Consider the following 141,558-nt stretch of genomic DNA (forward strand, 5'->3'; position numbering starts at 1 on the left):
GGCTAACGGCGTGGTCCAAATTCAGAAGGAACAGGACAAACCCCCTCTGTAGCTGTTGGGTCATTTCATGACACAACCTGCAATTTGAGGAGATCACTTTGCACTTTCAGAAGCAACCACGGAATACACCAGCAGCATTCACTTCCTTAACTGTGTGGAGCCTTTGCACGTGTCACTTTTCATGTCAAGATTTCGGATCCCTGAATAAAGCTCACTTGTCTTTCCACTACAATATTCCCAATCTTTTCCTTTTCTTTTGATTGTGCCCTTGCAGACTCCAAAGAGGAGAAACGCATAACCAGTTTGCTTCTTGCAAATTACCCAAGAAAACAAATGGAAGTATCTTGTAAATCCCAAACCAAGTCAGCATAAGCTAGTGAGCGCAAAGGGAGGAAAAAAAGCTGTAATATTCTGGAGATAAAATGCAAAGGTAAGAAAGGATCCAGTGCGTGTTCTCACCTTCTTACGCACGTAAGAGATTCATTGCAGCCTTTAATTGCTGGTGAGGGTGGAGAAAATAGAAAGGTTGAAGAGGCGTGCCAGGGAGAAAAATAATGGAAACCTGACCAGTGACAGGAGCTGATTACTGTTGGCAGACGGTATAGGCTTCAAATTCATGCTGTGACTTAGGAAATAAGTCCTGGCTGGGAAGCATTTTTCTGGAATATCCCTAAGGAATATCTACCAGTGATTCATCTAAGCAGCCACTGGATATCATTACCATTCTACCAAAAATGAAGATAAAATAACAATCTGGAAGAAATAAAAGAAACAAGTGCCCCAGATTTTCTCTCAAACTACAGCAAAGAGATCACAAGGTTGGGTAAGGAAAGGAGGGGGGAAGGAGGAGAGGGCTGAACTTTTCATCTGCATGTCCTCAGTTTGCCTTTAAGCTGTGCACATCTAGTTTACTCTTGTCAGAAGCTACCACCACTGTACTTTGTAGCTCTTAAAGAAAGAGATAATTGCCTTTTTTTTTTCCAGTCACATGCTTACTAACACAGAATTTTATTTTTTTTCCCCCAGTCCTACACAGTAGGACCTCCATCACTCAAAATAGCATAAGCTTTGCTAGAGATGTTAATGCACTATCCAAAGCAAATACAATGCACAAGCTCTGACAGGTTCACATTTTGAAGTCCCTTTTGAACTCAGAATTTCTCTCTTTTTTGTCAGATGAACAGTGGCCAATTATAAATTATGGCTCTTTCTTAAGGCCCCACCCCAGGAGCTCCTATGAGTTATGTTCCTATCGGATGTGTTACATTAGGCTGGTTTTATAACTCCAAATAGTTGTCGGGTATTTTCCCTACTGTAGTGTTTAGCTAATACATAACAAATCATATGGGAGGAAAAAAAAAGGGGAATTAATTCTAGCAAGAAAGAACCTTATAAAGTTTTCTTTTTTTTTTTTTTTTTCTTTTTTTTTTTGAGTCAAAGACATGCCAAGAAACCTATTTTTATCCATAGCATCAGATACTCAGCTGGACCTCTAACAACAGTTCACTAATTTACATCAGATGCCCCATAGGGTCTATTTGATTTGCAAGTTTAAGTAGAAAATTGTTATTGAAATCACTGCTCTTATATATAAATATATAGCTGATCCAAAGAGAATGTAAATATCTAACACAAAGCAAATCCAGCCTAGATTCTCTGAACCTTGTAGGAATTAATTGCAAGAATTACACTTTGGAGCTTTTAAAGTAAGAGATAATTGCCTCTTTTTCTGTCATGGGCTTACTAATACAGAACTTTAGTTTTTCCCAGTCCTCCTCAGTGGGACCTCCATAAGTCAAAGTAATGTAAACTGTGTAAGAGATGCTAATGTTAAGCACTACAGAAATATTCAAATGGGCTATACAGTATTTCAAGTGTGAAACAAAGCCTGTGGGTTCAGGAAATATTTCTTCACGCGATTCAAGGAGAACATGTAAACAGGATTTTTTAACTCTTCGTAGTCCGCAGGGGGCTTACTGTAGTGCTAACCCCCATAGCACATCAAGCCCTGGTTCAACAAGGATGTAAGACAGTCATTCCAGCTTTGGGGGGACTATTCAGGTGCTCAAAGTTCAGTTTCTTTCGTTTCTTAATTAACTTGGAGAGCTACAACCTAGGTCAATAAACTAATATTTCCAAGAGAAATCCCAGGCAGCTACTGTCTTCCCCTTTTTTATCACGGGTGCTTGCTAGTCTATTTATTTTCATTCAACTAGAAGATGGTCTTCTCTTACAAACGCCCACTTACATTGCTCTAATTCCTGCTAAAATGTTTCCCACTTTGCTAGAAGGCCCACTGAATAAGAGATTAGAAAGAGGATCAAGTAGAGGATGTTTAGCTCTCTTCTTTTCAGTACAGTACCTATTAACAGGAACTAGGTATATCCCACAGCGTTGCAGTTCCTAAAATAGCTACAGGAAGAGGAGACAGTGAAATGCAGAAGCCAGTGGGTTAATTCCCTTGTGAATTACTATCACAGTTTGCTACTAATTGAGAAAATAAATAAAAAAGGTCCTGACAATATGCTCTTTTCTAAAGGGGGCTATTCTCATTAAATGCAAAATAAAAGGTTGCTGCTTCTCCTTTTGACTGGAAACCCTTTATAGCAGAGAGAATGTTTCTCTTCATTTAAGGAAGAACACACAAAATTATATTAATACTAGGCTGAGTAGCCAGCTGCATTATGCAGTTTCAGTATTCTCTTTGCACCTCATTGCAACCTGCAGCAAGCTACCACATCATTAGGGACTGTACTACTGTCACCCTTAGGTGTAGCTGTGCAAGTCCATTTGAAGGGAGTCATAAAAAATTCTGCCAAGAGTTTGGCTCCTGGTTTCTACAAGTTCCCTGAAAGGGCCAGAGCTTGAGGTATAGAGGATGCAGGATGACACAGTGCTTAGAGATATGGTTTAGTGATGGTTTTTGTCAGAGTTAGGTTGATGGTTGGACTAGATGATCTGAAAGGTCCCTTCCAACCTAGGCGATTCTATGATTCTATGATTGGGCAACTACACAGGTTACCCTGAAGAATTAGGATGTGGAGTTACAAGCAACCAGCATGGAAGCAGATGAGCTGGAGATTTTAAAAATGCTGTAGCCTCCTAGGAAAAGTGTATGTGTTTACAAACACAGCACAGGCATTCCTACCCTTTCAGCTGCAATCACACCTTCATTTGAAATTTAGACATCCACGTAAATTCAAAATACCCTTGCCTTCTTAAGATGCAGTCACTCTCCTGCAGTTACACGACTTTTACATCCACAAGAGGTAGGGACAAGAAAGGTATCAAAATGTTCTGGTCACCAGACTCCAAAAACTGGGATCACAAAGAGGTCTCTAATGACAGTCCACCTGACAGCTTTAAAGCCTGGCACAAGAAGCTGCAATTTCCATTCTTCAGATGAAGGCTTTTATGAGGAAGCAGATAAGAGTAATTCCAAAAAGAAGAAGGAAGGAAAAAAATAAGACATACTGCAGGGAAGAATAAAATAGCCCATGTGAAATTTCCTCAAGAATTTTGCTAGCACCTTGTCTTCAGCCAAACATCAGGAACACCAAGATATATTGCTTAGATAAAAGCAAGTGGCATGCAGAGAACCCACAAAGTTGTGGCGTAAAGGGTGTTTGTTTTCTCTGGGATGACAGTATCAGCTGGCAGGTAGAAAGGCAGACCAGATTTGCCGATTAGCTCAAGTAAATGCTAATACGAAACTCTAGCTCACTTTGCAAATTCTGTATGTAGCTGGAGAAGTATCTTTCACAAATGTCCTGGGGGTTTTTCATCATTTTTATTACTACACTACTATGTAATTTCTCCTGAAAAGGGAATGCATCTTTTAATGCGTCATGTGACACTGCATTTTTTCCAATGCATAGTCATTCAAGAAGTTTCCCCCAACCACTGCTCTCCCGCACATACACAGAGATGCAGTGGTTCACCATTCCCTCAGATTTACCACTACAACAGGTGACTCAAATGATCTAAGTTGCAAAACTTTGGCAGCAGTCATTTTTAACCACATCCATTTCTGTGACCAGGTTACAGCACATCCCGTAGATGGTTTTGATGACAAAATTCTAGAGACAGGTGTGCTGGGGCAGAGGCAGGAGTGACTAGTCCACAGGTAGAGGAGGGAAAAGGACTTAAAACTGTTTTGTTAAGAAAAACACAATGTGGGTTTGCAACCTTAGTGTAAGGTGTGTGTTGCAGAATTAAACCCTGCTGTAACCCCATAGATCATTGCAACCATGCAAGGAATGTACTTGGGACTACATGAATCAAAAAGTGGAGGGGATGGGGGAAATAAGAGCACCACTTTTGAGAAAACTACTCAAAAATGATCTGCTATTCCTTGTGTACATGACCCAACCTTACACACAGACAGGTAAATGCGTCAATAGTGTTATCAGGAAAGACGAACACTCGGACTAAATCGTAATTCTGAGAAGGAGGAACTGATCAGCTAGGGGGAAGGAGTGACCTGTGGTTCTCAGCAGTACTTATCTGAGAAATGAGAAAGATATGCCTGGATTGAAACCTTTGGTAGGAACCAGATGTGGCAGGCACTGTGAATAAGAGGATAAGACACTGGTGTGAGGTAGAGTGGTATAGGAATCAGGTCTGGATTTTATCCCCAGATCTAAACTGACCTGCTGCGTGAAGCTTAGCTCACTTCATCTCTTCATTTTCTTTTTCAGCATTTGCCTTTCAGCTCTATTTAGGTGACAAACCCTCTGGGCCAGGAAGTCTGTGAGTCAATGTGTGCATGTGCGTACTACTGAAAAATACACAGTGATTTTGATGTATTAATTATTTGCATGACTTTTTTAGTGCTTTTTCTCCCATTGTGCTAGGTGCTGTGCAAGCAGAGGCAGAAAAGACAGTCAATTCTCCAGAGGTTATTAAAATATAAAGTATGTTCATGTCAGATTCACAAGCAAGTTATTACTGCACAGCAAGTAGCCTACATCAGCTGAAGCATAGTAACTGTTCATATAGGCACTCTTAGCCAGGAACAAATGGAAGATAATTCTTTTTAACCCAGTCCACAGTGAAAAGGGATTGACAAAGTCAAATTACATGGTGTTCTCTACCATCTGAGAGTACACACAGACAGCTACTGTGACTCAGGCAGTGAGGAGGCACTGGTTGAACCGTGGTAACTTACACAGAAAGTTTGAGCCGCAAGAGCAGAGAGAACTGACGGATACGAATAGGCAAGGGGCTGGTAAGAATGTTAGCTTCACACAAATAAACAATAGGTCTCATGGCCAAAATGGGGCATTTTGATAACACATGCAACCCTGCAGAAGAGTTCCGCAAAAAATTAAAGGGAGTTTTTTCAGCAAATAAAGTATTTCTCGAAAAATACTTAGGTGCATTTTGTAAAATATTCCCAAAGCGCCCAAAACCTTGACAGAGCTGGAAAAATGGCATTGCTTTCCAATTCTACTGCAATAACATCACACATGGAAAGGAGTAACATCCAGAAATTCTGACTAGTGCCCGTGACTAACAACTCCTACAACACCAGCATCAGAGGATCACTGATAACATTTCTTATCAGTTACAGGGAAGCTATCAAGATTCTGATTGTAGCCAAATGACTTGCAGTGAAATTTGGTCATGAACTGATTTTATTGTATAATGATTATTCAGCTAGAGGGATAGAATCTGATTTTCCATTTGCTGCTATCCCATGCATGCAGATGTGTGTTGGCTCCTCACTTATCCTAATGATGCAAGCTTTTGATTTTAAAGACCCTACTGGTTGTGATGCATTTGATCTCTATGGTATTTTGAACAGGAAGATGCTTCTGTCCTTTCAGGCCTCTTCTGTGGCAAGTAGAAGTCTTAACTGCTCGTGGGAGTGCTGATTAGAGCAATTATAACTTCATGTACCTGTTGAGGCAATGAAACTCCCGAGGCATTAGCTGCTATTTACATGTCTTATTTGTTATGCTCACATTTTTATGCTTCTGTCAGGAATGATCAATCAGACATATTTGTAATGCAGAGGTGAAGGACTCCCTTACTGTCATTCTTAACAGCAGAGTTTCCTTGGAGGCTGCGCTGAGTGAGGGGTGAACCCTGCAGTGCAAAGGTTCCGTTCGGCTCAACGTACCTAAACTAGATGTACGTGCCACCCTTTAGCTTGTTATTTTCGCAACACAATTCTGTAATTACTGACTCCAGAAGCACCATAACAACAGCTGTTCTTGTGATATTTCAATACCACTGGAATTTGGAGAGGTAAGAAATTCAGAGGTGTATGACAGCTTTGAAAATATCTGTTTCAGTACGAGTTTAACTCAAAATGAGATTGTTTTTGCCATCCCTAGGCAAAAAAGATATGGATTAGACACCAGAGGAAAAACTGGGGGAGGGCCATGATGCTCAGGATTATTCAATTCAGAAGTAATAGCTATTTCTAAAATAAAAAATGGTGCTGTTTGGAACAGTTCAGATGGACACAGAGCAGCAGAGGAATAGCTAGCATGTTAGTTGACTGGAAAACTGAACTTCCACAACACTTTTTAAAATAAATTCTCATCTTCAACTAGGGCAAGAAGACAGACGTTCCAGGTTGTTAAGAGGAGCTACACTATTAATGAATAAATACAACTATTTCAAGGATAAACCAAAAATGTTATTACTATTTTCTAATTACTTTCATTTCCTGATTTTCACCACTGGAATTGGGAAAGAAAGACATTAAAGAAGCCATGAAATGGCAAGAATTCGCAGTTCCAGGTTCCCTACTTGGGAGGCAGCCGAGAGGTTCAGGCAGCTGAGAAGAGAAACCAGGCAGGTTTCATAATGCTTCCACGAAATCAGCAAGCTCTGATCCAAATTTTGCTTCTTTGTTCTTTTGTACCTCACAGTGAGAATCTCTTTCACCTTAAAATATCTATGAAATAGGCACAAATGGGGTAGTTCCTCATGTGGCTTATGAAGCAACCAATCAAGCCACCACCTACTTTCCTTCTTCACTTCTAGAAGGGGCCAAAACACCTAACAAATTCATGAGGCATTCACATTTGCTGGAATAACCTCTTTCTCCAATTTCGGGTGCCTCGTTGGAAGAAGGACATCAACAAAGGGCAAAACTGTTCAGAGAATGGGAAAAAATACGCATGTAGGGTTGCGTGCAGTCACTAGGATCCATCTGGCACACCATCACTCTTCCATTGGTCCTGCAGACCAGGGGTATGAACAGGAGAAGATGGGAAAGTGTTTGGACCTAAACTGTTTCTTTTGTATTTGCAACAGATGAGGACTAGGAAACAAGGGTTCAGTTTCAGTGCTACGAGAAGCATGTCTCCCTTGAGGAACGGTAAATTGGGACTTCTTATCTCAGCCCCTTACAATTGCCTGGCTAAGCCTTGATCACTGCACGTAGATCTACATGACTGGGTTTCGAGCTTTAGAAGACACGGCACTCAAGTTTGGGAAAACAAAAATTAATTCTATTGGTGAGAATAAATGAAAAATAGGGTTAAAACTACCCAGGAGCTCGTCATTTTTTTTATACTTGATACAAAACTGACAGTGAAATTAAAAGGCTATGAATATAAAGCAAACAAAGAAACAAAGGCACATTTATGCTGTATGCGGTTCACCTGTGGAATTCATTATCACTGAAGGTCAGAAGTGTTAAACTGTGGATTTTTAAAGATCTGGATAGTGACCATGCATAGCATCCATAATGATGTGACACCAAGTTAATAATTTATTCTACCTCAAAAATTTTGGCATCGTCTGATTGCCTGACAGGTTCAATGTAATTTTTTTCCTTTCTGCCACAGTGATGCGAAACTGTAGTCATGCTCTTTTTTGCCCCCGTGCCCCCCATCTCCGCCTCTCCATCCCCCGCCAAAAAAGCAGAAAAAAGTGAAGAGAAGTTCTCGTAGACTGAGGTTTCCCCTTTATAAATTCAGAATAAGGTCCCTTAACATTTTTGGAAAATATGCATGGCGGGGAAACTCTGAAGTGTCTGATTCATGCGAGGAGTTACAAAGTGAGACCTTCACATTGTTTCATAGATACTGCAGCTTCTAGTGAACCGTAGGTGGCTTTTCACCGGCTTCAGGACTTTTCTTGTTAGTCCTTAAATCCCACATAGACACCTTCCATTGTTTGGATTCTCCTGAATAGCTTAGAGAAAACCATCACATATTCCTAGCTCATGCTGTATTTTGCTTTTGTGCTGGTGGCTGAGGTTCATGGACATTTTGGTCACAGCCTGCAGGGTTTGGGCATGCCACAGAGACTGCAGAGGCAGAAGTTGCCGCTTTGGATCTTCATTCTGGCTAATTCAGTGCTGTGTCTGTCCACAAGCAGGAATCCTTGCTTCAGAGAAGAGCCGCAGACAAGATAGGCGTGAGACAGTATGTTTTACATGAAGAACTCATCCTGATTTCCAAATATTAGGTTGGTTCTAGAGCTGAAAAAAAACCCCTAGTTTTATTTCCTTTCCAGTCTTAGGTAGATTCATAAACATTCAGTCCTTCTTTGAATCTTCTTAAATTCTCTACCTCATGACAGGGAAGTTGATTTCAACCAAAACTGATATTGATTAATTTTCACAATCCTAGCTGAGCCTTTCATTCAGCTAATGTGTCAGGTACAGGACACTTCATGGGCTAATGACTTGTTCTAGTCTGGGAATTCTAATACAATTATAGCTGTCAACAGAAGAGGGCTGAGGAAGAAGAGCATCATTTTGACAATGCCCCTCAAAAATAAAAAAAAAAAATTTTTCTTCACACAGATACGGACTTAAAGTTGTCAACCACAAATTCATATAATTAATGAGAAAATAAAAATCTCATGCACATGCTCTGGAGAACACAATAGTTCCTGTACTAACTCTTCCTTTTTGATAAAAATACAGAAGTCCGTCTTGGAGGTAAATAACCCTATCCTGTCTGAGGAAATAATACACACACACACACCAAAAAAAAAAAAAAAAAGGCAGCCTTATTAAAGCTAACCAGAATGAGACACATCCAGGAATGAATAATGCCCAAGGAGACCTCAGGGTCAGAGTGGGCAGTGAATCAGACATTGACAATGCAATATGGCAGGGCAAAAGAAAGCCTGTAAATGTGGTTTGTCATAAGGAGAGATAGACTGTGTCCAGAAGGCTCTCATGGGAATACTCTGCAAATACTCACTGAGCTCCTGACCTGTCATTGCCCAAAAAAACCCATAATAATGAGGGAGCTAGAGGAAGTTCAAAGAAGAGCAATCAGAATGATCTGCAGGCTGGAAAAACTCCGCTGTGTGGAAAGACTAAAATGGCTAGATAACGGCAGTGGTACCTAAGCGGCTTTTCGGGGTGATTTGCTTAAGCAGAGTTCACAAACATATGGAAAGCAGAATCCAGCCTCTTTACACTTCTTTGGCTTTTGTAGGTACCATACGGAGTCCTTAAAAGCCCAATTTTGCACTCAAGGATTCTGCCAGCACCGGGACTGTAGGTAATAGCCTGAAGCATTCCTTAAGGAGCCCAGTACCAGTTTCAGGGATGAGCTGTGCTGAGGACCAGTTTCAGGGATCACAGCTATACTGTGGAGATGGTGCTGCAGCACTGTAGAAATTACAGCACAAGCAGCAAGTTCGTTACCTGAACTTCTGGTGCTCAGAGTATTTAAATTATACTAAAAGCCTTGAAATGGTCCAGAAACGGGAGGACACAAAGGTGGCTTAGAGCCAGCATAGACTCATCCTTAAGACATACAGCAAGCAGAAATTGTGAGAGGTGGGTAAGATGGGAAGAAAAGGGAAAAAAAAAATAAAAAAATGACAGCTTAAGACTGACTAGCAGGGAAAAAAAAAATACATCATAAAGGTCAAATCTAAGACTGTGGAGAGGCAAATGGCAGAAAGCTTCACTTCTTGCAACATTTGCCATGAATCTTAAGGGGACACCATGCAGCTGAACTGGAGTGGACTCTAGTCAGGTAAATAATAAACTGGCAGGCAATTTCCATCTTGTCATTTAATATTTAGATTAAAACACCTAAAGCCTGATTTAAGGTTAGACTTGGGGGGGGGGGGGTGGGGAGAGGCAGGGGAAGCTGTACAACATGCCTGTGTACAGAGGGGCTTCACGAGTCCCATGGCAAAAGCTGAGATTTCAGTTCTTTCTGCATCAAGATTAGTCATAACCTCGTGAGTGGGGAGCACTCTGGGAAGAGGGGGCCCGAGCACAGGCAGCCACCTGGAAAATCCTCCTCCCCTGCTTCCCATTCACATAGAAACCGCCACATGTGATCACCCCCACAAAGTATCATCTCCATTAATAATTCACCGAAATCCTTGATTCATCAAGTCCAGGAAGTTCCCGGGAAGTGTGGGAAAAGACCAGTCGGGCATCTCTGGTGTCAAGAGAAGGACTTAACAAACGGCTCCCAGGATGAGAAACCGCGCGGCGCAAACACACAGTTCACAAACAGAGGACCATGCCTCTCCGTTCTCCATCCTCTTTAACCACCCCCCCACCACCCCCCCACCACCCCCCGCCCCGTTTTATTCTGCTTTTACTATCACTACCAAACGATTAGGAAGAAGCTGGCCGCTCTCCACCTCAAGCACGGAGCGGCTCTCGGGGGGAAGGGGGGCTCGGTAGCACGGCCCTCCCTTCCTCCTTCTTTCCCCCTCCGCCCTCCCACCGCATCCACTCGCAAATCCCAGCGCCCGCCCGCAGGAGCCCGTTCCGCTCCGCGCCCGCGCCCGCTCCGCGCCTCCCCGGCCCCAGTGCGGCAGCTCCGGCGGCTCCGGCAGCCGCAGCGCTCGGCGCCAGAGGTGCCGGTGCGTGCGTGTGTGTGTGTGTGTGTGTTTGTGCGTGTGTGCGAGCCTGCCAGGGAGGCAGGCAGCGAGGGAGGAGTTTGACTTCCCCCCCCCCTTCTCCCTTTCCCTCCCTCCCCCCCCCCCTTTTTTTTTTTCTTTTTTTTTTTTTTTTTTTTTTTTTATTAATCAGGAGCAGTGAATGGAAACCAATCAGATAGAGAGCCCCCTCGGCTTGGGCTGCCTGCATGCTGGAGTTAAAAAGTGCTGCTGGCCGAGCGGGAGCCCCAGTGAGAGGCGGGGAGGCTGAGCGCTGAGCGGCGGCGGAGGGGCAGAAGGGGCCGGGGAGCCGCGCTGCTGCCGCCGACCCTCCCCGGGCGAGGCTCGGCCCCGTCGACCCTGCTTTGCCGGTAAGGAGATGCGGCTTTGCACTTCTTTAGGAGCAAGTTCCAACTGCCACCAGGCAGCTTGCTTCCTTTTTTTGGCTTTTTTCTGTTTTTTTTGTTTTTTTTTTTTTCATTCTTTCTTTTTGCCGTGCTTATTGGGAATGCTAATTAAGCGGGGGGGTGACGCGGGGGGGGTGGGAGGCGGGGGAGAAGCACTTATTTTGCAAAGTTGGCAGGTGTCTTGCGAAGGGCTCTGCACCCCACCGCCGCTACGGAGTGTCCCCCCTTGTCCGCGTCCGTCCCCCCTTCCCCACCCCCACCCCCCCGGGGGCTCCGCGCTGTGCCCGGCTCAGGGACCACGTTTGCTGGCGTTTTAAGTCAGGCGAAGGGATGCAGCGTTTTCCTGGGAATTGTTAGCGCCGGCAAGACACTTCGGTGGAGGGGAGGTGGTGAGAGCGGGAGGTGGGTCGTGTGTGTTCGGAAGGGAGTAATAACAAGAATAAGAATTTAACAGAGGAGAAGCGTGATGAATAACTAGAAAATAATAATAAAAAAAATCTGTCTCGGTTTCTTGACACTGCCTAGTTGCTGTGAAACGGATACAGGGCAAAACCCCTCGGATCATGAGCAGAATCCGAGGCAAAGTGCAGAGCTGAATGTAGAGCGCAGTTAAAATGAAGCGCTCCCTCAGCGAAAAGAAGGGGGCAGAGGGGGCAGATCTGGGGACGCTACAGGAATTGACAAATGTGGAATCTTTTATTTGATGAAAGAACGGGTTGGGGAGTGATGGAGGTGGTGGAAGAATGGGGGTAGGCGTACTGGCATTTTACAGGAGAGAAGTTGGATAATTGCAGAAAGAAAGCGCTGAATTTGGTTATGTTGTAAATGTTTCTAAGGAGCTGGTAACGTACTTTGTATGTCAGATAGATTGAACTATTTATATATTAATATGTATATAACACCTACATGCACACACAGGGAAACCAATACACAGTATGTATACTATATATATGTATTTTTATGCAAAATGTTGAGTCAAGAGATAAGCAATAGCAATAGAGGTCAGTGGCTGTGGAAAGAAGTCTTGTCACTGCTGCAATAAAATCCATATTTTATGGAGAGTTAAATGCAGTACTTTGTAAGTGCAAGTGGATGGTCACCTAAGTAACTCCTGATGACATTCAAGGATCAAGAAGTTTAATGACCAAAATTACTGCCAGCACGATGGCACAGCTGCTACTTTCATACAAATCGAGGAGATGGGGCACCTTTTTCCTTGTACTTGTGTATGGTGTGGGATTTTAAAGTTCTGTTAGCACTGTATGGGAGATTGTGTAGCAAAAATTACTTACAGAGTGTAAGGGCAAACCTTTCTCCAAATTTACTGTTCTTCTAGCACAGCTGGAATAGAGAGTACAGTTGTTCCTGTCTACTCAGAAATCTGTGAGGACGGTACATACATCCTACATGTGTACTTCATGAGCTATGTGCATGAACATATGCGCAAGGAGAACACTACAATCAAGAGCAAGGTTATTTCCATTCCTTTTTGTCATGGGACCATATGTAATAGCACCCTGGAAATAACATAATTCCAAGGGAATAAAATTGCTTGAATGTGCAGACCTCTTTGGTTTTAATCAAAATAGACATAAGTCTCCCAGTCAAGATAAAGGCTTATCTCATGTATTCACTGGGCTGAAATCTCTATTATGCAGCCAGTTGTGTGCAAAAGTGTTTGCATATTACTTAAAGCATTCCATAAAATTGATTAACATCTGTTCCTGAGCAATATAATGCTATGGGTAATGGTGCATCCCTATTCATTTCTTTTTTTCTAATTCTTGTTTAAAGGCAATAAGTTTGCATGTCACAGGAGAGTCAGTAAGGCTTGGAGGCTCGTGATCAAGATCAAGTAGATTCCTTTATCATGGATATATAGAGTTTTAAAGGCCTGGCAGCAATGACACAATTGTATAGCTCCTTTAAACAGCCCAAACATGCTAATAAAGACTGCAGGGCTGAATCCATTTTTCCTTTCCTCTCAGATGTTATCTGACACAGCACCGGTAAATATATAATCTCATATGCTTCTGGCTTTCAGCTGCACCATAATCTTTCTGGACATATTTCTAGTGGCGTACAGTTGACTTTTGAGCTGGGGGAGGGAGGGGGGGAGGCAGCCAGTCTTTTCAGAATAACGTAATCAGAGGCAGCAATACTTTTTTTTTTTTTTTCCCCCAGCAAAAATGGCATTGATTCAGTCCTGTTGTAGTTCTCTGCAATTATCCTTTGCAGCCATTTAAGGAACTGGGTTCCCCGTAGGGACTTATTAGTCCCTCCAGGTATTTTAGTTTTCACACCAGTTCACCGCACTTGCGTATCTCCATGCCAGCACTCCAAAGATTACATTTATAGACATGGTCATCATTTTCTAACCAAGCTGTTCAGCTAGAAATATGCTTCCTAACTTCTGGCTCTTCCCTCCCTGCCTCCTCCCTTGCACAGCTCTCCCATGCAAAGGGTAACCTGCCGCTGAAGGCAGCCTTCCCTTTCATAAAGTTTGCATTTTGCCATCTGCTGTTTCAATAATATTTAGTTGAGAGACTTCCTTGAAAGCAAAACACACACGTTAAAAAAATGCTGGGTTTTTTTGTTTTTTTTTTTTATCCCTCCTTTCTGCTGAAGGTCTCGAAACTAAGGCAAACTTGATAGAAGTTATGAACTTGCCTGCGCTCTCACCAGCTGGGATCCTGCCAGGGCACCTTCTCTCCGCGAGCAGCCCTCAACTCAAGGGCACACTGGGTTCCTCGGGGCAGGACCCTCCCTCCAATCCACTGTTTCCTCAGCTCCGCTACGTCATTTTTGCTTTGACTGAAGATTTCAGCACACCGATCTGCTGCTTGTTAACAGACTCCTGCAGTATTTTGGGGATTGGAAGGAATCGCTGCTAGGTTTTCCAGTGGATGCTCGTGTGCTATGTAGTAGTCAAGCAGATCTAGAGGGCATCGACATTTATCTGTTTTTAAATGAAATGGTGGTCTCCATCTCTTGCTTAACTGAACTTTTTAGTGTGCCCTAATCTGCCCTTTGTTGACAACTTTTAAACTATGTTCCCCTTCTAGTGCAATCTTGTAGCATTATGGCTCAAGATGGGCAGGAAATTGCTTATGGATCTCCTTGGAAATGGCGGCTAATTACTAAAATGAAAGGTAGCTGAAATCTATAAAAATGAGTGGGTAGAATCTGTTGGAAACAGCGGGCCCCACTGTGATGGTGCCTCATCTTGCATAATGGTTGCAATTCCTCTAGTGGCTCTGCTGCAATTATAACAGAATAAAGTAGAATTGGTTTTCAGTATCTTTTGATTATCATAAGCGTGTGGGAAATGCCATGGAGGGGCTCTGCCTTGGAGGCTGGGTGTTAGGGAGACTTCTTCATTAACCCCTTAAAGACCTGGCTACCTGCAGTAACTGTTCCGATTTCTTCAAAGGCTTTGTGTCTTTTGGGGTATGCTTCTTTTTTGCTTTTCTTTCTTTCGAAATAATTACTTGGGTTCACAAGTCTGGGAAACAGCGCTGATAAACTTGGTTGTGATTATCTTGACTGCCATGTGGGGCCAAATTCACGACCTTTTCAACATAAACCTTTAAAACGAGTCCCCCATCCTGCACATGAAGTGAATGGCTCTGTGTGCCACCGAACCCAATCTCTTCTGCTGACTCTGTGCAGGATTCAGCTTGCAGTATAAACACAATTCTCAAGTTTAAATGTGTTGTGGATGAGATAAAAATCCAATAGCAGCTGGTTGGCTCATGCTGCTTGCTTAGTCATGGCAGCCCTTTCCGAGGGGTCTGGAGAAACTGGGCTCTGTGAGGACAGAGGTGTTATGACATCTCACCTTGTTTCATTTGGGATGGGGAGGCATGAGATGTAGAGGGAATGTTCGGTGCGATTAAACCCAGCTGTTATCTGTCTTTATTGCTTAGCAAAAGGTACAGGGCAGATTATTAGTCCCTGTCTGAGTTTTAAAAACACCCTTGAAGAATGCATAATTAATGCAAAACATCAGCAGTAAAAGTCATCCTCTCTGGGTTGTGTTGTGAGTTATGCTGCAGTGGAACTAGGTGGAGAAAGTGCTGGATAAAAGCATTTTTAAAATTTGAGTTTGAGTACTTCTCTTCACATCCATTTGGGTTTTTCTTGCAGTAAATCTCAGCCTAAGAGCTTCTCTCTCATCCTGCCTCAATGACTGGCTGATATCTGTTGGGAGTCCATCCAGCCTCAGGCTGCTAAGCTTCTCCAGGGCACTGCTGTGTTTCCTAATCCTGATCACCCATCAGCAGCTTCCCCTCCCTATTTTGGGCAGCGTTATCCCTCCTTGCACCCGTGACCATCTCCTGTACTTCCTACAGGTGTGGCTGGCTGCCAACATTGTCTTCCACTTTATTTATTTTCCCGGTTGTGCACTTGGCACTGAAAGGCCCGAGCAAATTCTGTGAATATTTGTATTTATGCTTTTGTTTGTTTGTTTGTTAACAGAAGCATTCCCAGAAGAAACTAAGATAACTAGTTCAGGACTGTTTAGAGTGGTGTGAATTAATATTACTGGTTGGTATGTCCAATGTCGTGGAGCTACCCACTCCTCGAGTATTTTCCTCTTTCAAAGCAAACCAGAAAAGACGTCTTTTCCTGCAGCTGCAACCCCCTTAGCAGCGGCAAGGAGCAATGCTGATGGGGAAGGGAAAGTGTCTTTCTGGTGAGGGGAGCCTGCGAGCCCTGCCAGAATGGAAAAGGCACGTCTGGCATGGTGTCCTTCATGAGTTACGGTGTTGGACCTCCAAAAAGAAGCTTTAAGTGAAGAAGTGATTGCTTAACTGTGGCGGTGCCAGAGCACTTGATAGCACTGGGCTGAAACATCCAAGATTACACTGATACTGCATTATCCTTCTTCACGCCCAGCCACGAGACACCCTCTCCATGCTCTCCTCTTCGCCAAGCACAGACAAAAGAGCATATATATTTCCATGTGGTCGCATTCAGGAGTAGTGCCAACCTTGCTATCTTTTAAGTAACCTGTTCAATAATGGCTCTATTCTGGCATTGTGGGCAAATATTTTATGGATTAATTAGCCTGCCTTGTCAGGATGTACATATGTATTTATATATAGTCAGAAAGTGCTCAGTTCTAGCCAGGATGTGACTGTTAGATTTGATTTGCAACAGAAATACCCATCGTAACCCCTCAGCTCTTCCCTAGTGACACACTGCAACGCACAGAAGAGAGCACTTTATGAATGAGATTGGTCCTGTACTATCTGGGTACCTTAATTCCTCTCAGCTAAACTAATTCCATTATCTTGCTGTAATGTTTACAGCTGCCTGCGAGATAATAGGCAGTGTATCTTTCCAGCATTCCCACTTCTGCATCTAATCGCAGAGCCAGAGCAGGAGGACCTAGGAGAAGGGTCAGCAGGAATTGAAAATTAGCACAGAAATTAAACGCTAGTTGAGTTTCCCCAGGTACTGCAGGTGCGTGCTTCTCTGGGTGTAAGGCAGAGCCACCTACTCCCTAACTGCTGCATTTCAGTTGTCAGTTAATAGCTTCTATAAGCACAAAGGCTGCTTAATCAACACGATCATTAGCATGTAGCTCTGCTTCGGTGTGAAGGGGTAAGACCAAACTCAAAGAAAATACTCGCCTCTGATGGCAGCTCCCCTTTGCATTCTCAAACGTCTTGGGGATCCAGACCTGTCCTGCCTGTGAGGCTGTGGGGTGGTGGGAGAACCACGTGTGCCTGTGGGTCCCAACCGGGGTGCTGACCCCCCCATGCAGCGTGGGGGCCAACCTCTGTACTGACACTTCCACCTGAGGGAAAGCTCTCTCGCTTAGAAAGATGTCCACGTGTCCTCCTCCCTCATCCACCCCAGTTCCAATACATTAACAAAAATAATGAAAAGCATGGTTGCTTTTAGTTTTGCCCTAAGCATTCAGGTGAAATCTGTTTCCTTGCTGAATTGATTCTTTGAGTGCCTGGTGGTTTGTAACTTTAGGGTGTCATTAGTCTGGCAATCATTATTTGACAAAAGCATCTTTGTGGACAAAAGGAAAATGAAATCCCTTATAGTATCCTGCCAAAAAAAAAAATAATAACACTATCATTGTGAGATGTTCTGTGGACATTTGGGAGCCTTGCTTCAAGTAAGGGACAAGGCACAGTTGATCGACATGGGGCCTTCACTCAAAAGCAGTTCAAGTAATTCACAGTGTCTCAAAAATACGTCTTCATCACACAGCCCCCCTGCGAGACTGGCCTGTATAATTGGCCTTGTTTTACAGCAGGGGGAAGCGAATCCCAACGGAGGTGAGTGACTTGCCCAAGGTCACGCGAGGAGGCCATAGCACAGCGGGGATGCTGAACCAGGATCTTGCAGCAAGTAAAGCTTGCAGTCAACCCTCCTGCCTCTCTGCTGCTCACTCGAGTTGTTGGAGCTGATCAAAGAAGGGATGGGGAAAAAAATCACAGATTTGGGTCTCTTTTTTCATCCAAAAGAAAGCCAATTATTTTTCTCAAGGACTCCTTGCAGCCGCTTTGACACTCTCTCCCCAAAGGATTTTCTGGATGTTTTTTGCTTGTTTGTTCAGCCGTGTTCTGCGTGGAGGGGAAGGGGGAGGCTGGGTAGCTCTAGAGCTGTCTGTAGGACAAGACTGAATATCCTATTCCCGGGAGAAAGTAATCTGAGCTATCCCCAAGCAAGGTGGCGATGACCTTCCTCTCTGCATTGGCCCAGTTGGACTGGACACAGAGTTTCTTTACCATTCCCTGCCTTGTCCATTCCCACCTACTTATGCCTGTGGGAGAGAAGGGAATAAAAAAGTCTGATAAAAGGCTGCCTTTTCTGCATGCTGCTGCCCGTGGTTTGGGGCAGCCAGAGGTCACACCACACTCTCTCTTGTTCACGTCCATGCCCGTATGAATTCATTTCAAAGCACCCCTGCTTTGTAAACATCTAAGGAGTAGTATCCCTAGTGCATAGATATGAAGGGAAGTTACTTGAATAAGGACATGGCATACACCAATACTCCTGGCATGGGTATTCATCCTAGTATGAATAAATAGAGAGACAAGTAGAAAAAGACACATAAAAAAGACACACTAAATTTACAAGTTATATGGCAGGGTTGGATCCAGATAGCACCAGGTTCTGAGCTGCGTGCCACCTACTATGCCCTAATGCTTTTGGAGCTGGCCTCACAAACCGATCAAGCCCTAGAAGAATTCAAGAGAACCTATTTCCTCATTTTCACTGTGCGAAGAGTGGTCGGGCAGATCACAGAGCAGAAATATATAGAGTTAGAATCCCTTTCAGGGAGCAAATTCCTTTTGTGAAATTGGTGCTCAATTTAGCTGTCACCGCTGAAAGGGAAAAAGATGCAGAAGCAACTTTTAAGTCCACCAGCCACATCCCTTTAAGCAATTCATGCTGTGCCAACCGGTTCTATAAAACTCTGTATTTCATCTAAACTCTATTTAAGTCTAAATAATATGAATGCCCTGCTATGGTATTTCCCTTCTCACTGCAGATAATTATCAAGTTATTTCTGCTGTAAACATAGCCGTGTTCTTCTCTCTCTCTGCCTTAGCATACCTGGTCCCAGAGCAGTTTACTTTTAAACATACCAATAAACTGCACTGAAGTCCACTAGACTGTTTGAATACTTAAGTGCCTTCCCGGATCAAGATGTCGGGATCTTGTAATGAAGCGTTTACAACCTTGCAGTTATTTCCACGGTAACCAAACCCTGACCTCCAAAAATCTGTATACTTGGGTCTCCCTAAATAGTCGACAAGGAAAAGTGGGGCTGGAAGAAAAAGCTGCGCAAGGAATGGTCATCATTTCCCACTGAAGCCCCTTCAGCAATATAGCCCTGGCTCATTTGTACGGCATGGAGAGGGATTCTCTGCTGTCCTTCTGCTCCCATCGGCAGCTGGGGGCAGTTGCAGCGGGGATGCAGAGGACTGGACTGAGATTGTCACTTACTGGCTGGGTCTGCTGGAACATAGCAGGAGCGTCTTTCATTTGTGCAAGTGTCGCTGTGAGTTACATCTCTAAAGCCAGATCTTAGCTTGGATTCTTCCTTCTGGTGCCTGTGTCTTCAGGTCATCTGCACTGAAGAGGAAGCAGTGCACAAGCATCCGAGGAAAAAAGCTGGCCCAGTGTGTCTTATTTATTAATATTTACAGCCATCAGCACAATTCTGCAGACAATCTGATCTCAAGCAGCTTTGAAATTCAGTGCTTTTCAGAGCAACATTTCCTATCAGAAACAGAAGTGTGCACTATGATTTGTAGAAAGGATTTCTCTTCCTCTTGGGGAAAAAAAAAAGGCAAAAAAAAAAAAACAACACGAAAACAGGCTCCCACTTTTCTCAGCACAGGATTTATGTTGTTACTAAATGAAATGTATTATCATATTGTAACATATTAGGGTGTCTTTTGCAGGATTTCTGAAGTGGCTCCTCATTAATCTACCGTAATTCATTTGTCAGATATCTCAAAGCTACTTGATATCACAGTTACTTTAAGGTATGACAGTTTTCCTTAGCAACAGGTTGTAATTTCAACCAGGCTGGTAAATGTGAGGTCAGAAGCTGGTAGCTGCAAATCTAGGAGGTTAAAATACACCGCACATCCTTATTTCATGTTGCAATACCATCCTGAATCCTGGATGAGCGGAAGTAACTATTGGGGTTACTCAGGAACAGGTTTTCTTCTCTTGGAATGGCTCATTTAATGTTAAGAGTATTTTGTGTTTATGACAGAGGTATTTATGTTTCCTCAACCAGCCTTCATGTGATGCAGGCACCTCAGGTGCAGATTTAGTTTCGAGCCCCGACCTAAGCAAGTATCTGTTACATCTCGGAGGCCGCAGGTCACTGCGGGACGGAGCTGCTGGAGCAGTGGTGCCTTGGCGGGGGGTGTGGGGGGGTTAGCAACAGGCATCCTGACATGGGCAGGCATCCCAGCCCCAGGAGGCAGCTGGGAAACTTACTTCTGGAGGCTGAATTTAGCAACAGCGAGCACAGAGACTAGATGGCTACCAGCGACCGCAGCTTCAGTAAGTGTTTGACCAGGGCCAGGTTGGTGCAATCCAAAACATCAGAGGGCTTTTGTTAAGTCCCAAACTTAGTGCGCTTGGCTACCCCAGTGATAGAAAGTACCAGATTATGGCAGCGGCAGCAGTTTCCAGCTCTAGGAATAGTGGGGTGAGCACAAGGAGATACTCAGACAGCTGCTGCTTAAAAGTCCCATTCTTCACTTCCTTCGAAAGTGGCATGGCAGAAAGTTGGATATTTTTTATATACACTACTGATGGTAGTGCAGGGCTCATGGTTTTCGGGATGTTCTGTATAATGAGGAGATGTTTCCAGGCACCATGCAACTTTCTATGTTCTCCTTCCCGTACGTAGTTCTCTTCTTCCAATGGACTGTTTCATGCTCATCTGTTGTTTTATAAGGTAACGATCCTTTGCCCAGCTCTGTGCATGTTTCCTCTGGGAAGCCAAGAAACGCCAGGAAGCCAAAAGTTCAGTAGACATCACGGTGTTGGAAGTAGGTCTTTGGCTTCACACGGTGCATCGCGGGGCTGGATGAACTCGCTCAGCACTTGCTGTTTTACCATTGACTCCCACTGTCCTGACAGAGCAGTGAGACCAAGCAGGATTCAGCCGCAAGCTGGGATAGGGTGAATTATTGTAAATAACTGAGCTGAGCCATTATAAATAAGTTGCTAATGTAAGCAAGATTAACTTGATGTGCTGCCTGAAATGAGATATTAGAGATGATAGGAGAGAGAGAGAAAACTTTTCATTTAGATGGAAACAGGACTGATTAATTAAGCAGTAACGAACAAGGAACCTTGCCTTGAATTGATATGAGGCTTGCAGTGCTAATTTAACACAAAGTACAGCTCCCAATTTGTTATTAAATTAAAATGGCTTTTAAAATTGTTTACAATTTTTTTTTCCTTATCTGCCTCTGTGTGGCAAAATGATTATTCTGGCTAGTTAGAGAAACCAATCAGAGCAACAGAAAGTGTAGGTTGAAGGGGGGAAAGATTGTCCTGTTGTGTAATTAAGAAATATACACTAATATGCATGACATCATGAATAAGCACTTCAAAGTAGTAAGTGTGCTCTGTATTGCATATTAAACTAAACAATTAGCATGCTAACAAGCTGCTCTGGACATACAGTGAAACGGCATTGCACTTACGGAAATGACTGCAGCTTATTTTTTAGTCTAAAGATCTGCTCACCTGACTGACAAGTACTAAGGAATAATAAGGGCGAAACATTTCTCCTTTTTCTTCCTTTCCCCTTTTCTCACAATTTTCAAAGCAGTTTAAATTTGGCAGACTTAGGGGTTACCCCGTACAAGGGAACTTTTGCTACCCCCATCAAAGTATATGATGGAAATGTGAGACATTGTGCGTGATAGACAAATCCTACGGAACAACAGGGAAAATAACCTTGAAGCGACATTGTTTTTGTAGTCTCAAACAAGTTTTGCTCTTGACAGGAATGATTCTATGTAATTTATTGTAAGATAGCTCAACAGTAGCAATTTGTCATGCATTGTGATGTAATTTGATGGGTTCATTTCTTAAATGAATTATGGATTATGGATTACCTCTGTATATCAACAACAGAGCTGTATCTTTTATGTAAATATTCCCTCAACTTTTCCTTCCTCTTCCAATCCATTTTCCGTCATACAGAGATGACTTTTCTTCCATCTAATCTTTCTACTAATAAGGTGTTCAATAATTTAGCAGCCTAAAAAATGAGTGTATTTCAAAGGAGTTGGTACCAATGGTAGTGTAAGAGCCTCAGGCTACAAAAATGTGGATGAGGTTACCAAAGTTTTAGAGTCAGGATCCCAACTGTCTTTCTGCTTCAGGCAGCTATTTTATTAAAGTTGGTATTAAACAACACCGCCTAAGGTCTGATTAACAATTTATGACTTCCTAAAAAGGATTAGCAGAAGCCTATCATTTTTATATTTAAATCTTAATTTGCATCTAAGAGAAACCGTACCCAGGTTTTATATTTTCATTATTTATTATCTTTGTTATTACTATTGCTGCCTCCGAAACATTGCTTACGTGAACATTGCAGGCACTGGTTTGCTGTACTGATCTTTTAATACCTCATCCCCTCACACGTGTCAGAAGGAAAACTGGCCTCTTGCGTCATATAATGGGCTTGATCCTGCAGAAGGACGGCTTTTGCCTCTTGCTGGGCTCGGTTGCTTCTCACTGTCCCTGAAGTCCGTTGGGATGGAGCGGGATCGGCACTTGGCAAAGCCCAGCCCAGATCCGCCAGCCCAGGAGCTGAACGTTGTCCAGCTAACATTGCTTTTTAGAGAATGAAATCCAGATGTACACGACCACGGCTTGCCTGACATGCCTTCCCAGAGAGGAATTTTCCTTTTTGACATTTACTTTGTGCAACTAGTCGCGTCTCTGTCTCAGGGATGTTTTTCTATGAGCCTCCCAACCCTGCTTGTTAGGTTACTGCTGGGCAGCCTCTGCAAGGAGAGGAGGCAGGGGGTGATCCTGCTGCCATATTCGGGGATGTAACAGAGCAGGAGCTGTCGCTTTTTGCTATTACGGAGGCAGCCCAGGAAGACGCATGCTACCAGGTGGAAGGGGGTGGGGGAGTAAGGTACCAGTAAATCTGCTGGCCAAACTTTGCTCACTCTCCCGAGTATAAAATCAGGCCAAAGACGTGCAGCTTAGTAGAACAGAGTGGAATTTATTACACTTCTGGCAAGGCTATTTTTCATTATTTTTTTTTTTATGTTCAAATAGAAAATAATAACAATGGTACGTTCTGTTATCTATTTTCAAGTCGACCTAATGCCCCCCCTTGACTTTGTCTTCTCCGAGTTCAGCTGCTTCAGAAAGTTGTATGGCACATTTTCTTTTTTTCCCCTGTGTGTTTCCATTTCTGATACTCTTCAGTGGATTTAACACTCATTTCACCAAGGGTTGGATGTGGTGGTTGTAGCCTGTAGAGCTAAGGGAGAAGATTGTCAGCTACGGGCTATGAGCTCTGTTGGCTCACAGCAAGGAAGACGTTATTTTTGTCCTCCTCAGCTTCCATAGTCAGTAAGACACTGAAAGGCTCAAAAGAAATGCTGATATTTAAGCATCTTCATTGCTTTATTTGAACTCTCAACATCTCCATGGCTTTTCTTTTAATCAATATCTTAGTTTTTGTCTTGGACTCGAGGGCTTTAAGTTTTAAAATACTAGAGCCATAATCTGAAAACTGCTGGTTCTTCAAAGCAAAAACAAGCATTAACACATTCAGAAGAAGTTTTCTCATTTCCCTGGCTTTTCAGGATGTGATAAACTGAATTTTAGTTTTAGGGTTGCATTCACATTTCAAGGATCTGCTGTTAGAAGGGCTCTGAGAACCGCAATCAGAATATTTTCTTGTGACGCTTGCGTTCAGCATGTGCTTGTGGGCCATTACCGTCAGTGGGATTTAAGTAAATGCTCAAAAGGTTGTGCTGAATCAGGGACTGAGCTGTACCTGCGTGGAATAAGGCCCTTAGATTCAGGATTAGCAACACTCAGGGTATCTATCTTATTCTTAGTTCTGACTAAAATTTTATCTTGTCACGTTTTCAGTCAAAAGAGGACAAATGAATGCTATTCCGTTGACTTCCAGGGAGCTGTAATGATAAACACGAGCTGGAAAACTGTACCAAGCAAGCAGAAGAAAATGCATGAATAAATTATCAACAGTGGACAGGCCCAGGAACTGAGAGCAGTCAGCTCCCCCCACTCGCTCCTCACCCTCCTGTTAAAAAATCCTCAGACATGGAGCCAGAGAGCAGGAGCGATTTCATGGGACTTCTGTGGCCAGTAACACAGCAAACAAACAATGGCGTGAGCAAATAGTTCATACTTAATCTGCGTGATGAATTATTTATCCAAACTATTCTACAGCAACATATTATTATTTATTTGTATTACATTAGTGCCCACAGGTCCTAATTGCGTGAAGCGATGCTCTAACCTAATAGAGTCCCAGCTGGCAAATACGTTCAGAGAAATCAGTCTTGGTTGCAGGATTATTGGACCAAAATGTGCCTAACTTCGCAGCAAATCCTATTAGAGCAGAGTACTTAAGTGAGTTCTACCCTGTAATAGATGTGTAAGTTAAACATCAGCTATGTTTTTGTCCAATTAAAGCACACTTATTAAAAAAGAAAACTAGCTAAATGCCTACTATATCATGATTCATTCTGTAACCACTGGAATGATTTCAGTCTTCTGTGCACGGAATTTTCAGGTGAGGTCAGTGTGATTTTTCACTCACACTGATGGCTTCTTGGTTCTCTTAAATGATTAAATCAGAAATGGGGAAAAAAAAAAAGTAGGTCTGACCATAACGCACAAGAATATCTATCTTATGTGGAGGAACAACACAGTATCAGGCCTAACATAAGGATATTACAATTCTTTGATGAAAGGAAGACAAAGAAGTAGGAAATAAAAAGTGAGGTACAAAACATTCGCTGGGAGCTCCTGGAGGTCAGTGGAGACCGTAATACGTGCCTTCAGTGGTCTTCAGGATAAATCCTGCCCTCAGTGTCACGCATCTTTCCATTGTATTTGTGGATAGGACTGTTGCCAGGAAAATAGCCTCGTCTTTGCTTTCTTTTTCATTTTATTCCTATTCTGTGACTGCACAGTCTGAACTAGGCACTAACTAGTGCCTAGTTATATATAGGCTGTTCAGCCTCGGTCAGTAGGTGTTTTATGGTTATCCTGGGTTGCTTTCTGCAGCAAGGATAACAGAGTTTTGTGGGAAATGTTGCCTTTGTTCCACATGAATCTGCAACAGCAGGTCACAGTTCGCAGACACGGACACGGTGTATGCGTCAAAAGAACTGCTACATGAAAAAAAATCTGTCAACACCTGGTTTGTACACATCTCTCATCCTCTACTTTTGGATGCTTATTACCAATCGAGTTCCACCACATATCAACGCACTAAAATTTTCTCATGTGGCCATCATTTTCAGGAGAACGTGTGGATATCAGCTTGCAGTGGAGCGTCAGCTGGCCTGAATCCAAACCATAAAGCCAAATGCTTTCACACGGTGAACGTGTTTGGAGACTGAACTGAGGTCCGCGTTGTGCAAATGGCCTTATCTTGACATGACTGAATGAGGGAAATGCGTGAAGTTGTGATCTCTGAAAATCTTCTCCTGCCTTGTTTTCTGAACCTCTTCAGAAGGAGCAGACACCCACTCCTGCATCCACACAGACCAGCTTTAAATGGGTTTTTGGTACCCAGCTCTGCAGTTTGTGGCTTGAGTCTTTCTGCTGCTTCAAGCCAGCTCTGGAATGCGTCCCTCCAGGTTAGCTTGCATAAACATAAACCCCCAAATTAGCATTGCAAGCAGCCATTGCCCTCAAAAACCAGTAGTTTATCTGTGCTCAGTGCATATTTGCCATCTGCTAACGCATTAAAAAAAAAAAAAAAGAAGAAAAAAAAAACCAGAATCTGGGCCAAGTCCTTAACTGGAGTAAATCCATGTGTAACTCTAGAAACTTAAAGGAACTGTCAGCGCCTCTACCAGCTGATGAACGGGCCTCTGTGACTGCAAAGCAGAGGATGCTTTGGAGCCTTTGGGCAATGCATTGTGTCTGCCTGACTGAAGGGATGCCAAAGGGAGGGTGTACATTTTCATGGAGGCAGCCTTCTGGTTGTTGTCTGCTGTGCAGAACGGGGTGTATACCTACACACTGCAGGCCTTCTGCACTTCTGGCAGCCTGGCTCTCAGCACAACTCGCATACCTTGTAATATAAATACTCAGCTTTGCTTTCTTAGCCCTTCCCATGCAAAGTCAGAAGCGTGGACACGGTGCCAAAAATAGGAAGCTGAACCCTAGCTCCTGCAGAAATGGTCCCTTTAAAAGCCATAAGCAAAGAGGGAAAAAGATGTGGGACCGTCTTGCACCAGAAGGGACATTTTTGGTTGTGTTTGAGATTTTTCCTCTATGAGAAAAAAAAAAACAAAACACAAAACCAAACAAACCCTTAAAAGATTAAAATAACAACCCAATTTCTTTTGGACACAAGAGTGAGCATTTTGACCTGACTCCTGCTCAGGACGAGTAGCGTGTGACAGCCAGGCTCATGCTACACCATTACTATTCAGGCCACTGGCAGTGGTAAAAAAATACAGGACTATCAGGGAAAAAATGTAGAATGGTGAGAATTTATAGAGAATATGATTGTTTTACTTCTGAAAATCTCTCTATTTTCCAAAAGAAGGAGATACTTTTAACATTTATCTTTTCCCCGCAGTACGATGGATTGGCAAATGCCTCTAGGGGCGGGACATGTGGGAACAGAACAGAACACTCTCCAAAAGCTTTTAACTAACGCTACTCGGACAGGGTAATTCAGTAAGAGTGTTTAAAAGGTCTCACAAGAGAAATCTTGCATCTCTACTTCACGGCTCACCCTCACATGCCTGTCTCTTTCATTAAACGATTACTCTGCCATTGAGAGCACCTGGCTTGCTGGCTGGTATCACACGTCTTTCAGTATGTTGATACCAACATAGCCAGTAATTCCTCAGGGGACTGGCAAGCAAACGGGTTTTGAAAGCCCTCCACCTTCAAGGCCCCTACTGAAACCCCAGGTAGAACAGATGCCAGCAGTCGAAAGCACCATTAGTACCACCTAATGGCTCTTCAGAGGTCTGTGTAAGCAACACAACTATTTCCATTCCCTTTCATACAGAAAAAAGATGAATAGTGGGGGTTGTGCTAATAGTGTCATCTGTTGAGAACTTCGGTGGCACTGGCCCACGAGCCAGTAGCAGAAGTGGCGTGGAGAACGTCGCTGCAAAACGAGCGCTAGGCTCCTTGGCGGGGTGGGCTGGTGAAACTCTCATTGATGCTGTTTATCCTTTATCTGTTCTGTGGACAAATGAAAGTCTTCAGCCTCTGCAGCTGCCAACGTCTAAACTGCAGAAGCATTGCACCACTAGAGAGATTTAAAAGAGAGGGGGTGGAAAAAAAAGAAGAAAAAAAGCTCATTCCAGGGTAACTGATTTGCAGTGGAGGCAGGCACGGGAAGGGTTCCTGAACTTTTGGACCCCTGTGCTATTCAAAGAGCCCACAGCCTGTGTTTTCTCATATCTGCAGAGAGCCACAGACAGGGGAATCTCTTATCTCTGGGTGGAATTCACTTTTCTCACACTCTAGTCATGCAGTGAAAGACCTGCAGTGAATATACCTGATGAGTTTAGGCCACATCTTTAAATCTTAAAACTTTGACTTGCAATAACTCCTGTGATGGAGGGGGGAAGAGGAAAGGGGGAACAAAAGACACTCAGAGTTTTGCGAGCACCCATTAAAGACAAGTTTTTAAGAAGGAATTGGATAACTCAAGATTAAGTGTCAGTGCCCTTCCTTTAATAAGGAACCCTTAGTCATGCCAAGTTCAATTTTTTTTATAAAGTGTGTTTTATCAGTACCTTTTAAGGTCTTTATAGCCCCGAGCAGATCACTTGCAAATTTACAATGGAGAAATTATTTCATGAAGCTGGTGGTGACTCACTTGAATAGGAGTTTGCAGACCTGGACACTGGGGTTTGAAGATTCCCTGGGTATTCAGGCTTTGTAGACGTGCACCTCACCAAAAGCACAGGCATGCAAAGAGAGACCATATGGCGTGCGTTCATAAATAGGACAGATCTTGCCCTCGCACAACGAGATGTATGTGCATCTAAAATGCATATAGCTGTTCGTCCCATGCGGACACTTTTTTTATTCCACTTAGATTTAAGTCAGACCTAAAGCTCAGCGTAAAGTTTCAGTTCATCAGGCAGGCAAATCAGTATTCTTCCAAGGGAAAAGCAAAGCAAAAACATGTGAAATTTGCAACAGCTGAGGACATGATCCTGTTTCCTGTCATTTAGACTGTCTGGTCAAATGACAGGACCTACATTCACTCTTCTTTACACTGGATTATTGGTCTTCCCTCTCCACTGGAGATCCTGGCAACATTTTCAATGGAAATCTATGAGTTTGGGAGGTTGAGATTTTACCCGTAGATTTTAGTGAAATTATTCTTAGCTTGTGGGGCTAGTAGCAGTGAATCAGGCCCTTATATTTTAGGTTTTTGGTGGTTATTTCATCTTGATGTCCACTGTGATTGTTATTCCTTGTTGTCCACTCTTAGCATTCATTTTCCTTAAAGCTCTGACCTATTAAGGTAAAGATGTTATTATCTTTAGGGAATTTTATTATCTATCAGGGAATTAATTTTCAGTAAAAAAGTAAATTCCTAGCTCTTGCATATAAAGAAAGCCTTGAAAACATGAAGTCTACCAAGCAGAAAAAAGATAAAAGAACAATCTAAGTTACTTTTAAATCAGTCTAACTTGTGATTTATTTGGAGACTTGAGCTTGCAATATAGTTAATTTAATTGCCATAATTTATTAGTTCCTTACTAACTAGTAGCTTATTACATTACCAGCAAACTTATCTCTCAGCTTTCTGGAGCAAGGCAGAGGTGGAGAGGACGCCACCTCTCTGTTCCTGTGGTCTCATCCTTGTACAGTCTGGCCAAAGACACGCAGATGCCTTGGTCACAAGCGGCTAAATACATTGGAAATGTATCAAGTAAAGGTGAACGATAATGACTGTAGCACTTAGCACTTACATGTTCCTCCGTGTCCACCCCGAGACAAGCAGGAACTAATTACGATACGTTCAGTAATAATGGTATGTTCAGAGAGATGCTGTATTGTGTCCTTGCTGTAATAAACTGCTGTGCTGGGATAGGAAATCACTAGATTACAAGATAGAAGGAGGCAGCTTTAGGATAATCCCTCTGTAACCTCGTGCACCCAGGTCCCTCACTGGAGATGGCACACATCTCGACTTCTGCGCCAACACCTACTCTTTTTTTGGGGAGAGGTTTATACTTTGCCTGCGTTGCCTTTGTTTCAGCTGTATCTGTGCAAAGGGGCTGCAGGGCAACAGGAACTTCTGCCTTTGTCTATTCATGGTAGGACACGAAGGGTTGGGGAAAACACTTTTTAACTGCCACGGGTTTAAAGAAAGCTGACTAACCCCCAAAGCATTTTCAGTTCCATACTGCAGAGCAAGAGAGAAAAAAAAAAATCCCCTCTTTGCCGCTCTGCTCATACCGCTGTAGCAGAGTCATCTTGTGTTTTCTCCTTGAAGTATGTGTTGTCACAAAAAAATTAATTACTTTAGCAAAAAGAAATAGGATTGCAGGGAAAAAACAGATTTGTAATATTAACCTGATTATAGCTGTAGGTAATAGATAATCTCCTGCTTTCTCTTGTGGGAGAAAAGATAGCTTATTTTAAAAACTTACTAAAAAAAACTTCCCATTTTTTACAAGGAGTCTAGCAATAAAGAAAAGGAAAAAGAAAAGCATCATCCATGGATTTTTGTATTTACTTATTTGTAGAAAAACTTTCACAGGTTAATTCACATTTCGATGTTTTGGTTTTTAACTTCAGCTGATAACCCTTTTCAGGAATTAAGTCCACTGCATGGAAGAGGTGGTGGCAGATGCTCTCTAAAGGGCGACTAAATAGTGTGGGTCGTGCTTTTGCTCAGCTGAACTGACCTCTCCCCAGGCTCCGTGGGGCTGCCCCGGAGCTGCTCTTCAGGCATGCCAGGACGCGATGATTCCATTGCCGTTGCCCACCAGGGAACGACGAGGTCATTCTGGATGAGAGCAAGCTATTAACTAACAAAATTTTAGGCATTAAACCAACTTTGGAAACGAGCAGGACGTTCTGTTGTCTTGGCCAAGCTCCCAAACAACTGAAGTTTATGGCATTTCTGAGCTCGCCCAGTGCACATCATTGAAGGCAATTTTGCTTTTCCTTGTAAGCGATGGTGTATAGGTGAGCTTCCCTCTCCATGAGTGCTCCGGACATAGAAGTTCTTAAAAAAATATACAGCCACTAAATGACAGTGGTGGATATCCTAGTTACTGGCAATGTTCAGGGTTATGGAAGAACACCTCCCCCCCGCCCCCAACTTTAGTTTCTTGACATTAAAAATTTATATTGAAGTACCAGCCCTGTAAAGTCCATTGATTACTTGTTCTAATGCAAGAGAGAAGGCATTTCTGAACTTCTTAGGTGTTTATAGTATAGATTTAACGAAGGTGGACGTTGCCAGTTTCATGGATGGTAACAGCTCAGGTTGTATTCTTTCTGCTGGTCGTTGCTTAAGTGGCATTCGGTGGCAGTTTCCCTATGCTAAACTGATGAACGTCATTTTCTCCTCTCAGCTTTCTAAAAATTAAGTGTAATTTAACTCCTGTGTACATTAGCGTGCAGATTACAAGAGAGCCAAAATTACAATCGGTGCTCATTTAAAGAGGTCATTATTCTTTTTAACTAAATAAAAAAGTTGGTCCTTTCTTATTGTCAAGAAATATGATTACTTTTCTCCTCCATCTTCTCTGTGTTCAGGAAATCCTATAACTTAGGCGAATTCTAAAAGCAATTTTCAAAGGTATTGCAGCACAATTTTACAACAGATAACAGACATGCTGAAAACTTATCTTTTTTTTTTTTTAAACCTTCCTAAACCAGTATGTCTTTGACCTAAGCTTTCATTGTTAGCGAAGGACTGAAAACATGGAAGATATTAGATTATTTGCATAGTTAGCATAGCCCGTGATTTATTTAACTAGAAGAAATAGTTAATTTTCTAAAATGCTGTTTTAAGGAAACAACAGCAAACAGAAGGTGTTTACACTCAGAAGACTAGGGTAATGCATTTAACAGAAAAAAAACAACCAAACCCAAACCAACAAGACAGGGTCGAAAACAAACAAGCAAACAAAAAATCCGCAGCTACCTAAATAGACTATGGAAAATGGGAATGATTAAAAAAATATCTCTGATCAAAAAAACATCTGCATGCTAATCCTGGTGTTTTCAAGTAGAACAACAGAGTAAGAGGAAAAAACCCACATATTTAAGAAGAAAAGTGAGAAGCAAACAAAAATATAATGATGAATGCAAAAATATGACCAAGTCAGAAAAATTCAGAGAAAGAAACAGATTGAATCTGTGCGTTCTTTCACAATGGAGCTTCTGCTGGTGTGACTGCATATTCAGCAGTGTGAATATTATAATTAAAGAATGTCAGCTCAAGCAAAAATGTTTTAAAACCTTCCTATTAAGCAGATAAACTGCTTAAAAATACTGATTATATGAGGAAAAAGGGACGTGTTTGTTTTTCGTGTTTCAATTTCTTTCATCCGCTATAACACGTTTAAATAGCAGATGTCTCTCCCAGGCAGCGTTTGATAGCGATACTGTTGATTTCGATACCGAGGTGATAAGAACATCTTTATGGAGAGCTTCGGCGCTGCACTGCAGGTTCCAGAGCTCGCCGGTACCCGCCCCAGGGTCGAATCCAGCACCAGGCAGGGAGCCCACAGCAGCAGCCGAGCTGTCCCAGCTCCGTGCCGCGTCCGGGGCTGGTTATCTCTCCTGTCAGCAGGATGGATGAGGCAAGATGCAGTGCCGTGCTGGTCCGGCCGGGCTGCCGGCAGCGCCTGGGAGGGCTGAGGGTTCTCCCCATGGCATTTGGCTGCACAAGGCTGTGGGCATGCCCTTACGAGTGCTGCGGGTAAAGAGCATGGCTCCCTACTGCTGCTGGCAGCCAGTGCCATGCGGTGCTTTATCCCAGCTTGGGACCGGAACGGGAGCGCCTGAGAGAGAGCTCCCCAGCGAGCGCTGTGAGACGTGGATGCCAGGTCGATGCAAACCTCTTTCGTCTCTGGAGCCTGGAAAAAATTCCACACCCAATTGCAATTAAAGTCGCCACTTCTTTTTGCAATAGCAAGACAAAGCTGTCAGGGTACTGGACAAAGGACAGTTACAGGCGCAAAAAAAATCTAATTTAAGCTAAAATGAAAATTATCTCTGGTTGTCGCAGGTTAGACCAGATGAGCCTGCTCTTGCAAATACTTATGCACAGATATATTTTTAGAGTCACAAGTAGTCTGAAACACTTACATGTGTAGCCACTCGCCTAGTTTTTCTTATCATCCAGAAAGTTTTAAGCGAGATCTAATCATTGATCATGCAATGATCTTGAGGAAGATCATCTTACAATGTAGCTTAAACCCACACCTTTTCAGGTCTCTTTAAGATACTGCTCCAATGCAAATAACTCAAAGTTGGCTGAACTGTGAAAAATGGCAGTTGAAAAATAACCGCTGATGTATATATTCATCCTGGGCTCCCAGGAAAACATTTGTCATTTGGAAAGCCACTCTGAGCTTGCTTTTTTAGCACCCGAAAGTATCAGAACATCTTAAGATTTTTGTCAGGCTCTACCGGCGAGGCTGCAGGACACTTTTTCTCCCCATCGAGGCCAAGCTCTGTGTTGTGAGCAAGGCAGTTTACCTGAGGTGTCATTACAAAGTGTGAGAAAATTGTCGTCATAAATCGTAAAGGTGAAAATAAATGCAACCTCTGGGATTGCAGGATTTCTTCCAAAATTTTCACCTTGCTACGAAGTATCCTGTAATCTACCACTAGGTTTCTGTCTTTTTCTATTGTTAAAGTGCTGTTCTGCATTTCTAGGTTTCCAGGGAGTCACCATGGCAGTTAGACTGTTAACCCAACCTTGAAGAGCAAACAACAGCAGAAGCAACCGCCTGGTTATGAATCTGTAAACATTACCTCATCCATTTCGGAGGAATTTTAACTCTTCCCCATTCCTACAATGAGATACAAACTGCCAACTCCAATGTCAACTGTTCAGATGCCAAAAACATTAAACATGATAAAAAATAATTTTAAAAAATCTGGAGTAATAAAACACACATAACTGCAGCCTGGTGACATGCTGATTAGATAATTTTCGAGTCACGCAAAGACAAAACTAAATGCATTTCTCTCGCTGTATATGTTTAACTTTGTTCTATGTAGAAATCTCGCAAAAAATTACCAAACTTTGGAATTTGCCAGCTATCTAGAGAGGAATGCACTCCATTACACATTTGCGTAGCAGGCTTATGCGATGTAATATGATGTACGTCTAGGCAAACAAAAGGCTTCTGATTTAATGGACAGGATTTGAAGAAATAATGCCAATGCTGAATGTGATTTTCCCTTCTCGTTCTTTCATTCAATTGTTGCCTTTTCGTGCTGTAGTAGTTTTATGTTTTGGTATAAGAAAATTATTTACTTTGCATTCAGGGTCAATCTCTCTTCATTCCACAGTCCGATCATAACTACTTGGCCGCTGTTTCTTGCTCTGTTTTGTTTTAGACTACTTAGTTGGAAAAAGTTAATTGGCCCTGGTGTCTTGTGGCAGAGAAAATAACGATCTTAAACTGTATAAAGCTCCCATAAATATTTCACTTCGTGCTAATTTCTGTGCTTCCAGCTGAGCTGTTTAAAGTGGTCAAAAAAAACCAAACAACAAAACAACCCTTTTTTGTCACAGTTAAATACTTCACTAGGAAACAGTGACAGGATTAGCCGTTTGTGTTTTAAAATGTGCATCAGTGAAGGAGGTACTTTTTGTTTGTTTGTTTCTTTAAAGACTGGCAGTCCTTTCCCTTCTACCCTTAAATTATTTGCCGAGCTACATATCCCATCAAAGCACCGATTTATTTCTTTATTTAATGTTTTTTTTTAAAGCATCAGCGGACCGAGTGTGAGGACAAGTTTAGTCCCGGGGCGGCGGCCGTCAGCAAAGCCTGGAGCTCCCCCGCGTGGCCACCGGCGCCGGGAGCGGCCCCGGCAGCCTGGAGCGGGGCCGGGAGCGGGAGCGGGAGCGGGGGCTGCTCCCGCCGCCGGGGCAGGCTTTTCGGCACCTCTCTGAATATTGCAGAAGAATTCCGCCCTGCCGTCAGATACAAACACGCGTCATTGAAATTGACACTGCAGCTCCACTTTTCATGGAATCACAGAACGGGAGGGGCTGTAAGGGACCTCTGGAGATCATCTAGTCCAACCCCCCTGCCAGAGCAGGGTCACCCAGAGCAGGTTGCCCAGGAACGCCTCCAGGCGGGTTTTGAATGTCTCCGGAGATGGAGACTCCACCACCTCTCTGGGCAGCCTGTTCCAGTGCTCTGCCACCCTCGAAGGAAAGAAGTTCCTCCTCATGTTTAGGTGGAACTTCCTATGTTCAAGTTTGTGCCCGTTACCTCTTGTCCTGTCCCCGGGCACCACTGAAAAGAGCCTGGCCCCATCCTCCTGACACCCACCCTTTAAGTATTTATAAGTGTTGAAAAGATCCCCCCTCAGCCGTCTTTTTTCCAGACTGAAAAGACCCAAGTCCCTCAGCCTTTCTTCATAAGAGAGGTGTTCCAGTCCCCTAATCATCTTGGCAGCTCTCTGCTGTACCCTCTCCAGCAGTTCCCTGTCCTTCTTGAACCGGGGAGCCCAGAACTGGGCTTAAAAAAAAAAAAAGCTCTCCCTTTTTTTCACTGTTTTTACCAAGTCTAGTTTTGGAAGGTTCTCTCCCAGGGCAATGAAGAAGGGGGAACAAATTCTCCAGAGTAGCATAGTCAGACTTTGGTGGCCTGAATCATCCCCTTCTGAGTCTTCCCCTTGCGTTGTGGCTCATTTCCAGCCCAGAGTCACCCCGGGAGCCACAGACCTTTGGTGTGACCCATGGGGGCCATGGATGCTGTGGCAATTGTAAGGCCAGGTCATGACCCTTGACAGAAGAAGAGGAGCTCCATGAAGGAGGGCTGTGTTGTCCTGACAGACAGCTGGGGTAAACGCAGCAAAGGCTGTAAGCGCAGACAGGCGGGCTAAAAATATCGTATTTTTCCACTGAGCATGTAAAGTGGAGGCATATGGCCTCAGGACAGAACGTCGCTGTGGAAATGGTTTAAAAGGTTTTTGCCACTGGCCGTATGTTGCCGTGCCACTACCGGCAGTTAGTATTGATAGAGTGCAATATTAAGTTCAGTGCAAAATTTCCTGGACGTACTCAAACCAGGTTCCACTGCTGTATAAATTGCCTGCAGACTTTGTACCAGAGTGACCGAGGACTGCACCCATGTCGGCCTCTCTTTGTTTAGGTGTGGAGGCAAGGACTTCCAACTGAGTTGCTGTGACCGACTTCTTGGTCTGAGCCCTGCAAAGATACATGCACCATCTGACTACAGCCCTTGCCCCGGTGAGCTCCAGAGCATCTGTATTCGGTCAGCCTGCACCTTCCACGAAGAGTAAGAGGGTGTCTTTGGCCCCTTTCCACCACTTATAGTAGCAACATGCAGGCCATGGAGCATGAGTATTTTTGTCTGGCAAGCAAAAATATTCACCGAGACTGCAAGTGCCAGAAGTCACAATGGCTGATAGCATCAATAGTTTCCCCAAGTTTTTCAGCATCCTTCTTTTGATACATATAACAAGGCGGCACATTTTTATCTGGACACACTGGCTGCTTCTTGCAGCTTCAATTTCTACTCGCCTGGTGTCATTTCAAAATCCCAGCTTTTGAATCACATGTGAAAGCGCAGAGCTTAGAGACTTTCTCTTGAACATCCTATCCTTTCGTTACTTTTTACTAGCCCCAGTGAGAGTACTGAAGGAGCACTACATCATGCTCAGTACATTATGCCTGTGATCAGAGTCACAGTGCAGTAATATGGACACAATTTTGCCCATCTATTTCTATAAGGTGGTTCTTTTAATGGCTTGGTAAAGCACTCATGCAATTGAGTTGCATTAACGGGAACTGAAAATGGGTTAAGTTATCGGTTTAATGAATGAAAAATCAAATACCAAAAAGCCCAGCCTCCAGCCAGCTAGGTCTCAAATATCAATCTTTGGCCTTAAATAATTCTGCTATTGTTATTCCCTTTCCACAGTCAGACTCTGTTTGCATTAGTGCAGATTGGCACCATTCCTCCAGAATAAATCTGCCCTCACTCAGCCCTGGACTGCTTATCCCAAAATAGGTGAATTCTCAGACCGAGCAGAGCTTTCCTAGCAGTTTTTGTATTACACTCCCTGCAGAGAGTATAAGTCAGGACTTGGTCTAAAATGTCCTTTATCACCCTGTTGAATCCCTGCTGTGTTTAGCAGCTGGCACAACTTAAAATAGCCTGCAGGCTACTCTAAATATTGCTGGACTTCCTGGGAACACAGCACTAGAAGGAATCATTTGGGACACCGGGTCCAGCTCTCCCATAATCACAAGACTCCACATAATAGACATCTAGTTTGCAGAAGTGCACAGCACACTTCACCCTTCACTACATCCTGTAACCCACCTGAGACCTGAAGTACAAGATGCAGAAGCAGCTTAAAAGTGGTAAAACATTGCAATAAAGGACAAGAAGAGATCAAGGGTATGATCTGGCAGAAACTGACAGAGGACTAGTAGTATCTAAGGATGGCTTAAAGCCACCTTTCACCTTACCTGTGCTCCCCACGCTGCTCTTAAGCCACAGCTTGGAACGAGTCAGGCTCCCCCTGTGCTGCTTTTGTGCAACGCTAACTTTGTAATCCTTTCTGGAAGTACAGACCATTGGCAAAAATGTTTGTGGCACTCATTTGAAAGCCCGAGTGCTTTGCAACTGTGTAGGAGTTTGTACCATATGGTTTCTGCTGGATCGTGTAACGTCATACTGATGAGCTGAAAAATACACGATAAAATAGTTTTGTTTGATACTGGCCAAAAGCAAGATCTTGCTCACTGTGGTAATATACTTCCCCAAGTCTTATGTCCCTGTCAGTATATCCCCATATGAAATACAGGCTCACATGACAAGCGAACACTGTTCTGCTCTCTTTGTGATACATGACAATAACGACTATGGAATGCATGGCCTCAAATTGTACCTATGCTTTCCCTACTTTCTTGCTACATTCCCACTAAAAAGGCCACCACTGGCGGAGTTAGTATCTTGATTACTTTTTAGGGCCCACTGAAAAGGATTGTGATCCTGTCAGTCATTCTGGTTTCTTTCAATGAATAATTAAAATTATGAATATGAAATATATTCCAAAATTATGTTCAGGAGTCTGAATTTTCCTTGCCAGCTTTTCAACTGCTTATTAGTTAGATTGACAATGACACGTTATTGCTCACCCAATAAACTTCTGTGCAATACCGGTCACAGTGGCAGGGCTTCACGTTTCCCAAGAAAGGAGTAGTTCAAAAGCAATAATAATTCCTCTTCTTCAGAAGTCTAGCTGTTTGCAAAAGTCTGGAAAAGTTTATGTCCTTATTTTCCAGCATGTCTACAGTTTTGTGCTGCGGTTGAGCCAAAAGAGGCATTTCAAAATGCATGTTTAAGAGCACTAATAAGAATATGCCCAAGAACATAGTCTCATCAGGGCACACATAGCTGTTAGAATAAGTGATAACGAGGGAAGGATCTTGAAATTTTCTCATATATGAAATACAGCAACCAGAAGGTCTCAGGGAAAGACTTAAAAAAAAGCTGTTAGCAGTATCTGTAACATGCAGGAATCCTGCCTCCGCTCCCATTTCCTCCTCTCCCTCACGCGCTTGCAATATGTTGTAAGGGTGCAAGTGTGAAAAAGTAGACATTCGGAGTTACTCGTAGGCAGCACAGAGACATTTGGCATTTTTCTTGGTGTGCGTATTTATTTTTGATGGCCAAACATCATAATTTGGCCATTATCATGGAATGAATTGGGCAGTAGGTTGTGCACCTGACATGTTATTGTTTGCCCTGAAATCTTGCAAAGGTGTTAGAAGTTAGGGTAACATTTCAGGTGGATCATGGGGATTTAATTTTCGCTGTAGTCTGAATTTAGCTTACGCCCTTGATACTACATTGCACTGGAAGCTCTCCTTAAACACATCCTAATATAGCCGTATACTGACAGTCACCACTCATTGAAACAAAATCTTGTAAAAATCTATTTTATATAAGAACATGAATTATTTCCGACTTGTTGACTTCTATAATAAAGCAAAAGGTCTTATACTGCATTGTTTGTTGGGAGGGGACGGAGTAGGCTGGTAGGTTTTTGTTTGGAGTATTCTGACAAGTATATAATGTTTCACATGTTGTATGGGCTTGACTTGTCTTGCGTATTTGGGCAACACTGTGGGGTCAGCAGAGACAAAGATCATTTGTCAGGTATCTGTGTTTAATCGGTTCTCATTCACGTCACTGTTGTAATTCCTGCTGCCTTCCACTGTTACGGCTGCTTTGCAGCACACCCCACAACTTTTTTTTGTCGTGGCCCCATGCCTAAATGTATAAATAGAGGATAGGAAATGATGTTTGGGTTTGTTTGTTTTTTTCATGGAACTGGAATATGTATTGCAGGAACCACTGCAACACATAATCCTGCTAAATCCAACTTCACTAATGTCCAAAAGGGAAAGGGACACATGCGTGGACACAAACAGCAGACTGTGAATGAGAATGCCCCAGGGTGCCCCCATCTGCTTTTGGGAAGTCCATAATATCTCAGATTTTCAGAGTTCAAAGCAGTCTACTCTAACTCTACCAGATCAGGATCCCCACATGGAAAGCAGGTTAACCCCGTATCAGTTTATTGCTGGGATCTTTGACCATTCCTCCTCAGATGCTCGCCACCTTCAGAGAAGAGATACCAGACTAGATCTGCCATCCATTTGTTCTCACATAACACAATGGCTCTAGTCCTATGTTCCATATCTTTTTTTCAGTGCTTCAGGAGTTCAAATTCTGACTCAGGTTGAACTCTGCTGTAATAAAATAGCTGTGGCCTGGAAGTGTTATGATGCCCAATCTTTTAATGCACCAGCTAGAAGAGGCAGAAGAGCACAGATGTAGCAAATGCCACTGCACAGAATGCTCTCCAGTTACCTGGAGGCGTTATGCTGTACAAAAGCATAATGTCATCGAGCACTCGGGCGACTCAGCTCCTCCCCATCCTCAGTACTACCTTCTAAGAGGTATAATTGAGCTCTTTTTTCTGCTCTTTTCAGATTTTTTTTCTATGTGTTTTTGTAAAGTCAAACAAATAGGAAAATTAATGACAGCACATGAGTGCACCACAGAATAACGCTACTTAAGGACTGCTGTGCCCTTGGCTCCAATTAACCTCAGTGTTCGTTATAGGTTGCAGCCAGCTGCATCAATCACTGTTACTTTGGTTGGGGAAAAAAGTCCATCATTATTGCAGCCACACACAGATATATACATTATTTTCCTAAAGTATCATAATCCTCCACTTACCAAAGAGGGCCTGCGATAGCTGGGAGGAGATGAAACTCAATTTTCCTTCACATCTGCTTGATCCTTTGGTATAATCAGCACCGCATGCACCAGGCAAGGTCACAAACTATGGCAATGTTCATCACAACATGCAGTCTCCCCATTCTAGTGCCATTAACTGCTCAGCAACCTCTCCTCCTCCATCCCACTGTTTTTAATCTGCTAGAGCACTTCAGAGCAGGAACGGGGGAGCTCGCCTCGCAGACCCCTTTCCAAGATTGCTGTCACCGACCACACTTTGAGAAGGAGTCAGCAGTGAACCACTACCCTATTTGTTTCAGTGGAATAGGAAAAAGAATATCACAGTGGGATTTAATTTCAAGTGTGCTGGCCAGCACCTCCATCTAGGAAGAGATTCTGACAGCACCGGCATTACAGGCATTGCAGTATCGCCTCTGAATAACTTCCTGATAGTTTGTAGAGACCTGGAGCTGATCTAGAGACAACGGGACCAAAATCATAGTTTATTCTCTTCCTTTCATTTTTTAAAAGGGTAGAGAGTCGGTGGTGCCGCTACCCGCTGTTACAGAGGTGGTTATTTGCAGAATAATATGGTCAATCATATCATGATTTTCTGAAAGCCTGTTTGTTTAACCTGCATTGTTTTGGCTGAATTTTTGTTCAAAGCCTGTAGTTTGCTTGAAACAGACATTCAAGCAGAGCATACATCACCTGAGACAAAGGTGGGAGGTTCTGGTGAGTCTCAGCCGATAGGATTTCATACGGCTCTTGTTGCGCTGCAGTTGCTGCCTTCATAAAAGCAGACCTTTCCTGAGCTACCTCCCTGCAGATGTGATGGGTCAGGTGCAATCCCCTTGGCTTTGCTAACTGCGTCTCTCCCTGACACCCACCGCGCTCTCCTTCCACACAGGGCTCTCCTTCCATTTAGTGCCCAGCTCACAGGACAGATGGCACCTTGGCGCCGCGCTGCCTCGCTGCCCCGGGGCAGAAGTTTGCCAGATGCAAGGGTTAGAGCACCCCAATGTAAGCCCCTTACTTTGAAGTTGCCTTTAGCTCTAACAATGTGAGGTAAAAGCAAGTAGGTGCACTACGAGATGAGCAAGATAGGCCACAGGTGCACAGAAGTGAAAAGATAACCAAGCCCCTGTCTTCTGAGTAGCAACATCAGCTCTAAATAGCTCGCTCTGTGTGTATCCAGCTGACGAGCTGACAGATACTTCACAGCCCTCTGGCTGAGGATTTGGTTCTTATGCAAACCTATGACTTCAGATTGCATTCACGCAAGAGGATCTGGGATTTTTATAGAACCAGATGCATCTTTTGGCAGGAGGTATATATGCGCGCACGCGCGTGTGTGCGTGTGTGGAGGGGGACACATTCAAATTTAAATTCTCCTCTGCCTCTCTTTCCCTGCAAGGGAAATTGTTAACTCAGAGAAGACATTTATGCTACCAGACCATTGTTTGCTTTTCCCAGTTTCAGAAACGCTATTGTACTTTGGGAATGGCAAGGTGCAGCGGTCTCCAGCATAAGTAATAAACAGAGACACCTCACTCCTGGTCTGCCAGCCCGTTGTAAGACAAAATGTTCTTGGCTGTTTGGAAAAGGGAAAGTCTCAGTACAAAGCTTCTTCCCACGTGGAGCCTTCCAACACGCTTACAGTTGTGTCACTGGAGAAAAACTAAGGCTGCCCCGAACTTGCAAAACAATCAGAAGAGTTCATTCACCTTCTTCCCTACCCGGCTCAAACACAAAATGCCTGTTTGGAAGGAGTAAGTTAAATAAACTTGCTGGAAACATAAAACCATTTATTTCAATGAGTGAGAGATAAGATGCAAAAATCCATTCCTCACCTGTAATCCCTACTGTTTTTATGTGCACTGAAAAAGTACTTCTATCAGCATGATGCCAGCCCATCATTTCTTAGATAATGATCAACATTTTCTCTGTTATGCTCTTCTTCTTAGGCCTCGATTCAGCAAAGCGTTCGGGTACATCTCTATCTTTAGGTCTGCTAGCAGCCTTCAGTAAAAGCATACAGTTTGAAAGTAAAGTGCTCTGCTAAATTGAGTTCTTCACAGGACTAAAGAGAAAGCTCGCACAGGAGCAAAGCAGCATTGCTTTCCTTCCAGTCACACTTGTTTTATTCACTTGCTCTTGCTGTGTACAGCTGTGGATTGCTGGCAGTGTGCTTGGATGGAATTTGAGGGATTCACAGCTTCAAAGATGAGATGTGCCAGGCTTTAAAACAAGCTTGTATAAACACAGGAAACAAAAGCATCCATGTAAACAAAGGGAGGCAATATATGTGTTCACACCTGAGCAGACACGCGCACACTTTTCCATGCAGCCCTGTATCAGCAATGCTCCAGCAGGTTATATAGTAGCCACCGTATCAGCAGACGTAGCTCTCATTTCTGCGGTTGCTTTTCTCTTTGCTTCGTGATCAGAGAAGCACTGGGGCCAAGCCTGCTAGTTTTGCAGCACACTGTAAAATGTATGAAGAGGTTTCAAAAGCTCTGACAATGTCTCATCTATACTGAACTAGCATTAGAGTTGTGCTCAGAGAGTGCAGTATGCTACGTATCATTGAATTCCTACCTTATTTTATGTTGTCTGTGTATTTTTTGAGTTTCTGCACTTTCTGCTGTAAGTGTGGATTTGCCAGTTGTCTTGCTGAGATTTCGGGGGGAGGGAGATGTTCTTTGGTTTTTGAAAAGACAATGAGATTTTAAAACATATGCTCTAATTCAAAAGGCTTGAGGAGGCTGTGTGTAATCATAGAGGTCAGAGGATCAGAAGTAGAAAAAACCTTAACATTGCAAATATTGAGCATTTCTGAACTCTCTGCCACCAAAAGCCACCAGATATCTCAGTACTTCAGGGGGAGCAGGTTGCTTCCTTGTAGTCTTTACTGCCTCAGCTCCCTCCCTACCCTGCTACTAACTACACCAAGAAGCAGCACGATCTCCATGGCTGGCGTAAGGTGAGCTAGATTTTATCTCCGCCACAGAGTGGCATGTGGAAGTCACCACGGAGGCGTTAGCCTTTTGGGGACTACCCAGGGCCACTCTCAGTACCAGGTAAACACCGATCCTGGATGCACAGCCAGAGCACGTGGAGCCTCTCATGTCCAAGCACGCTTGGCCAACTAGTGCACTAGTTTGGCGGGCTCCTGGATTATTCAGGCTCACTGTCATCCCCTTAGAGTTGCATAGGCTGACCTCTTGTATAGCCCCAAGTCCCATTTACTTCAATGAGAGGTAGAAACGTTCAGCCCTAATCATAGTTGGCTCAGGCTTGACATACTCTTCTGTATGAGATTTACAAAGATTTAATGTTACTTCCAGAGACTTGCAAAAGTCCCTGAGGGAGTTCATCCACGGGAGTTAGATGCCTTCATGGGATGCACAGAAGTCAGCCGGGTGCCTAATTCCCATTAAGTTAACTCGTACAAGTATTTTTGTAAGTCCCTCTTGGCACTAATCCCCTTTGGCTTTCCTTCCCTCTTCTCATTCCCCCTTCAATCTTTTAAATAAAGATAGCACTTAGCATAAAGATGTGTTGCAAGTCTCCACTCAGCGCCTATAAAGTGTTTTTCAATGCTGGCAGAAGTGCCTAACTGTACGGTATTCAGTGAAACTGGAAACAGTGGGGATTTTTTATGAATATGATGTGCAAGCTCTGTTCTATCAGACACATTCATCTCAAATTTCCCTGGTGTCAACATCATACAGCTAAAAGAGGGTGCAGAATCCCCAGGGCTCTCTATGCCTTTTGGCACTGCAATTAAATCCCTCAAGTCCGATTCCCATTTCATCCGTTTCTGCATGACTGAAGCAAGAGATGTGGTTTGTGGGATAAAAGAACAGGAGATATTTTAGCTAAAGCAACGTAGCTAAGTCTTAGTTATACTTTGTTATCTTCAAAGAGAAGACAGATAATATATAAAGCAACTGCATTACAAACAAAAAACACATGGAAAAGAGAGTAGGGAAGGGTGGAAGCATACAGCTGACAAACCAGTAATTTAGTAACAGGGAGATGAAATACAACAACTGATTTGTTTATCAGACCATTCTATTAACCTCTAATGCAACATTTCATCTTTTATAATTGAGCTTTCCATTTTGTTATTAGACCTTAATAGCTAAATTGGCATCTTGCAGACCAGGCCGGGAAATACAAGCAAGCACAGGGGCTCAGACACAATTCACTCCCTTCATCTATTCTGCACAGAAGCTGCATCAGCCCCCATTTTATGGTGTGGCTGAAGTCTTGTTCCTACATCCTTTCCTGGCTGCGCTGGTGAAGGAGACGCTGCTCCTCCACCTGCAGGCCACCTTCCCAAAGCTGTTCATGTAGACCCGCTCCTGGGAGCCCTCCCCACCTCCTTTGCATCCACACTGTATAAGTTCGCTAGAGATCTGCAAGCTCCAATGAGCTTATTTTGACTGAAATGGGTTAAGGTGTAGTGCAGCTGACAACCTCCTCTCCTGGCAGGGTGTACGGATGAGTGCCTCGTGACAAAAAGGCTCTTAAGCCAACACAGCTGCAGCTGAGAGAGAACATGTGGACAAGACCTTGGTCCCCCATCTGAGCCCATTTGGTTGGGCAAGGTAGAGCTGCAGTGCAGTTTATGCTCTACCCTCTTAGGCCAGAAGCAGGGAAAAGGAAAACAATCAGACCAGGAGAAAGAACTTGAGCCAAAACTTTCCCTTTGCTTCTGGGCCAAAGAAAGGCTGGAGAGGAATCTTAGATGCAGTGGTTAGGGCAGTCAGATGGACAGCCTGGGTGCTATGAATATTAGAGTGTGTTACAGGGCCTTAGCACAACAAATTGAGAAGGATCCAGCTCAGAGAGCCCCACCAGAGCACAGTGGCTGGAGGTGGGAAATGGGCCTGAATGCTGTTCCAATTTGGTGGACACATTTTGATGTCCCAGCTGAGGCTCCTGAGGGGAAATAAGGAAAGGAGGGTCTAGCTTGTGAATCATGCCAAATGTTAGCTGCCACATTGACTGCCTGCATCAGATTTGCATAATTTTGCCCTTTCTCAATAGCAGAAGTGCACGCACCTGGAGGGCTTTGATGGCAGAAGCACAAGTGCCTGGGGAATTCTGGCACTGCCAGGGTCAGCTGCCAGCTGAAAAAAGGTTCAAAGGCTCTAAATATTGAGCTTCAGGGCCCAAGTTCTCTGACTAGGAGACAGGACAGGAGAATTGATCCTATTGACTATTTTATTTCAATGGTTGGACAAATATCACTTCCATAATTTGAAGGTTGCTTTCGGAGTTCTCAACCCACTTTCTCCCTCAGATGTCACTAATCCATTAAAAATCCCACATAATAACCACTCTTACTCCATTCCTTTCTCCTGTAGTTTTTGCTGTTTGTTTGGTTGTTTTTTTTTTTCCGTTCCTGATGTACTCATCCTTTTAAAAGTGGACAAATTAATAAAGAATTTTGTTCCCAAAACTCTGCCAATTATGTAGGTGTAGACTGTTATCAGGCACATTTGGGAGAAAAAAGGCATCAAATTACCTACACTGTCAGCTAATGCCAGAGAAGATTATATGTAAAACTGGTTATATTCACACCAATGATTTGGTGCAACAAACTAGGTCACTCCATGGCCATCCTTGTACGTGTAACTTGTCACGTTTCATGACATAGGTAATGAAGAAGAATGTACCATTTGCTAATTGGAAATGGATTCCACTCTGCTTTTCTCAAATTCCATGCAAGAAATCCTCTGAATTTACATAGATATATGAAAAAGGCAAAACCCAATAAAGTATTATTTTCTGGCCCGTAAGAGGCTTTTACTAAAATATTATTGAGTAGTAACAAACAAACATGAAAGCTACAGAACTGCACTTGACATGAATGGTTTTTTTAAAATAAACAGACATGTTTGATTATTTGTAATCCAGTATAATCCACTGTGTAATGTTAAATATTTTAAGAGAATTTTTCTTCTATTTGTTCTCAGCATGGTTGGCCTGAAGCCAAAATGTTGTTATTTTTAAAGGCAACACTCCACTAAGGGTTTCAAATTTCTTTCATGTTGGGTCTTTTTATAGCATTTTGAAATTGATTGTGCATAGCAAATTCACAAACGGCAAAAAAAAACTATGGCTGCATATATCTCTCATGTAGGTAAACTCCTGGTCTCATTTCCCAGGGCTCTGCAGCAGGAGGGACTCTACGAAGTAGTTGCTAGGAGAAATAAAACAGACTTATACGTATGGAAGAACAGTTAAAATCCTGCTTTTACACCTACAAAGCCAAAATACCACCAGTTCCTCTCTGCGCCTCTGCCAGAGAAGCAGCAGCGTGTGGATTTCTTAAAACACTACAAAGCTGAGGGTGCCACTGGAGAAAGAACTAGGCTGAGCCTTAGCCAGGTATAGAGGTCTGGAGAGAGTCTGGGTTATCCATGGACTGAAACCAGGGCTCAGGTTTTGTCATACAGTTTTGAACACATGGTTTAATGGCATTTTGGAGCCAAAAGATGAAGTAAATCAATCTCTGTAAGAAACTGTTTTCCTCAGTAGAAGGTAACACAGCAATTTTTCTCTGTTAGCTGTTCATTCCCTGGCAGACAGCACGCTTTTGCTCCTCCTGGGGATGCAGCTAGCAGAGAGAGTTTGCTAAGAATATTCTGTTCCTCCTGGTCCCAACAGGTATTTCACAGCCCCTTCCACTCTCCTCCCCACGACAGGCTGCTGCAGCCCCTTCCATCTGCTGTTCTCAGTCTTGGCACATTTCAGATCTTGAATTTAAATGTCCAGAATTAACCATGCCACATTTGAAAGTCTGGGGACCAGCCCCAATGTGTACGAGTTTGGCTTTCCACTCAGGAGGTGTTTTGTCTCAAACAATGAAAACGCGTAGTAAGTACAGATTGGCTTTCATTGCATTCCAGCTCTAGGATAGCTAGGACACAAGTTATATTTCCAAATATACATTTTGCAAACATCAGACTAGAAACATACTTTCCTAAATGAAAATGGACATTCTCTGACAATCACCCGTCTCCAGGAGCTGGGGCTTTAATTAAAATATCCGTTATTGCAAGACTTGTAATGAGATTGCCAGTCAGCTGTGCTGAACGTCTCACGTTGCTGCCCTACTCGTGCAGGCTTCTAAAGAAGTAGCATCCCTTTCTTCCTAAAACTTTCAGCAATGTGAAAAAAAAGCTGCATGAGCAGCCCAATTCTCTTGTAAGATATTTGTACAGGCCTATAACCTCTTCCAGGGATTTCTTCTTAATTTCTATTCATTCACAACCAGCAGAGAGAATGAAAAGTGTGGCAGGGAGAAACTCATTCCAGGAGTTCTGCAGCACCCTGCAGTTTAGCAAAGGTAATTTGTGTAGTTACAGCTCTTACTTTATTGAACACATCTGCAGCAGTCATTGGATTGGGATGTTTCCTTTATGCCTCCTTGAGAGCTAGTACATGTCCTGGGTGGAAGGTTGAGTTTGTAAAATGTTCATATAGCCGGTGACCAGCTATGGGAATACAAAAGCCAGACTACTTTGATCCTATCAAACCACAGAAATACTACAACACACACAAAAAAAGAGAAACAACTGAAAGGACTCATGGGTAAGCAGCTACTTATTTGTTATGATCTCACCCTAAAGATTTTCTTGTTAAGACTTAATGTGGTTTGGTACAGAGGTGAGCTGGGGCACGGGGTTGGAGATCAAGCCTATAAATAACAGCAAGTAAGAAAAACAGCTTAAAAAATTGTTCAGAGCTTTTTTACTTGTCTAAAATAGAATTTATAGATTTGGCCCTTCTGCTATAAGGACGAAAATAAAGTAGGATACAACAGCCTTAAAGTGCAATTAGAAGCAATTCAGGGAAAAAACCAACCTAATCATGACTAAAACAAGTGCAGCTGCAGGCAAAAGGCAGAAGAGGACCCACAGTCACAAGGTTGATTCTACCCAGTCAAAAGTACAAGGAATAGGGTTAGATGCTGAGAGTGCTCATGGGCTACTAGCCCTCACAGTGGCTGAAAGAGAAGCGATGGCAGCACGCACTCCCTTTTAAACCCAAGGGGAAATTCTGTTTGACCAAGCCAAAGCTGTCTGCTGCTCCTTTCCCATCCCTCTCAGGCTCTGAAATATTCAGAAGTAAAATGGTGACCCATTCTACTTCTGATTTTCTTCCTAGAGTTTTGCATTTTAACATCCTTCCTCCACACCTAGAACTACGAGTATTACATTCACATCCATCCATGGAAAGAAAAAGACAGACATTAAAAGAGTGTAGATTCCACACAGTAGAAGTTTGTCAAAGTTTTGCACAATAGACCAACTGACAATTAATCTTTCTTTCTCCCCCAGCCACAAGCTGTGCTTACATCCCCCTATGTCAGAAAAAGCACATTCATCAATTATCTGTCTCTTTCCCATCCCACTCGCCAAACAGCTGTAATAAAAAAAGTCACCCTTATAAATTACTTTGGGACACAAAGAGAAATCTCTCCATTTTGTAACAACCTTGCTAATTTTAAATGGAATGGGGATTCTTTTTCCCTCATGTTTCATGCTAGCATATACTTTCTAGGACATCATATTTTGTTATCAATTTACAGCAAGTATTCATCCAGATTACTACAGGGTCCTGCAACAAATGCAGAAACAAATTGACATTAAGAAGCCACGTATTTTCTGTAGGGAGTCACCTTCTGCAAACCTTGCCTGCCCATAAGTATGCATAAAAATGCAGCTCCTGGGAAAAAAGATTGAATTCTTATCCTGGGGGAATGGAGGAGGGAAGTTGTACTATTAATAAATCTAAATGTTAGGCTTAACTCAATATGCAGAGTTTAGGCAGGGATGATATATTATACTCCCCCTATTTGAGAAGGAATGGCAAGGCAGGCCAGACATTGCCATTTTTCCTTGAAGACAACTCATTTTCCTTCGTATGCCTATTCAGGACGCATGGCTCAGGTGCATTTTAACTGGGAGCCCCCCCAGGAACCACGTCCCGTCCCTTTCCCCACCACGTCAGTTCAGTGGGTATGCAACTCCACTGAAGTGAAATGCTCCCTTTCCCTCTTTAGCGTTCAAGAGCAGTGAGGCATGTTGTTTTTCTCTTTTTGTATGATTGAGAAAACCAACTCGTGTGTCACATCATACGTTGCAATTGGGCACAAATAGGGAGCCATCCATCACTCTCCCAGATTCCTTGGATTTACTAAAGGGTCTGTTTAAGGAGCCATTAAAGGAGCCTTAAAAGCCCCAGATGCCACAAAGACTTCATCATTTGCACAGGAACTGAACTCCAGTGACTCTGCTGTCGAGTATATCAGCACAGGGAGCGTGTCCAGGATGGACTTGGACTGCAGTTCCTAGATGCAGAGGTTTGGGAGTTAGAGACTAAGCAGCAAAACACAGGCTGCTGTAGTGACTACAGAGCTCCCCAGGACTGCCTAGGCATTGTCAGGGGCCACGTCTTGCCCCCCAAGCATACCAGAAAGCAAGGCTGCTTAAAGTCACCCTCATGCACGTTTCCCTCAGGCCTTCAAATTACAGGCTGCACCCTCTGAGATGCGGCTCTGAATTTCAGTCAGCCTTGACTAAGGAACTGATGCTGTCTGTTTTGGCAGGGAGCTCGTCCCTGCAGTGCGAAACTGCTGAGAATAGGGGGCTGCTTCAAGAGCAAAATTGATGCTGTGACCAAGAGGGCGATGGCAGCCCTTGGTTCTGCATGTAGTCCCTTCCCTTTGATGCTGCTCCCTGTGGACAGCACAGGGGAGGGACACCCACTCAAATTCCTTGCTGGGCTGGAGCCTGAGAAAATACCTGCAATGCCGGTCAATATGTCAGAGGGCCACTGGCACGAGCTTAATATAAATGTGGTGAAAAGGTACATCTGGGGGGTGTACCCTGAGCCTTCCTTGTCTGGCTGCATCCCAGGCTCACAGCTGGATAACCAGCTGCATCCCAGCGCTGAAGCGCTGCCAAACTAGGAGCCTCTCTGCTGCCACTCCTTCTCTTTCTCCTTGCTGCTACTTCTCGTTATTTTCCCTTTTTCCACACTTCTGCTGCATAGAAATTGCCCATCTGACAAAGAGCGTTACAGTCAAAATCTCATTATGGGCACAGGGGAACGCACCCTATATGCAGAGACAACAATTAGAGTTTATTGTTAGTCTAATTAATGTTTCAACAGTAAAATCAAAATGAATTGAAGAGTTATTCTAAGTCCAGTTACGACAATGCTAACATTTATAGTCTATATTATCTAATTATTCCTAATTCCCATTAATAGTGCAATCCAATTTGTCAGTCACCAACTTCCTGGTACCTGCGTCTTTTGGTCATGTTATCCTCACCTTTCTTAGGAGTAGCAACAGTGAGTAATTAGCGTCCCAGGTTCCTCAGTGGGAGGAGTATGCTGTGGATGGTCAGAGTTTCTTCCTCCTCGGTCCTGGGTCTGCTTGGGCTTTTTCCCACAGTCTACTGCTTATTGCTTTTTTTAATTGGTGCCCAACATTAGTTACACAATATTCACTTCAGAATTGTTGGAACAATACATGGAATAATTTCTTTAGGGTAAAACCATGCAATTTCACAGAGTTCAGCTAACACAAAAAAATAATTTGGACATTAATTGCCTGTCGGGCAATTGCTGGTTCAGCTAAAACAAGCTAACACAAGCTCGGGACCAGACAAAGCCTGAAGCGATGTATTTTAAGGTAAAACAAAATCTGCAATCTGTTGGTACCAATGGCAACATCTTATTTCCTAAGGTGCAGGGCTACAAAAGCCGTGTTCACACTGGTACTGCTGATGCATACGTGCTCTCCTCCAAACAAGCATACGCACCAATTACGTCAACGCTTTTGTCAGTAAAACTGACCTTTTTCCAGCTACAGTCAAATGGACTGCAGTCAAAGTGTTAGATGTTATTGCCTCAAACATCTGAGGTTTTCTTTCAAGCTGAAGTCACTGGGGTCTATTCACATCTGATAGAGTCACACTTTCATTTCAAGGAACAGCAGCTTGTGGTTTTAAGCCTCCACTCTATTCTGGATGCTAACGTCAAGGAAATGCTTTAGCCCTTCAGCACTGAAAAATCAAAGTTCAATTTCTACTGGCAATAGTAGCATTACTAGAGCCATTACTAGCATAGGTAGTTGTGTGTAGCACACAGACGTGGGCATAAATATATATTTTCTTAAATATATATTTATATATATATATGTAAACTTAACACTTGGAATATGGTACTAAGTGACAATATATCACACTTTCGACAGATTTCAGGCATTTATAAACAGAAAGGAATGAAAGCCTAAAATCATAAATCTTAGATTGCCTATTTAATGAAATACCATATTTTTTCATAGACAGCCTGAATCTTGGATAATCCCTACTGCTTTGTAAGTGCCTGTACTTGAAAATAAGTCCCCTTACAACTTGCAGTGTAAAAGAACCTGCAGTAAATCAGGAGAAAGGGGTATCGGTTAGATATTACGAGGAGGGAGCAGAGGCAGATAACTCCAGGGCAGACTTCCCCTCATATTACCTGCATGTACCTAACACCTGCATTGTTGCTAGGTTGCAAGGGCTTTAAATAGGAGAGGAGAATCTAGTTTCTGGTTTAAAACAGAGAAATTACGGGTTGGTTATGCAACTGAAAGAAAAAACATTTCATTGCAAGACAAATGATTCGACAGATAATGTGTAGATGGAGCTAATAAACAGCTGGTGTAATGTTGAGTTTGTTTTGAAACTGTCTTCATCCAGCAGGTGAGAAATATAAAACTGTGAACGTCTTACAGCTTATTTAAGAAAAGATTGTTAAAAACAAAGTTGTTGAGACTTGAGTAGAAATACATGAAATGTTACAGAGTAATGAGAGGAATATATGCCTATGTATTTATGAGTTTATCCATGTTCATTTTTTAATGATTCCTTAGATTTTTCAGTGTCCATATTGTCTTCTGGTTTTGAATTAGTGCTAAAACATCACGGGATAAGAGGCTTAAATGCCATTGACCTGATTGCAGTAAGAGTTAGCTTTCTAAGTGCCTTTGAAGGTCCGGTCTTTACATTCTCTCTGTTTCCATGTTCAGGAATGGTAGCTTTGCACTTCTCACAAAATGACTCTGAGGATAAATACAATAAAGATTATTAAGTGATCGAACTCCTTGGTAATTGAGACTATGCGGGTACCTTAGACAGGTGAATAAGCACTCATGTTTGCCTTCAGGGCAATTTGTCAATTTTCAGCTTACATCAGTTTGCCCATAATTAGAGGTGAGAAGGAAACAGGAAAGCAGAAAGTGGGAGGACTTTAGGATCAAAGCTAAGTGACCTTGACAGGAAGGAGGCTTTTATTTCTCCAGAAGGAAGCAGCCTCAGCTGACGACAGTCACAATGCAGTATTTAAGATACCAGGGTGGAACATATTATGAGTGCAAATAAATGCAATTTTTCAGAATGTTTGAAATTTAATTAAATGCATCCTTTGTTGCAAAAGCATGGATTTCTCTAGGTGCAGTCAGTAAATATTTGGTCGCTTCATGTGGTATTTAAGCTCCAGTTCTTCAGCTGTGGTCATTAAAGTCAGACTAACAGAAACTTTGCCAATAAAAGTAATAGCAACAACTGAAAGAAATAATAGTAGAACTAAAAAACATTAAAAAAATAGGACTGACGTGCTGTCTCTTAATGACATGAAATTCTCATAAGTTTCAACAAAAACAAGACTGGTTGTTTCTGTTTACTGCTTTCTATAAGAGCACCAGAGAAGTTTAGGTTTGATTTAAGAAAATACTTAAGACATACAGAGTAGTCTTTCCAGTAGTAGAAGAACAGCAGATTTACCCTTCTCTGATGTAAAGAGCAATGTCAGAAATTGTACTAACACCTCAGCTGGTCAAGTTTCATTTCTTACTGGAAATATTTTTTCCTGAGCATTAACTGCTCAGGGGAATACCTTTTAGATGAAACGGATTTTCTGCAATAAGAAGGAAGTCTCTCTTGTCCAGATTAGTATCTCTTTGTTTTTTTAAACAGAGACATCTGTTTACAGGCATGAAAGCACAAATTATGCAGAAATAGTTCCTTTTAATTCTGCTCCTCCCAAACCACTTATTCAGTGTTTTTGATCTTGGCTATCAATCCTGGCAACTCCATGGAATTAATTTAGAATCAAAACCAAAACTCCACTGAGCAAAGAAGGCCAATTTTGCAGTCTTCAGTGGTTTGCACAGAGTAACGTTCTGCTGAATCCTGGACCGAGAACAACCACTTGCATCACATGCTTTGCATTTTTAGGATTAGCTCTTTCAGTTGTCTAAAACATAAGAGCAGAGCCATCCTAGAAGCTTCTAATCCCCAATTTGCTGCATATGATGATCACATAGTTATTTAGCATTAACAATATAGTTAAGAGCTGCAGCATGATTCTTGCTCCCTTCCATGGAAAGCAATAGCAAAGAGTCCATCTGGAACAGATTTTAAAAATAAAGCACCATATTCAAGTCTCCATTACACAAGGAGAAGATTTCCGTAATTCCATTAGAGACCCCACTTCCAAAAAATATAAAATGTATTCATATCCCAAAGAGATTCCACATATAATCGCAAAGAATTTAACAATACTTTTAATACCAATTGTTTTAAGTCAGGCTGGGGTTTTTCCCAGATTTATTTTTACTCCTAAGAAGCAAAAGGTTTGCAGGGAACTGATCACATACCACTGAAAGGAACTTTCTTACCAGTTTCAATGTCCAGAGGAACATTGTTTAATAATACAAGGAAAGGGGTTAGTCACCTGTATGGTATTTGATGTTCACAATGTATGTATGCAGAGCTGCGTGAAGCAAGAGAGCAAAAAAAAAAAAAAAAAAAAAATCGTGTGATACAAATTTCCTCAATATTCCTAATTAAACAACTCATTAAGTTTTTTCAAAGAACTAGTGACATAAGTGGCATTATTAAATACTTCAGAAGCTATTCAGTCACAAGTAACATTATTCTTTTATACATTTTCATATTCTGAGAAACATAAAATTACTAGCAAAAACATATTAAAAGGCCCTTTTCAAAGAAGAAAGCCACCTCTCAGATTAGCAATTTGAAAAGCAAGTATGCATGTTTCCTATTCAAGAAACTTCGAGAGTTTCAGAAACATCGTTCACTGTTCACAAAACCTCAGTTAAGTAATGAGTCATTATGGCTGGAAATACACGCTGAAGTGGTAAAGTTTATTGCCTCACCTGAAGTTACAGGCAGAGTATAGATGTTTCTGGTGTGCAGTTTGTACAATGAATAAATATCATCCTGCCTGGACAAGAATGTCCTAGTGGTCAGCCTGCTAGAACACCCCTGCCATCATGGTGTGGTATTTATTCACCCTGGATGAACCCCAAGCATGCCTTTTCCCATTTTAGTAGTCATTATCCAGTCCTAGTAACTCTGAAGTCACTCAGAAATGCCCCAGTCCCTCTCACTGCCGCAGCTTTTTTTAATGCTAACCACGAGGATAGCCTAGGAGGGCTTGCCACCGTTATTTCCACTCTCCGCCATCCAGTCCGCCTCTCCAGTTTCGGGGATCTGAACCCGACTGCCTTTTGATCAGCTGAGGGCAATGGAGGCCGCTGCAGTCTAGCCCTGCTTGAGAAGATCTCCTAGATCCTTAATGGGATCACAAGTAGGATCAAGAGATCTGAGAAGGGAGGCAGCAGATCTGCATTAGCTCTCCTGCCTTTTGCTACAGCTTCTTAAGCTGTGCAGTTAATAGGGGTAACATTAAGAGGCTTTTAAAGAAGCTATAGCGTTTTAGTATAGCCAGTTACTATCACGATCAAAGAAATAATAGACTCTTTCATCAAAAGACAGACATGACCTACTAATCTGCAGTTCTTTTAATAGCACATTCGTAATGAAATGGGTCTTAATGGGCATCTCTCTATTTTCCAGGTGATTGCTCCTGTTGGAGTGTATTTGCACAAATGGAGTTCACTTGCCCACAATAAGCCAAGCATTGCAGTCATTTCTGATTTGGTAGCACTCTGCATCCATTTCACAGTGGTAAATGGCCATGAAAGCCTATGAGAAATAAGCAAGCCCTTGACAATCAAATACGAAGACAAAGTTTAGCTATTTCTCTCTTCCCCAGGTCCAGTACCTTATGTCCCACCTAGTGATTGTTTTTGCCTAACTTCAGAGTGGGAAATCAGCCTATGTTTTGTCAAGAAGGAAAGAAAAATATAGTGATCACTGAGCCTCTAGCAGAGAGACAGGAGCAAACAGCAGCTGGTGAACGGAAAACTGCTTTGCTCTACTATGGATGAAATGGGGCACGCTGGCAATGGGGGTGGCAAGGAGAGTGCCTGTACAGGGGAACTGCAAAAGGCAGGCAGAAGAGATTAGGGTCACTAAGACAAACAAACGAAAACAGTAGCAATCACATGTAGGATTGTGGCTATCCTAAAAATGTGAAGTTCCAGACAGTTGTAAATAAAAAAAAACCCAGAAAACAATCTCATTTGTACATAAGAAAAGTGCATAAGCTCTAATATGCCTAAATTAGAATCATCTGAACTCTGCTTACCTGTTTGCCCTCAGTTGTACCACTTGCTATAGCAATTCTGTTATCTCAGTCTGTGGGTTTCTTCTGTAGGAAATAAATCAGGATTTTAGCAATTAATATTGTGCTTGACAACAATATACACTGCCCAAAGCACAATCAAAACATTCCTGTCAAGAGAATTTTCTTTTACTTGTGTCCGTTATTGAGCTGCCTAATTACTACTGTCAAAAATAATCAGTCTTTCATAGGAAGATATGCTGGTGCCTGTTGAAAAAGAAACCTTACCTCCTCCTTTCTTTTATTCCTGGCTACGCATGTGGCAGTATAGCCTCTGCCTTCATTGTCGCACTGCAATACTTGAGGGAGAATTGCAATGCTACTAAAGCAGCTGCAAGCCCAGGTTTTTCTCTTGTGTTTGTAGAGTATCGCTGACACCTTGGCTTTGACTAATTGCTGATCAGCACAGAAAGGATTTGTTGTCTATGGTTCTGTCTCATTTATGGGAGCTTGTGGATAATTGTCCTCCAATGGCACGGAGGTAGGTGCCTGGTAAACGGTAGACTGAGTGTGCATGGAAAAAGCAGAACAGGATAACTCACCTACATTAAGAAAAACAGTTTTCAGGGAGAAGCTGACCATGTTGTTTTGGTTTTTTTTAACGTGTCTAAATAGTTTCCTTACTAGAGATTTTTCGGTGGTGGCATCTCATACCTTTCTCAGAATGGAGTCATGTTTAAAATAGATCTATTTTTGCTTTACAATGAAAAGCCTAAAATGTCAATGATCACTTCTAAGAGCCTGTCTAGGAGACTTTCAAATACTAAAGTCTAAGAAGAAACAGAAGAAGAGGTATTCAAACCATGTAGCTTTTTCAATGGAGAGACAAAACGCTTTAACTTAGGCACTTCAAGTCACCCAAGAGCCTTTCACTTTCTATTAACTAGGTAGGGAGGGTAGACTCCTTTTCAGGCATCAGATTTCAATGTGTGAGGTAGACTGAATTTCTTTTTGATGACACTCCTGCTTTGAAGAACCTGCTAGTTCCCTATTCTAAAATAAATAAGATTAAGGAAAAGCCCAGCTTTATTAAAGCAACTGCAAGTTCGACAGTAGCTTATTGCATGTCTGAAAAGAACAGTAAGTTTCACAACAAGATGACAACACTGCAGACTTCCATCAAGTACTGCAACGAGGAATAAGGTTTTCCTGCAGCATTTTCATGGCTTCAAGGATGCTTTTTGTACTGCTTTGCTTATGATTCCATGCACATCTGCTACTCTCTGCCATTAAAGTATTGATCAGGAATAAAAGACCCATGTACCGGAAACGCACAGCATTAGGAGGGCTACAGATTTGTTCTCCTACTAAACGCAGTTGATTGCTTAACTGCTTTAGTCTTCTGTCCATGAAGGAACAGACTAATACTGTAAATTACATTAAGTTACTAGTCACATACCTGTCCCCCGTTTTACATTATAACGCAGCATTAGGAGAATGCTTCCTGCTGCAGGGGGACAATGAAACATTGTGGAGGGCTGTCCCCACATCACCTTTTGCAAAAGGCAGCAGCAGCTAGAAGCCTTTTGCAAGACCAGCTCCTGCTTCCTGTTAATGCCATGCAGAGGTAGCTCACAGAGAGGACAGAATCAGCTAGACCTGAGTCCGTCTCCTCCATATAGCGGCTTGCAGAGGTGACACCTACATAAGGTTGCTGCTTTTATAGCACTTACTGCTCCTGCCCACACACCCAGGGAACATCAGATCCTTTTCCAGGTGCTCCAGCTACAGGCTCCACACACCTTCCAGTGTATGCCAACATCCAGCCAGTATGTGCAGCAAAGGCATACGTGGTGGTTAGAGCATAGATATTATGCCTTGGACTGGCACACCATCAGAAAGGATGAAGAATAACCTTGTGATTAAAATGTTGCTGTATGGCTCAGGAAATCTGAGTCCAGGCACCAGCCCCGCCACAAATACTCCTGAAAGACCACAGAAAAGCCACTTAATGCAACCATACAATGGAAACAAGATTTCCTTTTCTGTGCCGTTCCTCTATCTTGTGTGTATAGACTGTTTATGCACAGTGGATAAAAGGCACGCTCCCAGTGTGGCTAAATACAGAGACTTAGACTGGGCACGTCTGAAACAAGATGACACTAAGGCTCTTTTCAAATGCCAGGTGAAGAAAAATAAAAATATCTGCGAGCAGACAAACATCATCATCAATTCACTCACCAGCTCCTGAATAAAGTCATACAGTCATCTTTTGCCACCGCCATTCATGAACTAAAGAAGGAGATATACGTCTCACTTTCCCTCTCTTGTCAGTGTGTGCTTTTGTGAAGGCTGGTGTTCGTGTGCGTTCAGGTCCACTAAGGTTAAAGCAGTTGCGTTGTTCAAAAGGGCTATGTTAATAGATCCCAGTGCAGGGTGGAGGTAGTAGTTATCTTAACATTTCTGCTGCATTTAGTTATTTTTATAGTTCTGGGCCTTTTTTCCTGCTGAGAGCACGGAATAATAAAATGACTTTGAAAGACACTATAATCAACCACTACTGGCTGCAATTGCATTGTGTACTTGATGTCTTCAGAAAGTACCTCTAGTTTAAAACCACAAATCTTTTGGTTCGAATTCTCTCTTGGCTCAGTTCTTTTTTGTTATTTCAGAGGTGTATTTACAGGAATGATCTCTAGAGCATATGGGCTTATATAACAAAGAGATCAAAAAAGTGAACAGCAGATTAAAATTTCGTCAGCTATCTTTACACTGAAAATTTGACTCTTTCTGTTTATGATTGATATTTACAAATGAATGCCTCATGGACAATGAAGGAAGAAGGGCATTTGTATTTCAGAGCTGTAAAAGCTAATTCACACTTGAGAAAATTATTAGATGGAGAGAGAAAATTATTAGATGGAGACTTTCAGATCTAACTGGTCATAAGGGAGACATAATTGTAAAGTAAGCTCAAACTCAACAACTGCTTTTTAAGTGCAAGTCAATTACAGACAAGTCTGCAGTGTTACAGCTTCTGAGCACATGAAACTTAGCTATTACTGAAAATCTCTAGCAAGGAATTATTTGCTATATATGAAAATGTATCACTATGATATATTAAAGTATATGAATACAACACTGAAAAGAAGCGAATATGATAAATTTGGAAGGCTCTATTTCTTGAAGTTAGATGGAATACTTTCTTTTCTTTGTGCAGCTATTGCTATTTTAACCTTTCCCCCCTGTGATGAGAAAGTAATTTTTCTGCACATTTTCCTTACAGCCTTAATCCTTTCCTTGCAGTCTTGCCTGCAGGGCAGCAGAACCACATACTTCACATTTGCAAGGACAGCCCCAACAACAGCCTAGGGTCCTGCTCCTCTGGGTCATTCAGGTTCTCTTAGGGACTTGGACATTGCTTCTTTAGCATGATTTTGCAACAAGGTAAAACCTAAGCAAATAATCACCAGATCCTTACCTAGCATGCCTCATTCCATACCACAGACTGTCACATCTCACGCAGCAAACACAGGACTCACTATTGGACCATCATCCTCCTCCCCCGTTATTGCTTTCCCACTTTTCATGCCTCAGGTTTTGACAATGAAGTGTTGATGTCTTCTTCTCTCTCAGGCTCTATGGGTTAAACACTGGTACCTGATATTTGAGCCAGGGGAAGGTCCTTCCAGCAGGACCATGTGAGTATAGAGAGTATCTCTCACTTCATGGTCTTTCCAGGTGACTAGCAACTGACTCTCCTGCACAGGGACACCGTGACGATGAATCCTGCGGTCCAGTTACTGCGGCTGGCAGTTTGCTTTGTAGAATTGTTTAGGATTTAAGGAGGGTCAGTTTGCCTGGCAAACTCAATTGATGCTGGCTTAGGTAAGCATCTAGAGGATACGGTATCGGAATATTTTTAGTCCATCCCCAAATCTTCCACAAAATTAAATGTAAATTAAAGCTTCCAGGGCAGAACCCTCCCTTTCTTCCAAAGGCGGTAGTAGACATTTCATATAATACAGCTGTTGATTAAGCCAGGGGCTAGTCTGCATCTTTCCACCACCTACCATAAATCAGACCTGATTTTGGGGCAGTAAAAACACATACCCTGGTGCATTCATAGTGTAATCTGCTAAAATGAAAGAGCGAGGTCTGTCTCTGTGCATTTTTCCCAAGAACCTAAGCAATCTCTACGAGGATGGATGCAGTTTATTGAGTCACATAAATGAAAAAAAAAATCAAAAACAGAACCCCAAACCTAAAACTAACTATTCCTGTTAGAGGAATTTTCAGATCCATATTACACTCACCCAGGGTATATCAGTATCATTTCCCATGCTCAGTTTCCTAAATTGCTATGCCACATCATCTATTAACTTTCACCTCCTCATTCATTCTCAGTGTGAGAATAGCAGTACATTATCAATTCTTGAAAATACAATTAATGTTCATGCCAGGGTACTAATGGACCTTAATCCTAATGTGTGAAGCTTTGTACCCAGCCCTCAAACAATGAAACACTACCTAGATGACTAGGGAATAAAAGATCCATTATACTGGCACTTCTGTTTGAATAAAGGTTATGTCAGAAACTTTAGAGACACTGATGGTTGTTGACATATTTAGAGGCTGTTTAAAATCTAATAATCAGCAACCCGTAACATCCAAGATGTATAAATACATAGAGGAATGTAATTGAATGCATGGGATCTGAAAAAGAAATTATGCTCACGTCCAAAGTCTAGGACACTCTATGAAGCATATTCCTTTGAGAGTCTGTTGAGGGGGGAGTACCATGGGGCTGAACAGAAAGGAAAGAAGACAAAATGTTTTTCTTCTCCTTACTGATGCATCTCGTGGGAAGGCTCTTTGCTAGTCTGGTTTATTTAACCACTAACTGGGAAAAGCAGCACAATCCACAGTGTTGAGTGGGATCAGAGGTGTAACCTCTTTGAGGTTCCTCAAGTCAAGAACCTGCACCTGATGCCTGTCACTGTACCAGAAAGGCATCTCCAGGGGCAGAGCTTCCTGATTCATAAGAGCAACTCCAATGGACATATTTCCTCTTTGGCTTAGAGTTTAAATAATTAAGTATTTCTCTGGAAATGTGTAAATCTGCAGTGAATTCTCACATTGGTGGCATTAAGACATTACCTACATTAACGAGGTGCTGGGGGAGAGGGTGAATAGAGAGGTTGACTATGAATATCATCACCTAGGGGAAGTAATTTTGAAGTTGGTATTTATAGTGATTAAGCAATTGTCTGAGGTTTTGATCCTTCAAAGAGGCGTGAACATAAACTTTAAATCTGCGACTTGTCACACCAAAGACAGTTCTGTGACTGCAAGTGACATTGCTTTTATGTTAACAATCATCATATCTAAAGTTAGACTAGGATTTTTTTTAAACTTGGGTATGCAGATTCCTTCTTCTCCCATAAAAAGCCCCAATTTGCTACATATTTGAGCTGACAGAGCTAAGCCAGTTGTCTGAGGCTGTTGTACAGTAAAATCATTTTTCACTCTTGACAGTTGATTAACACAGCAAGTTCCCCAACCACCTGACCAGCCGATGGTTGAGAGAAATGCCATGTTTAACGTGCCTCTTTTGTCTTATTGCCTGTCGTTTTACGAAGTGAAGAAAACAAAGAAATTTTAGCCCCCACCCCAAGGTCCCATCAGTTATATTTGCACATCTCCGTTTAAAGAAAATAAAATATCCCTGGTGAATGACTTGTTTTCAAAATAAAGAAAGGAGATTGCATGAGACAAACTATTGCATTGCAGAGACCTCTCTGAAGCATGAGACATTGAGACTGGAGCACAAAATGGCATTTAAGAGCCACAGGAGCTCACTCTTTACTAAAGGCTCAGCTCAGAGTATAGTGCTCCTGTCCTTTTTGTTCACTCAACTGGATTTATCACTGTGACCCGTAAAACAGTTATCAGCACCTATAGGGCAAAGACACCCTGGACTTCAGTCGGTACTTACCCCAATTGCATGCTGAAGCCCAGGTGTGTAAAGGTGTGCCTCCTCTCTTGCCACTCACAGGGAAGCTGCTGGGGCTTAGCTGCTCTGCTGCTTCGTGAAGACTACCCAGTCAAGAAGGACATCATGGGATCATGCCCTTATTTCAGTATTTTGGACACGTCTCTGCAGAGAAAAGGCTGTATTTCACAGCTATGATATCATTCTCGTGAGCTATATTTCAGCGTAAGCCACTATAAAACCTCTCCCATGACATCAGAGCTGTGAAATATAGCTGACTTCAAGTGCAGAAAATTCCCCCACAGGAATAATTGTTTCCTGGCAATTGGCATTTGAAGGACTGATCCTTTAAAAGGCTGGCACAAATCCTGTCCAGGTAATGCTGCTCCAGGCAGCACGGCTCAGGAAACATTACAGGCAGGAGCAGAGGTATGGAGCCCCACTGTGGGATTTGGCCAGAGGGGTAATGAGACGAGCACCAGGGGAACCTGTCGAGTGATCATTTTCACCCCCTCACGCCTCAGCAATCCACGCAGACTTCGCTAATGGCTAAATAATAGCTTCGCTCATGTGCCGTGCTCCCTACCTCAGACCCTGCCTCCCCGACAAGGCGAGCCACGTGTGCGCAGCCAGAGCCACCGTCTCATCCGTCTTTTCGCATCTGTGCTGCAAGCACAGAGCACGACGGGCCGTGCTGTGGCATGGCAGCGCGCCAGGGCTGCCGCTGCCCGGGGCACTAATTACTCACCTGGGCAGACCCCAGCCTCCCCGCGAAGCAGCCTGGCAGGAAAGTGGAAGTCAAAAATATTGTGAGAGACATAACCTCCTCTTTCATATCACGTCAGAGAAGGTGCCCACCCGAACAGACTCCACTCAGAGCTGGGGGTTAAAGGAGCAGATGTTGGCAGAGCCTTTTAAGGCTAGACCCTACGCAGGTTGGAAGGGTACAGGAGGAGGATAAGAGAGACTATAAAAACTGGGAGAGAGTTAAAACACCTCACCTCTCCCTAAGCCTGCTCCTGAATCTGCCCACGTACCCCTCTAGCGACCTGCACATTTATTGACTGGGGCTCCATGAATCTCACTGAAGGCAATTGCAGAACGCATCCTAAAGCTTAGTCACACTGGCTTTTTCTGTTCCTCCTCTGTGAAAGTCTTCTTGTGGTGGGTAGCGGGTTCTGTTCTTGCTGTTATATCTGTGTGTGTGTGTGTGCGCGCACACATGTTTACATGTATGTGAGTATGTATACGCCTGTGTGTCTGTGTCTATCTCACAACACTCAAAGCCTTACCTGGACGCAAATCCCATGACCTGCAGGACAGAGTTATTTTTACCTACAGAAAATTCATTGGCATTAATGAGAGCTAACAAGAAACCTTCCCTCTTCTCTGGAGGAAACTACAGTGCTTCAGAATTAATTGTACCTTTTCCATTCTTCCTCTAAACGCTAAAAAACCTGACTCCTCCTCACCCAGAAGTTACCTTTTTACAGTATTTTACCTTGTGAAGCAGTAAAACAATATTGTTTGAGCAGCCCTGTTCCATTACCTACTATCCATCTAAAAGCTAAGTGGTATTTCTTTATAGAAAATGATTTACTAAGAGGAACTGTAGGAGACTGGAGGTTATTTTATAAAATTTATTACTAAGAGCAATGACAAGCATAAGAGTGGCTAACCCAAGGCACTGTAAATGCTTTAACTCCATCAGTGTAGCTCAAAGGCTAAATTATGCCTGATTCACACCTTTAAAATAAAAACCCACACATAATATAGGGAAAAAATTGGCCCTTGATATAGAATATGATTCAAGTAGTGTTGTGTGAAATGCTTACAAAATAAAACAAACAAAAAATTCTCTTTTCAATTTGGTATAGTCAGATTGTCATTCCACAATCTTTATTTACAAATATTGAAAGCTGCTCTGTTGAATTTTGAGGTGGCTCAGAATGAGTTATGTTTTTTTGATCAGGATATTGAAAAAAATAAAGTTTCCATTTGTGAAACCAAATTAAAATTAATCAGATGATCCTTCTCTAAGAGTATGGATCTGTTTGGACTAAAAATTTAACAAAGTGTTTGTGAAAAATATATGTTGTGGAAGGTTTCTGTCAACTAATTCTGATTTCTTCAGATTATAAAATGTTCCAAAGCTGTTCATTAGGCATTTTGCATGACTCGTTACACATAGTATCATTTCTTCTTCCTGAATAGAAGCTTTCAATTTTTTTACAAACAGAAGAACTGTCCATACTACACTGTGGTACTGTATGTGTGGCTTTTTTTTGTGATGACAATCATGCTATCTTCAGAGATAGGGATCATTTTCACAATTATTTTGAAGGTGCACAGATATTTAGTATTAATAATAGTAGGAAGGAGGAGCTAGTACAAACCTACAGGTGGAGATGAACTAGCTGATTTTGTTTTATTTTTAGAAGTTATTAATGAAAGCATTTACATATATAACTATGTATTTAAAGATCAAAAACTCAGTACAAAACTCTGGCAGTACGTAACTGAGGAAACCAAAATGTTCACTGAACTTCCTACACAGCATCAAACAGGTCTAGTATGTGGGAGATATTGACAAACATGCACATTTATTTCACTGACGTGTTTACTTGACCCTTCCTAAATGAAGTCAAAGGCAGAACTCCTTAAATGTGAGGGAAAAATCCTGGAGTTATCTAAGTCTGGGCTCTTCAGCCCATAACTATAGCAACAGAATGCCTCCTGGGAAGACAGTGTGCACTCTTACTAGCCCTTCTTCGATGTAATAAGGTAACCTCATCAAGATCCCCAGTCAAAAACCAATCAGTTACATCTCAAAGTCCAGGCAGCAAAAAGAGAAAAGCCCGGTTTGCCTTAGTCAATGAATGGAAGTAAATGGAGTTAAAAGGGAAAAAAAAGGAACCGCAAACCCAAACATCAGGACTCTTTCCTCCTACTCAGTATAGATTCACTCAGATTATTTGAAGGACCGCTTGCAATGTTCTGAACCAGAAACAGCCCAGCTTTTCAACAATCACTATTGCTCTTCTCTCTTTGGTCTTATTTGCTGTAGCGATGAATGTTAAGTATCTTTGAAAATGCTTTAAAAGTTGTTATTTTTCTTTTCAGAGATCCTTTGAGACTGCAAAGACTAAAGAAGGAAGACGGCATGAGATTGGATTCGGTGCAGTAAAGTAGGTTAGTTTGAAGACAAGAAAAAAGATTATTATTTAGAACTTCTTGTGTTGCCGTGATGAGAACTTACCATTGCTTCTGGCTGCTGTTTTGGGCTGGTCAGCCCCACCAAAGTTTCTTAACTCCATTATCCAAAAGGACTAGTGGCTTTCCAGAAAAGGAAAAGGTTTTGGTATTGTCTGGAAACAGCAGGCGAGACCTCCATCGTTCCAAAAGGAGCTGGATGTGGAATCAGTTCTTTTTATTGGAGGAATACACAGGAACTGACTACCAATATGTTGGCAAGGTAAGATTCTTTCCTACGCATCCATAGTTTGATTTTAGAAGGACTAGAATGCCAGCAATAGCAAATAGGTAAGAACAGCGCCTGCTACAACTTTCAGTTCACCTTCCTGTCTGCCCAGCTTCCGCTGAGGAGTAATTCAGCTTCAAATTGTAATCGACAACAGGAATTTTCCAGTTTAACCAGCAAGTCCCATGACCAATCATGCACAATAATGTTAAAGATTTCCCTTTTCACTTTTGTCTGGAAATAATGCACCTTAATTACAGGGTTGTCTAGGCCAAATTTTTAGTTTTAAAATGTAATCTGCATTTTCCCTCATGCTCATTAATTTTACTAGAGTCAAACTAGTTAAACCAGAAGAGGTTTTGGTCCAAAATATTTAGGAATCGCAGTATCCATACTTTGGTGAGGATTCTCTCTATCCAGCAAAAGGCAACCATTTCCCTTTGAATTCCCCACTGCACGCGACAATGTTGCAGCCATTTCCTGATGAGGCTCTGTGGTGCCACTGAGGACTCTGTGACATGACCATAATACTACAAGCCATGCTATTACAAAAAGTTGAAGCACACCGTGCTTATATACTAAGAAGCAACAGCCAGCTGAAAATTTCTAAACTCAAAACACGCCGACAGTTAGAAAAGGGTCTGTAAAATATAATAATAATTAAAAAAAAAATAATAATCACAGCTTAACTCTGAGAACACCCACCTCCCCGAGCAGCACACCCCCATGTCGGTAACAACCTTTATGTGAATTGTAGAGCTAATGCACATGTGGTAAGTTTAGAGAGTCTACACTGCCCAAGGTGCCATAGTCTATAGGCGCCTCTCTTGCAGAATGCAGAAATTATGCGATTGATGATGACATTCAAAGTAGAAACAATACAGTTTAGTTTTCCAAACTAAAATGGGATTGTGTCTGATCTACTTTGATCTCTCAAGCCTCTTAGCAAAGGCTGCGGATCACAGTGGTTTGACATTTTATCTCCCTCTGCAAGCTTCTGAGCATTCCCATGAGAAATGGTGGCTGTTTTTCTTGCCTGCCAATCAGCTGTCAGTCAAAGTTGGATGCAACACTCCTTTCCTGCTAAATGGCTGCAAGGCATGATTCAAATGAAGAGCTACTCAGCTGGTGTAATACTCGTAGAGCTCCGACCGGGATAATCAGCATTCATGAAGGGTACCATGGAGCCCAATCTACAGGAAAAAGCCAAAGGCAGAAAGTCCTCCGAGAGGAGAAGTAGAGAGGGAAGATAAGAGGGTAAGAAAAAAAGCCAGAAGAGAGTAAGAGGGAAGAACTAGAAAGACAGACGTGGATGGAAAGGAAACTTTACAAAGAGAGATGGAGACAGTGGAGAAGAAAGGGGCATCAAATAGGGGTAGAGGATAGGAGTTGGGACGAAAAGGTTACCTAAGGAGAGCACAAATAAAAACAGAAGATGAAACAGTGAAGAAAAAAGCCAACCAACCAACCAACCAAAAATAAAAAAAAAAAACAGCTAAGAAATATGGAGTCAAGGAAAAAGAAAAGAAAACAAAAGACATCAGTCCTCCACACACTCTCCTGCTTCACACTCTACTCAGATCGGGGTAATGGGGATCTCTTTCTCCAAAGATAAATCAGGTGGTGCTGTGGTGAGTCCTACAGCTTGTCGTTTTCACTGTGAATTTTGACATTAAACCTGCTCAGCCCCAATTCCCCATTGTCTCCACTGCAGAATTTGAGTAGAAGCTATTGGATTCAGAGGGACTGATAGGGGAGTGAATATTCCTGCAGGACAAGTTTGCTAACAGACAGTTAAAAAGATGGCCTAGTTGGACCAGAAAATGAAGAAAGTTTGAACTGGAGTCATTGAGAGAGAAAAAAACATGGATGTTATTTTTAAAAGTTGTTCTTATGCCTGTTGGTACTTTAATACACTTACAAAGCATAGAAACAACACATAATATATAAATGTCATTGATTCTGTGTCCCTGGGCTGTTCACAAGTGGCCTTTCACACGTCTTTCAAATGCCAGAACTGCTCACACCCTTGTAATTGAACAATTAGCCAAGAGGCATGGAAGAGCAGCCATTTATTATTAGAGAAAGTTGAGTATTGGTGTGAGGATAAATGATAGAAACAGCTGAATGTCTCCAAATTGAGGTAACCAGGCAATTTAGCTGAGCAATTAAACTTGATTGGTGTGGGCAAATGAGGATAATGAACATGTTTATGAAGCATATTTTTTTCTCAGAGGACTAAATGTTAACCTTAAACATGAACCAAAAATGGTAAGAATATTTGGTTATAGTCTTTTTATTCTCTTATATCATAAATAGATGTGAACAGGAAAGTCTTTTAAAACAATAGCAATATATGTATGTAAAGGGGAATTGTGCTTGTGTCTTACTGTATAAGCAGTCAGACCTGAATCTTCTGAGGTTTTTTTGTTTTTGGCAGTTGAAGGTGGTAGGCATTAACATCATAATTATAAAAAAAATATTCCATACAAGCTACGAGAAAAAAAAAATTACTTGAGCTGGTTTTACTTTTGTCTTTTCATTTGTTAACATCTGTTTAATTCAAACATCTACATCAAAATATGAGATATAAGAAGTCTGTTGTGAAAGAAACAGCATTATTTCTATAAACTGCCCAAATTGCAGTTGTAAAATCATGTAACTATTTATAGTACAAAAATCACATTTATATCATAATAGTTTTACAGAGAAAGGGAAGAAAAGTGAGGGGGAATGCATTCAGGTTTGAGATAATACAAAAGAAAGTAATCTCTCTGAAGGCAGAGCTCAAGGCAGTACTGAAGACAATGCTGAAGCACCACCTGAGTCACCGACCAGAGCACTACTGTGCTCCATACCTTGTATACTCTATATGCAATGAACCCAAATGCTTTCCATCCTTTAGGAGATAATTGCCTAAGCACAGACAAAACAAAGCAGTCCTTTTTTGGTACCTATGGGTACTGTCAGCAATTAAAAAGTGCTCCCCAGTTTTGTATGCTACACACTTTACTGTCAGCCCAGATACGCTGCTGTATCACGCTGGACAAGAATATGTGGCTGCCAACAAGAAGCTCCCAGTGTTATCAATACAAGTTGATTGTGTGCTGTGGCTCTGACACCAGATCCACCATTTTATTATCCAGTTCTTGTATTCCTGAATGTCATTCTTGTATATTCCTGAAATAAAGCCTTTTAAAAAGAGTAGAAGTTCACACCTCCAGGCTTGGTTTGTCTCAGACATAATAATATAAGGAACTTGCAGAAAAGTTCTAGACTGGAATTATTCATTGCGCTGCTGAATAACTTGTGAACTACAGCTATTCATTGAAGTGTGATTGATGGGCACAGTGACATTTTAACCTGAAGATATCTTTTCTTCTGGTTCAGAAATTATGGCACTTGGCGGGGACTCAATCCCAAAATAAAATAGAAGGATTACATGAGCATCAAAGTAGAGAAGTGCCCAGCACTACTACCTAGCCAAAACCTGCAACATTTCAGTCGGGTTTTAAAAGTGATCTAGTTGTACCTGTGGCTGCTTAGTACGATTTTAAAGGGCTGGGGTGAATGCATCTCTAAATCACAGGTAAACCATGAAGTGGTAGTGCAGCTGTATACAGAAATATACGCTATGTTCCCTAGAGGTCTTCAGATATTCCTGGTCAAAACAGTGAAAAAAATCTGCCCTGTTCCAAGATTATACTCAAAGGTATAGTTATCATATGTATTCTGCTTGATGTCTTTGCACAGCTGTCCCGTTGGCTACATAAAATTCGTGCACTGGCATCCATCACTGAGTGGTCTTGTCAGAGCACAAGCCTACAAATCACTGTTACATAAGGGGGTAAGATGCCTCTTTCTTTCAGACTAAATAAAGATCTGAACAAGTCTTAAATCTTACTCATTAACCCAGAAACGGCTTCTGGCAGCCTTCAGTGCAAAGGAACAACTTGCTTTCCTGATAATAACAGGCACACCTGTGGAACAGTTTTGTCACACTCTGTCTGTCTGGCACTAGAAGGAAACTTCCAGACGTACTTTTCATTTTTGCTCTGTATTATTGATGTTTATGTAGTTCAAGCAGTATTCTCGCCTGGAAGCTATCTGATGTTACTACCTGTACAACCCATCATAAACAATCATCTTCTGCTGACAACTCCATTTTTCAAGGAAGATAAAGTCAAAGTCCTGCTGCTATGTGGCTTGGCAAAGCAGAAAGGATACTGCATTACTCTAGCCAAAACTAGAATCCTTCTGTCTGGTGTTGAAAGAACCACTGGGAAAGATAACTTACCCTCTGTCAGGAATGGTTTAAGGTACCATTGATTCTGCTTTGGAGGAGGAGGGGATGGATTAAATGATATCGCAATATAGTTTCAGTACTGTTTTTGTTTCTTTTGCCTGATTTTACTTCTGACTACAACTATTCTGTCAGCAAGCCGAACCATCCCTTGCAGCGCATTTCACCAGAAGCAAATCAAACACAAGGTAGAATCTCTCCAAACCATTGCAAGTAGTGGGACTACGTCACACAGTCAGGCAAAAATGTCTGTCTGTGAGCACACACAAGGGGCTATTTAAACAAGGAAAATTATTGTCATGTAATACAGTCCATGCATTTTCAGCGTTTGAGGCAGAAATGGGTCACATTACTCCAATGGTTAAAAGGTATCATATCTTAACTGGATGACATGAAAACTAGCAAGATAAACCTTCACTTTCTTTCAGATCTTTAGTACGCTAGCATTCTGTACTTATAATCAAAACTTTTGTTCTCCCAACAAAAGCAAGATGTGAAAAGTCAAATTAAACTGACTCTTCCCATCTGCACTTTTAACATCCTTTATGCAGTTCTATTGGCAAACACTTGCTCGGTATCTGTTTGCTTTACCTTGTACCTTGCACTGTGATATACACCTGATGCCTTCAGTTTGCCATTCCAAACACAGTGACTATTTGTTTTCTTTATGAGGCCTAAAATTAAAAGTTCCACTTGTGATGTCTATTCAGGGAATCTACTCAAAACAGTTTTCAATTGATTTTGACACTTAGAATATCCTTTCTCCAGGTCTAGATTCTGCAGCCTTCTTCCAAGAGAACTGGCCACCCAAGAGCCAGGCTTTAAATCTCTGAATGACCTCTCAGTCCTGAACAGTTCCTGGGCTTGAAGTAGCTCACAGCAAAAGTGAAGACAGCGATCAATCATCCCTAGGTCACGTCAGTCAATCATCTGAGCTGCTCTGTGGGTTGCAGCACTGCCCACAGTGTACACAAAGCTCTGGGCTGGACCCTTGTCCCTGGCAAGTCCTCAACTGTTTTCTTTCACAGCTAAACGTGCACAGGAAATTTGACTTTGCACTGCGGCTCTCAGAGGACCTCCACACCCTTTACCATGCAGAAGGAGGAGGGATAAAATTTTGCACCTTTCCAGATTTAGGCTCCCCCCAGCAAGCCATATGCATGAAGGTGCTCTGGTCCTTGGGGAACACTGACAGCTGTCTGCACCACTCTCTGCAAAGGAATTGCTCTCTGAGCAGGGCATAGGGCTTTTTTTGGGCCATTTATGGCACTCCTGCCTTTTTTCTTGACAAGAAAGTCACAGGGTCCTTTACGTGTACCAATATTAGTTAACTGCAATGATATGTTTAACTCTGTGGTGAAAGAAGCATCGAGACCAGCCTTTTACACATGAAGAAACTGATGTACAGCAAGATTAAATGACCTTATGCACAACTAAAAGTCAGAAATTTCTAAACCAAGACTTAAAAAACCCCAATAATCAGAATTCTTAGCCCCTTTTCCCCCCTGTCTAAATGATTAGGTCACCTGCCTCTTGCTTCAATAGGCTGAATACTTGTCATTCTCTTAAAAGGTGGAACAAATGCTGTGGTGTATCTGCACTTCCTATATTCCTCAGCCATCATTCATATTTTATGTTCCACCACTTGACTTTCCCAACTGCCCTTCATTCCTATATTGAATTGCACACACATACGCACACTTGTCTTATATTCCTCTTTGAAAGATTTACTGGCGCTGATGGAAGTCCTCTGTACTGTCGGTCTCTGTGGAATAGTGATAACTCTGAAATGAGGGACAGTTGAGAGGTTAGAGGCCCAGGATGACAATCCAGAAACAGCTTGCCGATTTCAAACCGTCATATGGGGGCTAAGAAAGGAGATAATGAGAAATGGGTGGGATGGGCAAGAATGTTATTCAGAAAATGAAAAGGCAGGAAATATAGCCTGCTTAATGTTTACGATCATCATAATTGTGAATCTACTTGGCATCATCCTTGTACCCAAATATATTACACAATATAAGAGCCTTACAACCATCTGTTTCAAACATAGCACATTTCCTATATTATAGCACATGGTGGTGCTTACAGTGTAACCGTACATAACCTCCTTCCCTTCTTTTCTTTCTACCTACAGAAGCAAGCAAATCCTGGGACCCTTGAGCAAATATTTCTGTTAGCTCTTATTTTTCATTTTTTGTGCCCTGAACTAAACAATTTTGTTTTCCATATGTTAATGACCTGCTCAGACCAGTGCTTACATTTTGGGCCACATCTTTTCACAGATCATCCTGTCCTACCCTTGTCAGCAATCTGCATATCTTGTTAAATTGTGTGCCCTTAGACTGCTGGCTATAGAAAAATAGCTGAACACATTAATCTTCCTCCCCAAGGAGAGACTGCAGGTGAAGTTCATGCTTTATTTTGTGTTACTTAGATCACTGATCTTTGGAACTGTGATTACTATTTTCTTATTTGTTTGTATAGCACAGTACTCACTATAAAGCTGTGATGTCATGAATATAGAACTTGCAAGCTAGCAACAGCAAAAACCAAATCCCTCTTTCAGGCTCAAGACAAAGTACCACAGTTTTTCCACCATTTTTTTCTTTACAGTTGGCTCAACAAAGATAGTAAGCCATAAAGCTTAGAGAAATCTCTTTATTAAATGAAACTCATCTTGTCTGTGACTCCCTTTTCTTTTGCTGCCTTTTCCCTTACTGGTGAACACAGGTTCACAGCGGGGCAGCAGCAGATTGAGAGCTGTGGCCAGTCAGTGTAACATTTCAAAACACAAACTGAAAATGTGTTGTGATGTGAATAGCTACTGTTGATCTGTATGCGCTAATGCAGACTGTGGCTTGCTTTCACCATTAATGGGGTGAAACAAACCTCAGCATGCACTTGCAAGTACTTCAGGATTCAGTGAAGCTTGTAGTTATCATGAAAGTCTGAGGTGGCAGATGAAGGAAAGCGAAGAATCACCCTCTGGAAGGAAAGGGAGAAAGGAAAAATATCAATCCTTTTTCTCTCTTCTCTTCTAATTCCACAAAAAAAAACCCAGAACAACAAAGGTTGAAAAGAAATAAAACACTGAGTGAACCAGAAGTTAAAAATGTATATTAAAAGAGAAGGGGAAAAACAGATCAGCAAACGTTTATACTAGAACTGTCATTCCCACTGTTTTCTTTTCAGAGTTGTTTGGTTTGGTTTGGAGTCATATCATCCGAAGAAGACTGCAGTCCTTCTATCCCCAACTTGCATATTCCCTGTTGTACAGAGCAGGGCTCCAGAAGAACTCAGCTGGAATGGCCTGTCTGTATAGGAATATCATCTGTCTGGCACTATTTCTTACTTTGTCTCTTTGCGAAACATCAAGCAATATTTCACCACTAGATATATCTTGGAACAAAGAAGGTTTTACTGTCCCGCACAGGCTCACATAATGATCATTCAGTCATCTTTAGCATGTTTATCAACTTTGCCCATACTATATCTTCATGTTAGAAGGCAACATCAAACTAAGTCAAGTCACTAATGGAAAAAGACAGAACAGTATAACTGTACCTTTGGTTCTGTGACATGCTTGCTCCTCCCTAGCCGCCCTTGCAATCAAGCTGATCAGGAGAGGATTTAAAAGGCATGCAAACAGAGGTGTCAGAGCATTCATAGTTTCTTTCCACTCCGTGATCTTTCTGTGGTTTTACACATTTCAGGTCAGTTGCTTAAAGCAGAGATAATGCTGCTTATAACTGGTAAAATTCCTTACAGAATGTCCTGTACGTATAGGGAATAACAACTGCCAAGGGGGTTGCAGGCAAAGAGTTAATGCTCTTTGGATGAAAATTTTTGCATATATATTCATGGTATTTGCAAACTGGTGTGAGCCTGAACCTCGTGCTACTTCCAAGTAACGAAAACTGTCAGGGTCTACAACATTCATCTGATAAACCCACCTCATGCAAATATCTATTATTTCACCTACAGAAAATATTTTATGAAAAATTTCTTTTAGATTTTTTAGACTGATAGGATCACACCAATTATATGTGCTTCAGAGAGAATTCTTTTCTTTCATGAATACTAGATATGATATAATTGGGAGAGCATAGACACAAGTATTCTCACCAAAAGAACTTGTGTCTATTGCCTCTCATCCTATCACTCCCTTCTCTAGCTCTACCTTCTCTACACCCTCCCGTCAGGTAACTGTAAACAACAATAAACTTTCTTTTCTTAATTCTAAACAAAACCGTTTCTCTCTCCTCTCCTCATACACCATATGCTCCAGCCCCCCTAGCCCTCTTGGTGACCCTTCTGTAAACTCACTGCAACATGTTAATATCTTTTTTGTAGAGAGCAGGGGCAAAACTAGATGCAGTACTCCGGTTGTATTCCTACAAACGGTGAGTGGAGGAGAATGATCAATGCCCTCAATCAACAGGCTATACTTTTGCTAAAACAAACCAGTTGACTTTCTTCTCAGCAAGAACACACTGCTGATTCATATTCAATTTCTTGTCTACTGAAATGCCCAGATATTCGCTGCAAGACTGTTTTCTATCCAGTCTGTACTTCTGCAAGGGATTATTCCAGCATAGATGCAGGACTTTGCATTTACCTGCTCTGAACTTCCTGAGGTTTCCATCAGCCCATTTCTCCAGGCTGTTGAGGTCCCTCCAGATAGTAGCTCTTCCTTCTCAATATTGAGAGCACTTCATCCAACCAACCTGCATTTTTATATTATTTGCAAAACTGCTGAGGATGCATTCCGTCATTTGAGTCTTTAATAAAGACATTAAGCAGCATTGTCCCCCAATATCAACCCCTGAGGAACATTGCTAGTAAACAGCCACCAGGTGGACTTCATACCACGGATCACAACCATTTGAGCTTGGCTGTGCAGCAAATTTTCCACATACCTTATTGTACATTTTTCCAGTCCATATCTCACTGATTTGCCTGTTTGGATACTATGGGAGACTGTGTCAAAGGCCTTGCTAAAGTCATGCAATATCTACTGCTCCCTACTTGTCCACAGTGCCATCCATGCCATCAGGGAAGGCAAACAGGTTAGTTAAACATGATTTCCACTACTAAATCCATGATAGTTGTTCCAAATCAACTTCTTTTCCTTCATGTACCTGAATTTAATGTCCATGCGTATTTGCTTTATAACATTCCCTGGAACTGAGGTATAGCTGGCTAGTCTCTAGTTCCCAGATCCTTCTTCTTGCCCTTCTTTAGAATAGGTGTGACTTTCCCTATTTTCAGAATTTAAGAACCTTCCGCAATCACTATGACTTTTCAGACATTATAGAAAGAAAACATTTCATCACCATCCTTAGATGCATCCAGTGTTGTCCTACAGAACTGAGTTTGTCCAATTTGCTTAAAAGGCTCCTAATATATTGATTTTTGTCTGCTGTGGATAGTGCTTCACTCCACCAGAATTTTCTGATAGAGTCAGGGATCTTTGGGGCCTGTGGACAAATTGCACTTTCACACCCCGGAGTAGTTCTTCTTTATTCATGAGTAATGGGTCCAACACAATGCATCTTCTGGTCAACTCCTCAGTCACCTGGGTCAATAAATTGTCTTATGTCATTCTGCAGAAACCTGGGTTGCTTGCACACAGACATATTGCCCTTCCAGCAAACATCAGAATGATTAAAGTTCCCCATGAGTACTATAGCCTGCAAACACAGGATTTCCTCCATCCATCTAAAGAAGGCTTCATCTACTTCATCTCTTTGAGCAGGCAGTCCGTAGCAGATGCCTACAGTGATGTCTTGTGTTGGTCTGTCCTCTTATCCACAAGCTCCTGACTGATTTGTCACCTGTTCCAAAGCAAAGCTTCATCTACCTGAGCTGATCTTTTGCTAATCCACCTCCTTGCCTTCCTGGCCTGGCCTGGCCTTTCTAAACGGCCTACATCCTTCTGTTGCAGCATTCAAGTCATATAAGCTACCCCTTTGCATCCTGACAAACGCATTTTGAGGAATACTCATTTGAAAGAAGAATCTACTCAATTGCAGCCTTGGCTAAGGTTTCCCATAAACATATTCCTAGTTCAGCAGCCTTCCTCAAGAGGGTCCTGTTGAGATTTAAATGTGCAGCCTTTTAGATTGTACCTGCTGTCTCACACAAATTCTTAATTACCCATTTACATGACACAAACTTTTGTTTAGAAATAAAGTTGGGGAACATGCCAGCACGGAGATATTTTTCCTTTCCCCAGCTTCTGAACTGTAGAACTAGAAGGCATGCAAATAGATTAAAGACTCAACTAAACCTGTGGAGGTGAATTAATTTCCTTTCTTGTTAAGTCTTCATTTAAATCTGAATGTGGGTTCTCACTTGTTTTAGTGTTTGTCTATATCCTCCCTTCTCCATCCCCCTACTTTCCTCCGTGCCACACACACTTTTATACAGCATATAAAATTCATACACGTATTTCAGGATTTGATTGTCAGCGTCAAGTGCTCAGAATATCAAAGGTTCACCTTTGTCAGTAAGCAAAGGATGAACATTTGCTTTCAAGCGCATCCATCAGGGAGTAGTCAGAAGCTGTTACTTGCTGAAGAAGCCTGATGTTTTATTCAACTGTATCCCAGTAAAAAACTTTTCTGGGTATTAGGCCAAGGGTTTTTTTGTATTGTTTTGTTTTTGTCCTAGTTCATCTTTAAGATATATCCTTCCCTACCCCCACAGGAGAATAGAGGTTTTCACTGAATTAGAAATATACTTGTTCATATACCTTAATTTAGATGCTGTATTTGCTTATCATATAATTTTGAGGCATTTTTGAAAGTTCATTAATGCAAAGAAAACATTTCCTTGGTGATGAAATGGATAATTCTGACCACCGATAAAGAGTAAGCAACCGTCCCTGGGTGAATTCCCTGCAAAATCAAAGGCAAAGCTGGGCATATAATGCCGACTGTATGAGATCCTTTTTTGATTGCGTAATGCAGTACAGGACAGAAGTCACATTATGCCATGAAATAGCTGGGTACCCAAAAAACCCCATATGATTTCTTTTTCCTGTGTATTTTTTAAAAGATGAGATATACATCTGGGCCTTTTGGCTCAGTGAGTATCTTTTCTTGCAAAAAAGGAAAATGGGACATAGTGTATATATATTAACTAGCAAGCTTAAACAGTGGAGGTACATTAACTATGCTGTAGGTACCTTTTCCTGTGCGCATACCTGTCTTTTAGATATACAAGGATATCAGGATATTTGAACTATTTTGCTTTGACTCAGAAAAAAAGCTATAACAAATGTTGGTGCTCTTGAATTGTATGCACAATTCTCATTGAAACATAGGGGTTTAGGGGAGAGATTTCCCGGGGAGGCATGCATCCCTTCAGGGACTCATTGTATCTCCATTGAAAGCCATTACAATTTAGGCAGTTAATTTTCCTTAACACCAGAGCTCATGCAGTAGAAATGAAAGCACATATCTTCCTTTTCACATTACTACAAAGTCTTAAGATATCTCAGAATGTTATTTGAGCTAATATAGCCAGCCCTAGACTGCAGAAACTCCACTATCTACCCCATCCCTTATCTAACCTGTGGTGACAATAACCTTCAGCTAGTGGATAATACCAAACACCTGAGAGCAATTAGATTTTCTAGCATCCCATCTGTATTAGGAAAAGGCCACCCCCTCACTCCCTAAATGCAGCAGGCTGTGGCAAAGCCACAGTATTGCTAATCTTTACTCCAGTTAAACAATCCTCTGTCTTTTCACAAACTAATGCAGAACAAATTACACCCAGGGCTCTCAAATCATGCTGTAATCATTACATACAGAATTGGACGTTGTTAACAACCCAGATTTTACTGTAGGGAGAATGAATAAGTATCAAAAAGTGATCTGTCTAAGATCAGACAGGAAGACTGTGACAGAGAGAATATTAAAACCTGCCAGTCCTGTACAAGTCTGTCTTTCCCTTGCATATCTTGTGTTTTGTCAGAGACACACTTAAAAGCACTTCACTCCTTGTTTCTATTTTTTTTATATACCAAGGAAATCATCAGTGATGCCTCAAACTAATTTTCCCATTTAGCCTTTAAGACTCACGCTTGAATCCAATGACTGACTATTCAGTTATGGCGGTAAATTTGCAGTGATGAGAAAGCCTGTCTTCTAAAACAAAATGACTTGTACAGTTCTTTATGGCTTTCAAGGATTCAAAGACTTGAATTTTTATTCTTGATCACTGAAGTGTATGCACTAGGTTAAAATATAACTTTTAGTCTCTCCTAATATACTGTTCAGCTATTCATGTAAGAGAGTTTTCTCAGTACCTGAGCGAGGGTGTGACAAATCTGAAGGTGGCTAATTTCTTTATGCTTTTTAGTAAGTGAATGCTGGTGCCTCAACTAAAACCTTTCCTCATATCTACCAGGTGCCGTTGCTACCACACAGTTCAAAAACACTGGCAAAAAGGAATGATGTCAGCATGACAAAGAAATGCCAGATGCTGAAATAGACGGACCAAAAAGCATAAAACTTCTTTTTTTTTTTAAACTGCCTTGTCCTTCCTTAAGAGAACAACCAGATCTCCATTCTTTTGTGAGGGTAATTGCAGAAGTCTGTACAATGCTCTTTTGTTACCGTCACTACTGTTTAGCTGGAGAGGGCTCTTTAATCTTTCAGACAAAGGCATAATGAAACCCAACTGACATAAGTAAAACTGGGAAAATTCAGTTTACAACCAAGGATTTTTATTTTTTTTAAGTGAGAGGTCAGCTATTACTCAGAGGCAGAATTGTTTTGAGTTCCTTAGAGTCTAAAAGGAATATTGGTTATCTTTCTTACTGTTATACATTAGTTCAAAGAAAAGCAAGAAGTTTGACAAAAGAACATGAAATTCAAGGGCCCATATGTATAGAGATCAGACTTGACACCACAGTCTCTTGAGTCTTATAAATTAAAGACCTGTTTGTCTTTTTAAAGGCATACTTTGTAAATGCCTGCTATAATTGTGCTTACAGATAATAGGAAAAGGAGCAAATAAAACTGCATTACCACAAAAGAGCTCAGCAGCACTCAGCTCAGGAAAACATGGAGACACCTTTACCTAGTTTGCAGATTTGCTAAATATTCATTAAGATCTGATAACGAGTTGCCCCTAGAGACAAGGGCCAACAGAATAAGGGACCTTTCTAGTTTGACATACCGCAGTGCGGGACAAAAGCTCTTGTGCCATTGTCCCTCTTTAATCACAATGAAGAGCAGCAGCAGTTGGAGAACCCAAGAGGGAAAAGAGTTGATAGGCCCTGGGCAATGTTGAAAGGATTGACACTTTCCAATTGATTTTTTTGCAGAGCTGATTAGCTGTGGCTGCATGTTTGCACTTCAGGTTAGAAAACCCATTTGTGATCTTGAAGGTTGTGTAATAAAGGTGTGAGTCACCAGAGCATGGATGTTTATTCTTAGCTTCATACGTTTAAAATAAAAAACAGGTTCCCAACTACTGTTTGGGCAGCCTATTCCATAAACCAAGGACCACAACATCAGCCAGACTGTTGTCCCTGTCTATCTCAGGCCGTGCAGCCTCACATATAGCCCTCGCAAAAAGAGAACGAAGGGAGCCTTCCAGCCAGTCTGGAGGGTGTGAGCCTAGAGGCTCCAAAGTGGGAGCACTTCACCTCTTGTCTCTGGTCTAATGACAAATTCTTATTCCAGTGCCCTTTATACTTTATTTCTTAGTCTTCCCCACACACACACAGTGCCCTATACTCTTATTATAGTGTCTTTTCTATGTTTTGTTTGTTTGTTTTGAAATCAGATGCCACCATCTTTCATTGTCAGTTTGCCTTTTGAGTACCCAGTTGCTTCTGAATCTTGAAATGTTCGTAGTGCCTTTTGGTCCATTCATTTCCTGAAGCTGTTCAGCAGCAGAAAACTGGGTTTTGGTTTCTCTTAGTGTCATTCATTTACAGGGAACAGAGTGGTACTCCTGCTTTTGAGAGTGAATGAGAAAGATCACTGACATTTTTATACTTTCAAGAAACAGCAAGACAGCATCACCCTGGTGGGGGTTTTTCTAGGTGTATTTTTATTCCTCCTATAGTTCTTGATATCAGGACAATCTTTTTTTGCAGACGATACTGCTGTTACTGAACACTTTTATCTGACATCTAACTTTTTTCACTATTTATTTGCAGTAGTTGCAATTTTAGCATTTTTTCAATTTTTTTGAATGTCATGGAATTTTTTTGGTAAAAACCTCAGGGTTAGAGCTAAGAACCAGTACTTAGGTTAAAGGGGGCCCATAGAGGGCATTACTCTTTTACTCTTTTCCTGGTATACTCTGAGATGACTATTGCTGACCAGAATATCCTACAGGAAGAAAAGGATGCCCTAGAAAATGGAAGGAATAGAAACAGGATAAAAATGCAATGTTCTTGAAACAGAAGTCATTAAAAAAACCCTGAATACACACTGAATGACCATACATTAGAAACAGCAAGAGAAGGAGAAAAACTTGAGTGTTTTAGTCAGTCATGGGATGACAGGAAGATGCTAGTTCGATACGGTAATGAAAATGGCAAATGTTTGTACTCATTCGCTAATAGAGATAGGAAAATATGAACATAATTGTTCAAAGACCTGTGTCCATTCATACAGAAGGAAGGCCAATAGAAATGTAGCAATTACAGAAAAACGACTAGGATCATCAGCCCTTCATATCTGGCCTTCTCTTCACTGGCTCTTTTTGGAATCCACTTGACTTGAAAATGAGAGGCTGAGGTTGTAAACGGGATTCCAGCTGAGGACTCAGAAGTGCCTATTTTGCAAGTGAAGTATATAGGCTGGTAGCCCAGCAAAGAAAAATAGTGAGAGCATATGGAATTATTATCTATAAATGTTGGATGAGGAAGAATGTATATATGTGGGAGGAGGTTCTTAAAACAGAAAAACAATGCTGTCACAAGAACAGCACAACTAATCTGGGAAACAAGATTCTTCCTAATCACTAGAGGGGCAATTTCTTAACAAATAGGAACTGCGTACCTTTTGCACCTTTTTCTTCACTAGGCATAGTGGGAAGCAAGGAAGTGAAAACTGCATTAACAAACTGAAACACTCAGGAATCAGTCACACTGAGCCATATTCAGGTTTACTGTAGTAATTATAGTTTAATAACTATACTTACTATAGTAAACTAATCACTTACTGTAGTTAACTAATTTAAGTATTCTATAAACCATGACATCTGTAAAGTCAAGAAAAGTGATGAACAATGAAGACTGCTGATTGCTTAGGACAGCAGATCTTGGGTTAGTGAGGAGATACAAAAAAGTTGGAATCTACTTTAAACGTCTGTTGTAGCATTCTAACAGCTGCTGTTTCTGACAGCTGTACTTCTGGAATCATGGTGCTGTCATCTGGTAAGGCTGGGTCTGTTTGCATTCCTTTTTTAATCTTCTCAAATATTTCTTTGTTGTTTTATTTTCTCTGAAAATGACAGAGCTTGAATCTTCAAACTCCAGCTCTCCAGCTCTTTTGAGAATGTAAGGTATAAATGTTCCTATAATTTTCAAAATGCTTTATATAAGAACAGAAAGGAATCCTCTTTTCTAGTTTCTCTAAACACCAAGAAAAGCTGGAAGCACTGTAGCATCTTTCTCCCATTGTCTTTTTTAGCATCTATCCTCCCATTTTTAACAGAAATTTAAGCTACATTTTTGAAACAGTGGTCCCTAAGGGTAGGTACCTAAGTCTTGACATAACCTTCCAGCTATCTGACCTCAGCAGATAACTGGCTTCAGTGCTTTAGCCTCTATCTCGCTCCACTGGTCTCCTCTAAATAATTTTAAAGTCCATTAACTGCTTTCAAATAAATTTTAGAGAGGAATAAAGGTGTCAAAACCACTGATTTCATACACAATTTGGAAGAACAGTAGCTGCATAATGCAAATAAACCTACATTGTGCCTTGACTGTTTGGTCAGCTGGTTGTTCCATAAATACACGTATAAGCTGCCACCAACCACAGCCCATGCTGTATTTTCTTCAATCAGTATTTAGGGAACATGAGAAGTAGCAACATTTTGCAGTCAAGAAGTTTTGAGAACACAGGCTGGAGCAGTCACCAAGTGGAGTAAAAACTTTGTTGCCGATTATTTGATGATGTTAATATGTTGATGATATTAATGGTGTTGATTATTATATTAATTGAGGAGGTTGGTTGATGTTATGGGAATACAGAGCACCAGAAGAGACAGGGAAGAGTACAAGGTTGTTACTATTCTGAAATAGAAACTATGTGCAATATTATAGTATTAGCAGTTTCATTTTGAATGCTTTAGTTTTTCTGAATGCTGTGACATTGCACTGTGTAACCTCAAGCAATATATGCGGTTGAATTTGTTCATAAACTCCACTGTTTGGATCTATTCAATTTGGAGTGAAATCATGTGTTATGAATACTGCTAAGAGTAAACCCGTGATTCTCTCGGTTAGCTACCTACCAATTGCCTACTTACTATTTTAGTAATTGGTCTGTAGTTCATTATTTTGTTAGGAGGCAAAAATGTGACCACAGCAACCCCAGAATAGCAAGTTCTTCTTATAAATACAAACAAATAATAAGACGCAACAGGCAGCCTATTTCTGGATAATTGTAGGTTGGTGGCTCAGTGTGTACATCCCAAGGTCGATTGACTTTGATCTTTGCAGAGGTTCAGTAACCGCTCTGAAATTCAGCGAGTAGGGTGTTATATTCACGACAGGAAACAGAATTTGGTCTGTAGGATGGATGGAAACTCATCTTACCCACCAAATTACTAGGTATCATAGCCAGCAATATGACATTAGTGGGAGCTAAACTGCAATTTACAGATGTCTTACATAACCTAAAGCCACTTCATAAATGAGATTAACTATGCTGTTTAAATCAGTTTTACAGAGTGAGGTAGAGGAGGGATGTTATTTTATTCTGGAGAATATCCACGGCCTGCAATTTCAATTTTTTGTAATTTAATTACCACAGCCATAAAAGTACATTTTCAGAACAACCTTGTTACACATATGCATGGTAGAATGCCGCTTGTCTCTAATGTATTCCATTTAAACACACAAAAAAGTTAGCGCTTCGCCTTAACCGATTAAAATATATGGGATCTCACTTTCATTACATAGTTTTGGTACAGCTGTTTGCATAGTTTCATATCAAGGTGAGTGTAGCGTGGTTAGAAAGGGGCCTTGAGGCACCGCCAGCTCTGACCATCCCTGCCCAGCCCGCGGGGCTCCCCCCTCCTACCCAGGGCCCAGCACCCCATGTCACCCCCCAGGGCTCCCCCCGACCTGCCCAAGGTCCAGCACCCCCAGGGTGTCGGCCCCTGCCCCAGCGATGCCACAGCAGGGCCAGTCTGTAGCCCCCCACAGCCCTGCCCTGCCCGGCCATGGGCCCCGCTGAGCTGGGCCCACCTGTGGGCCCATGTCTGGCCTGGACTTGACCTCTCTCCATCCCCAGGGAGGTGCCCAATGATGGGGGCTGGGGCTGCCCCGGTGTCCCCATGTGCACACTCCTAGCTGGGGCGGTGGGATGGGCCCTGCCTGCTGGGCCCTGCTGTCACCCACCCGGGGAGCCGCCATCCCTCACCTCTGTGCAGACACGCTGACACGGCTTTTGGAAGTGCTGCCGACATTGTGGAGTATAGCTCCTGACTGTATAATGCCAGAGACGGGCAGTAATGGCTTGTGCAACTTAAAGCCAGTTGGATCTGCTGTTTTTGTGACGTATCATTTTGTAGTCTTACTGCAAAAGCACATGAAAGACATCCTTAAATTCTTCCCACATGCTTTGCTGAAGTAATTCCTGTGTGTGTAGCATAGCTCCAACTCAACATTTAAGACCCTGGTAAAATTTTCCTGCAATATTGTTTTAAAGTGAAGCTATCTATTGGAGATGAACACAAATGCTGTAAACATATTCATTCCAGAAATAAATAAAAAAATAATAAATGCTCACAGTACAAATACTTTGAGCACAGCTTTCCCTTGCCTTTTCCTTTACATTGAGCTGAAGCTTAGCACTTTCACAGAGCTCTGCCAGAGGAGGCTGCTCCAAACTGCAGCTAATTTGAAAATAAAAACCACAACTCTCCTTTTAAAGTAATTATGTATGTGACAACAAGCAGAATGTCGTATACAGGCGGGTAATGCTGCAGTCCTGTGTGCATTTTTTGCTGGAGCTGTGAAGCCTTCCCTGTTTTCAGGCAGCTGTACTTGAATGTTTTGGGCTGGGACATTTTGGGGGTGGCAGAAGAAAGACAGAGTCTGGGCAGTTTTTATCTGACTGGAAGTCATTAAAAGCAGACCACATGGTTCACTTAACAGTGGTATTAAACTAAAATGAGTAAAAGTACGCCTAGGGCATAGTAAAATCTTCAATTTGTCGTTCATCCTCACCCTTAGCCAGTGATTGATGGACAATTTCACAAAAGTGTCCAGATTAGATTTTGAATGAATCAATTTACTGTAATATTAATACAGTCCAATTGCTGATGCATCTACTTTTTATTGCATAGACTTACTTCTTCACAATTATTCTTACCTTTGGGGTATTGCTCAGTTCAGTCACCAATTGAAACGAATGCCATTGAGTTCCTATGGAAATAAAAATATACCTTTATATGGAGTCCTAAAAACCTTTGGCTGAAGTAACTTGGTCTTGAGGAATGGTAATATGATACAGCCCAGATGACATGAGCACTGTGTCCCAAGACGTTTTATTGTATCCCGTGACTATCTGCCATGGTCCATTTATCTGACCAACTTTATGCAGTGGATAATGGACAGTCTTTTGCAACACTGGTTATCACACAGAGTGAAGCTTTAATATCTTGCATTGGCTAGGATCGGTCCTTGTAAAAGCATCTGCAGTGTATTTTATGCACATACCTCATCACAGCAAACTTCCTTTGCAATGAGGTGTCTGGGTAGTGAAAAATAACTTCAACTTAAAAGGAAAGGAGGGGTTGTTATTACTACTTATTTCATCCTCATAACCTAAGAATGGTGTTAAGTTTTATATACAAAACCATCAACTGTATTTTTAAGCGCATCTCACCTCCAGGCCCTTCTTTTGGCCTCAACTTGCACTATTTTTTTCTCCTTTAATTTTATTCCCAATTTATTTTTTTTCAATCTGGTTACAGTAGCAATTACCCCCTTTGTATAGGTCACACAGACAAAATATTGCTTCCAAGATAAACTGACGCTTAAGAGAAAATAAAACAGATGATTGTCTTTGCCTGGATAAAAACTTTTCTATCAAGCAAACAGTCAAGGAGAGATAACATAATCGAAAATAATAGACCAATTTTTTGTATATTTTCTTCACAAGTGAATGTTACAAATTTATCATCTATGAGAAGCTTTTCTAGACAACTGCTTGTTTTTTCTAATATATAAAACCATTATTTTTTTTTTTGAAAAGAAGGGAACAAAATCCAAACTATTTTGGCCCAGCTATTAAGCAGTTGATGCTGGTGTTTTGATATGGACCTATCCCACAAAAACCCTGATGGCAAGCAGTTAGAGAACTATCCTAGTTTACTGAAATCCAACAGATTCTAATCATACCTTTTGAGACCCTTTGTGAACCAGGTTCTTGAGGCCATACATGGTGACACACTGTAAGTTCACTGTTGGTTTGAAGACCAAGCACTCACCCAGCCTTAGCTCTACATAGTATATACTGGTACATAGAACATGACCTCCCCCAGGTCTCGCTCTCACAGTAAATAATCCACATACAGCATGGCCAACTGAGCGCTTAGTTTGTTCTGTCTTGTCTTAGGAAAGTTGTAAAAGTAAAGGTATTGAAGTTGGAAAGGATCTTGTCAGAGGGAGTGTTTATTTTCAAAAGTTAGTGCTTTTGCTGAAAGGCTAGAGATTGAACCTTGGATGAAGATCACCTCATTCTCAATATTGATGAGTCATTACAATGAGATATACTTTGTCTTGATATCCAAAGTTATAGTTAGTCAATCTTACACAGGTGGAGGAGGAATGGAAATTTCATAAACTGTGGACTTGAAAAAATCACACAAGTTTCCATTTTTAGCTCTTTAGATGGTCTGGGCTAGGTAAATAATATTATGGAAGATAATTCCCAGTGGTTCCAGCACCTTTTCTAGCTTGACCTTTTTGCTACCTTGTTCATTGAAACCAGGTTTAATTAAAATGATGATAAAAGTGAGTTTGGGAGTTCAGCCTGTAACAAGTCTCACAACAGCACTGTACCATGATTCGTGTGAATTAATGATAGTCTGTTACCAAGGGCTGTTTTACTCCCAATATGATACAGACAAAGTTAAAGAGGCTTTCAAGGAAAACAGAAGTTGATTTTTTGATGTGAAACAATCATAAAAAATACACGGTTTTGAAGACAAAATTCTTTTCATGCCTTTTTTGTTGCAAGTTGCCTTTGAGAATATTATACTCAAATATCCTATTGAAATTACTTCCTACAGTAGACTTCTAGTCTGACTTCTTAACATGCAGGTCTAACAGATATTCATCAGAGGCTGAGGTTATATCTAATAAATCGTATAATTCCTCTAGGCCTTATGGCCGAGTGTATTGGCCAATTGAATGGGACTCAGGAGACCTGAACTGCATTCCAGGTTCCAAGACTAGCTTTCTGAGAAACTTCAAGTTTCTATGCTTTGTTATCCAAAACCAGAGCAAATGGTATTGACTCCTTTTCTGAAGGGTTTTGAAATCTGCTTATGAAAAGTGCAGCATGCAAGCTACTTATAGATATTCTTATTATCAAGAGAGAGGGCTCTGTGCAAAATTGCATGGAATGTCCATTTTCTTCCTGAAGGAGAAAATTAAAAAGGGTGCGTCAGCACATCTGCTAATGATTAAACATGCTACAGTTCTGGTATTTTATATTTTTGGACATTTTTGGCATGTGTGGTGACAAAGAGTTTCGTCCTTAAAGGCAGACTTGTTGCATGGGGCATCCTTTCTGAAGGGACTATAGGTATAAGAGCACATGGTGGAGCACTGTGCCACCGAGTTGTGAGTAGGCTGCCAGCATAGCACTGTTCTGGGAAGAAAGTTGAAGGAAGCCCAAAACATTGACCATATGGTCATGCTGGAGGCTGCCTTTCCAGCATGGTAGGGGCATAGCCAGGCATTGGTAAAGTCTATCTGAAGATTTTCTACATTCTTTCAGCCTACAAATCTTTCTCTTCTATAAAGCGTGCCATCCAGCAATACTTTGACACATAGCCAACCAGGTATTTTTTTTCTAACTTGTATGCAGGTAAAGAGAAACAAAGAGCTGGTTGAGAAAGTCCAGCTCTCCTAACTCATAAACGCGTCTTTTCTATGATATCGACAATTTCCAGGAATCTGCTACCTGATAGATTCATTTTTTCCCATTAATTTCATCACCTCTGCCCTGACTTTAGAAGCTATTTTAATGTTTCATTTTTTTGAATTTTTATTTTCTCTAATGTAACAACAAAATAAATCGTAGTTGTTAGCCTTGATTTTAAGTCTATGAGGGGTAAATAAGCCTTTATCAAATGAACAGCCATAAGAGTATGATTTAATTGGTCATACCTTGTGCGTGGGCTAAGCAGCATTTCAAGAGATGCGGAAAATCTCATGGCAAAAAAAGCAGATTGTTTGGGCAGCTCATACTTTGTATGCGAATTGCCACTTCTTCCCTCTGCACCCACCATGTTTCACCTTGGTCCATGTCCCTTTGATAAGGCAACTGATCTTTTCATTGCCAGTACTGGAATGGTCTAGTATGCCTGCCTGCCTCTGCTCTTAGTTTGCCATATCTGTGAATGCATATGTTTATCTGCTATTCGTGTATGTATTTAGTATGCTATTATGTTGTGCACTGTGTGGTATATTGCATAATGTGGTATATTGCATAGCGTCTGTGAGAACAGAGCATACAGAATTTAAACTCAAGAAGTGGCTGGCCTGGCCACTTTTTAATTCTTTGCTTACTGCAATTCCAGATTCTAATGTTTTTCCACTGTAGGATCTCACTGTCCTACACATTCATAGGATTTCACCTAAGCCACTAGCATTTAGATCTCATTGATGTATGCTTAGCTTGGGAAAGTGATCTGCAGCTTCAGTTCATGGATTTCCTCAGGCAATTTCTTACAATATTGCAGACCATTGCAATTCCAACATCAAGACACAACTCTATCAATTCACTGCTTCTACTGTGGTATCATCTCATTTCCCAAAAGCAGTGTACAGCCTTCGGCTGGGTATTAAAAACAGTAGAGCATGTATCACGGTACCAGTTAAAGTATCTAAAATTGTGTCCCAATTATTTATTTTCCTTTCTTTTTTTTATTCCCATTTCACCACCAGCTGCATTCAGACCAGGATAAAGGCGATGGATCACTTAAGTACATTCTCTCTGGAGATGGAGCAGGAGACCTCTTCATTATCAATGAAAACACTGGTGACATCCAGGCCACAAAGAGGCTCGACAGGGAGGAAAAGCCTGTATACATACTCCGTGCCCAGGCTATAAACAGAAGGACTGGAAGGCCAGTGGAACCAGAATCTGAGTTCATCATTAAGATCCATGATATCAATGACAATGAGCCAATGTTTACAAAGGACATTTACAATGCCAGCATTCCTGAAATGTCAGATGTTGGTAGGTGCTAACCAACAATTGTTTTCAGTGTCTGGTCTGCGTTCTTTCCGAGGACTTAATGAAGGGCCCAAAGTTTACAGGCACTGAATACAGACATCCGCTGTTTGAGTCTAGAGTAAAAGCACCTCTCACTCCAGGAAAATAGTGACAAAAGTTTGCTGGAATCAGAGGTGTCAGATGAGTGAAACCCACTGCCTCCGTTGTACCACAGAAAATGCAAGTTAATACAATCTAGTTTAGCTCACAGTGAAAGTGAGCTGAGCTAAGATGTGTTACATCACACCTGTAAAGAATTTAATATGTTTTGTTAACATGATTTAGTAGCAGTGTAATAATATGGTAAACCATGGTCACCAAAGTGTGTCCGTACCATCCCTAGATCTGTTCAGCAGCCCTTCTTTAGTTCAGGAAGGTAAAAAAAATGGAAAAGTGCAGAAGTGGTTGTACACACTTCAGGAGCGAAAACTGTCACCTGAGTCAACTCATCACTGATTCTGAGATATGTCATTAACTTCTGATGACCTTTGTTGCTCTTTTCATGCAAAAGAAAAAAGCTCCAAAGTCCACTGAAGTCCGTTGAAATCTTTCTATTGATTTAAAATGTATCAAGCTGTAAGAATCAATCAATAAAAGAAAAGAAAATAGCTTCCTTGAAATATGATTTTAAGATTGGATCTTTTCCAGAGAAGCTGACAGGTTTTGGTTCTTTGTCTCTGATTCTTAGGGAGGTCATTTTGATTTCTTTGTCAGAGAGCGATAGATGGTTAAACTGCAAGAAGCACATTTCTAATCTGAAATAATATCCAGGGAGAGAAGGAGTAATTAATCATAATCAAGAATGAGATTAAAATAAAGCTCAAGCAATATGAAAATAAAGACTTTGGGGCATACTCTCCTCTCATTCATGGGACTTGTCACATGGATGAAACCTCATCTGTTGAAGAGAGAACCTAATATTCATATTTTAATATGTGAAGTGATTACTTTATTCACAAATCTATTTTAAATGCCAAAACCTAAGCTCATTTTTTGTTTGTTAACACTTTGCCTAGGATTCAACACCATTTTCTTCCTTAGAAGACACATGAAAAAAACAGATTTACATTCCTATGTCAAACACCTTACAAGCATGAGTAAATTTGCAAAAGTATATTCTTGACCTAGATTCAGATTCTGAATGCCTTCAATATCTGGGGAAGGGTGAATTTCTGGTTTCTTCATAAGAAATATGATGAAGGATCTACATACCCAGCCAATAACTGTGTATTTTAATGAACTGAGAGTAAGCCAACTATCATTTTGCGTTTGTATCTATGTCCTTTGTGAACAAAGAAACTTCTACAAAGTAAGAATATCTCTAACTTTTTACCAGAAGTTTGACCTGAACCTGAACTATGCTTTTTCTACATCATAAACTGTCTTGGCCATGAAAAAAAAACAGGTGGATTTTTATTTTCTTTAATTTATCATTGCAGGTACTTTTGTTGTGCAAGTCACCGCAACTGATGCCGATGATCCTACGTATGGGAACAGTGCTAAAGTTGTCTACAGCATTCTCCAGGGACAGCCATATTTCTCCGTTGAATCTGAGACAGGTCAGGGGACCTTATCTGTCATTCTATGACAATGTCTGTAATTTAAAATGACATACTAAGCCAAGCTAGGACATATTAGACAAAAACTTCAAAGAGATTACATCTTAGTGCAAAATCTGACAAACTTAATAGAGCGATACATCTGTAAACATGACACCTACATTATTTTAATCTTACCAGCAAAGTCTAATAAATGCAATTAGTACCGGATGTGAACCAGTTTTCAATCATTTTTAACAAGCAGTGGGTACAGAGAATGCCGTGGATGCTTAAATTAAACCAAGTAGGTTGGCTTTCAGGAGAAAACAAGAAACAGGTGGGTGTGGAAAAAAGTCCCTAGTCGTCATAGATCTTCATAATGGCTAAATTAAGACTGAGGGTTTGTTCAGGTGGGTTTTTTTTCCTCCTCCTGCTTCTTCAAAACTTGCTTAAAGTAATTATAATTTCTGTACATCTGCAACATATCACTTTAATGCTAATTTTATGAAAGAAATCTTAATTAAGAATAATGATAGAAGAGGTAAAATTGGCTGTTGCGCTACACTAGAAGATCACAAATAGAATCCAAAACTTCTGAGTTCTGTTTTTGGAAGATGTTTAAATTATACACAGTGACTGGAATTTTTTATAGGCTGAATAAGAGACAGCTTTGGAACCTGTGCACGTAAAATGTACGAATTGTGGCTGACTGAATCTGCTGTACCATTGACTATCTGACTACATAGATGGTCTCTTTCCCAAGATCTATAACAGACTTCTCCAACAAGAAACAAAGGATCTCAAGAAACTCCATTGCGATAGGTTGCTGGAAGCTGGAGAAATCAGTTCTTCTCAGCATCCTTACAGGAAAGGAATGGATTATCCCAGAGAATTAATCAGGTTTTAGCATTTTTTCTTAAATAAATCTTAGAGACTCAGGCAGGGAAAAGGAGGGAGAGATTAGATGTCTCAAAGAAAAACCTGAGGTGAAAAAACGTACATAATTCTGAAAAGAGGGAGAACGAAGATCAAAGAGAGCTTCCCTTCAAGCATAAGGTATTTGATACTACAAGCAAGGATTTTTGCACTGATGCACTCGTTCTGACTTGGGCAGTACACTATGTGCTCTTCTATCTAGAGTTATAATAAGGATAATGTAGCTGAGAGTTCACCAGCCATAATCTTTTAGCAAGAGGATTGTATGGGACACAGAGGGGAAGCAAGGTAAGCCACAGGCTTGATCTTCCTGCCATGGAAATCAATTGCAAAACTCCTAGAGAGAAATAAGTCTCTGTTGAAGCTGCTGTGAATTTTGCTGTGGATTTCAGTGCTTGAATTTCACCCCTTTTGCCTACAAAGGAGTCAGTCCTTAGCCTAAAGAGACCAAGTGAGAATGCAAACATTTTGCTTCATGGTAAATCTGAATGATTGAATTTCAATAGGAGTTGGCCTCATAACTGATATTTGTGCCTTTGAAGAAGGAAGTGACTGGTAAAATCAGTTCAATCAATGCATAAATAGAAATATATACACTTGGGTGTGCTTGGATGCTCACAGTTTTCTTAACTAATTTCTTTTCTTCCGTTTAAAGTTGTTGTATTGCTTCTTTAATGATGTCTTGCTGAACTTAGATTTTTTTTCCCCCACCACATCTGTCAAAATAAAAATATTGACAGAACAGGAGAGAAAAGATGGAGCACTTTATGATGAACAAAGAGCCTTTTTCCAGTTCAGTGAGAGACTTTAGCATGGAACTGAAAGGGGGCAAATAGTTATGTAAAATAACACTGCTCACAAATAGGTGGAACATCTTTCTGGGGATAATACTAATATTGTGTCTGTCACATAGGCAGCAGCCTGAGATATGATATGACAAGTCTGTAATTTAATGTGCCATCTCATCACAGTAAATATTTGTGTTGGGTGAAGTTTACTTATTACACAGAGATTGTTTTGTTCTTTAGGCTGTGGGGGTTTTTAATAAGAATTTACATCAAAGTCAGTACCTTACTTGTGAATTCACCCTCTTTAATTTTCATATTTTCAGGTATTATTAAAACTGCTTTGCTAAACATGGACCGTGAGAACAGGGAGCAATACCAAGTGGTCATCCAGGCTAAGGACATGGGAGGCCAGATGGGTGGATTATCAGGAACCACCACTGTGAACATCACATTGACTGACGTAAATGACAATCCACCTCGCTTCCCCCAGAGTATGGAATATTTGCATTCTATGTTTTTAAAGTAAAATGGACAAACATCTATTTTTAATTTTTCACCTCAGATATTGTTTCTGCTGTCATAAACTTACTGAGTATCAGACTTCCTTTAAGAAAGAGAAAGACAATACACAAACAAGCAATAGGATCGTGCTAAGGTTAATTGCAGTAACTGGGAAACATATGTTTAATATTTTTACTCCTGTTGCAGTAGAAAGTCTGACAGGTGAATTAATGTACAGAAACATTATTTTTTCTGCCCATTAAACAGCTTTGGTTGATATAATCTATGTTTCTTGATCAATATTATTTCTATTAGTCCTTGTTGTTGACTGCATTTTAAGATATCTGTTCTAATCTAACATATTTAAGTTTTGAAACATATTTAAGTACGTAAAATGATCCCAAGAGCAATTCTATTAAAATGAATACTTAACACCCAGGAAGCATTTGCCTCAATAGATTTTCCTATATTCTTTGCATACAGAAACAAAAGCACATACATAAATATACCAGATATTTCTGCCTATTTTCCTTCCTCTGTCTCAGATAATTTGATAGGTATCTGTATGATATTTATGGGAATCACTTGAGCCAGATCTCTTAGAATGTAATTTCTATTAATGACCACTCATGGCCATAAGTGATTCAAAGTGATTCAGTTTTCATCCACTTCTCTTTACCTCTCTTTCCTTCCTTCTCTCTTTCTTTCTTTTCTTCCTTCTTTTTCTCTCTCTTTTTCTTCTTTTTTGCCTTGTCTAACCACTGCTCTGTGTGTGCTGTGTGTGTATCACAGTGTCAGTGTGTGTCAAAGTCAAGAGCAGCTGTTAGAGAAAATAATTGCAGATACCATCAGACAAATCAGCAAGCTTTGGCGGTTAAGTCATTGGGAAAGTTATTGGAAGCAACTTGTCATTTAAGTTCAAAGTCTGTTCTTAGCCGTGGGCAAAGCGTTTCCATTTAAATTAGAGCAACTTAAGAGAAAATATAGCACTTTGCCTCCAATGAGTTAATTATACATCTCTGGACGTAAGTGTCTTCAATATAAAAGCCAAAGATACAGCTTCATAATGCCAACATTGCCCAAGTAGATTTTTTGCAGAAGAGAATTCAAAGTAGCACATTATTAATAGGCATTTGGCTGTATTTGGTTTTAGTGTTACTAAGCTGCATTGGCCTCTGGGAATTCTTAATATTTGTCTTTTGGCCTCAAGACATTTTTCATATACAATTTTGATATGGCCAACAGACACCCATATATATATGTAGAAAGGGACACATGTTGCTAAAGATGCATGTATGTAGGAAAACAAAATGCCCATCCTTCATACTAGAAAATAAATAGAAAAATAAGTTACTTCTATCCACATGAAAGTAAGGCAAAGGCTGAAGGCTGTTGCCCCAGGAAGGCCTGAAGACACAGCAACTCGCTAACTCATCCGTGCATGCCCAGCATGGACAGTGTGCTGAGAGACGGTGTCCAAAGTACCGTGAGACTGACTGACAACATTTCTTCTCTGTCTGGTGTAGGCACATACCAATTCAGAGCTCCTGAGTCTACGCCACCTGACTCACCAGTTGGCAGGATAAAAGCTAATGATGCTGACGTGGATGAAAACGCAGAGATTGAATACAGCATCACTGAGGGGGATGGCTATGACATGTTTGGAATTACCACAGACAAGAACACACAGGAAGGAATTATAACTGTCAAAAAGGTACGCATCTTCACACGCTTAATCCCAGCCTCTGAAAAACCAGTCAAAAGTTTAGCTAACAGATATTTGTTTTCCATTTTTAGTGTAACATGTGTTGATTATTAATTTGAATGCTGTGTATTAGGAATCTTTAAATAGCTGTGTAAAGTTTCTTTTACACAAGCAATAATTGGGGTTCTTCCTGTTATACCCTCGTTCACTAAACCAATGCACATATTTTGAAGGACTTCAGAGAGTAAATAACCTAGGGAGTGGCATAGGACTGAGAAAAAATTCTACAGTCTGAACATATCCACAGAATAACTCAAGGAGGCACCACCATCCGCCTGTGATTTTCTCCCTATGACACTTATAGGATTTGCTCACTTTCTAGAAGGCACTGTATTAAGACCACAGAAATAATCAGTAACACTCTGCATTATCAGAATGTGTTGAATTGTATAGCTATAATGTATTAAAGTACATAGACAAACTTTGTTTGACACATTTTGTAAAAATGTAACGAATAAATCCATCAGCATGTTTTTGCTTTGGAAAAAAAAAAAACACAGTGCCCAGCTGGATCACAATGGACATCATCTACTAGGTTGCACATTAGCTGTCAGAAAAGGTTTGAGAAATATTGTTTACAGTGGGTTATCAGGCAAGCTTGATAAGGTTACAGATATCATCCTCCATCAGTTCAAGTTCAGTCATCACTGGATAGACATTGTGTAGATTTTCTGAACATGCACTTGCTTGTTGATATCAGTACGACACCTGTCATTACTTGTTTTTTAGGAGATGCCTTCTAGGGGCTGATTATTATATCAGTCTAACTCTGTTTGCATTTCTGTCTGTTTCAAACAGAAGCTGTGAATCCTCTACAACATAATGGAAAAACGGGGTGACTACTCTCTCCCCACATTTCTCCAAGTACTGTAACAAAGAGTCGCTAAATGCTGCTTCTTCATACTTTTAACAGAGTGTGATATAGTCATAGCCTATCATAAAATCATGTTTTCCTTGATGGGTGGTCCTGGATGTCCAGACACCAGATGTCACAGTGTTTCATTTCAGTGATGGAATGCCAATATTTAAACAAGCAGCTCCTAGAAAATCTTCTCGCCTTTACTGTGTGGTGCTTAGGGGCAAGGAATAGACAAGAAAATATCAAAATGTCAAAAATGACAGAATAAAAGGCATGAAGAGTTAAGACTAATTGAGAAGGAAAGAATAATTGATGTTTAGGAGTTCCAGACATAGAATTCCCCCCAAAAGTGTTGGGTTTTTTTCCTATACTGTATCATCAGTAGCATATAGCCCTGTATTTCTCCTTTCTGCTGGCATTTTAATTGCAGTTCAGTCTCCCGTTACCTAGCACAGGCCTCTCCATGACATCCCACTGTTCATTTGGCTCATCTGGCTGCAAGCCACAGTTATCCCCACAGACCTCTCAAACTTTTTTTTTTTTTCTCTCTCTTACCAGGCATTGGATTTTGAAAATAAAAGCTTGTATATTCTGAAAGTGGAAGCTACCAATACTCACGTGGACCCTCGATTCCTCTACCTGGGGCCATTCAAGGACTCAGCTACAGTCAGAATTCAAGTGGAGGATGTAGATGAACCCCCTGTGTTCAGCAGACCAGCATACATAATGGAAGTGAAAGAAGATGTTCCAATAAACAGTGTAATAGGAACAGTAACTGCTCAGGATCCAGATGCTGCCAAGAACCCTGTCAAGTAAGCATAGACCATTTCAGCTCGTGCATAAATTTTTTACAGCTTTAATTTTGCTATTTCATGTCAGTACACTTTTAATAATGAAATTGTTCAGGTATGCTTAAATACAGAGGATTGTAGGTGGTAGATGATATCTCACACTTAAGCATATCTACGTATGTATGACTGTGTTTGCATGGCCCTTGCATCTTGAATTACATCCTATCGTCTTCAGTAACTAGTGTTTGTGGTTATTTCTACCAAGGAAGAATTTACTGCAAAAAGAGCACTAAGAAGATGTTAGTGTTCTCCTTCCACCTTTAACATTTTCCAGTGCAATGCGATGCATCCTCTCGGCTATGTTACAGGGGGGTGATTCAGCAGCCCTTTCTTCTCCCATCCGTCCAGACCTGCTTAACAGAGGTCACATTTGCCTTCTCTAAAGTGCAAGTAGAAATGCCTTAAAAGCAGATCATGTGCACACACAGACTCTGATCTCACTTGTAGCAGTATAAGATTAGTAAGATAAGAATCAATCTCATGGACTTCATAAATTACACTTGCCGTGAATCAATAAACTAGTCTTAGAGGAAGTAGAGGAAATGTTAAGATTGGAGTAGCTAAACCTAAGCCTTCATTTTTTGTAAATTAACAGGTACGTTTTTTCAGTACATTTGAAGACATACTGGAATACTTAAGTCATATTGGATAGAGTATAAAAGAGCTTTTAAATAAATTTAATTAAAGTTTTTTGCTACTGAGAAGGCAGTAAGAGGAGGAAATGAAAAATACAGCAATATTAAATCCAGGTCAATTTTCAGCACGTCACTGGGTTGGGCATCTTGGAAATGCAATGGTAGTTTTAAGGTCAAAATAGAACAATACAGGTTTAATAAAAATCCAATCCATCAATACTTTGCAATTCTGCAAACAGCTATCTTTCATCAAGATTTCTTACAAAGTTTATGAGGCATAAATAAGTTTTAAACTCTCAGCTCATCTTGTGAGAGTGGTAAACATTATCATATTAATTTCCTAGATGAAGAAACTAAATCTAAACCGTTTTGGGCAGCAGCCCTCTCTGTCTTCAGTTTACATGCAATGCTCTGCATGTGAATTCTTGTTCAAGACTAAGCTTGTTCAAGACTAAGCTTTTAATTGAGGTTTGATTTCCTTTATATCATGACATGCAACAATTACATGGAGTTCTGAACTAGCCAAGCATAGTAACTTAAAGAGCACATAATGTTTTGATGACTTTGGTGAAGCCCAGGGACCAAATGAACACCTTCTATAGCATGTCTTCGTGGGCATGCTAGCATGAAGATGAAAAATTGGTTGGATTGACACCCAGGTCCCTTGCAGTCTTCATATGAACCTGCTTTTTTGTGTCTAATGGCACTGGAGAGTGAAGGGAGCGCTTCCCTTCTTCCCTCTGCTTCCCTGTGGTGATAACTACAACCATTTGCATTTCACACCAGCACCAGCTCCTAATTATAAGTGATTTACAGTGGATAGGGATTACGCTGTTCATTGTTGAGTAGTGCCTACTGGCTCTTTTCTATTAATTGAATGTGTGTGCTAAAACTTACCTATCTTTCAAAGGGCAGTTCTTTAATACAGTATAGGTACTTTGCATATTAAAATATCAGATAATTATTGAGCAAAATTTAGCAGAGGTGTCAAAGTTGATGCAGTGCAGCGGAAAACTTGTCTCCTTTATACTCTAATAGCATGCAACAATCAAGGAGAAAGGAGAAGAAAAAGAAAAATGGTGAAGAGGTTAGAGTAATAGAAATAAACACAGCAAGAAGAAACATGAAAATCTGTGAGAGGGAAAGGAAATCAGCAGAGAGCAGTAGCTTGAGAGACGTTAGCTTGCAATATGTAATTTTATGGTGCTAATATCTTGGGTATCTCCTAGAATTTAGGGGCACGGGTTGAGTCTGCATCTTTTTGACAGGGGGATTTTTTTTTTTTCCATCATGCAATAGAGATGCTAAATGTGATTTTCACCCTGAGCTTCGGGGAAGATGCAATTAGACTGTATATATATGACTTGTCACTTGCTTGTCAATTTTTCTTGACGGTTAAAAATAAAATCTTTAGACACTTGATATTACAATGAAAATCTTCCATTTTCTCCTCTACTCGAGTGAAGATTTCTCTTTTTAAACAAACCGAGCCCTAACTCTGTTAGATGAAAGCCCCTTTGATCTTCCATTAAAGGAAACCTTCACAATATCATTATGAAAATGCATTATGAAAAATTCACGCACACATCCCTTCCTGACCCACAAATCTTCCTGGCTTGTGGTTACATTAGACAGCAAGCTGCTGAACATCAGAAGACAATGAAGCAATAGCAAAATACGAAGTGGATATCTGCCCTGGTTGTAAGAGTGCATAATCGTTCATGACCTGTGCATTGGTGGAGCTATATTTCATCAGTCCATCCCTTATAAGTAAGCTTTGCTGTGACATGACATTAAGAAAATACAAATATACACCAATAGATGTTTGGCTATATTTGAATATGCATCTATATGTAGCAACATTAATACACTCCTGAGTAACACTCTACTTTCCAGCTGTGTTATAAAAAAAAGTTTTGCATTCTTCTTGTGCTTGATCTAAACAGAAATATTATGAACCACTGCATACTAAAAAAAAATAATGCTTCAACTGGCACTGCTGTATTGTACATCAGATCTTTTTAAATTGCTAGTTGAGTTTTTTTGCTATAGTAACTCCTCAGAGGCATAATGAAGTTCATCAGTCACTGGAACTGTCTCCCTGCTGTGATTTGATTTACTAAAGTATCCCAGATGAAAATGATCTGCAAACAAATGTAAGGCTTAATTTTGTTTGTGTATTTTACTGACAACATATTTGCATGTGTTAGATTCTCTCTTTCACCCTCCCCTTCTTCCTGTTAAAGTACAAGGAGAGACTGGAATCTGCATAGATACCTTTTAACTGCTCTAGCTTGCCAATTCCTCAAGATTTGAAAGGGGTGAAGTCCTGAAATCTGACAAATACACACCAGTAATTTCATTAAATAAATGTAAAAATGAGTTTTATGTTGTCTGCTTAATTCTTACTAGGCTATGATCCATAAGTCAGAATCACCACCAATTCAACGTAATTAACAGCTAGTGATCAAAAGAGACTGGATTATACAAACAGAAACAGAAGTGACAGTCTAGCTTATTAAAATCATCCTTCTAGACCAGGGTTAATGGTATAATTAGAATATATTTTAACTGCATTGACCTTGTATGTATTTTCTTTTCGATATGAAGAAATAAAATTAACATATCATTAAGAAGCTGTTTTCTGGTTGTTTGTTGGACTGTTTGGTTTGGGGTTTTTTGCGAGTTTAACTTTCCACTGTACAAATGACTGAATATACATACAGTTTTACAGGGACTTATATTTTAAAATTCTAAATCTCTTGAAGAAGAAGTCCTCAATGTTACAGCTCTGATAACCTTAAAAAAAGTCCAGAAAATATTTTTTTTCCTTTCTTATAGATACTGTACCACAGATTTAATTTGGGAAATCTTACAAAGTAAGATAGTGATTACAATATGCCAAGGCATTAAAATGAGTTAAGGCAGTAAGATATTTTAAGTCCATTCATAATATGAAGCGTGAGTGAAAGCGTAATTGAAGAAAAAAAACAATGCATGGACAACTCATGCCTCAAGCTAGTTGCTTAGTTAAATATCTTGCTGAATAAGAGCCTGAAACATATTGTTACAGCTGGTTGGAACAGCTAATCTATGGAAAATCCTGATATTTCATTTCAAGTAGGAATGCAAAATATACATTTACTGCAAAATGGAAATACCAAAGTATTTCAGCTGAAAGATACGGAAATGAGCTACAGAATATCTGAAAAATAATTGAATTCACAAAATACCAACATAATACCATATAAAAGCCCAAATGGATGAAAGTTAAAATGAAATGTTTACCATATCAAATACTTACTTTGTCAAAATATAAGAGAGTCAGACCAGTTTGTATAAACTTGTTTCCATCAAACGTTTCAGCTAAGTCAACAAATTCACATGTGCTATTTAGATTTGGACAAAACAACATAGCTCGCTGAAGCTGTCCCATCAATCAGCGCTGCCTATTACGCACCTTCTCACATATTCTTTTCAAGCCGATGGTAACGTTACAAATGCTGCATAAAGGAACTAGGTTAGTGACACCACAGCTGACTTCATGCAGCTGAAGTTGTGGTACTGTTACCCAAGTGACAGCACGAATGAAAACTAAATGAGCTCCTGAAAAACTAGCAAGGTGTGCCTGCGCAAATCCTCCCCAAAAAAAAGCTGTCTTTTTGTGCGAGTACCTTTGAACCTCATTAGATTGTTTCCATAGGAATTTAATGCCGAAAAAGAAAAACAATTTAGTGCAAATAATGAATACTTGCTATAGTCTTGTTTAGGAAGGTAGCCTACACTAAAATTCTCATTTTAGAGTAAGACCAGTATAATTTCCTATGGATATTATATCCCTTTTCTTTACTTGCAAAGAAGAATTTAAAAAAAAAAAAAAAAAAGCGGTTACAAGAAAATTAGCAAGTTACTTCATTTTAAACTTTTGTCAGAATGACGTGTTTCAACTGGACTCTGCTATTCCCTGCTTTCTTCCATGCAAGGTCTTTCTCAGAAGTCAAGAGACACTGCATAGGCACTGGCAAATCTGTGCAGAATAGGGGACGTCACGCAGCTGCTCCTGGGGCAGAGCAGGGAACAGAAATTTTTCTTCAGCCTCGGCATTCCCCTTAGTTCTGTAGTGGCAGTGAACTCTGCCAGTCATTCTCCCGGCCCAGTTTTCATCTGCCTGCGTACCAGCTCAGCCCTATCTTTATCCTCATCTGGACACAAGGGACAGTAGTAGCTGCCTTGTCTCCATCGTCGTGGCCTGCAAGGAGACCAAGGGAGCACACTGGGCTTCCTAAGGCTCTGTCCTGGATGGTACATGAGCACACATTCGGGCTTGAAACAAGAGCAGAATAATGCAGTTGCATTCTTGCTTTAGCAACATCAGAGAGAAATTTCTGTCAAACCCTCCGTAATTAATTTGTGCAAGAATTTTCTCTTCATGAGAGATGAAACCAAGTCATGGCATTTGGATCAGGGTGGTAGCACCCTCTTCCATGAACTGGAGAGTTCTGCTTTTGAAGTTGGATTCAGTTCAGCAGAAAAAGCAAAAGATCAGATTGAAAATTTGCATCTGTATTTAGACTCTGAGCTCCTCCAGAGCTTCTTAGCATTCATTTTCACATCTAGATGCCATCAAGCAGGGCTGAGCATCTTAGTTTTAATGAATTACAGCAAACCTTTAGGTAATATGTGCCGTGGAATAATGAATCTCTGTTCCATGCCGACTCGTTTTTCGGGGACAGTCTTTTTAAACGCCAGGAAGTGAAAGGCAGAAATGCACCCCAGCTGTCAAATTTTATATCAGAAATGATTTGGAACAGCTGAGATATCAAACCATAAAAAGAGGGTTTTATAATGGAAAGCCAACTCAGCCTTAAAATAAACTTCATATCTTTCAGGACACAGACTTCACATTTCTCACTAAAAACAAAGCTTTGATGATTCTCAGAGGTATGTAAATTCTGCAGTAATTCATTTATTCAGTGACAGTGCTCCACCTTCTAAATCAAACCTCCAATGTGTCATTATCCAGTAGCTCAGAACTAGCTCTTTGTGTGAAGACTCTGAAGCCTGCGCTGAAAACAAAAGCCAACCCTGTTTACTAGCTGTTTGATGTCTAGTCTTAGAAAATGGTTTAAGAACATAGAAATTAAAAGGAAAGCATTCTCCTAACCCCCGTTTCTGTATTTGCAGGTACTCTGTAGATCGACACACTGATATGGACAGAGTATTCAACATCAATTCAGGAAACGGTTCGATATTTACTTCAAAACCCCTTGACCGGGAAACACTGCTGTGGCACAACATTACTGTAATAGCAGCAGAGATCAGTAAGTCAAACCTAAATACCACTGCTGTCCCTGATGTAATGAATTCAGCCTTCTAGCTGAGCATGTGGAAAGCACAGCTGGACAGATGTCAGGTTATATGGATAGTCCATCCAATACTAATAAAGAAGCAGAAACTCTGCAAGAGGGGGTCTGCAGTTTTATGTTTATTAGGGACACAGCTCGTGAAGAGGTAACTTAGCTGAGGAGGGAGGAAAGGTAGCAATTCTGCGTTTTCTAATCAGTAGTAGCCTTTTTTAATTCTGACCATGATTGTTGAATTTTGAAATTGGTATGCAGGAGGAAAGATGGTTCAAAGCCAAACTGCATTCCATGGCTGAATTCAGTCTGATCCAGACTGAATATAGCACAGGCTGGATGTTTTCGAGTAAGGCTAAGGTGGCTGGCCTGAGTGAGTTGCCCAGATCTTAAACAATTTTAAGGATTTCCATTTTTAACTTCTTTAGTGTCCTTTGAAATTATGAGCCATAGTTACAAATCAGTCTGTCACTCATTTTAGGAATGCTCAGAAGATGTAAACTTCTGATAAGAACAGTTGTGACCATTTTAGGAGCTGAAATGACATGGTTCTAGATAAGGACGTGTATGCTAGGTGGCCTTAATAAACAACCCTCTTTTTTTTTAACATACTAACTGTAAGCATGTGACATGGTCATGTATTAAGGAATGCAATTCTTTTCACTTTTGCAGAGTCACAGTGCCTATGACTGTGAAGCATGGTGGGATGTTAGATATAGATCTAATATAAACACCACTTCTATGACCATCAGAAAGCCTTTGTGCCACTTGGAGGCTAAATGGCTTTTTTTTTACAACATAATCTGAAGCAGTATAAATTCTACTTTCTTATGGTGTGTATATGTGTAGATGGCTCAAGCAGCTGCTGAATGGTGAGAAGAGTATAACTAAGGAGCATTTGACTCCAGCTTTCTTTATTCTGAAGGTCTTTTTAAAACTAAAATCTGGTGTGAAACCATCCCATTAAGGCAAGCAGATGAGGTTATGTAAAAGAGTAATGGGCTAGAGCTTGCAGGAATGATGTTTCTTAATAGTTTTCTCCCTCTCTTGAAAGCTTTCACCTTTTAATGCTAGGTATGTAGTTTCAGCATACCAAACACTGACTTCCCACTGCCTGTTAGTGAGGTGTCTGTGTTTCTGTTAAGTTTTGAAGGAGTGATCTAGGGTCACGAATTGTACACTACAGACCAAACTCCTGGGTACAGGAGGAGGGGAAAAATAAACACGTGGAGAGGAAAGAATAGCAGTAACATTTAGGAGGCGCACTTTTGTTGATCCCAGCAGAGATGAAATAATATACAGTATAGAAAATGGTATACTATCTGAAAACCAACTTAGCATTTATACGAAATACTCATTTAATTCTTTGCCTCCTCCCCTAAGGACAGACTTTCTACTGGGCCAAACGCTCTCAGCTGAACCTTTTGTGTCTGACACAGGCTTCTGTCTTAATTACCAATTCTCTTTAGTCTGAACCCTTCCAGGCTGCAACAAGCTACTTCCCAGGCTGTGCTTCACTGAGCCTAGACCAAATTTGGCATAACTGGAATAGATGCCTTCCAAAGGCAATCTTCTTGGCTGAAATGCAGCTACCGTTGAAAGAAGCCTTGGTCTGATCCAGGCTACCTCACTAATTTCAGTCTCAAGAGAGTAGACTGGAAAGCACCACTGCTTAATGCTCCTAGCTAAACCCAGTAATTTCTAGCAAGGCTAGCTAAAGTCCCATTCCACTAAATTCCAGCTAATCATGGATTGCTCTCAGTGACATACCATCACATCAAACTCCGGGTATATTTCACTGAAGTAATCTAATAGAAATATCCAGTCAAGATACAGGCAGGATACGCATTCAGATGGATGGGTTCCCCCTTTGATATAAAAAAGAAAGAAAAACCATAAATTCATAAAGAGAAATACCTTTCAGTGAAGACTGTTCTTGATTTCATTTTATAGTAGAAAAAAAATGAAAATAAAGAAGTTGTTTTTCCTTTAATTGTATAAAATCATCAGTACGTTTAGGTAGCTCCATTTTCGCATGTTCTTCTCTTTCACCAGCATGAGCCGCAGTTGCTCAGCAGCCTGGAGAATCGTGCTGTGAATGTTTCAAACAAATAGTTGGTGAGACACCGGGTCAGTACATCCGCCATAGTTAGAAGGCAAACTGGCAATAAAACTCAGTACACAGGGCTACTGATTCACGGCTGCAGAATTACAGCTGATTTACTGGACAGAATTCCCAGAGTATTTTTAAATATTCTTTACTTAACACTTAAGGGTACATCAAACATTGGTAGGACTTTGAGGTTGTATTCAGAAAAAAAACCTTTAAGAGTCTGGTTTCTGGCTCAACAGAAAACATACCCCTACAGGGATGAATAGATTTAAACAGTTTGTTGAGTCTGTGGAGCTTTTTTTTGGAGATGGGGCCCAACAGTAACTAAAGGATAATGCAAACAAATTAGCCTACACCAATTAATTTGCGAAAATAATTTGAAAGATGACAAAGAAAGACTTCAAGATGCATACGTATATTTCAACTTACATTTCCAGTAAATGAGAAAAAAGGCTCCTGTCCCTAGAACATAGAGGTTTTGTGAAGCTTCTATTCATTACGGTATCATTTTAAATTGTGAGAATCTTAAGCACCTAGAAGGAAAATGAAAATATGTAGTTCATGGTTCAAAAAGCAGGAAAGAAAACAATTGTAATCCTTGAGAGGAAAAGAAATACATTTGCCAATACATTTGAATACATTTGTTAGAACGGTACGTCCTTATAAAATAGCCTTGCCAACAGTCCTGCAACTTCAAATGAGTACCTTTTCTTTCTGCCCATTACAAAAATTCAACATTTGTATTGATGTATTTTAGCATAGAATTCAGCCTAGTCTATATTATACATAAACTGTTATTTTATACATTGAATGAATTTAGCCCAATGGTTCGTATTAGAAAGTGGTTTATGCCTAATGGAATCATATTAACTTCAATGGGACTGTGGAGCTTTAAAGCACAATATTTTGTCCAAATGACTGAGCTCTGTAATAAAAATATACAGTGCCAATTTTGGAGAAGGCATTTTCAAATTTATAAAAGTATGATAAACACAGTAATAGGACTTTTATTAAAGCCTAACTCAACAAGCTACTATAATGAATGCTTGTAGAAGCATACAGAGCCTTAGATCTGCTATATTTTATTGCACTATTTTTTTCACTTGAATCATAGGTTAAAATGCATTAATAAAGTATATTAACACAGGTAGGAAAATAACGTAGCAAAACTCAGTGTGAGTCCTCATGAAAGGGAGAGAGAAGGTATTTATTTTAAATGAAACTAATTTCAATCACACTCATTCCCTCATAGATTTCACTCTCTCACATTCCAACACCCCCATATTCCCAGGCGCTGAGGTGGGTATGTCTGGGTGACCCAGCCTAGATCATTTTTTGTGTGGTGTGGAGCATAAAGGACACAGATCAAGTTCTGGCAATGTCTCTTGGTTTCCTTTTGATTGGTGGTGACAAATTGGTTTGGGGGCAGGTCTTGTACCTTTTAGGAGCCGATGGTTGTTATGATGTGACTTTTTGCCTCAGAATCTTTCCTATTTCACCATTCATGGCTCCTAGGCAAGGTTGCTGCCTGTTGCTTTTTTTCCTTATTTTGTGTATCTTCGTGACTAAAGCCTGTCTCCTCCCAATAGGAAAAGGAAAGGTCCAACAGCACCAGTAGTCCAATAGGAAAAGGAATGTTCTACACAATGTGGTGCATTTCCAAATGTTTTTACTTTTATCTAGAAAGAACACAGTATTTTCACCAGTATTTTATGCTCAGCAATATCCTTGTCAAATTCTATCTCTTGGCACTACACGGTCCTTATAGGGAAAAAAACACGTTTACATATGGGGATCTACAGATTCTATATAGTGCTTATGTTCTCCAGCTGATACATTTCAGTGTTAACTCTAGAATATCAACCAAATAAATTCACAACAGATTTTAAAATATCTGTGATCACAGACGCATTTACTATTTGTATGACATAATGGTAATCATGGTAGCTTAAGAAACTGCGTCACGAGATTTGTAGGGGACAGAATATTATGTATAAAAGGTGGAGAGGAAAAAAACTGACTCAATTCCATCTTCAGTCTTCCTGTTTCAGAGTTAAGGAAGGGAATATATTCTAGAAACTTTGTTGCCACTAAACTACATCAGTTAAGTTAATAAAGAGATTTCATTTAATTCCAGCATTATATTTTTGTGTGTGTGTGTCACACATACATTCTTAATCATACTTGGAGCGTTCAAAGGAATTTGTAAATCCTGGACTCCTACCCAATCTTAACAGAATCAGTGTAATGATAATACAGCATGGTTTTGTGGCATTCACCCCATAACGCATTCCCCAGAGATCAACAGAATATAAGTGGAGTGTTGTGAGTGAGAAAAATGAAGGCAACGAGCCCCTAAGTCTCTCCTTTTCTTCTCCTGCACTGAGTCAGTAGCTGGGCTAAATAAAATCTCTATTCTTTCTCGTTTTATCATTTCAGACAACCCAAAACAAAGCAGCCGTGTCCCAGTGTTCATTAAGGTTTTGGATGTAAATGACAATGCTCCAGAGTTTGCCATGTTTTATGAGACTTTCGTCTGTGAAAATGCAAAGGCAGAACAGGTGTGTTGTCTACTTGTACTAAGAAAATATTCCAAAATAATTGAGTTTTGCTACTACTCTTGCGTCACCTCATCAAGAAGTATACTTTGCATTGCATCAAACTGTCAGTTTTGCAAAATTAAACTAAACAGTGGCTGCACAGTGTCTGATTACACTTCGTATTTTTTCAGCTAATGTGACAGTACAGTTTACACTGTTGTTTTGTGTACTGCACCTTGTTATCCCTGATTCATTTTCATTCTATGATTTTCTGCTTTATGCAGGCACCTACCTCCGCTCTCTCCTTCAAAACCAGTTTCAGGTCCGTAACTGTTACAGGTTCTGTCTGTGATATAACTATTTCCTGCCAGATAATTCGCACTCTACCACTCCTACTACTAAATGGTTCAAAGTAGCAGATAATTTGGAAGATTCAGCCAAACAATTCCTGTGATGTGAGATTTGGGTAGATAAATATACAGTCACCTTTCATCTCTATTGCTTGTCACATGCAAAGGTTTCCTAGCTGTCTGGAGTGGCAGCAACCCAAGCCTGCTCTTGAATTCAACATGATTTTCATGCCAACTTTCAAATTCATTATGTTACTGGCTGATGGAATAGGATACAATAGCATGGTGATCCTAAACATCAACAGCAGCACATGGATCACTTTTCTTAAGTTCGGCTTAGCAGCACCAGCTGCCTTAAAGCCGAAGAAAAAAACTGAATACAATAAGATTGCTTTACAGTACATACATAAGCATAGGGCCCACTGACTTTGAAGATAATTTTGTTCTTATTGTTTCAGCTGATACAAACATTAAGTGCTGTTGATAAAGATGACTCTTACAGTGGACATCAGTTTTCATTCTCCTTAGCTCCTGAGGCAGCCAGCAGCTCAAACTTTACACTACAGGACAACAGAGGTGAATTTCTAGGAAGACTTTTCTTTATTATCTCATCCTTGCTTTCACTCTTCAGATGAAGATTTAATACGTGCTTTGTGTTTCCAGACAACACAGCAGGGATTTTCACCCGAAAAACCAGATATAACCGTCATGAAATGAGTACCTACTTCTTGCCAGTGGTAATATCAGACAATGACTACCCTATCCAGAGCAGCACTGAAACAGTGACTATTCGAGTATGTGCTTGTGACCATCGAGGAAAGATGCTGTCCTGTAACGCAGAAGCCCTGATTCATCCTACTGGTCTTAGCACTGGGGCTCTTATTGCCATTCTTCTCTGTATCATCATATTACTCGGTAAGTAGCTCAGAGGCATTTTGTTCCTTTCATGGTTATTTTGCATTGCTATGAGTGTTTATACCAAGGCTAGGACAAGAGCAAAGCAAAGACATTCTTGTCTTATCCTGCCTTTGTATTGTTGTATTTCCTCCTCGGAAGGCTGCTACGATATGGTGTATAAAACACATCCTATCTAATCTTAGTTATCTAAAAATTATCCATATCCAGGCAAGAGGAGACAGCTGGGCTACACCCCCGGGTCAATGGAAAGAGACAGGCACCTGTAGAGACACGTTCATCCCATCCCTTTATTGCTATCTAAGGTGGACCAGACTAACCACCCTCTGCAGGTGTCTGTCTCATTCTGTTTTAAATAATTAACTTCCCGTGTCTCAACTGAGGAGAAAAAAGTCGCAGTGCTTCTGTTCTGCTGGAAAGGAAGCTAAAATGGGGTGGCTACTAAAGCAGTCTCAAAAGCTTAAGGGTCCTCCCTTTCAGGCACCTGTGAATACAAAGAGGTTGGATCCTGAGTGTGGAGGATGTACAGATCTGGCTACAGCACTTCCACGTGGTCAACATATATATATTTTTCATAAAAATAAAGACAGATTGCAACATCTCTGACATTCGTCTCACTCAGGTTCCACCCCTCTTGTGCAGCAGAGACGACCAGTTCTTCAGCCATTACCCGTAGTCTATTCATATGGGGAAAACTGTAAAATATGACACAAGCAGTTCTCCGGGAAATGTTATTAGTCACCTTTTGTACCTGGCCAGGAAAGAAGGGAGTCAGACCAATTTTATAGCAGTAGGGTCAAGCAGGGGAGAAAATGTTTCCTCAGTGATTCCAGTTCTTTCTATAATACTCATAGCTTCCTTGGACATGCTCATCACCACTGCAGAATGATCCTGATCTTTACTATTAACAAAATTTCCCTCTCCAGTGATGAGTCAAAGACCATGTTGTGATTCTCAGACTCTAACAATATAGTCATAGCTTGCCCAAATAAGCACTACCCCATTTTCAGAAAAGATTACCACAGTAACAGTCCTACCCTTAATTTGCCATTAAATTCATTTTTCAAAACATGGTATCATTGCCTCTAAGGGCTGAGCTCACTTTGTATCAAGTTCCTTACCAGAAAAAGAAATCTAATGCTGCAGATAGTCTTGCACTCGTTAGTACAACTGTGCTCATTAATATCAATCTGACATTAAACGATTTCCTGTTTTATGTCAATCGAAAATAATTGATTCTGTGTGCTAAGCAGCACTTTATGTCAATTACTGCTCATGCCACCATGCACCATAAGCAGATTTTCAATTAACTCAGCTATATAATTTTCTATTTTCAGGCTGGTTGCAGGGTTTGCATATGCAACCACTACTGAGGGAAAAACAATACACTGGGCAGACCTGAACCACAACTTAAAATATAGAGGCAACAAAAAGTGCCTGTAAATTGCTAGGTTTATTTGCAGTTTGAGTAAGTCTAGCGTCTCATCAGGAGGCCTCAGATACTGCTAAACACTGACATGCAAATAAAGGTGATGTACTTTAACATATAACATCTAATGTGTTTTTTTGCCTGCAAGTTCAGCACAAAATAAGAAAACCCAAGTATCAGAGATGTGACATGATTATCAAAAAGTCTTATCCTTGCATATTCTATGTAACACCTTTTTTGTTAACGAGATACTTCAGCAAGCCTTCCATGTAAAAACTATCATTCCTACACTTTCTAAGATTGTTCTACCAGTCTCTATTCTGGAAGCCCCTTCAAAATTGACACTGTGTTTTTCAAGTTCTCCACAATTTTCTCTAGCTATCTCTGTTATCTCACAAAGATCTTTCCCCAGTCCTCCCACATAGCGTCACAGCTCTTTGGTCTTAAGGAGAAGAATTCTCTCTTACTGCATTTTTGCACAGCAGCACAAAGAGGCATCGCTCAGATTAGGACCCTTACGTGACACCATAAATAAATCCTCACCATTGAGGTAGGAGCCTGAAGCTTCCACCATCTGAACCAGCCCTCCTAATTCTTTCAGTTTCACCCCCTCCCTTATTTCTTTTCAACTTGTATTAACAGATGTTCTCCCTTACACACAGTATTGCTATGGTAAAGACACAGCAGGAATTAGAGCATTTTCCTACTTTATCCTGTCTTCTTGGGATCCCTTTATAGTCAATGGAGAAGAAAAGTATGGGACTTTTCCACAACATGCTTGAGGACACCTACAGATAGCATCTTGCTCTAAGTAATCCTGCAGGGACGCCTATTATTTAAAAAAAAAATAAAATTAAAAAAATTCATCTTTTTTGACTGTTGAAGGAAGCTAAGAAAAACAAGCTAAAATTTTGTTTTGAGGATGTCCTTAGTCCTTGGCATTTCACTTAACAGGGTTGCAAATGAGGAAGGGACTGCCAGAAAAAAAAGTCTTTAATGGTTACTGTGCTTTGACTCACACACCATTTTATAAAAACAGCTGACATGGAAGATAATTTTGAACCACCTTATCATCTCATATCAATGAGTTTAGGCATTTTCTGATTTGCTTTGCTTTAGTATGAAAGAACTATAAAGACAGCAGGACATGTCTTTTTCCATAGTTTGTACAGAAAAGCTGAAATATTGGGCACTGTGGACCTCAGACTATGAAAGAAACAGCGATAGTAGTAATATATCCCGGCTCCTTGCTGCTGCTGTTCATTTGTAAATATTCAGTCATTTACCATCTTAAGGTAGAATCCATCTAAGAAGTCTGAAATTAGCTTCTAAAGGAAATAACATGTTGAACACGGAATCATAGAATGGGAGGCAGAAGGGACCTTAAAGATCTTTTAGTTCCAACCCCAGGGACACCTCCCACCAGACCAGGTTGCTCAAAGCCCCATCCGACCTGGTCTTGAATATCTCCAGGGACAGAGCCTCAACAACTTCCCTGGGCATCCTGTTCCAATGCCTCACCACCGTCATAGTGAAAAAATTCTTCCTGAAATATCTCCTCCCACCCTCTGTCCCTACTTCTCCAGCAGTACCGGGGATCACTATTCAATAAAAATATTTAAATTTGGATCAGGGCCTTGGAAAGAGTTCCTGCCCTCCAAATAAATGAGATCCATATATGTGTACACACACACACCCACACACTTTAGAATGAAAGGCATAAAATTATCTGTTTTAGAGATCTCATGCCTTTGGCAGATTAAATAATAAGATTACCATATCTCATCAATCTAAGATTTAAGCCATGTACTTTTTCAAGGTGATGTACATGGTAAAAACATGCCGGGGAAGTTAATAAAACTTGGACTTTGTGCTGGTTGAAAATCCACTCCATATTCCAAGCTTTTTTCCAGAGGAGGTTAGATTTACTTATCTTGAAACGCAGTTTTGCTAACTGATTATCATAGCCGGGTACATACTAGCCTTGTCCATAGCACAAGTTGTGTCCCGTCCCAGGGCTTCAAGGTAGATAACACCCGATGTTACTCATTTCTGAGAAAGTGTTTCTCCCTTCCCAACTCTCATGAAACTAGTTCTGTCTTGCCTTGAGAAAGGCAACAAAATTGCCATATGACTCTGGGTAAAAATGTGCCTACTGACAAAAAGATACTCCACTTGGCTTCTTACAAGCTTGACGTCTCCTTTCTTCTGGTGCATATCCACGCCATTTCATCTCCCAGGGTACTCACAGGCAGGGCAAGCACAGTCTGAAAACCTGACGTGCGCATTTGCAGTTTCGCAAAACATCTTTTTAAAACTTCGAATTCGAGCAGAGGCGCAGCATTTCGTCTGGGTTTTAATGGAGTTAGGGATTAACCTTTCCCTTTCTCTTCCCGTTATTTTTGTTTCCAGTTACAGTGGTGCTGTTTGCAGCACTCAGACGGCAGCGGAAAAAAGAGCCTTTGATTATTTCCAAAGAAGACATCAGAGACAACATTGTCAGTTATAATGATGAAGGTGGTGGAGAGGAAGATACCCAGGCATTTGATATCGGCACGCTGAGGAATCCCGAAGCCATAGACGATAATAAATTGCGCAGAGACATTGTGCCGGAAACACTTTTTATGCCACGGCGGACTGCAGCAGCGCGAGATAACACGGATGTCAGAGATTTCATTAACCAAAGGTTAAAGGAAAATGATACAGATCCAACGGCACCCCCGTATGACTCGTTAGCAACCTACGCGTACGAAGGTAATGGTTCTGTGGCCGAGTCCCTCAGCTCCTTGGAGTCGGTGACTACGGACGGAGATCAGGACTACGATTACCTCAGTGACTGGGGGCCTCGGTTTAAAAAGCTGGCAGATATGTATGGCACGATGGACAGTGACAAAGACTCTTAATACGTTGCCTTTTTTTTTTCTTTTCTTTTTTTTTCCCTTCCTCATTTTCAGAAACAGCATTGAGATATGTGAAGTGGCTATTTCTTTCTATTTCTTCACAGCTGTGTGAAAGGGTTCTCTGTTCTACCCGTTCAAATTGTCTAATGACTGCAGTCTGTGTGGATCAGCTGTCAGAAAACTTTTTCTAGTATCATTTTATGAGCTTCCAAGAGGCAAAATTCTTATATTTTAGTGCATCCAGTTTACCAAGCCAATCTTACAGGCACGGCAGTAGTGGAGGGGAAAAAAAGGATCAGATGGGGAGCAATATTTTTACTTGTTCTGCTTATATTGTAAATTGGAGTATATTACTGTTTAAGCTCACTTGCTCTTTTTACTTGTATTCAGACTATTCAGCTCAGACGACTGCTCTGTCGATTGTGTATTGCACATCCCAATGTACTGAGGTGCCCTAGTTTACCCTATGTATTATAGTCAAAAGTAGTGGTGATGGAATGAAGGTTTATTATACGAGTAGAGTAAGCTGAGAAAAACCATCAAACATGCATTTTACTCATGAGGAGGGTAGAAAGGCCTAATGGTCATTTAAATCTAAGTGTTTTTCTAGAACTCACCATTGCCCCCAATGCACTGATTCATACTAACACACACATATATATAGTTCATTGACTGCTATGTATATATTCTTCTGACCTAGCATTGCTGGAGAGATGTGTGTGCGTGCATGTGTGTGCGGTCAGTAGCCCCAATATCTAATTCTTAGAGGTTTCCCAGTTCTAACCCAGACTTGCCTTTTGATATGGGGAAAGTCATCTAATCCAGCTCCAGATTAGATCGTGACTTGGAGGAAGGAGCAGATCATAACTGTGCTGTGTACTTCTTTGGCCGGCCTCCACCTGCACATCAGTTCAGCGATGGCCCCTGCGCTGGGGAGGTGGGGGTCAGGCTTTTCATACCCTTCTACCTTTTCTCATGTGCAGGAGAGGAGCAGTAGCCCCAGGGTGACTGCCACCCCTTCTGGCAAAAGGAGCAACTGCAAAGGAGGGAAGAGTGCTTTTTTCTGTCCTGACCTTCCCTGCCTGGATGCCCAGGGTGGCTTCCTGACTGACTCTCTGCCCAGTTCTGCTATCTGTAAAGTGGGAAAATAATGCCTACCTCATCAGGATGTTGCAAGAATTATATATAAGTCATTTGGAAAATGCTTTAGAGATGGACAATGCTGGCATTCTGCCAGAGGAAGTAATTTCTCATGCATTTGAGCGCTTATTTTCTTTTTCTTTTTTTTTTTCTTAGATTCAAACTCTGAATACACAAGTAAGCAAGAATCAATTGTCATTCCAGTGGCCTGAAAAGTAGGGTTTATAACTATAACTCATTTTTTTTAAATAAACTACTCAGCCGGGGTTGTTAAAGGCTTCACCCAAAGTTAAAATTTTAATCACAACTCTGTGTGTGTGTGTTTATCCGCTTTGCCAAGCTAAGTAATTTTTGTCCGGGGGTGGGGTGGGGGAAGATGCCATAGTCTCAGGCCAAAACAAATTTCTTTACAGCTTGTGCACCACTCAGTATTTCTGTTGGTTTGTCAAATGCATGTAGTTGCTGCTTTTAAAATGCAGCCATCCAGGAGAGGCTATCTGGAAAAAACCCTAAGGGGCTGCCATGGGAGGTATCCAATTCCAGGAGCTAAAAGCCACCCTGCGTCCCAAAGTAGGGACACAGCCCATGGCACTGTGTCAAGGAAAGAAGGATATTTTTTATAATTTTTTTTTATATACCTCATACATAATTAGTCTCATTTATTTCATTTGAAACAATATTTAATACCAAAATTACAGGCATAGATCTATTTTCCCCCTCCCCTGAATCTTAAGTGAATCAGTTTGAATACTGAACAACAGCTCCAATTTACTCTAAAAATAAAGAGAAGGGGAAAAAGTTAATAAACAGAAAATTAAAAGGGATTAAAAATTAATCCCTGGAATTCATTACTTCTAGAGAGTTAAATAAAGAGAGCAGTAAGATTCACGAATATTAGACTTTTACAAGCACGACGACATAGTTTCAGGTTTTGTGAACTGGCTCATAGCAAAGAGGATGATCCAGCCGTGCTGCGGCTCTGGCTGGGACTGGGAAGGAGTCCTTCACAGCGGGGAGCACTGCACATGTACAGGTTTAGGGCAATGCATCTAATGGCTTGCAGATGCCCAGCATGATAGATTAGATGGGTTTTCAGAGTGGAGGAGCCCAAAGTTTCAAAGGCCCCTGAGCCCCCGGTGTCGCTGAGCTCTCACAGTGATTCAGTCCAGCGGAGCGAGGTGCCCAACTCCATCGGGGCTGAGCCTGTCACGCCTGTCATGCCTGTCACAACGGCAATGGCACAACTAGGCCCGAATTATGTCCTCCTGAGGACCCCTCAATAATTTAAGATGATAAAAGCCTTTGAAAGCCTAGCCCTTTGTGGCTTCCTTGAAATCAGAGTATCCAGGAGGCAACGTGTCCAAAACCTGGCTCTGGCACACAGGAGGGACCATCTGGATTTCAGATACATGGAGGAGCAGCAGATGCTTAGCACCACCTGCCACTGGTCCCTCATTTTGGCTGCTCTCATACCGTGGGTGGAGGCAGCGTACCTCTCAAGGGTCTCTTCTGAACAGCCCCCTAGCACACGTCCGTGTCTCACCCTTCACTGCCTGGGGTTGCCTCAAGCAAATCGCCTCAAGCTCGAGTCCAGTTGGACGCCCAAAGCCGTCCCTTCCCCTCCTCAGGCCTCGAGGAAACAGATTGGTGTGTGGAGGGGACGGCAGAGGTGGCTGTGAAACCGCACACCTCTTTGGCCCTGCTCCCAGGGGAGAGGGAGTCACCGTCGCTTGACTGAAGACAGACCTCGCGCCTTGAAGGGGCTGGGCCACCCTGCAGGTCAGCTTGCGTTAGTCACTCCTTGGGGTGGAATAACAAGATGGGAGGATCACTGATCTTGTAACTACACTCCCATGTTTGTACAGTGATTTTGTCTGATTTAGTGATTGTTAGTAGCAGTCCAAACTCAAGTTTCTTTTTTTCTTTTCTTTTTTTTTTTCTTTTTGTTCTTTGAATTGAAAGCTGGTTTTATCTTGTCCATTGAGTGAGACAGTAAATAATAGAGAGTGGCTACTCGTGCCTGTTGTGTAAATATATTATATATAAAATTATGTTATGTCACCACAAATATGGTGCCTGAATAGCAAATGGATTCTTCTAAGAAAATTCAAGGCAAACTCGCATCCAAATTATTATTTATGCATCTAGGTTTTAAGGTCTGTTTTTTTCCTGCAAATTAGACAGATTTAGCATCTCTCACACAGCAAGAAGAGTTCAATTCTGTCTTTTCTTCTTGCTTGGCAGTACCACAAAGTGCAATTTATAAAATCAGTACTGCATATTAAATATTGAAAGTGCCATATTGCAGTGAATACAAAACTTTGCAGTAGTATTTCTTTGTACCTTGTTGCATGCCGGCGTGCTAGATGATAGAAATAAGTATTTAACAATGCTTTCACACAGTGTTAGAATTGCCATTTATAGATAAACAAGTGATAGACTATGGGCTATGAAGTGGGTTTGAAGGCTGTTTTAAGCCTGCTCTTCTTACAACCACACCTATTTGAGAAGAAGAAATATTATTTGGAAGTTTATCTAAGCCAGATAGAGACATGAGCAATGCAGTTGGCTTTTAATTTGGGAAAACATCTGATCTAACTACAGGAGACCTATTAAAAGATACCAAGGACTTCAGTGGAGTTATTATGATACAGAGGCATGTTTACATGGGAGATGTTTCCAGCTTTGCTACTGCAGAACAACATCTCTACACCTGAAATGGAATAAGGTTGCTAGTATAGCTATTCCATCCCAGCTCCTAAAACAGCCACTTTATTCCACAAAAAAGGATTTTTTACTCCAGGGGAATGATTATTTCAGGTTAAGAGCTATTGTGTCCCACAGTATGGGGAGACACAACAGCACATGCCTCCAACTGCAGTTGTGCCAGGACATCTCTCTGTGTAGACACGTGCTTGGAAGAGAGCTGAGGGAGAAACTTGCAGCAAGCTCTGAACAAAGGAAATTGGGGGTTTCCACGAGGCTCTACTGACAGTACCACAGGACTGGGACGTGTTCCCAAAGCTGACATTGACAGATAACACTGTCTAACCATGAGAAAAACAAGTTATTTGTGTGTTTCAGTTATTGTTTGTAAAAAAATGCTGGGAAAAATTCCGAGTAGAAGAGGAAAACTTCACCTGTACCGACAACACTTTTTTCTAAATTTGTCCTAAGAAACAGGCATATTTTTCTGACTTTTTTTTTATTTCATTACTTGTCAGGTCTTACTTCATTCTATGGACAGGTGTTTCCTAGCTGTTAAAAGTGAATGGGAGAGGCAACCTTCAAATCATTTGGTTTGGGAAGTAGCAGGCTACATTACCAGGCACAATATATCCATTTCTCCGCCACAAAACAAACAAAAACCCCCACAAAAAAAAAAAAAAAAAACCCTAACTGAAAAATTTAGTACTGCAAAAAGCAGAACGGTCACAAAGAAGTACAGCAGTGAGAAATGGCTTTGGGAATGTGTGTCTGCACATGTACGGTGTGAATAAAAGGAAGGGAATTAGTGAACACTGGCAGCTGGCCGTGTTTCAAAACCAGACTTACCCGTGTTGAGAAGGGGCAACAGTGCACAATCACTTCTAAGGCTTCCAGGTTTCCTACAGCAGCCAGAGGAAGATTTGCATGGATAGGAAGAAAGACATCACCTTTCTCAGACCAAGCAAATTAAATCCAGGCCATTTCCATGCAAATCCCTAGGTAAGAAAGTCCCTGTGTCATAATTATTATTAAAACGTGTTAAATTCCTGCAGCGGATCTAATCTGATGGCCTTCTGCAGGGTGAATTACGGACAGTGATTCTGAGCAGGTCACTCCCTGCGAACACCGCCGTGTTAGCTCTTCCTGACACCTTCTGTTTTAAATCTCGCCATGTTTCCTTTGGCTCTAAGTCATATTGAAGTGTTTCCGAAGACCACTGTCCCAACTGGATGCTGCCATGCCTTCCCCGTTTGTGTTTCAATTAACACTGCAGTCTGAGCTCCCTTGTCAAATGAGAGCTGATAAATTAACAGTCATTATGCTACTTCCAATGAGTATGAACTATGTCGCAAGTTGTGAAAGACAGGGGGTTTTTCCAGCCCCTCTAGACCTGTGAAACAGCAGCCTCCTCCAATAAATGTCAAAGCCACAACACTTTTCATTTTCAGTTTAGTCTTCAGAAAGACTTGTTTTCTAAGAGATTATTAAGAAAAGATTATTAAGAGATATTTAAGGAAAAAGAGGAACAAAAACATATTTAACGTCTACAGCCTCATGCATTGCTCCAGAAGGAGGGGAAAAAAAACCCAGCGGCCAATGCAATGTTTTAATGCCAGTCTCTGCCTTCAGTGGTTTTATTTAGGCACAGCTGAGACAATCTTGACCCTGCCCATCATTTTGCCATGTTACGCTTTTCAGCCCAGACCTGCATTTGTCATACACTAAACACTTTCCTGAATAGTTAATAAAACTCAGCAGTAGGTATCCAAAAGCCATCATTGGGGTTACAGGGAGTACAGGAGTCAGAGAACTGGGGGTTTCAGGAAGAAGAACAGAAAGCAAATTGCATAGAGGGGGTGGGGGGAAGGTCATCAGTCACATGCAAGGCAGGCCCATGACACTTAAAAGCCACAAAGCTGTCTTATTATGCATAGAGTCACTGCATTTCAAAGGAGCTTTTACAGAACCTGTTCTTTTTCTTTTTTTTTTCCCTGCATGTGTCTTTTCCTGTCTTTTTTTTTTAAAAAAAAGAAGGAAAAAAAAAGGAGCTGCTAACTTCAAATTTCTCCTTCCACAAAGTCAATTTGACAAATATGGCGTAAATCCAGCATATAGAGAAATCCTTTCCACTCCCATGGGCTTTTGACCTTTCCTATGAGACTGCACTATTTATGTAAATATACCTGGAGACACTTTCTATAAGCTTTTAGTTTTCTACGAACTATTACTTTAGTGTTTATTAAAGAAAAAAATGTATAGAATTATTAAGCATTCAGGTGAACACAACACAGAAACAACACTGCAAACACAAAATTGTTTGGGATTTTGACACATAAAAAACTCTTCAGAATCACTGTACTGTTTTAATTCTGTGATTACTTTCATTGCTTTGAAAAATTAAACTTAAAAGAAAGGCCTTATAATAAATGCTATGTGCATCTTAACTGTGTTACTGAGCGAAATCAATCTGGCAAACTCCTATTGCGATTTTTGATTTTTAAACCCTTAAAATAAATGCGTTTCGGTATTGATTTTTTTTAATTAAAAATACTTCCAAGCATAAATCGAAACTGATGCCGCCACCTGGGAAGATTTACTTGCTGGCATGCTCCAGCCACGCAGTCTCTTGCGACGTTGTCCCCCGTTGAGCCGAGGGACCCTCAGCATCAGATGGATTTGGTCTCTGCTCAGCACGGAGGGACATTTGCGGGCGATAAGATTTTTGTCACCCAAGAGATTTATACCCAGAAGCTTCCCTGTGTTGCAAAGGGACCCACGCTGGAACAATTATCTCTTCTGCAGTGTGCATGGGCAATTTGTTATGGTCAGATGGCAAGTGTGCACTCTGTCCCTTATATTTCCTGTTCACTGTACTGGCTTCTCTTTTGGGGTTGGGGGGCAGGGGGAAATGAAATTTAAGGATTTAATGAGAAACCAATTTGAACAACAATTTCTCACAGACAGAGTGAATTTGCCTTTTTGCAAATTGATTTTTGTAACAAGTTATTTATATGATACTACTTAATAAATTGTTTTTTCTAACTTGTTTTTTTTTTTTCCTAACTCTCTCTATCTATGGTTTGTATTTACAAAGATATCACAAAGATAATCCTTCAAAAAGATTCTGCAATCACTTTAAGACACAGGGGTAAATTGGCTCCATTTTTCAAATGCCATTTATAACTGTCTGGCTCACAATGTGCTGTAAGAGCAGTAGGATCACTATGCTGTGATCAATGAGGCCTCCCAAAAGTGTGATATAATTTCAGAAGGCATCATTTAGTGATGCTTTTTATGAGGAGGATATTAGTCTACAATCACAAGCTAAATTTTGACTAGCCGAGCTGCTAGCAAGAAAGTTGACCCCATCCCAGCCGAAACCATGACGTTCTCCACCCCTCATTCCATACCATTTACACCATGCTCAGGTCCCACACTATCCAACACATCCTCATTAACCACCACCCCACTTCTCATCCTTTGATATAATACACAGATATAATTCCTTTAGTCTATGGATCACTGTGATGTGAAATATCTGTTAAATGTCCATAAATGTCCACAAAATGTCCATTGAGTTTATTTAGTCCATGACTTTGGGCTCCATCTGTCGTAACGGTCTTTCCAGGCAGGAGAGATGGCGTGTGGTGTTGTGTGGAGTTACCAGGCACCAAAGCCAGCTCTGGCCAAGTCACTGCTGCACTGGCACTGCTTCTTGTAAGGCTTGTCCTCCATTGGTTCAGGTGATTCTTGCTGTAGCATTTCCTATAGCATGCAACTGAAATCATGGGTTACAACAATTTAAAGGTATATCCATTACAATCGCCACCCCTGGTCCCTTTGGGGCAAGTTGTAGGGTTTAACTTTGCAATGAACTCCTCCCCTTGCTCCTAGCCTGGCTAGCAACAAGGGGTTCCCGCTACAGTAATTCCCACAACATGCAGCTCAAATCCCAGGTTTAATTTTACTCCCCATTTCTCTACCTCCCCACCCCTGAGCACCACAGGTGGACGGGGAATGGGGGTTGTGGTCAGCTCATCACAGGTTTCTGCAGCTCCTTCCTCCTCAGGGGGAGGACTCCTCACACTCTTGCCCTGCTCCAGCGTGGGATCCCACCCACAGCCTGCAGTTCTTCATGAACTGCCTCAGCGTGGGTGCCTTCCTTCGAGCATCCACCCGCTCCAGCATTAACCTCCACGAGCTGCAGGGGGACAGACTGCCTTCACCGCTGTCTTCACCACAGGCTGCAGCCTGCACCTAAAGCACCTCCTCCCCCTCCTTCTTCACTGACCTTGGTGTCTGCAGAGTTGTTTTGACTCGAGTTCACACTGGAGTTCCAGCCTGTCCCCTACAACAGCACAGCAAACAGCAATGCTCTGGCCATCCGCCAGCCCAGGCACATCGCCATTGCTATGGAGGAGAGAGGGCTGGAGCACCTCTCCTATGAAGACAGGCTGAGAGAGTTGGCGTTGTTCAGCCTGGAGAAGAGAAGGCTCCAGGGAGACCTTATAGCAGTGTTCCAGTACCCAAAGGGGCCTACAGGAAAGATGGGGACAAACTTTTTAGCAGGGCCTGTTGTGATAGGACAAGGGGCAATGACTTTAAACTAAACGAGGGTATATTTAGACTAGATATAAGGAAGACATTTTTTACAATGAGGGTGGTGAAACCCTGGAACAGGTTGCCCAGAGAGGTGGTGGATGTGCCAACCCTGGAAATATTCAAGGTCAGGTTGGACGGGGCTCTGAGCAACTTGATCTAGTTGAAGATGTCCCTGTTTATTGCAGAGGGGTTTGGAGTAGATGACCCTTCCAACCCAAACTTTTCTATGATTCTATTACCAAAGTGTTCTCAGGCATAGCAGAGTAAGATGATAAGCAGTACAGCAAGCAGTGAAAACAAAAAGCAGTCACTAATAAACACTAAACCATAATATACAGTAAAGCAAGCAAACCCCATGGCAAGCACAGGAGTCTGCCAATTAATAGGTATACAGCAATAACAGCTATAAATTCAATCTAGCACATTCCAATCAAATCTGTCATTATCTTGAACCCTTCAGGCCCCACGTCGGGTTCCAAAAAGGACTGTTGTGGTTTAACCCCTGCTGGTAATTAAGACCATGCAGTGGCTCACTCTCACTCCCTGGTCGGGATGGAGGAGAGAATCAGAAGGGTAAAAGTAAAAAAAATACTTGTGGGTTGAGATAAAGACAATTTAACAAGTAAAGCAAAAGCCGCCCACACAAGCAAAGCAAAACAACAAATTCATTCACTGCTTCCCTCGACGGGCAGGTGTTCAGACATCTCCAGGAAAGCAGGGCTCCATCACGCATAATGGTTACTTAGGAAGATAATCAACACCACTCTGAACGTCCCCCCTTCCATCTTCTTCCTCCCCCAGCTTTATATGCTGAGCAATGACATCATATGGTATGGAATACCCCTTTGGTCAGTTGGGGTTCCAGCTGTGCCTCCTCCCAACTTTTTGTGCACTCCCAGCCAGCTCACTGGTGGGGTGGGGCGAGGAGCAGTAAAAGGCTTTGATGGCTTAGCAACAACCGAAAACATTAGTGTGCTACCAACACTATTTTCATCACAAATCCCAAATATAACAATACAGCAGCTGCTAGCAAGAAAGTCAACTCCACCCCAGCGGAAACCATGGCAACATCTTTCCCTGTTTTAAGCACAGACAGCTGCCTAGCCAATACCTGCCCTCTAAATTTTCTTTCCTCCAAACCGATCACACAAGCTAACAGGTTCTCAGCAGCTGTCTGTCCCCACATCAGATCCCCAAGCGTGTCTGATCCTCCATTCAGAAAAGCTGATTCCACTTTCCTTATTCCCTAAAAAGTAGAAAGCAAACATCAGTATTGTCGGAAGTCCTCAGTCAGTCACTGTTTCAGAATCACTCCAGTACTCATTATGCATTTTTTAACCTTGGCAAGCCGCAGAGTGCACAGACCCACGTATATTTTCGCCTGATGTGGAGGTACTCATGGTCTGATAGGACCTTACCACGTGCCTTACTTTATTCAAGCAGAATAGAAGAAACTCCCTAGGACCAGGGGAACACGGTGAGGGAGACTGTATGCAGGGGGACATGCTGACCTGCATCTTCCAAAAAGCTTTGGAGTAGTTCCTCCTTTATTTAAATAATAATAATAATAATAATAATAATAATAATAATAATAATAATATAGAAGAATCACCTGTATACGGCTTTCTTTGTACCCCCTGCTGGAACTTTGCCTTTCTTAACTCAGTACTTTGCTTGCTGTCTGCTCATGCATGCATCTTAATTAATAAACAAATGAATAAATCCCCTCCTGATCGCTTTTACATGTTTTTCCAAACATCTGCTCCTACCTACATTGTTAGACAAAGCTGCTCTCTTCTACAACTCAGCTGGGGAACTTACTTCTCTCTCTCTCTCTCTCGGGATGCAATTGGGTATTTCATGTCAATTATCTTAATTGGAAGGAAGCTTAACCCATTTCCCAATTACAGCTCCAGTTTATTTGAACAAACAAACTCTCAAACCTCCTTTAATAAAATAAAATAAAACCAAAAACGCCCCCAAAGAACAAACCTAAACTTTAGTAATGAGACATTGAAAAGAGGACTGAATAAAAGAGCTCTGGTAAGTGAAAGAGTGAGGAAGCCGGTGCAGGGACAGAAGGAGAAAGAGAGGGGTCCGTCTGGCTTCGTCTCTGACACGGCATTCCTGTAGGTCTGCTTACTGTCAGCTCCCAGAGGGTGCGCTCCACCCTACTACTCATTTTGTGGACTTTTCTCCCCAACATATCAAGATGTCCCTGTCAGAACTGAAAAAACAGAACCAGGCGCGCCTTTGTTTTGCCACTGTTTGGGATTTCGATGGCCAAACCTTTTTACAGTTAGAATACGGAGGCAGGTTCTCTTTGCCTCCTTCTCCCACCAGTCCCAGCCTTCATCACCCGTGTTCAGATGGACATGAAGCTAATACCTGTTATCAAAGGCAGAAAGACTAAATGAACAAAAGGAATCTAGTGACAAGAGGGCCATGCCAGCTGTTAATGCTCCAAAGAATGGCTGGGTTAGCCGTGCTTCTTCTCGTGGCCTTTGTTCTCTTCCTTACACATTTTTTGTCACAGTGTCAAATGCATCAAATCTCAAGTTTTCCATACCAGACATGCCCCTTATTCAACATCTGTGAAGACAACAGTTTGCAACCTTTCTATTTGGCTTCCTGTGGATGCTACCAGCTTTTTGAGACGCACCCACCTTTTATACATATGCTGGATACTAGCCTAAGAAGCTATGCGCAGAAGTTATTCCACATGGTCTACGATCTACTTGCGCGGAGCGCAGGATAAACAAGAGAAATATTTAGCTCAGAAGGTTATAGTGCTCACAAGGTTATATTCTGCTCACCTGTGGCATCTGCAAGGCACTGATCCAATGAGAAGTGTTTTCCCCTTGCCAAGTCCGTGTGTTCAGAAGTAGTAACTATGATACTATTTTGATTTTGTTGTTTTCTGATATTGTCAACATTTCTCCAAACAATTTTTACAGTTGTTTTTGAGTAACAAAGAAAAGTCAAAACTACATTTTGAGATTCACCGTTCTAATATCTTGGTATTTAATCAACCTGTAATATAATATTGATTATAAATGCCCTGGAGACAAGAGATTGGTACTTTTCTTTAGAGCAAATACTTCACAGAGCTCTTTATTGCAGAAAGATTCTTTCGAATGCCTTGATACCAAACATCCATCTGGCCCATGGGCTTGCTCACTTGCGCAGCCAGAATTTTCTCATTGATTCTGGCAGGGGTGAAACGGGACTACCGAAAGACAATACAGGTTAACTGTTTGATGACCAGAACGAAGTGCAGCAGAGGACAAAGGGACTCAGATTACAGATGTTGCTCCTGAGGACTATGAAATAAAAACTACATGCAAACAAAGATCTCTGGCAGGAGGATCATAATATATAAAACATTGTGCCAAGACATCAGCATTTCGTTTTATTGCCTGTTAACAATTACCTTGCAAAAACCAAAACAACCCCTCATTGTATGTCAGCTGAGACATCATCAAATCCTGTCAGCTGTCTCTCTCCTCTCTCTCAATTTCTCTCCACCGGAAGGTCACATCCCTGCTGCAGGCAGTACTTGCTTTGTGCCAGCTCTGGCCACCCCTCCTGCGTACCCAGCCTCTAGACCAGCTGGACCAAAGCTGAACTGCAAACTTTTATTACATTCAGCTCTTGTTCTTGCATCTCCTTTCTTTTATGCTCTGGATAACCTATGTATATTCATAAACACTTAAATTATATACTAAATATATATATGTGTATATGTTTTTTATATATATATAAAAAACATATATACTATATATATACACACATAATTTTTTAAATATATATATATATAAAAATAAAAAAAAAATATGCTAATGATTATTCAGTCTTATCATCTTACTCCATCTCGTGTTTTGAAACCCTGTTGGGTACTTACCCCACGCTCTCTTTCACCCCTATGAGTGTGAATGGACCATTCACAGTTCGCTGATGTACATAGTTCTGGGCACTCACTAGACACCTTTTAATCACTGGTAATGTCTAGAAGACCTTTTCTGTGTATACAGTAATGCCAGCATACAAGTTATTCCTGTCATTGCTGGAGCTAGTATTGTGATAAAGCGACAAAATCCAAACTCCAGAAGATATTTTGATTACTTGAGGGAAAATGTTTTCCACTTAGACTGCCTTCTCACCACCCAGTCTCTTTGGGACAGCAGTCACAGGCCTCCAGGAGTCTTTCTAGGCTCCTTAGCAAATAAGGCACACGTTTTATTTGGGGTGTGGGAGGGTTAAGTATAGGAAAGAGAGACACAAATATCATTCTTCCAACACTGAAAGGAAGCAGCTATAGGAAGATCTTTTTCCCATGAAAACAATGGCCAGTGGCCTGGTTTGAGGTAGACGAGAACTCTTCCTATCCAGCCGTCTCCTTAGTACCAGCCATGGAAACAGGAGATGAGTCTGTCTGTGTTCCTCACCTAAGGACAAAAGGGGTTGACAGTTCAGGAAACGTAAAGGAGTGATGAGGGTCAGCTGGAGAAATGCTGTTCCTGACAGAAATATAACTTGGACTGTCATAAAGGGTTAGTGGACACATTTACATCTCTCCCATAAACCAGAGCCATTAATATTGCAGACACGCAAGAGCTGAGCAAGGGGAATTCAGAAATCCAAAGACTGCTCCAAAAACCATTGAGTTGGTTTCTGGAACTTGATGGGGACTTAGAAACTGACTTTTGACTTTTTTTATATTTTATGATTATTCAGTCTGTCAGTTCACTGAAACTAAAGGCACTGGTCCTGGTACATAAAATGAAAAATATGCATAAATCTGGGCAAGATTTTCAACTCTTGGACAAGGATTCAAATTCTAGTCAGTCTGGACTGTTATTTGAAAAAACACTTCCACACTTGTGAAGACCAGAACAAGCTTTTTAAAGAATGGATTTTCTGTATTCTCCATCATCGCTTTGAGTCATTCTTTGTACTTGTCACTCTGAAAATTATGATAAAGTTGTGCGCAGCAAATATCCGGAACTAGGTATGTATCAAAATCACGTGCTGATGTGCTGCTGGTATAAGAGCTTATACTCATGAAAAAATTACCACGTTTACTGTTAGGCACTGTCCATTCCAGTCCTCAAAAACCCTGCTGCTTTACTGCATTAGATTTCTCATCCATCTGCTCTAGCAACTTCAAGTCATTTACCATAAAGTCAGAATAAGAATACTTAGACAAAGAGGCTTTGGAGAGTAAATTCACAAACACGTGAATATATACTAGGCCAGGATTCATTAACACAATTAAGGCCATGTCCACAAACTTGCACCATTTGGGGGGACTGCTACAGCGCTCACTTCTTTGAAACTGGCTCCCTACAAACGTAACGGTGTATCCCTCTGCAATAAATGAAAAAATGATGGCCTGATTAATTTCCTGTTATGTCCTGGATTAATGCAAAGCCCTCCTTTGCTCCCAATGGTTCTGCACCTGTAGGAGGACGCTTGGCTAATCAGATGTTGCTCGCCGTGTCCTGGTTTTATGAAGTTAGCTTTGTTTTCTCTGCAGTAATTATATTTAAGTTGCACTGGGCTGCACGGTTAAAGTGAGTAAATGACGCTTTGGCATATAGTGGTTGTAAAAGGTCTTGATGTTATTTTGTTGAGAAGAAAAAAAAAGGAGAAAGAAATGAAGTCCCCGGTCTCCTGTTACAGTGTGTGGACAGAGAGCTGCGTCTGTGCAGACCGACAGAGCAAGCCAAGGAATAATTTACCAGGCAATTTAAGAGGAAAAAATAATAATGGTACCAAACATTTAGTGTAACTGAAACATTTATAGCCCCATCATACAAGCTGTTCTGTACCTGAACAGCCTAAAACTAACACAAGTGTATGTGTTTACACAAACAGGTTCTTTGTGTGCTACAGATAATTCAGACTTAATAATTATTTTTTTCCAAAATGTATTTTTATCAGGGAAAAAAAAAGTCTAACTTCTTGTGTTTACTCATATTTACTTGTATGTATGCTAGAAGAAATGTGTCTGCCAGACATAAAGGCACAGTTTATGACTCAGACTTGTTGATAATTCTATGGAGAATTAGTATGAATTTGTATCTTTTGCTTCCCTAGCTCTGGCTGAGTAGGAAGACTTGATTCTTAATTTAAAATATTTATATTTAAAATTATTTTACGTACTCTAAAAGGAGAATTTCATCAGGGAAGCACTATCACAGTTTTTTTAACTAGAGTGGCACAAATGGTGTCTTTATAATGTGGTGCCTATTGTACTTAAGGCTTGAGCTACAATAAGTACAATGCTCCTTCAAATTGCCCCATCTAAAAGAAAGTAATTTTCTTTATTCAAGCCTCTCAAACTAAGAAAGAAAGGGAGGTGAGATAGATACAGCTCTTGGTAGTACTGCTTAGATGTGAAGGTTAATCATAAAGCTCAGCGCTGTTTTTAAATTTTTCAAAATGTAAAATAGATATGCATTCAGACCTGCCTCGTAAATGGACCATTCTGGTTGAAACGGTGAGGAATGAATTCCTGGCTCTGCTTCTTTTTACTGAGAAAGAAAACATAGTGGCCTTCTGGGGCAAGATCTTTAAAGATTTTCGATGAGATTTATGTGGCAGAAAGAGCTCTCACAGACAAATCAATATAACTAAGTACGGCGCTCTCATACAATCACGCTGATCGGGAGAACTGGCTACATCGTCAGAGGGCTGTCATTTTCTCACTTGCATTGTGTGAGATTGCCTAAGGTTTCTCACAACATTGAAACCAAACCCTCCGGTTGACAGGAGCCAGTGACAACAGGGGCTCAGGGTGAAGGAGCTGTATCTTCTTGAGCTCGTGGGTTGCTCTATGCATTTCTTTTTCTGACAGACTCGAGATTCCCCTTCCCTGGCACTGTACTGCCAGCGCAGGCACGTTCTCAGATTGCAGCTCTCCCGCTATTAGATAATTTTTAGAAACAAATACGAGGCCAGAGATTGCAAGGAAAAGTATATTCTTGCCCTTTTAATACATCCAACCTATTTCTTTATTTGGGGCTATTTTTAGTCAGTCTATCTGCAAAGAATGGGAAGACGATGTCTCATCTTGAGTTGCAAAGCAAGATGTTTCTGCTCGTCAGTTCTTCACTCTCTCGTCATCGGATGAACTGATTGCATGGTGTCTTTTTGCTAGGCTCCCTTTACTTAATTAATTCCCACTGCGTGGCCCCTTGGCATCGCTCTGAGTTTGTTTAGCTGCTGCTAGGCATTTTCAGGTTGGTCCTGCTGAAGAACTGGTAAGGGCAGGGCTCTGCTGGTCTCATCACTGCATGGAGGAAACGGCACTTCTCACCCCGGCAAACTTACCAGGAGCAGGTGGCAGATGTCTGAAGGAATTCAGGAGTAAACCGGTAAAATCAGGAAATGAAGAATTAGGAACTCAACCTGCCTAGTCACTTCTGAAAATCCTGTTAGGCATCTACGTGCAGGACAATGTGCTAAACACAGCTGTAAACCTGGCCTGGCCTTTCTTAAATTGAAAAGCATCCAAAGCCGGACACGCGCACTGAATGCCATTCTTGCGTTCTAATTGCGGAGCGCAGGCTCTGCCTGCTTGTTCAAATGCACGCACCAGACTCACGTATGTACCACAAGTTATGCAGAACCTATGTAAGTCTGGGCAGCTTGTGAATAGGATATGCACCGGTGAGAAATTAAAGCAATGGGAATATAAAGTCCTACTTGGAAAAAAAAAAAAATGAAGGCTACAGATTTATTTTAATTTTTTGCGTAACCACGGCAGCTGGCTTAGCAATACAAGAAGTTTGCTGCTGGCGGACATTAAAAGGACAAAACGGTGTGATAAAAGAGAGAATATTAGGCAGTATTTTTGTGGAAATGTCCCTCCCAGCATTTTAAGGTCAGTTCTGCTACTGAACTATTAGTCTTAAACATAGGAGAAAAAGATCACATGTAAAATTAGTCAAAATGTTTAGCTGTACTGGTGATAAAAAAAGATGAGGAGCATACAAATTAGGGAAAGAGAAGAAAAAAGAAAGGAACTGAACAGAGAACACAGGGGAAAAGGTAAACCTCACGAGGAAAATGAACATAGCCTGTAAATATCTTCAAGGTAACAATGTAAATGAAGGAAGGAAATTACACCAAGTCTCAGAAGAAAACAGAAAAAGAAGTAATGGCCATAAGCAAAGGAAGGAAAAGTTTATGCTAAACATGAGCAAAAATCTAAGAGTAATTAGGCTAGTGAAAAATTCAAAGGTAGCTGATGCACAATTAATGCACATACTTCAGAACACTGGATCAAGAATAAAATGATGAAGAGAGCAGATCTGTAAAATCTAAGTTCTGAGACGAAACAAAGAAAAAAGTTTCCCTGGCATGCTGTCTATGATTTTTCTCCACAATGGTCTGATCAGCTTCAGATTGGCACAGTGTTCAAATTCTGTTACTTGCAACATATCTATTTTCTCATTACACCTGCTTGTTCGTAATTTTTTTTTCTTTTTTGACAGCTGACATTAGTGCTATTCTTTTCTTTTTTTTTTATCTTATTTGACTTCTCATCAGTTATACTTCAGTTACCACATCTCCTCAGCGCATCATTTTGTTCCCTCTCCATACAGCTCCTTCAATCAGTATATAGACACAGATGCTTCTTTTGCAGTGAGCACTGATTTGGCTGTACGTTCCTTCAGTTGCATTTTCCTCAAGCATTTTGAATGATCCGAGAGACCCTGTAGCTGTTCAGGTGTAAGTGGTGACTGTTAAAAGCTGTGCAAATGGATGACCCTCGTTCAGCACGGGCCCGGTTTTCAATAGATCTTTTCTTTCAAAAGAGGTATCTGTGTTTCATTAAGTACATTGTGATTTAGTACACAGCATAGGTGTTGTTTCATCAGCAGTATCTCCTTGGTATTTTGACAAACTGTAAATTCATGGTTTTAAAGTCTCAGTTACTTGCATGCCAAGGTTTCATTCCAAGGTTCAACTTTCAGCTCAGTATAGGTGCTTATTAAAGTCAAGGGAAGGATCCTATCAATTCAGATGAGTTTAGAATGAGACCTCATATTTCTATTCAAGCTTAAGTAACCCCGAACATAAATTTGCCATTTGGATCCTTTACCATTCACAGTCAGTACAATAGTTTCCATTTCTGCTCGCACAGATGGCAGTCTAATTCAATGGTCTGTCTCAAGTCCTCACACAACTCTCCGTACCTTTGTATGCAAGCGCTCAAAATCCCGTAACTGCCATACACTTACAATACTATAAGGTCAAGAAGCGTTATTTTCTGCTTTTGCAGATGGGCATTTAATTCTCAGTTAAAAAGGAGTCAGGCATCTGCATAACCTTGATGACCTATGCCAAAAGGTGTTCCGGTAGCCCTTCACCTTCTCCTGCAAAAAGCACTTGAATGCGAGTTTCCAAGCGCAAGCGCGTGGCTGTAGCGCAGGGAGGGCTGGATGGAGCCCCAGCACTGCTGTGGGTGCAGGGGCAGGTTGGGGTAGTGGTAAGGAGCTCGCGCCAGCCCAGGGACACTGACGGGAGGCAAAGGGGAGAGAAAGGAAAGGCAAAGTTCATAGTCCCTTAACAATTTTCTCCTCATTTTGCCATTCTAAATTTGCCCTTGCTGAGGTTAATTAACAACCGTGCATGCCGGTGCTACAGGAACAAAGCAGACTGCAGTATTTACCCCTCTCCCACGTTTTCCATAGCAGTGACCAGACCTTGGGAGGTAACCTCTGTGAATGGTCTCTCATTACCTTCCTACTAATTAGTCTCATTTCAGTTATGAGACATATTATCTGGGGAATTTATATGGTTTAACGCATTAAAAGATAAAGCTTCTTGACATTTGAAAATACTCTCTCTTTGGAGAAACTGTCACTCCTCCTCACGTCTGCACATAAGGGGATCGTTTAGGGAGTTACCTGGGGATAAAGAAGTGTTGTCCCCACAGCACTGGCTATGCAAAGCATTAAGGAGGCTGCGCCACGCTGCCTCAATTTGAGCACTTGTGTCTTATTACAGCTACATGCCACAAACGTTTAAAGCCTAGACTCAACTCATCTGACTGTGGGCATTGGACTAATGAGAAAGATAAAAGAGCTGTCACCCTTCGGTTCTCAGACAAGAGCACGTGATTCATCCTGCCTATGCCATGAACCAGTGTCTGGAGGTGTTGCTTTCTCTCTCCACTTATTGCAGCAGGGGCCTAGGGGGCCATAGCGGTTACTTCAGTGCAACTAATTGGCTGATGCGTTTCAACCGTAGAGTTTAGTACTGTAGGTGGACTTGCCAGGAGTTCTTGAGTTTGGGGCATTTTCTTTTTCTATAGATGCAACTTGCTGCAAGTTCTGACTTCAGACAAGGTCCTTCAAAGCCTGTCGTGCCAGCCTATGCTTCCCGCCACCGCTCTGCGTGCTTACGTGCACACAGGCTGAAGACAAGTGTTACTGAAAGTTCATCCTGGAGCAGCAGAAGCCAAATCAGCATACTTCTACCACTATGTTGGCTAAGGTACCTGCAAAAACTGGAGGCTATTCTACAGAGCCAGGTACATTCACGGGTCACTGGTATTCACCCTCATCAAAATAACAACCTTCAGTCTTTTCTCCACTATCCCCTCCTTGGAAATGGGAGAGAGGGATTAATGAGGGTTAAACTTCTGAAAGTGCCATGCCTGAAGTCGAAAGAGGAGCTTCGTGTCTCTGTTCACTGGAACCTCTTCTGATGGGGTGTCTCCTCTGGACTTGCCTTCTCTACGTAAGCCTCCTTGTACGGAAAAATTGCTGAACAAAAGAAACTGAGTTAAGGTGAACATCTTGAGTTGTAGTACAAGTTTTAAGACAGAAGGATGTGATCTATTCTGAAAGTCCCTGATGATTTATTTAGTGGGAATATTTTTACATTGTTTCCTCTAACATCAGAGAAAAGGTGCCTTTGGAGAGGCAGGGCTTTTATCTCATCTCCTTTAAAATCACACCACAGATCTCAAAAGAAAGGCTATGCCATGTCAGAATTTAAAACATTCACCTTATGGCTGTCACCCAAAGTAGATGAAATATGTGCCACCGAGTTTTAAATGATTGCTTATGCTGCCAATCATAGTCAGATTCTCAACCGAATGATATAAGTTCACACTGTTTCCCTGAATGTGATGAAGCTGAATCTTTTTATACCAGAAAAGGATCTGGCCCTTAAGTTTCAGCGTCTTCTGAATCTGAAGTAGTTTTATCCAGTTGAATAATTTATCATCATAACCTATTTTTCATTAATTTGACTATGCTCTCGTTCCTCTCGGGCTTGGTACTTACAGTGTAGCTCTGCTGCAAAAAACGATGTGAAATTAGCACTTCCTTACTCAGCAGATTCCTTTCCTGTGTGAAGTCAGAAAGAGTGCTTCTTAACTTACCATACAAAGTACTAAAATCTTTTTTTTTTTTTTTAACCCCCCTCCTTGCTTTCCACCCAGCAGAACCAATACAGCTGAGGGAAGGCAAACAGGACAGAAATTTTGGCTCGTGTATTTATAGGACTGTTAAGCGAACTGCCGGGCCTCTTGGGCAGCCCCTGGGTCTCTGGGTGTCATGGTTTGGGCCGGACTGAATGACAGATGCTCTCCCCCACCTCTGTCTCCAAGGAGAGGAAGGACAGAGAGAGACTTATGAGATGAGAAGAAAACTAAACTACTTTGATGAAAATATTAATAAAATACTAAAAATAAAATAACAAAATATATACAATATATACAAAACCATATTGAGCTCCCAGGACGAGAGTCATTTCACTGGCAGACACTGTGAAAGTCCCAGACTGGACTCAGCGACAGATGAGAATTGGATTCCAAATCTGGATTCAGAAATGCACGGCTCGGGATCAAAGGCAGATGAACAGAGTCCTCCTCTGACGTCGGCCATTGAATAAAGAGAGCTGACCCTTTGGTCCCTCAGCTTTTATACTGAGCATGATGCAGGTGGAATGGAATATCCAAATGACCAAATGGTCAGTTTTGGGTCACCTGTCCTGTCCGCACCTCCCTCCAGGTGTGACTTCTCTACGCTTTTCTGCGTAGACCCTCTGACCCTCCAATGGGGCAAATAACGAAGTCGGCTGACCTTGGTTGTTACAGCAGTAAGTATAAGCAAGAGCCTCTCTGCATAGCATTCCTTGGTCTTACCACTCTGAGAACAAACAGTATCTCCACAGTATGCCGTTAATTTCAGATAATTTCAGAGAGTTAGAAGAATCTTAGCTAAAAAGTAACATTACAGAACAGAAAAGTGGTTCTGTTTTACCTCAAAGGAGGACGCTGGGTTGTGGCCAGCGTTAGGCCCCCTCTGCAGGCAGTGGAGGCTGCACGTACAAGCAGAGCTTGCAAAGCTCTTGTCACTGATGACATGCAAGTTGAAAAAACGTGAGTTCCCAGTCGCAACTGACGTGCTCAGCTCAACAGAGACGGACAGTCACATGCTTAAAATTGATCTTAGGCATAAGCCTTGCAGGATCAGGGCCACTACAAGTCTAGGGACTAGACACCAAACAAGGCCATTTGTTGATGTGCCACAAAACATCTCAGGTGTGAACTCTTCGGTGCCAATCCTGAGGCGTTCACTTAGTTAAAAAAGATTGTGCAATCAGATTTGGGGGTCTCAAAAATCGAATAAGATTTGGGGACAATTTCTTACATTGTAAGAGAGAAACTGGTTGCTCTTTGAGAGACAGATAAAGTAACACTGGTGTAAGATCTATTGTGGAAGACAATACAGTTTGAGGCAATACACCCTCCGATCTATCTAAATTATTATTTTTTTCTACTTTTCAAGATAAGTCCTTTCTAAAACTCACAGTACAAATTCAGGATTAGTTTCCCCCAAGAAAGTACATGCAATACATAATAAAAATAGAAATTTTCAAAACCACTTTCAGTTTCTTTTTGCCATAAGACATCATTTATTACCAGAAAGTTCTTCAAGTTTAAACAGTCTCTAATATATGACTAAGTCTGAAGTCACTTTGTCTGTCAAAAGGTAAAGGGCAAGTGAGTTATAAGGGCAGCTGGGTCATCAGAAGTCGTTCTCTTTGGACCCGATGTAGTAAAAAATATCCTCAGTCTTCCAAACAGCTAAAGTCCCAAAAGGCCACAAATCCTAGCTTTGCAGCAGGCCAACCTATTCAACACAAAGGTCAGTATCATTAAACAGAATAAACAAACCAATCCTATAGCCAGAAATGACAGATCTGCCTAGGAGGCGAAGGAGTCATGCAGCTGTCTCTCTGGGCCTCCTTCATTCCCGCACTTGCACAGTCCCAAACTTCTTTGTACACACACACACACACACACGCTCTTGTCTGTTTAACTCCATACGCATACATATGTCTGTACAACGCATGCATGTGTGGGACCAGGAAAAAAAATCTCCCCCAAAACTGGGAAGCTGCGAGATAAGCCATTACCAAAGAGTATGGAAGCAACAGCTGATCGAAATGAGATCTTCTGCATGCATACTGTCCTCTGGACCCCTAGTCTTCTTCCTCACCTCCTCGCAGGAAATAATATTTTGGTCAGAGTGTAACCCCAGTTTACAGAGAGAGAATTTTCATTCCCATCTCGCGAATTTCTGCCGGTCAAGGCTAAATGAGCTAAAACCCATGCTTGTACCCACCTGCCTTCTTACCCGCTGAAAATGCATTGGAGGAGTTCCCACTAGCCCACCTTAGCACCGGTGCCCGATGCTCCCAGCCCGGGGGCTGTGCTCAAGCATGCGGCGAGAGGTCTTGCCCCCACCTCCACCTCCCACTACTGCCACGGGGGTCGGCGACCACCAATCCTGCCGTACACAAGAGCAAGTACACATGACAGCACAAGACTAAGAAGAGGCGACGCTCTTAGAATCATAGAATCATTTAGGTTGGAAAAGACCCTTGGGATCATTGAGTCCAACCATCAACTGCACTCTACAAAGTTCTCCCTTACACCATATCCCTTAACACCACATCTAAACGAGTCTTAAACACATTCAGGGATGGTGACTCCACCACCTCCCTGGGCAGCCTATTCCAGTGTCTGACCACTCTTTCTGTGAAAAGTTTTTTCCTAATGTCCAGCCTAAACCTACTCTGCTGCAGCTTGAACCCATTCCCTCTTGTTCTATCGCTAATTACCTGTGAGAAGAGACCAGCAACAACCTCTCTACAGTGTCTTTCCAGGAGTTGTAGAGAGCGATGAGTTCTCCCCTCAGCCTCCTCTTCCTCAAACTAAACAGTCCCAGCTCCTTCAGTCGCTCCTCTTAAGAGTTTCGCTCTTCTCTTCTAATGATGTTAACCCATGGCCCTGCCTGTGGCCATTACTGGAAGAGAAACAGTTCTCAAACAATTTATTTCGAAGAAAACGAGGAAATTGCTTAGGCACTTTGAAATCAAGTACTTTGCATAAACGAGAGCGCAGCTGTTCACATGCTTATTTTCTTTTTGTAGCCATGCTGGAAGTACAGTTCATGTGCTTAGAGCTATACTAACCACTAATGGGTTTGGTGGGGAGATGACCTGACTTAAAAAAACCAAAAGCCATAATGCCTGGCTGTGAATCCAGAAGAGAGACCTGCCTTGTCCTGCTTGTGCACAAGGGAGCCAGTGCCAGCTCTGCCCCAGCGCGACGGTGCTGCTCGTTACCACCCGAGTGACGATTGTCACATGCCCCGTCACCGCAGGGACCTTGGAGCTACGAGCCCGAGCTGCCATTGCGGGAGCTCAACAGCAAAGGCTGGGAAACATGAATGTGCTGCTGCGGAGGGTGACTCTGCCACACAGCGCCAGACACTTGAGTTTTCTTTCACGTTTTAAAATTACTTTTATAAGCTTTCAGTACAAAAGAGATGACGTAAAACCGCCTTCTAGTCTGCCGCGCATGAAATTTGAAATGCCCACATCAATGTAGAAATAAAACAGCTACTATATCTAAAGCTAAATGCTGTAGGGAAGTAGCTGTGTGGTATGAAGAGAAGACGAATCTCAGCTGGGACTCAGCAGACTCAGGTTTTGTTCCCATTTCTACCCTTGACCTCTTTGGTGACTTTGAGTAAGTGGTTGCTTTCTTTTTATTTCTTTCTGGGCCAAGGACTACCTGTCATTTTGTGTTCGTACAGTGGCTGGCCTGAAAAGCCCCAGTACTAGTGAAGAACTCTGGATGCTGCTACAATACAAACAATATTTAAATACCTGTTAAATAAACAACGAACACAGAGGAGTCTTTTTTTACATGGTAAAAAAGTATCATGTTGAAATAAGTGAAAACTTTGGATGTTTCATAAATAAATAAATGTTATAAATATATTTATCTGCATTTATCCCAAACGTATGTACTCAAGTATGTTCCTAATTAAACTCCAGATACCTATTCCAGCTTTGCTAGATTATTTACCACCTCTGTATCTTAAGATATTAAATTTTTATCACCTCACTTCTAATAAAAAATATTGATTTGCTATATCTTATCTTTAAGATTTACACTCTGGCTTCACATAAAATGCAACTAAATGTGTTTATTTAAAGCCATCATTATCCCAAGCACATGGTGCAGACTTGCATTTACATTACAATGAAATCCCCATATTTTTCAGTACGTATTTGAAAGCAGTTACCGTATTTTTCTACCCAAATCAATCTGCTGCTTAGCAGTCAGTGTTGAAATAGGCCCTTTTCTAGTGTTTAAGGTAATAGTTCTGCCTTTTTTTACCTTTCTCTCCTTGCTTACATGTCCATTTATAAGCTGCCAGCTGAATAGATGCCAAACTTAATCCAATTGCATAAATTTGCAACATAAGCTGCAAAAAGTACATCACTACGTGCCTTAAGACTTTACTATCTCTCTTAAAATGTCCGACAGAATCCCCGCGCCCCCCCAGATTATCCTGGAAAGACTCAGTATTTTATTTGCATGGGTGCATAGTGAGGCTTCTGTTCTTGCTCTTGGTACTTGATTTCTGATATAAATGTTGAGGTATGACTTGCAAGGGCAAAGAATTCAAGGTCATTTATTTTCTTTTCTCACAGTGGGCAAGGAATTGATGCGGTATCTGTTAACCAAAAAGTAAGGATCAGGGAACTTTGAAATAGGAGACGGTAGTTCTATGGACAACATTAAAAAAGAAATAATGAAAACTCCGAAAAATGAAAAAAACATTGATAGCAATGGGAGTGAAAGGAATGTGAAGTTTTGAAAACCTGTTGGTGGGTAAAGCCATCGAGGCTGCTGAAAATTCCGAGGGTTTATAAGGTTGGCAGCGTCCCACCATTTTGGATGTCTGGTTAAGCCCCGACTCAAAAACCAGTAAGCAATTACACAGAGATTGCTTTCCATTGTCAGTGCACAGACACCTACTGAGCTCAGGCAGTGGTTGTAAAATCTGGCACATTTTGACAGGCGTAAAACATATTTAAAATATTTGTCTGGGTTGTTGGAAGAAGGAAGAAGAAAACAAATGACAAATTTTAAACACCAAGGATTAAAACAGGTTTTTTCTTTTTTTTCTTATTTTTACCTTTGGATGGTGTGATACTTATTTTTTCTTAATGATGACAAAGCTAAAAGATTCTTCTGTGTTCAGCAATGTTTATCATCACAAGAACAGAAGGTAAGAGCAGAAAGTTTGGATAACTTGTCCAATGAGGTCATAAAAAATTCTTAGAGAATTTTAATAGTTTGTTGCGTTTTTTCATTTGTTTGGTTTTGTTGTTGTTGTTGTTTTGGTTTTTTTTCTTTTAAAAAAAGGACTTTATAAATGCATATTGAAAAATGTTAGCATTTTCAAGTGCTGCTAGATTGGGAGATGGCTGCTTTTTTGTTTGCTAGTTCAAGTATCCTGCTGGAAACAGAGCGGCAACATCTGAATTGTAATTCTAGTTGGCAGCAAAAACGGGTCACCATGTCAGAACTGTTCTGACACAGTAAATGGCTGAAGTAATGACAGGAGGAAGTCTGCAGGGAAGTACATTTTTTTTTTTTTTTAATAGAAATGTTGGCTCAGCTTGCATCAGTGGGGTCCCATGGGTTCCCACGACCACCATCCCCATCTTTAAATAAAGTAACAAGCTACCTCCAGTGACAAACACTCACCCATCACTGCTGCGTCGCTTCTGGACCACCGACGTACGAGCTACTTCTGCCACCAGCAAAAGTTCACGATTTGTCAGCTCGAGAGTCTGTCCTTTGCTAATGCATTACTTTTGAAATGTCTGCTGTAAGTGGAAGTTTTTATTTATTTATTTGTTTTTTCTAAAAACGTGTACAAGCAACACACTGTTTGGGCTCTGGCTTCTTGTAGTAGGGTCCCTAATTTTATAGACCTCTCAATCATTGCTTCCCAAGACTCCGTAGGAAAAAGGGGTGAGGGTGACAGTGCCCAGCCTGCATGTCCAAGGTCTCCTTTTCTCCCTTAAAGACACTCTCAGGCATGGGAAGGGAAATGTAGCAAGCTTTCAAAGAAAAGAAGATACTTAATCTACAGACTGGGGCACCCACTGGATGAGGTGTCATTGCTCAACCACAGACCTCCTGAGGCCTGGCCCAAGTGACAATTTCATCCTTGTTTTCACGTTTCAGCAATAGAATAAGCAGCCCCTTATTCCTTCCACACAGGTGCTGTGAAGAGCAACAGAATCGCATGCTTGAGGCATTCCGGTAAGTCACAGGTATATCATTTATACCCGTGTTCATGAAAGATCTTGGAATCCTTTTGAGGAATGTAGTGAGGATTTAGACAAAGGGAAATATACCTAGCTAGCGAGGTTTTGAGTGTAATTTGGTGCTTCCTTTGTTATCTGTAGCAAGCAGGTGAAGAAAAAGGCCTCTGAGGGAAACCTGCTCCCTGATGGACAGGGAAATTGAGTGGCAGGAGCACATAAACTATTTCACCTTGGGAACCTAGAAAGAATCTGTGAAATTTGCGGGTACCTGAAAAAAACACGCATGCAAACAAAAAATCCAGGAGAGTCGGTGAAGGCAGTCAATCTTTTCTTTGTCTTCAAGCAGTCCTTGTCTTTTGACTTTTTAAAAGCAGGGGAGATATTTCCTTTCGTTTCTCTCCACAGACCCAGCCTACCTGTTCTGGACAATGCACTCGGCTGCAGCTGCGGGGTCAGCCTCTGACTGTGCCGCTTTCCTGACCACCTGGCAGATCTTCCAGCACGCTGATACCAGCCCACGCGCTCCAGTCAGCAACGCTCCTTTCCCTCAGCTCATGCCCTTCCAGGTCAAGAATGTGCCTGGGGGCAGAAAGCACAGACACAACAGCCGGGGATGGTCTTCTCTTCTGCAAGCTTCTGCGAGAGGCTCCAGCCGAGCACCTCACTGCAATGGCAATGAGGTAGGCTGCCACGAAGAGAAGAAAATAAGGAAGACAAAACAAGACCAGTGCAAAGGCATTGACCCTTATTTCCTTCTACAGGCAGAGGATTGCTTTAAAAGAGGAATCCGGAGATACACTAAGGAGACACGATGGATGGTGTTACCTAGTGTTTCATTGATAGGCAGACATAGTATGTCCATAAACATGAATAATTTGCTAAGAAACACACCGTCTCTAACTGAAGCTGGGAACACAAAATACATCAGAATATGAGGGAAGAAAAAGTCATGAAATATTTTAAAAAGGCCATTCTCACTAAAACAAAGCTCTCCACCTTTGTCTATAATTTGAAGCAACCAGTACATCTCCAGATTTGTAATTCCTTTTAATCAGTGTCTTCATACAAAGAGAAACTATGTCTTCAAAATAAAAAGAGTTAACCTATTTTTCAGTGGTAGATGGTCTAATGAGCAGCTCTACAATAATAAATGGTATGGAGATGTGTCCATGACAGATGAGAGATCTGATTCCCTGCTCCACCTACCATATTGTTACGGCAATTTTTTATTTTTTTTTTTGTTGGTGTAATAAGTAAATCTAAGTTTATTTTGCAGCTGCTTTCCAGGTTATTCACCATATTTGCTTAACTATGAACGAAAGAACAGACAGCAGAACCCAGAATGCCTGTCCCCGGACACCAAGGCTTCCTGGACAAGAATAATTATCAGGAATCAATGACGGGACGTGTCACATTTCTTTTCTGAGCCTATTCACAGTAAGATATCAGTCATTCCGAGAGCTAAACATTGAGGCTCGCAGGCAACAGAAGACAGCAGTGCACTCTTCAAGTGCAAGATTTCACTACGTTTCAAGGAACAGAGCAGGAACCAATTTGTGGTTATTATTCCCCATTTAGGCAATACTATTGCAAATGCTCAATGACAAATACATAACCCTGGGGTGAGGAGGGGAGAAGCAGGGTGGGATGTATGGGTCACAGAAATTTCTATTACAATACCATCCCCACTAAAGACGATGCACAGGGGTGTAATGTAGATGATCAACTCCCTAAGCTCTTATAGGGCTGTACAAAATTCCACCAAAAAGAAAGTTTTTACGAGTGAACCGCTTACTTCATTTAAATATGCAGCCTGTATAATCAGTCTTTGAAGTAGGGAGACAGATGATCAGGATTTGCCTTTTGATCTTTCCAAATTGTTTTAGCAAGTAACAACTATGCCTGAAGTCTTTTCTGGAAAATTTTATTAGCAACAATGTTTACAACAGTCTTAGCGACCAAGGCTCTCTTAGTATCGCTGTCAACGAATCTCATAGGAACTGAAACCTTACAAAGCAAACTTAGGCTTGGCAAATAACAATGATGAATTTTATGTAAATTCAATTAAAATTCCTAATCAAATGAGCTACAGTTCTATTCAATGCTCTGTACATACGCACATTAAAAAAGAAAAAAATAAAAGAAAGCTGTGCTTTCATGGGATCTGCCGGATCCACGCAGATCTCAGTCTTGTTCTTTGTTCATCTACTTGTACTCAAATCATGTCAAGAGATCTCGCATGAGAACCTCTAGATCAGAACAGATCAAGCTCTGGAGCAATCAAAAAAGGACATTACTTTACCAATAAGCAAGAGACTCCTTCACATTTCCAAAGAAAGCAGCCAAAGTTGCCTAGTTACAGGCTACAGCTGTTCCACTGAGTAACATGAGCTCAGTAATAATTTTTCTCAAATTTAACGCAACTTAAAGAAACAACTTTCCCTCCTTAGTGTGTGTTACAAAAGACTGTGCTCACATTACACAGTCTACGCATCTCCTTAAATTATCAGAAACATTCACAGCCGCTGTTTTTAGACAGCACACACACAAAAAGACACCGCGTTTTTGACACAGACAAAGGAAACATGAATTTATTTACCTTGTTTTCTGCCCTCAAGACAAGAAAAACAGAATTTCTTCAGGCAGTCTTCCTAGCCCGTGCTTATACAGTGAAAAAAGGGAAAACAGCCCACTCATGAAAAAATGGTTACCATCTACATTTTATTGAGAAAGACCTAAAATTTGTTAACTGTAGGAATGGAATGCAGAAATCGTGTTAAAGTTTGTTTTCAAGCAATTTCTGGGTCAAAGAAGAAAAAAGAACAGTTCTGGGTTCCTCCCCCCCGACAGCATATCTGATAAATTCAATCTATTTTTATGCAAATGTTTATGAAGAAGCTCACAGTCGTCTTAGAGATGAAAAGTGAAATGATGTGTACGAAGAATGAAAGTCATGTTAAACGATGAGCTAACAATTCCACTGGAGTACGCTGGTGATATCAGATACGATGAAAGAAATTTGCAAAGCAACCGTACACCTGAAAATGAAGTCACTGCACGTTCTACTTGTTAAACACGTCAATCTGGTCCCAGTTACTAAGGAAAAATAAAATAATCGTGTACACAATTACCCTTAACCCTCTACAACGCAGCATTTCAACTTACTGCTAGAAGCAGATGGGCAATTCTACAAAAGACTTTGAAATACAAAAGACCTGGGGGGTAGGGGAGTTGTTGTTGCTTGCTTTTCAAGCCTGCTGCTGTTCAGAGGCATCTCAGCTTTCTATTTACAGACTGAAGCTATAAGGAGTTACAATCACGTCTCAAAAGTCAGAGAACAGCAGCATCCACCAGAGAGCAGCTCCTTGCCTTTATCTTGTCGTTTTTATCCCCTCCTTTATGTTTTAATGGTTTATTATCAGTCTCTAAATTACAGAATATGTTTGGGCTTTTTTTTTATTTTTTCTTTCTCATCCCCTGAAATGGATTTAAAGCATCAATCCATTAAGAAAAGGCAATCATAGAATCTGGAGAAAGTGAGGTAGTGCTGTGGGGTCAAATTTAAAAAAAAAAACCAAAAACCACCACATGTAAGTGCATCTCACATTGCATGTGTACAAAAATCTGCTTATGAAAATACACATACTGATAAGCTCAGAAGTGAAACTCTGGGAAGACATTTGGGTAGTCTGAACTTTTCGGCTACACTTGTGTTTACTTTGGCACCTGCAATAAAGTGCTTTCATGGATGCCCACTGCACACCGACAGAAAGGTGCTTCGGACAACCGCTGAATTAGTTGCTCACTGTAGTGTGGCCAATGGGCAACAGTTTTCTTTCAGGAGTCCCTATGAATTCTTTGGGCCAGACTCGTGCATCCACGCTCACAAAACTGCTTGGTATCTTACCACATACCTCTGTGTTACTTACATCAGAAAAGACGCATAAATAACTTGCCAAAAAGGATCTGAAGCAGGAAGAAAATGCAGAGTTAAGGCAAATAAGAGTTCTACCTGTTTCACTTATCAGAAAAGAAAGACAGAGAAATGAATACTGAGGGACTGTTTTAACTCAGAGGTCAGCATAACGAAAATGAATGGCTTGAAGCAGGCAAATTAAAAGTACAAACGACGCACCAACATCTACAATGAAGTTCGTAGTCTGTGGTAAAAACCACCAACAGGCACAGAGGATGTTCCACTTTTGGTACCATTCAGAGCTTTTATAGAAGAAACATCTGTCTGTCTAATAAAAGCCAGACACCAAAAATGAAGGAAACTGGGTTACTTACAACTGTATGCCAGCTTTGAACTACACCTTGAGGATCAATTTGGCCCTCCATTGGATACAAGCAGTTTTCAATGAACCTGTCTGGAACAGCACCTGTATGGAGTTTCTAA

General features: G+C 41.2%; 1 protein-coding gene across 1 annotated transcript; it reads left to right on the plus strand.

Annotated features, from left to right (window-relative positions):
- The first annotated feature begins 11,007 nt into the window (after window positions 1–11,007).
- On the plus strand, window positions 11,008–112,589 carry CDH6 (cadherin 6). The gene is made up of 12 exons (XM_054192998.1): window positions 11,008–11,207; window positions 64,170–64,521; window positions 87,225–87,519; window positions 88,995–89,114; window positions 91,141–91,308; window positions 92,845–93,032; window positions 94,501–94,754; window positions 100,613–100,749; window positions 105,338–105,459; window positions 106,247–106,364; window positions 106,452–106,703; window positions 110,545–112,589. Exons 2-12 carry the CDS (start codon window positions 64,294–64,296, stop codon window positions 111,033–111,035), a joined length of 2,373 nt encoding a protein of 790 aa, XP_054048973.1. The 5' UTR covers window positions 11,008–11,207; window positions 64,170–64,293; the 3' UTR covers window positions 111,036–112,589.
- The last annotated feature ends 28,969 nt before the right edge of the window (window positions 112,590–141,558 follow it).

Source organism: Rissa tridactyla, chromosome 2, assembly GCF_028500815.1.
Source record: "Rissa tridactyla isolate bRisTri1 chromosome 2, bRisTri1.patW.cur.20221130, whole genome shotgun sequence".
NCBI classification, from domain to species: Eukaryota; Metazoa; Chordata; class Aves; order Charadriiformes; family Laridae; genus Rissa; species Rissa tridactyla.

Bases quoted from the DNA above. Each gene is read 5' to 3' on its own strand.
- CDH6 (XM_054192998.1), top strand. From the start codon at position 64,294: ATGAGAACTTACCATTGCTTCTGGCTGCTGTTTTGGGCTGGTCAGCCC. The intron at 89,115-91,140 runs GTCAGGGGACCT...TCATATTTTCAG, and splicing joins CTCCGTTGAATCTGAGACAG to GTATTATTAAAACTGCTTTG. The intron at 94,755-100,612 runs GTAAGCATAGAC...CTGTATTTGCAG, and splicing joins GCTGCCAAGAACCCTGTCAA to GTACTCTGTAGATCGACACA.